This window comes from Cavia porcellus, unplaced genomic scaffold, assembly GCF_034190915.1.
Source record: "Cavia porcellus strain 051 isolate PalLab524CR breed Dunkin Hartley unplaced genomic scaffold, mCavPor4.1 scaffold_22, whole genome shotgun sequence".
Taxonomy (NCBI): domain Eukaryota; kingdom Metazoa; phylum Chordata; class Mammalia; order Rodentia; family Caviidae; genus Cavia; species Cavia porcellus.
In genome coordinates, this window is record NW_026947505.1 from 48,196,534 (window position 1) to 48,340,712 (window position 144,179).

The 144,179-nt window shown below is 34.7% G+C and overlaps 1 protein-coding gene across 3 annotated transcripts; it reads right to left on the reverse strand.

Moving 5' to 3' along the window:
- Positions 1–19,083: 19,083 nt before the first annotated feature.
- Positions 19,084–97,350, reverse strand: Ibtk (inhibitor of Bruton tyrosine kinase). 3 transcript variants are annotated; one of them, XM_063233128.1, is made up of 29 exons: positions 97,151–97,350; positions 91,754–92,439; positions 87,367–87,463; positions 80,830–80,954; positions 76,202–76,312; positions 74,851–75,021; positions 74,559–74,676; positions 74,297–74,465; positions 72,317–72,440; positions 70,123–70,300; positions 67,844–68,018; positions 65,997–66,599; positions 63,350–63,436; positions 62,267–62,349; positions 62,136–62,173; positions 61,611–61,707; positions 58,710–58,811; positions 57,085–57,202; positions 55,139–55,199; positions 54,508–54,629; positions 51,246–51,358; positions 45,917–46,065; positions 44,399–44,562; positions 42,281–42,373; positions 41,618–41,761; positions 32,304–32,450; positions 23,765–23,836; positions 23,241–23,370; positions 19,084–20,349 (listed from the first exon to the last, which is right to left on the reverse strand). In XM_063233128.1, exons 2-29 carry the CDS (start codon positions 92,072–92,074, stop codon positions 20,218–20,220), a joined length of 4,044 nt encoding a protein of 1,347 aa, XP_063089198.1. In that variant the 5' UTR covers positions 92,075–92,439; positions 97,151–97,350; the 3' UTR covers positions 19,084–20,217. The 3 variants fall into 3 exon arrangements, with proteins under 3 accessions (XP_063089198.1, XP_063089199.1, XP_063089197.1); XM_063233129.1 differs by having other exon boundaries at positions 45,917–46,020; positions 74,297–74,477; XM_063233127.1 differs by having other exon boundaries at positions 74,297–74,477.
- Positions 97,351–144,179: the final 46,829 nt, after the last annotated feature.

The following is a 144,179-nucleotide window of genomic DNA, read 5'->3' on the forward strand; positions in this document are numbered from 1 at the left end:
CTTTGATTTTGTAACTTGAACAATTATTTCTAAGATGACAATATGTAATTTATCAACTAGTGATTTCTTAGTGCTATTTTTTTGGAATTCTGTATTTTTACCTTTATCTGTAGTTTTTCTCTAAAAAAATCAAGAAGTTAGTAACAGCATATTACTAACTTGACTACACACCTTGTTTTAAGTTTTAGCCTGTATTCATATAAACATGTGCTACAGTTCTATCAATTTTATATCATATACTTTCATGTAACAATCAAGATAGAGAACTATCCCATCATTCCCAAGAATTCACTTGGGCTATTCTTCTTCGTATTTCTGCTTTCTTCTACCTACAGCCCCTGCCCTACTCCCAATCTGTTTCCTATTAACCACTATTCTGCACTCCATCTCTAAAGTTCTATTACTTTAAGAATATTATATAAATACTATTGTACATTTTTAACATTGACATTTTTCACCAAGCATGAGGTCTCTCTAGGTATGTTAGTTCATTCCTAGTTACTGCTAAGTGTAATGTATAGATGTATCAGATTCCATTCAACTGTCCATTCAACTAAATGGATTGTTGCCCACATTCTGGAGACAAGTTATACAAAATTTCTACACCTATGTAAACTGCAACAGAGACTGGGAACAATCTACCCATCATGTAAGATTTAGACTGGAGATGAGTTGTTTACAGTATTTTTCTTATTAAACCTACTGTGAACATTTTTTGTAAAAATTTTATGTGAACATAGTTTTTATTTCTTTAGAGTAAATGCCAAAGAGTACAACTGCTCAGTCATATGGTGAATGTACGATAAATTGCATAATGAACTGACAAAATATTTTCCAGAGTCATGCAATTTTACGTTTTTACCAGTAAGAGACCCATTTTCTCAATATCCTCATAAACATTTGATATGTTCATATTTTTCATTTTAGCAATTCTAGTAGATACATATTTCAGTGATCTAATTTGCATTTTCTACAGGTTAATGTTGAATATATATATTTATGACCATAGTTGCCATGTGTTGTCTCCTACAGTGAAATGTTAGTATCTTTGCCTATTTTATAATTAGATTGTTTTTTAATATTATTTAAGGTTGAATATATAATGGCTTTACATATTTTAGATATAATTGGTAGTTTGGTTTTCATTCTTATAACAGGATCTTTTGGAGCACAAACTTAACTATTGAGTATTTTCATTTATAATACTTTTGATGTCTAACTTCACTTACAGGAGAAACTAACAACATGTATCTTTATGTATTTGAATCTGCATAAGAGTTGGAAGGACAGTTAGCTTAACAAAAATATGGGGAATATGTGGTAGGTAGACTTGGAAAAGGACAGAGCTGTAAATTCTCATTTTTTTATATTACTTGATTTTTGAACTAAAGGAATGTATTTTAAAAATAAAGCATGGGCTTTTGGAGTTAGATGGCAATTTCAACACAAGTTCAACATATTAGTTATTGTACCTTGGTAAAGTTAAACAACTTTGACCATGCCCAGGGAACTTCTTTCAACCCGAGGAAAGAGGCAGCAGGAGGTGAGTTCCAGTGTGCAGCTGGGGAGAGTTTAAGACCATTGCTCCCAGCAGTTAAGTGCCTGCCCAGCTTCCAGACACACTGGCTTAGGCTCAGGAGATTTTGCAGGACTATCTGGACCACGTCCAGCTATCTTCTTACAACCTGGGGAGCCGAGGTCACTCGAGGTGAGTTCCAGCACATGGTACTGGCCTGAAGGGAATTTAAGACCATTGATCCCAGCAGGTAAGTGCCTGCCCAGCTTCCAGACACACTGGCTTAGGCTCAGGAGATTTTGCAAGACTATCTGGACCACGTCCAGCTACCTTCTTACAACCTGGGGAGCCGAGGTCACTCGAGGTGAGTTCCAGCACATGGTACTGGCCTGAAGGGAATTTAAGACCATTGATCCCAGCAGGTAAGTGCCTGCCCAGCTTCCAGACACACTGGATTAGGCTTGGGAGATTTTGCTGGCCTGACTAAACCATGCCCAGCCACCTTTGTCCAATCCAGAGAGCTGAGGGGATGCAAGGTGAGTTCCAGTGCATTGGTGCTAGCCCAGAGAGATCTTTGAATCATCACCCCCAGTGGTTAGGAGCCCACTCAACTTCCTGGAACATGGTAGGTGGCACTGGAGGTCCTGCGGGCATCACTGGGCCACACTGTGCAACCTTCATTCAGTCCCAGGAGCTGAGGGCATAGGAGGTGATGTCCAACAGGCCCACGAGCAGCTCTGGAACATCTCTTGAAACAAGGAAATATAGGAAAATGACAAAAGACCAAAATGAAATCTCAAACCTCCATCCCATCCCAAGAAAGCCTAGGAGCCATGTACATAGAAGAAAATATAAGCTATACACCTTGTTAGCAACTGAAATAAAGAAGCAACTCCGGGAAGCTATAAAGGAACTCAAATTACAAATAATCTCCCAGGTAAAAGAAGAAATGATAAAAGTAATGAAAGAAATTCTGAACACATTTAAAGAAGACGCAGTTAAAAAATTAGAGGAACAATGCAAAGACAGAATCCCTGGATGAACAACATAAGAAACAGACTGACTACATGAAGCAGATTCAAAGTGATATACAGGAAATTAAAAAACTCCATTGAAAGTTGCTAAATTGCCTCAATGAAAGTGATGATAGAATTTCAGACCTCAAAGACAAGATTGCAGCTAGTGAACAGGAAAATAAATATCTTTTAAAAAAAAAAAAACAAGGAATCAGGAAATAACAACTCAACAACTGGAAGATGATGCAAAGAAAAACAACATAAGATAGGGGTAATTAGAAAGAAGAAGACAAAATAAATGATATCAAGAGGCTTTTGATAGAAAATTTCACAAACATGAGAATAGAAACTGACATTAGGATTAGTGAAGCAAACAAAACTCCAAAGAGCCATAACCAAAATAAAACTACATTCAGACATATAATAATCAACATCCAAGAAATCCAGCATAAGACCCTAATATTAAAAGCTGTTAGAGAGAAAAGACAGATCACCTATAAAGGAAAGCCTATCAGAATCAGAGCACACTCCTCAACACAAACAATGAAGTCAAAAAGAGCATGGAGTGAAGTATTTCAGATCCTAAAGGAAAACGTCTTCCAACCCAGATTGATGTCTGGGTTGAAGGACTGCAAACCTGTCCTTCAAAATGGATGGAGAAATAAGATACTTCCATGACAAAGAAAAGCTGAAGACCTTCATGATTACCAAACCAACTCTGCAAAGAATAATGAAAGACATTCTAGACACACGTAGTAAAAAAACCACTAAGCAAGGCAGACAAACAGAATGGAAAGGTAAAGCTACAACAGCAGAAAGATAGCATGTCAATAATGAACCAATTATAACAGTTATAACCATTAATGTAAACGGACTCAATTCACCAATTAAAAGAAACAGACTGGAAGAATAGATCAAGAAACAACATACAACCATATCTGTCTATAAGAAACCCATTTAACCCAAAAGGAAACTCATAAATTGAAAGTCAAAGGATGGAAAACAATACTTTATACAACAGGAATCCAGAAAAAAGCAGTGGTAGTTATTCTGTTTGCAGACAATGTGAACTTCAAACAAAGAATGATCCAAAGAGATAAAGAAAGTGACTACATACTAGTTAGGGGAAAAACTTCAACAGGAAGGGATAACAATCTTAAATATATATGCACTAAATTTCAGAGCACCCAGCTATACAAAGCAACTATTAACAGACATGAAAACTCAAATAAGCAATAACACAATAATAACAGGAGACCTTAACACACCATTGACACAAAGGGACAGATAAACCAGACAGGAAATCAGCAAAGAAATAACAGAATTAAATCACACCTGTGAACAAACGGACTTGATAGACGTATACAGAGTGCTCCATTCAACAACATCAGAATATACATTCTTGTGAGCAGTACATGGGAAATTCTCTAAAACAGATCATATTCTAGCCCACAGAACATATTTACATAAATGCAAAAGAAGTGAAGTTATGTCATGTATGTTATAGGATCACAGTGCCATGAAACTAGAAATTAATGATAAAGAAACTGCAAAAACCCCCCAAACACATGGAAATTGAATAATACACTCCTATGCAATCAGTGGGTCACAGGGGAAATTAAACAAGGAATTAAACAATATCTAAAAGCAAATGAAAATACAAATACAACTTACCAGAATTTGTGGGATGCAATGAAAGCAGTCCTCGGAGGAAAATTTATTGCACTGAGTTCCCACATCAGGAAAACAGAACAAACAAAACTAACAACCTGATGCTACACCTCAAACATTTAGAAAAAAAAGAGCAAGTCAAGCCGAAAGCTAAAAGAAGGGAGGAAATTATAAAAATCCGAGCAGAAATTAATGCAATAGAGACTAAGAAAACAACCCAAAGAATCAATCAATCAAAGAGTTGGTTCTTTGAAAGAATTAATAAAATTGATAAGCCGTTAGCCAAACTTATTTTAAAAAGGAAAGAAACAAACTCAAATTCATGCAATAAGGAATGAAAAAGATGAAATCACTACAAACTCTGTGGAAATACAGAAGATCATCAACACCTATTTCAAATACCTCTACTCTCATATGTTCAATAAAACAGAAAAAATGGTCAGAATCCTACAAACATGAACTACCAAAGCTAGGTCAAGAATGTGCAAAACTGCTGAATAACCCAATTTCTATTAATGAAATTGAAAATGTAATTAATTAGGTCCCTACCTGAAAAGAAGAGCCCAGGCCCAGACGGAGTCACTGCAGAATTCTACAAGAAATACAAAGAAGACTAAATGCTGGCACTCCTCAAAATTTTCAATGCAATAGAAAGGAAAGCAGTTCTTCCTAAGTCATTCCTGGAAGCAAATACTGCTCTAGTAACAAAACCTAAAAAAGATCCAACTAAAAAAAAAAAAGAACTACAGGCCAATCTCCCTAATGAATATAGATGCAAAAACTCTCAATAAAATATTGGCAAATAGGATGCAGCAAATCATCAAGAAGATTATACACCCATGACCAAGTGGGATTCATCCCAGGAATGCAGGGATGGTTTAACATACATAAATCAATAAATGTTATCCACCATATCAATAAAGCCCAAAGTAAGAATCACATGATCATTTCTATAGATGCAGAAAAAGCTTTTGATAAGGTCCAACACTCAATTCATTTTAAGAATCTTACAGAAAATTGGAATACTTGGTCTTTACCTCAATGATAAAAGTTATCTATGACAAACAAACAACCAGCATCCTATTAAATGCCCAAAACCTGAAAGACTTTACCTTAAAATCAGACACAAGACAAGGATATCCCTTATCACTGCTCATATCCAATATGGTACTGGAAATACCAGCCAGAGCAATTAGATGAGAGAGAAATAAAAGGAGTAAAGACAGGAAAAGAGGAAGTTAAATTATCATTATTTGCAGACATGATACTCTAAACAGAAGACCCCCAAAACTCCACTGAAAGTTTCCTACATATAATAAATTCAGCATTGTAGCTGGATACAAAGTCAATACTCACAAATCAATAGCATTCCTATACACTAACAACAAAATCACTGACAGAGAAAGAAGAGAAGCCACACCCTTCACACTAGCATCCAAAAAATGAAATACTTAGGAATTAATCTCACAAAACAAGTAAAAGATTTGGGAGAACTGTAGAGTTTCCAGCAAGCAGGCGGGCGCACACTATCCCTGGAGCCCTGCCTATTTGGGACTCTCGCACCTTCTGGGTGCAGAGTAAGGGCTGGGCGGATCTGGGGCGCCTGTATCCGCCTCCCCATGTGTCTGGAAGACTGTGGATTTCTCAGCAAGCAAGCGAGCATCACCAGTTCCACAGACCCCGCAGCCTGCGGGAAGTGCCCAGTGCACTCTGCCCTAAGCCCAGACTTGTTTGGGACCCTCCAGGCTTCTGGGTGCAGTGAAGTGGCTAAGTGGATCTGAGGCACTTACATCCGCCTCCCCATTCTGGCTGTGCTCTGAGAACTATGGAATTTCCAGCAAGCAGGCAGGCGCACACTCTCCCTGGAGCCCAACCTATTTGGGAGTCTTGCACCATCTGGGTGCAGAGCAAGGGCTGGGCAGGTGTGGGGCACCTGCATCTGCCTCCCCATGTGTCTGGAGGACTGTAGATTTCTCAGCAAGCAGGCGAGCATCACCAGTTCAAGTCCTGCAGCCTGCCATAAGTGAGCAGTGCACTCTGCCCCAGGCCCAGACTCCTCGGGACCCTGGAGCCATCTGGGTGCAGTGAAGTGGCTAAGTGGGCCGCAGGTGCCTACATCCACCTCCCCATTCCAACTGAGCTCAGAGAACTGTGGAGTTTCAAGCAAGCAGGCCAGCACACAGTGTCCATGGAGCCAAGCTTATCTGGAACTATGGAGTTCTAAACAGGCAGAAGATGGCCACTAGTTCCAGAGGCCCAGCAGCAGGGGGAACTGTATGCCAGAGTCCCAGGAGCTGCAAACATAGAAGTGGATTTCCAACAGACCCTGAGGAAGCTTTCGAGTAACACTTGAAACACAGAAATATAGGAAAATGACAAAACGAAAGACCAAATTACAACCTCAAACCTCCAACCCATCTCAAGAAGGCCCAGGAGTGATGTATATAGAAGAAAATACATACCATACACCTCAAATATCGGACATAATAGCTACTGAAATTAACAAGCAACTCCAGGAAGCTTTAAAGGAATTCAAACTCGAAATAATCTCCCATGTAAAAGAAGAAATGATAAAAGAAATGAAAGAGATTCTGAACATAACTAAAGAAAACACAGTTAAAAACCTGGAGGAACTAAACAGAAAGATAGAATTCCTAGATGAGCAATATAAGAAACAAACAGAATACATAAAGCAGATGCACAGAGATATACAGGAAATCAAAAACTCCACTGAAAGCTGTAAAAACCACCTCAATGAAAGTGAAGATAGAATTTCAGTCCTTGAAGACAGGATTGCAGCTAGTGAACAGGAAAGGAAAGATCTTTTAAAAATAACAAGGAATCAGGAAATAATTCAACAACTGCAAGATGATGCAAAGAAAACATACGATTGATAGGGACTAATGAAAAAGAAGGGGACAATATAAAGGATGTCAAGAGGATATTTAGAGAAATAATAGCTGAAAATTTCCCAAGCATGAGACCAAAAACTGACATCAAGTTCAGTGAAGCATATAGAACTCCAAATAGTCATAACCAAAATAAAACTACACCCAGAAATATAATGATCACCATCCCAGAAATCCAACCCAGAATAGATTATTAAAAGCTGTCAGAGAGAAAAGACAGATCACTTATAAAGGAAAACCTATCAGAATCACAGCAGACTTCTCAGCACAAACAATAAAGTCAACAAGAGCATGGAGTGAAGTATTCCAGATCCTAAAGCAAAATGATTTCCAACCTAGAATGATGTACCCTGAAAAACTATCATTCAAAATCCATGGTGAAATACGATACTTCCACGACAAAGAACAGCTGAAGAATTTCATGAACACCAAGCCAAGCCTGCAAAAAATATTGACAGTTTAGATACACAAAGGAAAAAACCATTAAGCAAAGCAGATAATTAAACAGAACAGAAAGATAAAGATGCAATACCAGAGAGATAACATGTCAACAATAAACCAGATATAAGTTATAACCATTAATGTAAATGGTCTCAATGCACGAATCAAAAGAAACAGACTAGCAGAATGGATCAAGAAACAAAATCCAACCATATGCTGTTAATAGGAAACCCATCTAACCCAGAAGGATACTCACAGACTGAAAGTCAAAGGATGGAAAACAATACTTCACACAACAGGAATCCAAAAAAAAAAGCAGGAGTAGCCATTCTGTTTGCAAACAATGTGAATTTTAAACCAACAATGATCATAAAGGACAAAGAAGGTCACTACATACGCGTTAGGGGAAAACTCCAAGAGGAAGAGATAACTATCTTAAATATATATGCACCAAACTCCAGAGTACCCAGTTATATAAAACAACTATTAACAGAAATGAAAACTCAAATTATCAGTAACACAATTGTAACAGGAGACCTTAACATGCCATTGACACCAAGGGACATATCAACCAGACAGAAAATGAGCAAAGAAATAACAGAACTGAATCACACCTGTAAACAAAGGGACTTGATAGACATATACAGTATGTTCCACCCAACAACATCAGAATATACATTTTTCTCAGCAGTACATGGGTCATTCTCTAAAATAGACCATATATTAGCTCACAGAACATAGTTAAACAAATGCAAAAGAGCTGAAATTATCCCTAGCATGTTATCAGATCATAGCGCTTTGAAATTGGATATTAATGATAAGAGATACTGCAAAAATCCCCCAAACACATGGAAACTGAATAACACACTATTGAGTAATCAGTGGGTCACAGAGGAAATTAAAGAAGAAATTAAACAATACCTATAAGAAAATGAAAATACAGATACAACTTACAGGAATCTGTGGGATACAATAAAAGCCGTCCTCAGAGGAAAATTTATTGCACTGAGTTCCCATATCAGGAAAACAGAACGAATACAAATAAGTAACCTGATGCTACACCTCAAACAGCTAGAAAAAGAAGAGCAAGTCAAACCCAAAGCCAAAAGAAGGGAGGAAATTATAAAAATCAGAGCAGAAATCAATTCAATAGAGACTAAGAAAACAATCCAAAGAATCAATGAATCAAAGAGTTGGTTCTTTGAAAGAATAAATAAAATCGATAAGCCCCTAGCCAACCTTATTTTAAAAAGGGAAGAAAAAGCTCAAATTCATGCAATAAGAAATGAAAAAGGTGAAATCACTAAAGACTCTACAGAAATGCAGAAGATCATCAACACCTATTTCGAAAACCTCTACTCTCAAAGGTTTGATAACACAGAATTCCTAGAAACATATGAAGTACCAAAGCTAGATCAAGAGGATGTAAAACTGCTGAATAACCCAATCTCCATTAATGAAATTGAAAATGTAATTAAGTCCTTACCTACCAAGAAGAGCCCAGGCCCAGACAGATTCACTGCAGAATTCTACAAGAAATACAAAGAAGACTGAATGCCAACACTCCTCAAACACTTCAATGAAATTGAAAGGGAAGCAATCCTTCCTAAGTTATTCCTAGTCATTACTCTAGTACCAAAACTGGAGAAAGACCCAACTAAAAAAGAGACCTACAGACCAATCTCCCTAATGAACACAGATGCAAAAATCCTCAATAAAATATTGGCAAATAGGATGCAGCAAATCATCAAGAAGATTATACACCATGACCAAGTGGGATTCATCCCAGGAATGCAGCAAAGTCCTCCATTCATAACTGGTTGGTTCAACATATGTAAAAATAAATGTTCAACATAAATAAATCACTAAATGTAATCCACCATATCAATAAAGCCAAAAGTAAGAATCACTTGACCATTTCTATAGATGCTGAAAAAGCCTTCGATAAGGTCCAATATTTATTCATGATACGAATTTTACAGAAAATTGGAATAGATGGTCTTTACCTCAATATAATAATGGCCATTTATGACAAACCAACAGCCAGCATCATACTAAATGGCCAAAATTTGAAAGCCTTTACTTTAAAATCAGGCACAAGACAAAGATGTCCTTTATCACCACTCCTATTTAATATAGGACTGGAAGTACTAGCCAGAGCAATTAGACAAGAGAGAGAAATAAAAGGCGTAAAGATAGGAAAAGAAGAAGTTAAATTATCATTGTTTGCAGATGACATGATACTCTATGTAGAAGACCCCCTAAACTCCATTGAAAGACTCTTAAATATAATAAATAAATTCAGTAATGTAGCTGGATACAAAATCAATACTCAGAAATCAATAGCATTCCTATACATTAACAACAAAATCACAGAGAGGGAAATAAGAGAAACCACACTCTTCATACTAGCAAGCAAAAAAATGAAATATTTAGGAATTACTCTCACGAAAGAAGTGAAAGACCTACACAGGGAAAATTATAATACACTGAAAAAAGAAATAGAAGATGATCTCAGAAAATGGAAAGACATCCCTTGCTCATGGATAGGAAGAATAAACATTGTGAAAATGGCCATTCTCCCAAAACTGTTATACAGATTCAATGCAATCCCAATAAAAATACCATCAACATACCTTATAAATCTAGAGAAATCACTCCTAAAATTCATCTGGAACCAGAAGAGACCTAGAATAGCAAAGGCAATTTTAAGCAGCAAAGGCAAGGCAGGAGGCATCACAATCCCTGACTTGAAGTTATACTACAAAGCAACAGTAGTAAAATCAACATGGTACTGGAATCAAAACAGAGCCGAAGATCAATGGAATAGATTAGAAGATACAATCACAACTACAAACACACTCAACCACCTTATCTTTGATAAAGGAGCCAAGCAGGTTCACTGGAAGAACGACAGTCTCTTTAATAAATCGTGTTGGAAAAACTGGCTCTCCATTTGCCGAAAACTAAAGCTAGACCCATGCCTATTACCATGTACTAAATTAAAATCTAAATGGATCAAAGATCTGAATATTAAAACAGAAACATTAAATCTATTGGAAGACAAATTGGGTAGAAATCTTCAAGACATAGGAGTAGGTAGAGAATTCATGAACAGGACTCAAACCGCACAGGAAATTCTTCCCAGAATCAATAACTGGGACCACCTCTTATTAAAAAGTTTCTGCATGTCAAAAGAAATCTCCAGCATAGTGAAAAGAAAACCCACAAACTGGGCAAAGATCTTAGTGAACTCCCCCTCAGAAAAGGGACTTTTGTCTAAAACATATAAAGAATTTAAAAAACTCAAGACACCCAAAATTCAAAGATCCAATCCAAAAATGGGCATGTGAGATGAACACACACTTCTCAGATGAAGAAATACAAATGGCAAATAAATACATGAAAGAATGTTCATCATCACTGGTCATTAGAGAAATGCAAATTAAAACCACACTGAGATTCCATCTCACTCCTGAAAGAATGGCCAGGATCAAGAAAACCACCAACAAATGCTGGAGAGGCTGTGGGGAAAAAGGAACTCTCCTGCACTGTTGGTGGGAGTGTAGACTGGTAAAACCTTTGTGGAGGTCAGTCTGGAGATTTCTCAAAAGGCTGGGATTGGAAGTCCCATTTGTTCCAGCTATTCCACTTTTAGGCATATTCCCAGAAGAACTGAAAGCATCATACCACAGTGATATATGTGCACCTGTTTATAGCAGCACAATTTGTAATCGCCAGATCTTGCAAACAACCCAAGTGTCTATCAACTGAGGAATGGATAAAAAAGTTGTGGTATTTCTATACAATGGAGTATTACTCAGCTATAAAGATCACATTGAGATATTTATCAATAAATGGATGCAACTTGAGACCATAAGTGAAATAAATCAATCTTGCATGTGCTCATACCGAATAGTTTCCCTAATGTAAGTAAATGATTCAAATATATACAAGTATGTGGTAACCCATGATTCCCCATTATGTGGCCTTGAAGCCTTATATAAAGTTTTCACTTATTAATTGGAATGGCTTTATTCTGGGTTGCTTGATATTATTGCCTGTGATGAAATGAACAGCTATTTTGAAGAAAATAAGTCATCATAATAGCTAGTGCTGATTTACTATCATCTTGTTTTGAAGCCCCACCAAACTATGGCTCTTCAGTCTCCATTGGTTTTATTATGAAGTATCTTGCTGGATTTTATTATATGTGACAGTATAAACAAAAATTGTTACAGGCAAAGAGATAATATAGAAACCATTGTTCATTTTCTGTTAGCTGGTTCTAAATACCCTACAATGATTTCATTCACTTGAATGGTTTTACACTGACTTGATATGTTTGAAGCTATAGTATATGAAGTTATATTCAAATATTTCAAGGAAAAAGACACTATGGTAGCTTATGTCGGGTTATTTGGTGGTGAAGCACTAGGTTGCTGAAACTGTCATGCTTTGACCTGTATTGTTATGTTGTTATGTTGTCCTCTTTTATCTCAATCTCTCCCTTATTCATTAAGAAAATTTAGTTATTTTTTTATGATTTTTTAATTAAGGGGAAAAATAAAAAACATTAGCAGGATATATTATAGTAACTTTTTTGATTTCCTATTAACTTGAAGTCCTGTAATACTCTCGCTATCTTGTTTTGACTGATTAGATTCTGTTCCGTTCTGTATGACAGTATCAAGTTTGAGGGTATAGGCAACTACTTTGAAGGCAATAAGATTCACTATGATGCCCATTCTGGTTTGACTATTATATCCTTTGGAAGTCCCGTAATGTTTACAAGGTTTAGGTTTTATTGGTCTTGTTCTCTACTGTTTTGTTCAACTTTATAATACGTAATGAGATAGACAATTCTTTTTAAGGAAGCAAGAGGCATTATGGTAACCATTGTTGATAACCTTGTACTCTGTTTTTACATCATGTGCTATGTCTATCCTTGGTTTTGACTGACAGCTTTGTTTTGCTGTATTTGACTTTATTCTCTTCAAAAAAAAAGTAATAAGAACTAAGGAGTAATAAAACCCCAAATGTGTAAATTTTGTTGTAAAAAAGAGAGGAAAAAAAGTGCTCTAAAGGATACAACTGCAAGTGTGTTTAGGGGTCTTAAATAGCTGACCATATTAATGTTTTTGGTTGGATCATTGAACACAACTGTTTGCAGTCTCACTGTTTGAATGTCCACTTTGTATGCTTTGATACTGTGACTTGAGCAACTATCTCTAAGATGATAGTGTGTAATCTATTAACTGGTGATTTCTTACTGGTTTTTTTTTTTTTGTAGTTCTGTATTACTTGTACCCTTACACCACTTTGTTTTGTTTTTTCTTTTTCCTTTTAAATAAAATTTTTTAAAAAAAGAAGTAAAAGAGTTATATAGGGAAAATTATAATACCCTGAAAAAGAAATTGAAGAGGATCTCAGAAAATGGAAAGACATCCTTTGTTCATGGATAGGAAGAATAAATATTGTGAAAATGGCCATTTTTCCAAAACTGTTATAAAGATTCAATGCAATCCCAATGAAAATATCAACAGCATCCCTCATAGATCTAGAGAAATCACTCCTCAAATTCATCTGGAACCAAAAGAGACCTAGAATAGCAAAGGCAATTCTAAGAAGCAAAAGCAAGGTAGGAGTCATCACAATCCCTGACTTGAAGTTATACTATAAAGCTACTGTAATAAAATCAGTATTTGTACTGGAATAAAAACAGATCTGAAGATAAATGAAATAGATTTGAAGATACAACCACAACTACAAACACACTCATCCACCTTATCTTTGATAAAGGGGCCAAACATGTTCACTGGGAGAACGATAGTCTCTTTAATAAATGGTGCTGGAAAAACTGGCTCTCCATATGCCGAAAACTAAAACTAGACCCATGCCTATCATCCTGTACTACTAAACTAAAATCTAAATGGATCAAAGATCTAAACATTAAAACAGAAACACTAAATCTACTGGAAGACAAAGTAGGTAAAAATCTTGAAGACACAGGAGTAGGTAGAGAATTCATGAACAGGAATCAAACTGCACGGGAAATACTTCCTAAATCAACAACTGGCATCACATCTTATTAAAGTTTCTGCATGTTGAGAGAAGTCTCCAACGTAATGAAAAGAAAATCCACAAACTGGGAAAAAAATCTTAGTGAACTGTCCCTCAAAGACTTCTGCTAAAACATATAAAGAATTAAAAAAAAAAAAATCAGATACCTGAAATTCAAAGACCCAACCCAAAAATGGGCATCTGAGATAAATATACACTTTACAGATGAAGAAATACAAATGGCAAATAAATACATGAAAAAAAGTTCATCATCATTAGTCATTAGAGAAATGCAAATCAGTACTACACTGAGATTCTCTCTCACTCCAGAAAAAATGGCCAGGGTCAAGAAAACTGCCAACAAATGCTGGAGAGGCTGTGGGGGAAAAGGAACTCACCTGTACCTTGGTGGGAGTGTAGACTGACTGTGCAGGTCAGTGTGGAGATTCCTCAAAGTTGGGATTGGAAGTCACATTTGACCCAGTTATTCCACTTCTAGGCATATTCCCAGAACTGAAAACATCATACCACAGTGATATATGTGCACCCATGTTTATAGCAGCACAATTTGTAACAGCCAGATCTTGGGAAAAAACCTAAATGTCTATCAACTGAGGAACAGATTTAAATGTTGTGGTATTTTTATACAATGGAATACTACTCAGTTATAAAGAATGATCACATTTAGATATTTATAAATGGATGCAACTTGAGACCATACTCATAAACGAAATAAATCAAACTCACATATATAAATACTGGATAGTCTCCCTAATGTAAATAATGGTAAGAGTACATAAGATTTGATGGTAATCATAATTCTCCATTACTTTGAAGCCTTACAATGTTTTCATTTGTTAGTTGGAATGGTTTTATTGTTTTCTTTGATTTTGTTACGTGTGATGGTATGAAGTTATTTTGCAGAAAACAAGACATTATGGCAGCCATTGCTGATTTAATATCATCTTTCTCTGAAGTCCTACCGTGCTTTTGTGCTTCTATTTTCATTGGTTCTATCATGTTGTGTCTTACTGGATTTTAATGTGATAGTATAAGCAACTTTTATATGGAAAAATGAAATAGTAAAATAGCCATTGTTCATATTACTTGGTACTGAATGCCCTGTAATACTTTCATTCTCTTGAATAGTTTTATACTATTTTGTTATATTTGATATCATTGTATGTGAAGGTATGCTCAACTATTTCAAAGAAAGTGACATTACGGTAGCTACTGTTAACATCCAGTTGTCTTGCTGTGAAGTGCTATATTGCTTACATTATTCTGTTCTGATTTGCTTTGTTCTATCCTCTTTTGTCTAAATTTCTTTAAAATAAAATTTTTAAAAAAGTTAAACAACTTTGCTCATCTGTAAAATTAAAAATACAAATAGATACTAGACCTCAGCAATATTTTAAATATTAAATTAGATAATGTATACAAAGTGAATTATGTAACCAAATTTTGAATCATGAACTAAGAAAAATACCTATTTTAATATAAAATAATTTTGCTGTTACATCAGCTTTCTTTGGTGACATAATGCTTAGTTTTTCCATACTTGTTCTACCAAAGAATTACATTGACAATTACAAAGAATTGCATTTGTGATGTTTTAACAATTAATGCTGCATTTGTTTTACCAATTAATGTACTTTTACACTTATAATAAATGAGTATTTACATGAATTAGCAATAAGCATACTCTCATTATGTAGGAAATATTATCCTAATGTATAAGTGAGCACCCCAGTACTTAAAGAGTTAAAATGACCTGCTACGTTGTCTAGCCAGAGATTTTCTAAGTATCAAGCTAAAATGCTGTAAAATGATTTGCCATAGAACTTCATTTCTTAGAGACATTGCTCAAAGGCTTGATTAATTTACTTCAATATAAATTTTTAAATAAAGTATGCTGAAGGTCCTGCAAAGAAGTCCCGCAAAGTTTATTAACTTAGCATTCTCCAAATTAATTGAACCATAAAGCTTTTTAGAAAAATACAACACGATGCGCATCTTTTGCCATTCCACAGAACGTATTTTAGGAAATCCTGCATTAAGCATACCCTCTGCTAGTTTTAAAATTCTTGGTATTTCTGTAAATTATTAAACTGTGGTGAGTAGCATCAAAGTAGAATTCATAAGAATTCTACAAATAGTTCATTTATGTGGCATCAGAACTTGTACAAACCTTTTAATAACCTAATTAATAACCTTTATGAAGACAGTGAAATATGTAACCATAGAAGGGCACCAAGTTTACACCAAATACGAGGAGAGACTGGCAAAGAGATTAAAAAATATCTTTAATAATCCTGATTTCCACTTTGCATGGTATACTATCCTGAAAAATAAGAAGCAAAGTAATTTTAGGGGTGCACTCTATTTGCTCATGCAAAATAAATGCTTAACATATACAAGAGAATAATTGTCTTTAACCCTACAATTATAGTACTTATTGCTGTATCCTTGTATGGTTCTTACAACATACTACACTGTATTATTTTCTGCCATTTTCCATTAGCCTTCTTTTCCCAGTTCTTGAATGCTATCCTCCGTAAGTCATCCAAATAAATGCTTGTCATTATCACCTAAAATACACACAATTATGGATATACATGTCACAAAATCATCCTATGTGTCCTCTTGTCTAGAAGTTTTTCACTTGTAATATACTTGCAAAATCAGACCAAAACACTACTGTGTTTTATAGTAACAGCTTCTGAGTAATGAGGAAAGTGAGGCTGATCACTGTTATTCTTAGAAGGAAAAGGAAAATTCACCTTTTTATTCCAGCTTGCTTGGTATTTCCATTTTGTTGGGCTGGAAATAAAAGGTATACTGGAGTTATAAAACTTGAATGTTTTTCTCTTTCTGTTGATAAGTGTAGTTAATTTGTTTTAAAGGCATCTCAAAGCTCATAAATAACTGAAGTCGTGACATACGTAACAAGAGATATAGTAGCTATAATTTCGATTCCCCTAAAATTAAAGAAATGCCCAATTGAATTCAGTGACTAAGTTGTTTAATATTTTAACAGAATCATCTGTAATTTCAACTTACAAAATACATTTAAAAGGCTTGAACAAAGGCATCTAATACCGTGAGGTTTCTACTCATTATTATGAGTAGAACTTAACTAAAATGCACTCATTTTCCTATTTTATCATTTTAAAAAGTAATGGTAATTACTTTTTTTTGTCCTAAACTTAAAATATGCCTTTATACTTACTAGAGGTTATTGTTTCTGGAACTTTAAGACTAGGTCACTAGAGAAAGTGACAAGTAATGGAGCAAAATTTGACTTAATTTGAAGTTCACAATTTGATTTTTAAAATGAAAAACTTTGTAATACACTAATTTGCTAAGTTTTTTTTTGGTCACAATTCAGAAAAAAGAAAAAAAAATAAATGTACTTTCTTTACATTAACCAGGTTTCTGTCACTATAACAAAATATCTGAGATAGCTAACTCATAAAAAGCGTAAGTTAACTTTGGCTCATGGTTTTGGAAATTCCGGTCTATGATCTGGCAGATTCATTGCTTTTAAGATCTCTGTTGGGGATCCTGGACTGCAAATGGCCCGGAGACAATGGAACAAGCTCTTACCTAATGGCAAGAAAGCAGGAGGAAGGGTCTCTTAGTCTCCTTCAAAAGCATAACCCCTGAAGCCTTAAGAACTTAATTACATGAAATATTTTGGGAAACTATCAGAAATTTGCCTTCTGCCCATATCATTCATATATCCCAATAGGGTTGAAAAGGAGTGTTTAATAAGTCTAAAAGCACTAGCAGCTACGAAAGAAGATTTAATATATATATAAACACACAAAATGCTTGTTATGCTTCACCTAAACTGAGCCTTAAACTAGTTGGTAGTTACAAAGAGGGTGCAGATAATAACACGTGTTTTCTAAAGCTCAGGCTCATTAGTATAAAGAAATTTGGTTCAATAACTACATCCTTCATGTTAACCACATTCACAGCATTTGCTTTACTCTTTTCTTCCGACCTTTCTCACCATCCCAACTCTGTCAGATCCCATTCCCCTACCACTGTAGTTCCTCTTTAAAAATATTTTATCTTCTTGTATTTAAAGAATACTCAGTAAGATATAAAGGAGGAGAAGAACATGATCTGTATATATGCACAGAGTAATAAGCTGGTGTATATATTTAGCAGGTTGTTTTGGTATCATGCATACCTGAACAATCATCACAAGCACATACATACGTACTATACAGGCATCGTCATGAGTGTCTTAATTTCCTATGTCCAATCCTTTCATCAAAGATTGCTGTCATTTATTCTGAAAACATCTTTTACACTGCCAAATTTTGTATTTCTGGGCCACATTTGTCTTCATTAAGTGATCTTTTTTTCTTGAATTTTCTTTAATTTACAAAATAAATATTCCAATTAAGCAATAAAATTTTTTCATATCTAACAATGTTTGAAACCACTAACAGCTGCTGTTATCATGAAAAAATATATAATGCAGCCTCTAAAAACATTACAGGCAACCAGCTCACCGATACCTTTTATCTGTTGCTCCTACATGAAGCATAATTCTCTCAAAAGCTATCTCCTTAGATCTGAATGAAGGGTACTGAATCCGAGTATTTTTGGTCAACGTTCTTGACTTTACTGCACATTTTAATTATATTCTGTTCTGAAACTCTCTCAACCCAATACTCTGCACATCCATCATTTTTCTAGACTTAAACCTTCTGTAACTATTTTAGTCAGTCTTAAAGACCTCTCCATGCCACTAATCGTTTAATTTAGCCATTTCAAGATTTCCTTTCATTTTATTATGTTTTTCTTATTATAGGATTAAAGATTAATGACTGCAGGAAAAATTTTATTACTTGAGGACAAAACCTACAACTTCCTTGTGTTCTTTGTGTTTTATTTTTGTGGCAATGGTTTATGTTGCTATCATGGAATCATTTATAAAGAAACAAAGTTCTTACCAATCCTGTTCTTTTACTTTACTAACAAAAAAGTCTCCCCTTATCAATGAAACTTAATATAGTAATTCACTATATAAAATAAACCACAAAATACAATTGTTCTAGTTATGATTTTTAAAAGACAAGTGCCAGCAAAAACTTGCAGATATGGAGTTTAGCAAGAAAATCATTATAGCATTTTTAAATATTAAGGTTTCTAGTATGCACAGAATATCAAGTTTCAAATGAAATAAACCAATTACTTCAGGAGGTTTCTTTACAACATCAATAAAATACTATCAAATTCATTTTTTCTCTATTTGCTCAAATACACATAAAACCTTCACAAGTTTACATTTAGCAAACTGTCCCTTTGTTAACAGCAGTCTAACAATGGATATAGCATCAATTTAAACATACTGGTTTTTAGTGCAGCATATAAGAAGGAATAATTAGTAATTTTTCCATAACAGCTTTCAATATAGTACAAGATATCAAGCATACACTAGCAGTGAAATGGATCAAATTATTCTTTATTGAACATCTGTTTATATATCTGCAACTTCTAGGTACAGATAAACCTGAAACACTGAGTTAGTTTCCCTAATAGTTCCACAAACTGAATCGTAGCAGTGAATTACCTACATGTTCCCCGAGGTGTATTCTCCAGAAACTAGAGCATTAACCTTCCCAATTTGTGCATGTACTAAAGCACAGATTTAACATTAAAAAACATTAAACACTCAGAAACAAATCAAACAGCATACTGTAAACAATTTGCACACTGATATATATAATCCAAGTTCACATGACTTCTGATTAAACAAGATAATAGAGGTAATTATAAACCAACAATCTTCCCAACTATTCAACTCTTCTATGTATAACTAAACATTTTTCTTAGAAAATTTTAATACTTTGTGAAATTAATTCTTTCACAATTAGGCTTTTGCAATGGTACCGCTGCTTACCAAAAATAATAATTTTTTAAAATAATGCAAAATAAAAACTATTATCTTGGACAAAGCTGCTCCAAATAGCTAAGTGTTCTTGTTTTCTTTCCACTATAACCCATCGTTTACTACAAAAGCAACAATGTGCTGTCCAAAATGAAATATGACACTCATGCACATGAGGCTTTAAGCAGATCAGAACATTAACAGCCTAATTAAAAAGCAACAAGAACAGTGATGCAACTATTGTAGAAAATGCAAAGTCTGGCCACAAACAGATCAGAAGTAATGACTGATGTGCCTATCATAAGCTCACTGATGTCTTATTTAAAAAGTAGAGACAATAGGTAAATGACAAAAACTCCTGAATTATTTCTCTCAAGTGAAAAAGTTATTTCTTTTAGTATATCCCTCTCAAATTATGCACTTCATTCATATTTTCCTCAATAAGATTATTTAGAAGAGGCAATCTTACTCAAACTTAACCTAGCAAGTTGTCCCTGACAGTTTCACATAAAAAGCTACTAAAATCACAATTTTGATGAATTTAACATTTAAACATACAAACATTATAAACTACAGTAAAGAAATTAGATCCTTTCTTATTTTATCTAGAATGATCTATTACCAAATCTGTTTATACTGTTACAGCAATCACAAATTATGAAAACTGCATCCCAGCTCCACGGTGAACTAGCATCCATGCTTATTCCACATGGGCACCGCCAGTGGTCCCTGCGTTGTCCTTTCAACAATGACAAACTCATCAGGGTTGCCAAATGCCTCATAAAAAACCAACAAATCTTGGATTGCACGCTCCTCAATCTGAAAAGTAGGAGGGGAAAGAAAGAAAATCTGCTTTAACGTTTTTGGATACACCTTTACATGGACATCATACAGCAGAATTACACCAGGTACCGTGGTACCTCGGATCATGAACTCAGTTCCATCCACCATAGGGAGAGGATGGCTGTGTTTGCGCAGGAAGATGGCCACAGCTGTGTTCCTTACCTGATGTAGAATTCATGAATGGAAGCAAAATTTTGCCCAACGCTTCCATTTGTGAACTGAAGTGTTTGTGAACAGAAACATTTGCGAACTGAGGTCCACTGTACCTCACTTTCTCTTGGTAAGGAGAAACCTTGAGGTCTTCTCTAGAATAGCCAGCTTCCAGTGTGGCAGTTAGCATGGAGTTCCAATCTGGCTGGTTTTGAGAAGCACCTTTTGGAGTGTCTGGTGGACACGCAGACCCTGGGTCTACGGCTGGTCCCTCCACCTTCCACTCTGGCATTCCTCCTCTGCTCTCTTCACAGCTTCCATGAACTGAGCATATCTGCTCCACCACACCTTTCCACCACACCTCTGCTTTGGAGCTGGGTGATCACAGATTGAAATGTGAGCATATTAAACCTCTCTTCCTTTAAATTGTACGTGTTGGGTATTGCATACTAGTTGACAAATAAGAACAACTGGTACTTGAGATATAGAGTGATTACTATGATGATATGACAGAAGCCTGTGAAACTATATTGTGGGAGAAGTTTGGCAAAGTTCGGAGATGTAGGTTAGAGAAGCTCTATACTGCTGTGAACAGTGTTTAGTGGGTAATATTAGAAGAGCAATCTGTTGACAGGAATGCAAACAGTAAAAGCCAGGCCCACGGTCTGTACTGGAAGTTGGATAGTGTGTGTTATATGCTGGAAAAATTTGTCTACTTTTTGCCCATGTTCTGAGATTGTGGAAGACTCAGATAAAGGGTGGTACACTCATTAATCTAGAGGAGGACATTTCAAGACAGCCTAACATTCAGCTGGTAGCAAGGGTATGGATGGTTGCTTTTAGTCAGACTTATAGGGAAAATAAGAGGCAAAAAGAAGGGCAGAAAAATTTGAAACTCTTAAAATTTGGGCTCACAAGTTAGGACCAAAGCAGGTGTGGCTGCTAAAGACATTAGTGTCATTAAAAGGAAAAACAGTACTTTACATATATAGAGAGACAAGATATCTTGAGGGTATCTTAGGAATTAAGACCCCACTTATTGCATGTTTGAGGGTAAAAAAGTACTTGTCTTTCTTTGAGAAGAGTCCCTGTAACCCCTGCTAGAGAAAGACCTCCTAGGGAATGAATTCCCTGGTATTCATTTCACCGTGCTCAACCATCTACAAATTCAGAGGCTGCTGCAGCCACGCTTCATGGGGGCCTCACTACTGCTTCCACAGGCAGTAGATGCTGGTACTGCCCGCATCACACTTCTTTACTGGCATGCAGAGTTGTGGAGTCAGGGATGCTTCCATTCTGATTCAAAGAAAGGCCCAGTTGTGGGAATGAAGCCAAAGGTACAGTGAAAACTCTAGGAAGTTAAAGATGCCAAGAATGTAGAATGTCTGCCCAGGAAAGCTGCAGGCTATGAGTAGTTACCCAAAAGAGAAGCTGTGTCAGCTGCAAGCATGCAAGGCACTAGGGGTTTGACCACCTCAGCCATTTGGAACTCCTATTTTACCACCATGTGTCTATGACAGCAGACATGGAGCTGTCTGATTTAATGTCTGCCCTTTGGTTGTATTCTGTGCTATACCTTTATTCGTTTCTCATTTGGAATGGGATAAATCCGTATCACTGTACTTCAGGATTATATAGTTTTTGACTTTTTACAGAGCTTGCCTTGAGTTTCAGAAAAGACATTTGAAAAATGCTGAACTGCTGAGACTTTGGGAAAAGGATTACTGCATTTCTAGGATGGACACAGGATAGTTGTATTACAGATCGGTGGAATTATGAACTTGCTATTTTCTTTACATGATGATGAAATATGAGTTAAGGAGATGTATTTAGGAAGCAAATTGAAAGCAGGTAAAATGTGGCAGGTAGGTAGAGTTTCAAATTGGTGGAGCATGCTTCTAGGTGTCACGGGGTACATCATGGAGGCCTTGTGATCTTTGTCTGGGTCTCTGTACTTCCTATTCTGGCACTCTTTCCCTGCTCTGCTTTCCAGCCACCGTGAACTAAACAGCTCTGCTCTGCCATGTCTTTCTACGATGATGTATCTTCCTTAAACAAGCAGATCATGACTGAAGCCATAAACTAAACCTTTCATTTGTATTGTGATTTTTGGGTTTTGTGCCTTAGTGATGAGAAAACTAATGCACCCTACCTTCCTTGAATCTGAATCTTTAAGTAGAAGGAAAAAGTAACTTAAAATTTTCTGAATTCATTCATTTCAACATTCATTTATCTTGAGATATTTTCTATTATTATGCAAGTGCTCGAAATCTTCTCATGATTTAAAATATAAAACAAAATTTATCCCATGCTAAATGAAACTTTAGTTTCTTAGAAAGCTACTGTTCTCTTTTTAAAATAAATTGCCTAGAAGCATAAATGTAAATTGTTAAAAAAAAAAAGTGATAAATATAATAAATATGTAAAGAACAAAAATAAATACATCTTGCCACTATGGGTCTAGGTACAAACCTGGCTGTCTAGTCCCTCCGCCAAATCTATCGAGTCATAATTTCCTCAAACAAATTCTCTCATTCTTAAGTTAGCCAAAGTTGGTATCTGTTGCTTATAATTTAAGAAATTTAACTGATATATTTCAATTTTTAACTTGATAAATCAAACTACCCAAAGCAAACAAATACAATTTTCTTAAGATCTAAAGATAAAATGTAGTGTAGTTCTTCCCTAAATTAAGCCCTAGTAGGTTTATTATTTACCTGAATCAGAGCCAAGGGTTTTTCTCGACTTCTGATAAGAGCTGCTTCCTGTTGTAGCTCTTCTTCTACAATAGACGCAAAAGTAACTGGAGCTACCACAGAAGTCGTCAATGAAGAAGATAGCCAGGGACTGTAAGAAGAATAAAAATGAGTTTGAATCACCTTCTCCAATTTTGGCAATGAAGAATTTCTCTGAAATAAGCAATGCTACATCACCCCCCATAACAACTATGTAAGAGGACTGAGAAGTGTTTGCAGAGCTTACACAATGACAAGATAACGGAAAAAAGAATAGTTATTATTTTATTTGGATCAGTGTTACACAGGAAATTTTTTTAAAATTCCAGAAAGTGGGGATGGAGTCAAAGCAATATAACAACCAAAAAAGATAAAAGTGTGGAGTACAGAATACTTAAATAATGCATCCTACTTAATAGCTTAGTATTTCCAATTTCATAGCATTTTCTTTCAAAGCTAAGCAGGAATTTAATTTCAGAGGCCACAAATCAATCAGTTAACCTTACTTGGGACTGTCTAGAGGTGGTAAATCTGAAATATGGTTGCCTTCTGGTCCTGAGGTACCATGAGTAGAACATCTGCAAAGAAAACATTAAGATTGGAGATTAAAGCTTACAGTAATTGTGAGTAAATTGCTGATTAATAGATACAGGCTCCTACCTCAGGAGGCAAATCAATGTATTCAATCAGACCCTCTTTTAAAATTACAAGTTGACAAAATAATCTACAGATACTTCTACTACTATTTCAAAATACATAGAAATCAGATACAGCAGTACCTGAGTTCATCAATTTAATTCATTCCATGATTCTGGAAAAGATGACCACATTGTGTTTATTCAGGAAATATGGCCAAAGTTACATTCATCACCAGATGTAGAGTTCACAAACAAAAGCCTTCAGGTACCACTGTAACCACCAAATCTTGTGGATGACTAATATGCTTGGATAAGCTAAGGATTATAAACAGGAGTACAGGACTTGATCTCTAATATTTCATAGGCTAGATGAGGAAACAACATATAAAATAACATAAAACAGAATTTAGGACAGTATCTAACAAGCTGAGTTCTATTATCTATAAAGACTAAAAATCAAACTGTTTTAGTCACTTCAAAGGTGGCAAAAAGAAAGAATTTGGGAGACAATAAGAAAAAAGTATGCAGGAGGCAGATGGGAAGCATTCTAAGAAAACTGAAAAAAAAGTAGTATAATGATTGACAATTTTAGAACAAAAGAAGTACGTACGAATTACCTAAATTAATCAAATGCCTTCTTTCAGCAATGAGCAAAGTAACACTTAGATGAGCACAGAAAGCCAGGCCTAAGACACTGACTTCCTAATTCAGTTACGTATAGTTACCAACACGTCTGAGAACTATGAGCGGTGCTAAAAATCAAGCTGATTAACACTCTTAAGATACGATTTTGACATAGAGATAATTTACTGAAGCATCTCTGACAATCTGATTTATTAGCAAGCAATGTGTAATACTGAATGAGTATTTCTTTATTCAGAAATGGAACTAGGAAATCCAGAACATAAGTTCAGCCTTTTTTTTGAAACGTGCAAAAATTTCTTTGCGTTGAGTAAGGTATGGATTGTGCGTGATTTCTCAAATTGAGTTTTTAAAAAATCTAAAAAAAAATGTCTACACATAAGTACCTCCCTGGTAAGTGCAAGGTCTAGAGTCTGATTCCTAGTACAAACACATACATACGAAACAGTCTATACTACAACCTTAGTTTTATGTTCCTACCAACTTGTTTTGAAAGCCTATTTCATCATTGTTTTGGGCTCTTTGCTATTGTTATTTGTCTTTTTTGTCTCTTGTTTTTCTAGTAATTTGTTTTGTTTTTCCCTCTAATGCAGAAAGGATAGGTGCACCTGTAGAGGCTTATACATGCCTAGAACTGCTCCTAAAACAGTTTATGAAAATCGATTATATTATGTGTGATGAAATGAACAGCTACTTTGAAGAAAAAGACATTATGGTATCCACTGCTAATTTCCTATTGTCATGCTATAAAATCCAGTAATGATTTTATTCGTTTAGAGTGGTTTTAGTCTGTTTTATATTATTTAATTTCAACATGCATAAAAGTATGGACAGCTATTTTGAAGAGAATAGAGACATGGTAGCCATTGTTGATTTTCCTATTATTTGGTTCTGAAGGTCTGAATACCTCCACCCATAACTCTGTTCTGATCAGTTTTATACTATTTTGTTTTGCATCAACTCATTGTGTGTGAAGACATAGACAACTATTTAGAAGAAAACAAAAGACATTATGGTAGCCAATGTTGATTTCCTGTTGTCTTGCTTTGAAATCTATGTCACATTGTTTTCTTGTGATCTCTTTTGTTCTGTTTTACCCTCTTTAAAATAAAAAAAAAAAAATTTAAAAAAACAGTCTTTACAGAATCAAGTGCATAGATAATACATTAAATTCACTTGAAGGCCAAATAACTCCAAATCATATGAAAGATAAAACCTTAAGAGAATGTAGAATTTATCTAAACACATAGCAGGCTTTGAAGATCTATTTCTACTAATAAATACTAAAATAAAGACTGTATGTGAGCCAAAAAAAAATTATACTTAAGCGTACAACAGTATGAGTATTGTAACTGATTGTACTACATAAGCAAAGTACCATGGATTCAGAAAGCAACATAAAATGAAAAATGGTACATAAAATGAAAGAAAATAACAGTAACACTGGGGAGATCTCTAGAGATAGGATTTGGATTGTATAAATACGTGAAGTCACATGGTTAAAGTTTTAGTAGCTTACTTAAAGGCAGGGCTTTTTTTTCAACAAACAAAAAATAACTGATTGATGGTAAGGGAGGGACTTAAATGGGAAATAAAAAAAAAAAAAAAAACCACTAAGGCCACAGTATATAAAATGCACTGAAAACTAAAATGTGTAGACCTGACATGTGTGTGAGGGCAAACAAATGAACTGACAGCCTAAGTACTGTCTCATTTAATCCTCATGGTACTTTGTGAAAAACATGTATGTTATTTTCATTATACATAATGGAAACTAAATAAAACTTGCGTGATTCACAAATTGGGTTAAGTAGCAGAAAGCTGCCTCAGATCCAGGACTTTCTCACTTACTTCCCTTAGTCTGGAATACATTCCAAGTCAGTCTTTTCATTTTTTAAGGAGTGGTTCAACATCACCTTCCTTCTTTTCCTATAGAACTTGAATTATTATTGTAAAGCTTCATATACTGTGTCAATATTGCTTAAATGTCTGTCTTAAATGCTACACTAGTATCTCAGGGTATTTCATTTGTTTTGTTCATATTTGAACCTCAATGTCCAGCAGAACACCTGAAACATATTTGTTTATTAAAAAGTAATTAGAGAATAAATGACTGAAAGAGGAAAGTCAAAGTTTTTATTTTGAAATACGTTACCTTTTGTAAATATCAGGTAAAATAAAAGTAGTTTTTTTTCTAAGTTCCTAATTCCTTTGAATTACTGATAACTTTGTCTTTCAGAGAGAGGTAATGAAATACAAAATGAAGTGAGAATAGTTCCAGTTATAGGATTTTAATTTTTAATGATGCCCTTTCTATAAGCTTGAAACCTGCTAGATCTCTACCGAACACCCAAAAGAAATCTCTAGGACAAAATTGAAGACAGCTTCAGGCCAGGAGAAAAAAACGAAGTTTTAAGAAAATAAACTAGGCAAATATTAGCATAAACTTATAACAACACGATGAGATAATGAAAATCTAGACTAGAATATGAAATAAATGCATGTAAATTCTACATTCTGATGAAATTACCTTAGCGAGAAACTAAACAAAAATGTCTTTGGTTAAGTCTTTTGGAAGGTCTAAAGGCAGTTACCATGGCTGTAGGACACAGATTTTCAACAGCATTAAAGTAATAATATAGAACAAAAACACAGAATGACTCAAGATGCTAAAATATACTCCTCATGCTCTGGGGATCAATTAAAATGTTCTGCCATTCTCAAAGAAATGCAAAAATACTTTACAACCATTCAATTTTATTTAATTGTCAAAAAAGAAGCAGCAACAAGCTACCTTTAAAAGCATGTTCCTCGCTAAAATACCTGAACAATTGGACCGAAGTGTCTTGTATTGTACAGGCCTTGCTAAGGCACATATTTTATGAAGCACTTTCATATGTAATATTTAATAATATATATTTCATAATATATAATTTATGAAATATTTCATATTTTATGAAGCACTTTCATATACTTTCACTAAGACTCATAGTAAACTGGTATGATGCACATTACAATTTTCATTTCATACATGATAAAGCTCAGACACTGAAATATGTTTCCTAAATCTATAACCCCAGAATTCTTTTCATTAGTAATTTTTCAATTAGTAATCTCATTAAATACACATTTACTGAAAACAATTTCAAGTCCATTAAAATTTCAACTGAAAGAAAATGTGTTGAGTAAAATTATGCTGTGATTTAAAGGACAAAAAAATATTCTAGGTTTCAAACACTGATATAGTATCACTAAACTACAGCAAAAAAATAGATTATAGCCTTATGGAGAGTCACAGGGGCAATATAAAAATTTAGCTACTGTTCCATGAAAGATTTGTTCAAACCAAAGAGTATTACTCTTATCAAACAGACTTTAAGATAAATTACATTTTGTTAATATAATTTGTTTTTATTTTACTTAAAATTTTATACTAGCTTAATTACAAAGACATATAAGATAGCTCTTTGGTTTTGTAAGTAGCTTTTCTTACTAATTAGATAATTAGAAACACAAAAGCATTTTCTTGCCCAGAATTATACAAGAAGTTATTTAAAGACCAAAATGAAAGGAAATACATAAGTAACAATGAACAAGTAGAAACTGTACAAATCCCTCTCTTCTACTTTTTAACAGTGCTAAATGATATTTCGTTGCTTGCTGTAGCCTTTGGGGGAAGGAGAAGTCACATTTCTAAAATTAAAACAAGAATGTCTGATCTTCAGAATTTCCTGAAATGAGCCCCTTTTGCTCCTGCTACCCTAACACAGCAAAAGATCGATCGTAAGCATTCCTCTTACTGCTTTAACTCCTTTTTTTTTAAAGAGAAAAAAAGGACATGAAAAAACAAAGCAGTAAAAAAGGGTACAAGGAATAGAGAATTTCAAGAAAAAAAATATACAGTAAGAAATCCCCAGTTAATAGGTTACATATTATCTTCCCAGAAACAGTTGTCCAAATTACAAAATTAAAGCATATAAAGTGGACATTCATACAGTGACATTGGAGACGGTTCTCTTCAATGATCCAACAAAAGCTCAGTAATAGTATTTTCCATCCTACACACTCGAACATAATTTCCTGTTTATATATTCCTTTTTTCTTTTAGAAACCCCAAGTTCAAAACGTGACAATAAAAGGAATCAGTAATCGACCTATTTTGTTATTCATGATTATAAACATAACAATCATGTATTTGTAATTGAATATAAAAATGTTTATAAGCTACAACCGTTCAAGTCCTTCTTTCTCAGTAAAGTTGTTGTTCCTAATAACTTTAGCCTATGGTTTTTTTTTCTCTGAACCACTTATCTGGCATGTAATCATGTATCACTTTTGTGACCTTTTAAATACTGTTAAATAGTACCATGGTTTCATTCTTTATGTCATAAAACTTTTAAATGTGTGCCCATTTAAATTTACCAACTACATTTTAAATGTGTTAAAGGATGAGCCTGTGTATTTTATTTTTATATAAACCAAACTGAAGTCAGTAGAATGTTGTTTCTAGCAGGTGTCCTGTAATTTAGCGAACATTTTATTTTGTCTCAACTGCTTTGTATTTCCATTTTTAAAAGGTTATTTACTATTTAAATAATATCCATGGTGAAATAAAAACTAAAGCTCAACCTATGTTTTTCAAAATCATTATCAAATATTAGCCACAGTAATTCAAAACATTAACTTACATGACAAACATACCATAAATACATGTTTGAACCATACCGCTCTTCAATTCAAACCTCATAAAATGTACTTATTATGGCACACATTTTTCAGTTAGGAACTCTGATGTTATAGCACACTCTAGCGATCAACTATGAAACCACAGATTCTTAATATTTTGTGAGTTCTAAAAGTTACTTATCCAAGAAAAAAAATTTAAACGTCAATATAGTTAATATTTAAAATATAAAATGCTATAAAAATCTTAATTTTCATACTTTTAAATTCATACATTTAAGTCATGCAATATAACTCACTATATTAGAACAATATAACTCTCTATATTAGAAATTTCACTTAAAACAGAGCTACAGTTTTAACTCATTGATTTATTCAGTCATTCAACTGTTTGCTTATCACCCGCTACAAGCTAGGAACCATTCATTCCAAGCATCCGTGACACCTGACTAGCAAAGAGAGACATCTTTCTTGTTCTCATGGAAAACAAGTTAAGTACACAGATCAGAAAATATTTGTACTTGAAAACATTCAACAAAATATCACACTAATAGATATTATAACTGTGGAAGATAAAACAAAATTGGACTTTTCCCAAATATATAACCAAAAAGACTAAAAGAGTCAAACCATCTAGTCAAGGAGTAAAAACCAAGAAAGACACATAACACATTTCAGAATAATCCAAGAAAGCTAAACTACACAGGTCATGTTATAAGCAAAACTAAAGAGGCTGGCAGGAGTACATAGGTCTTGAAGATCAGATTAACAATTTTAGCTTTTATCCTAAAAGCAATAAACTCTATATTTTAAAAAGAACAAATCAGTTCAATGTACTGGAAGAAAGGCCATGGCCAGTCCGATCAGGAGGGTGACTCTGGAAGCCCAGGTGCAGCATGAACGAGGGCCAGAGTCTTAAAGATGGTTTGGTATACATATTACAGAAATACCATTTACGAGTATTAGAGACTGCATGTCCTAGTTGACAGACTGATAATCAGTGAAGAACACAGAGGATTCAAAGACTTTCCAGAGCTACTGGGGGGGGGGGATCAGGAAGAATGGGTTTTGTTTTTTCTACATTTTGCTTGATTCTCGTTTTCTTAGAAAAGACACGTGAGGACATAAAGGTGGTCCTCATCTACCTTATTCTCCTAACTGCATTGTGTGACTGTTTTTTTCCTTCAAAGTCAAAATGGCCCCGCAAGGTAAATACTCTCAATCAATTCAGACACCGAGGCCACACAATTCAAGTCATTCACAAAAGAGGACTTCCAGAAATGCTTCAGAAAGTGCAGAAACGATAAGATAAGTGATTCCAAATAAGAGGGAATATTTTGAGGAAGATTAATGGTAATGTTTCTTTTACTGTAGTAATTTTAAAAATTTATTATATCCCATACTGATTATAAATATCTTAAATGGTACCCAATTTACATTTGTGATCTCATCAAACAACACAATTCTAACTTGCAAATTAATATGTAAAAAGATTTAAATGGTGTCTTTTATGTTAGGTTCTAATTATGATTTTTATTTTATTTTTTTTAATTTTGTATTTTTTTGAAACACTCAAACTCATGACTGTGCTTACCTGACAGGCACTGTGCCAGAGCTAAGTCCCTAGCCCACAATCTTTATTTTAAAATAGCATTCCACTGCTTAAAGTATTTGAAGTTACAGAGGTGAACAGGTGACTTCTACGGATTCTTTCTGAAATCTAACTTTCTGCCTTATAAGACAATGGCTCAAGAACTTTGCTTCTAAATGGACTTATGCATAATAAGGAAGCCAGCTGCAGTACCAGCAATAAAAATGTCTAAACATCTTATCTAGTGGATAGTTTCCAAATGATATTGTTACAAGTCAGTTCCTCTGAAGCTACCTGAGAAGAAGGTAGCTAAATGTGAGGTGAAACCACTATGTTACCAGTCCACTCCTTGCTTCAGAGTTTATATTTATCTATTTGATACATTGGAATGGTTGGTTCACAAGATTTCATTTCAAAAAAGAAGGTTCAACAACTATCAAAAAAGTGTTTATTATTATGTTAATCAAAACAATGTGGTCACAACTGACATTATTACACTTTTGTTTTATCAAAACACTCTAAGAAGCAATATTTTTAGGAGATGTCACAGTTACAGAAACAAGACACTACGTCTTCATTTATCCAACCATTTTCAAATATTTTCCTTTTTTCTAACATTGAGCTTATAAAACCTCAAGGAGTTTCCCTTTTGAGCTATCGTAACAAATTTACACATGATGTCAGGGAAGTTATTTTTATTAAAACACTATTTAAAATTGTAAGTAGATTTTCACATTTTTAAAAGTATGAAACATCTTTTTAAAATATACTGGACCAAAAAAAGTAATAAAATAATAAAATATACTGAACTTTAAAAACCATTACCAAAAGTGGCTACAGAAAAAATTAGAAACATCCAAAAATATGATAATACCTGTTACTATACCAGATAGACAGACTGCAGCACATCATACAAAGAGAGAAAACAAACATGTATACCACCATCGATGAGTCTCAAAATAATTATGCTGAATAAAAGATTCTATAAGATGATAGATATATTGAATGGTCCCATGATATACAATTCTAATATACAAAGATTAGATACTGAGAAAAGTAAAATGATGATTGAGAGGAAGAGGAATAAGAAAGCTTCTGAGAATAATAATTATGTTCACTATCTTGAATGTGGTATGGATTTCATGGTGTATACTAACTTCATGTTACATAGTTTAAATACATACACTTTACTCAAAATATACCAAAGAGAGAAAGAAACAGACATGCTCTAATTTTAAAACTGAGTGTAAAACAATGTATAAAAACCTGCCTCTTAGTTGTGCATGGTGGTATACACATGTAATCCTAGATGAGTTAAGTGACTGAGGTAGGAGGGTTCCAAGTTTGATGTCAGCTCTCCATTATTGAAGAACTACAATCTGCTTCATAAAAGATTTAAGATCATTTCACAGCATAAAAGCAACTTATAATATTTAAGTATAACATACATTATAGGTTTTTTTTTGTTTTTTTTGTTTTGTTTTTTTTTACCTTATAACTTTCGGCGCCTGAGAATTTTCAATTCCTTTAAAACAAGCTTTTCTGACATGATCTCCTGCACTACGGTTAACAGATTTTTTGTCTTCTAACGAAAAATCCCGGAATGACTTGGAGGAAAATGAATGTAGAGAAGATGTCCTATAAAAGAAAGCAAAGTTCATGTTAAAACATCCATTTCGTAAAAGGGCATCATTAAATGAGACAATAGAACACAAGCCAAACATTTTATAATGATATAATTATAGTTTTCAGCTTGATATTGAATTATTGCCATCTATGGTGAACCAACCAAAACTATACAATAAGAAAAAGGAGCTAATGGACACCAACACAGCACATAAACCCAGATATTGAAATTAGCAATGACACTGAAATACCTACTGTAACTATGCCTCAGAGTATAGCAACAAAAATGTAGAGAATGACTTAATAATGATCAGGTAAACTTGGCAGAGGAAAAGAAACAACAACATTCTTGGCATTTCAAGAACTGTAATACAATAAAAAACAAAATTCACTAGGACGGACTTGGCAGACTGAGAGTGAATAAATGAGATAAATCAATAGAAAGATCTGAATCAACAGTGATGATTTATGGAATCTTTAAAGGTCTAACTTGTATGATTGGAGTACCAGAAGCACAGGAGAGATACAGTAGACAAAAATATTTACAAGAAACAATTGCTAAAGTTTTTTAAAATTTGAGAGAAGACATAAATTTAAAAATGTGAGAATTTTTGGGGCTGGGGATTTAGCTCAGCGGCATAAGCGCCTGCCTTGCAAGTAGGCAGTCGTGAGTTCGATCCCTGGTACCGATTAAAAAAAAAAAAAAAGAGAATAAAAATGTGAGAATTTTAGCAAACATCTAAAAAGATAAATGCAAAAAAAAAAAAATCATACCTAGGCACAACTTCTTAAAGCTAAAAAGAAAATCTTGAAAGTAGCCAAACAAATACAATAAAAAATGGGTATTTGCTTCAGAAAAAAATGGAGGCAGAAAACTGGAAAGATATCTTTAATGTAATGACAGCAGAAAAAATGTCAATCCAACCTATATTCATGTTAGTGTGATTAGAATAGGATCCTCCCCAAGTCAAATCTTGAAATTTTCATAACCCTGGTCAAACCCTGATTACAACAGGGTTGTACAACACAAAACAAAGGTATCTGTTCCAGAGGAAATTGTGAGATAATAAATGCTGGTCCTTTTAAGGTTCTTTGAGGGGATAGTTTGTTTTGAGGCAAGAGAATATACACAGTATTACAAAAGTAAAAGAATCATAAGGAAATATTATAAACAACTTGATGCAAATAAATGTCAAATTACATGCTATGGACAACTATCCTGAAAAAAATTTATAAGAATAAATTCTATATAGAAGTATACTAAAAAATTTAATTAGCCTCAATGGCTTTTAAATTAAAAAATTGATAAACTGATTCTAAAATTTGTATGAAACTCAAAAAGCCTATACTTTCTTAAAAAAAAAAACAAAAACAAAAAAAAACTAAAGTTGGAAAAAGATAAAACAAATTAAGAGTCATCACCATAGTGTGATACTGGCATGAAGACCGACAAATCAAAACAGAGCAGAGAAGATCCATTAGCCCCTCAGCTGTACTATGTACTCGTTTTACTTTCAATAGCTGAATGGCCAAAGCATTTTAATAAGTGGCACAACTACAACTGAACGTCTTTATAAAACATAAACCCTGACTCCATGTCATCCTATACACCATGATTCATGTGATACATTCTTAATACAAAAGTTAAATAATCTAGAAAATAACTAAACACTATCATAAGTTGGTATGCAAAAGTTTTTAGAGGACACAGGTAGCAATAATCATCAAATAAAGATTTAGTAAGTTAGACCTAACCAAAATTAAAAGCTTCTGCTCAAAAGAAGAAATCATAAAGAAAATAAAATATATAAAACATACATTGATTGGATAAAGACTTGTATTCAGACTATAAAATAATCCCTAGAATTCAGTAATATAAGACACAAGTAAGGGTGGCAAGAGAATATCTGTTTGGAGGCAGCAATGCCTGTGAAACGTTCCAAAGGTGTGCTCCAGAAAAAACAGGTACTACACAGAAACTGAAGTAGCTAAGAGAATAGCACACAGGAAGGCAGACACCGAGAGAAATCTACTAGACTTGAATCTAGTATGGGATATGGTTTAATCCTAGGCACTAAGCAGAGTGAAAAGCCTTTCAGGAGCATCTTAGAAAACTCTTAGGGGCTCTGGGGAAAGCTGAAAAGAAGCACATGATCCCGCTAAGGGACCTGGATTTAAGCAAAGAGAAAGCATGGCTAAAGGGGTTACTGAGTAGGCAGCAACTGTGAACAGCGAGAACCCAGAAAGATAAATAGATAGACTGGCTCTGGACAGGAAGTCACTCAGTTCCTCCCCTACTTACCAGGAGGGTCGTGCCTGTGGGATTCCCTGCTCACTGCCCACCATCTACCTGCAGGTGCCCGCCCAGGAGCTCTCAGCACCCCAGCTGGAAGTGCTGAGCTTGGTGGGTTCTGCAGCACTGCCAAGTCCACAGGCTGCAGAGCGATGCTTTGTGGAGAGCCTGAGAGTGGTACCTTGGTCAAAGGGTGTCCTCCAGCATGACTATTAAGAAACCTTGTGGAGAATACAAGAGGCACCTACAGGGTTTGCCATGAAGGAAGAGATCAGATATTGAGAAGACCTGTGCAGAATGGGCAGAAAACTGGGTGCTAAGCAAACCACACTGTACCCTTCAACTCAACTCAGTGATTTTGACCTTAACACAAAGGCAAAGTCCTCCAGTTACTCACATGCAGGGTACGATTTGTAGGAGGAAAGCAGAATCAGGATCAACAAGCCTTCTCAGGCACAAGAAGGCAACTGAACAAATCATAGAGAAGGACTAGCCCGGAGTCCTGCACAAGTGGACAACAGAGTGAAAACAGTGAGGAAAAGAAGCAGGCGGCAGCCACAACATATTCTAAGGAAAGTGGGAGTGCAGGATACAGCTAGACCCAGAAACCCATCCAGAATTCAGACTGCAATATAAAAGAGACTGTGACGGACAATTTAATTTTAAGTTTTTGTAACTGTGTGGAGTTTCCTAGGGGGAGGGATGGTTGCCTTTTGGCTTCCTCTCTTATTCCTATCGTCCCTGTCTTCCTTTCCTTTTTTAATCTAGCATATACATGGGAAGCATCTGTATATATGTAAAGAAGAAAAATAGAGCTTTGAATAATACCTTTCTTGGGCAAGTCAGGGTAACCTTAACCATAACTGCATACGGAAGATCCAAACACAAGATCATTATCCGCAAATTAACAAGTTCTGGATCTCCTACAGCTTCCCTCAGTCTTTAGTTTTATTCACTTCCTTCAGCATCCCTTTTCCCTTTCCCCCAAACATTCTTTCAAACCTTCCCTCCATCAGCCCTCTACTCTGGCTATAAAAATGATGCTACCAGAATTCAAGCCCCGCTTTCCCTCATTTGTTATTTTTTCTTTTTAATCATCCTCCTAGACTAGTAGTATACTACAGATGTTATGGGTCACTGCTAAAAGACCTTAACACATGTTTTAATGTACATGACTGACATATGGTTGAATCTGCTGGTGTTGAAATAACTTGTAATATGGCAACAAGGTTGGTCCTATTAACCTGAGTAGATAAAATAATACAAAAAGCAAACAAAACCAAAATCTCATCACCAAGAAAGAGACCTTAACCAAAACAAGAATCTTCTCTAATTGATCCTCAATGCTCAACACAAAAGAAAGAGGAAAAAAGAAAGACAAGACAAAAATAAAAAGCTTCCAAAACTTTCCCCAAAACTGATCCAATGAGCACTGACCGGAAGGAAATAGAAAAACAAAATGGCTAATACATATGAAGAAAAAAAAGGAAAAACCACAAAAAAAAACAGATAAGGTGTGCAGAGAGCCGCAACATAATACAATTAAACATAATAAAGTCAGATCTTGGACTTAGTAACAAAATGATCACCAAACTTAATGAATACAGAAACCATAAGCTAGGTGAACTAACCAAAATGATACAAAATATGAATGAACAGTTAAGCCAAGAGTTAAGAGTCTACAAAAAGATACCACACAGAAATACAGGATTTTAAAAACTATACTGAAAGTATGGGCAGCAAAAGCAACCAATGTGAGAAGACAGGATTAGAACTGGAAGATGGGACTGACGGAGAAGAGTCCATATACTCAGAGATACCTTAAAAACAAGCAATCATGGAAAATGGATCAAAAGCTGCCAGATGACTCAAAGAACAATAACCTAGAACAAACAGTAGAAGAGGGCACAAACGGTGCAAAAAAAAAAAAAAAAAAAAACCTCTTTATTGAACAGCAGAAAATTTTCCATGTTGGGGAAAGAATTCAACATACTGATGAATAAGGCACATACAACCCCAAAGAGCCACATCAAAAAAAAAAAGCCTCTCCTCCATGACACACAGTTAAAATCACAGAGGTCCAACACAGGGAATTTTAAAAGTTATTAAGTGAAAAGCAACAACACATTTATAAAGGTCAATTTATGAGAATTACAGCAAATTTATCAACTTAAACATCTAGGGGAGAAGCTCATACACAAGTTCTTCAATCCAAAAGCAAAATAAAATACTTTTAAACCAAATTAATGAATCCTGAAAAACTATCTTTCAAATTTGATGCAGAAATAATGACCGTTCATGACAAAAAATCATAAGAAATTCCTAACAAAAAACAGGAATCAGCCAACCCCTTTTCTATACCAACTCTCTAGGTTAAACAGTCTCAACTCTCCAATTCATAAAATAAAATATTGGACATAAAAGATCAGATAAGTATCAAGTCTCAGATTAGAAGATTAAATTAAAAAATAAAACAAGAAAAAAATTAAAAAATATGCTACTTTTAATGTTTAACACATTCCCACTGGCTTATATCACTGATGATACAAATTGATCTAACTACTTTTACTGGTCTTTTCACTACCAAAAATATTTTAAATATCTGTAGATGGACTGATTCTAGTTAGTTGCTTGAATCTGAATTACTGCTCAAATATAAATTTTAATACTGTTAATACCAGTTCAAATTATTATGGTAATCAAAAACTTTTATTTCATTAAATTACAAGAAATGTATTTATATTCATTCGTTTGCTTGTTTAAGACAGGGTCTCACTGTGCAACTTAGGCTAGTCTTGAACTCACTATGAAACCAGGTTGGTCTGGAACTTCCAGCAATTTTCCTGGCTCAACGTCCTGAGTGCTGGGATTACTGGCATGCACAACTGCAATAGGCTTATATTCATGAATATTTATCAACAATTAATCCTCTAAATTTTAACATGGAAATCTCTCAAGTACCTAACCCTGGTGTATAAAATATGCATTGACAACTGCTATACAACAAATTAGCTGTACTATAATGTTTAAATATAATTTTAATGTTTTCCTTAAGGAAATATGATGACATCTGGTCTGCTAAATCAATGCTTTTCTGGCACAGTTCTGCATGTGCTACCACTGGTTCCAGCCAGCAAGAATGATCAAATTCAAATCAGTCATCCAGCAGCAAAATATACCAATTACAGTCCCACAATGAACATGTTAAAAGACTAAAACTCAAAGGATAGAGCCTAAAAGCTAGAGGAAGTAGCCACTCTATTTTCAGACAAGGTGGACTTCAAGCCAAAACAGCAGAAGAGACAAATAAATTCACTACATATTGGTAAAGGGAACAAATCAAAAGGAAGAGATAGCAATTATAAATATATATGTGCCAAATACTTGTGTACCCAGCTTTGTAAAACAAATACTAATGGACATAAAAGATCAAGATAAATATCAAAACAACCATAGTAGGTGACTTCAACATCCCACTTTCACAAATAGATCAACTGGATTAGTCAACAAAGAAAGAAGAGAGTTGAACTATGCTTTTGAATAAATAGACTTTACATAGATATGTACCTAGTGTTCAACCCAAGAAAATATAGTCAGCTCAGCAGTAAATTAACTTTCTAAAAAACAGATCACATATGAAGCTTATAAAGTTTGCTTAAGAATTGAAATAATTCCAAGCATACATCACAGTGCACTGAAACTAGATATAAATGCAAAATAAACCACAGAAATCATGTAACATGGAGCTTAAACCATGAGGCACAGAAAAAATTAAATAATTAAATAATACTGCACAACATACCAGAGCCTATGGGACACAATCACAACAGTCCTGCAAGAGATGTATCTAGCAATAAACACCAATATCAGAAAAACAGCAATCCCAATATTTTGTGCAATAGAAGCTCAAAATCCAGCAACAGGAGCCCAAAAGCCAGCAATAACTGAAATATAAGTCAGTTTTAAATGGAGTTTGCAAGAATTTACATTCATATTATCAAATGAGGCTATTAAGACTATGCATCTGTCTACTCAAGACGACTTACCCATAGCAACTATGAATTTCTCTACTTAAGAATGTATTGTTTTTCCAAATAAGACATCTACTAATGAAAAGTGATCAAATCAAATACACATTTAATGTTTCTATATTAGATTTAAAACTCAACTAGTTAACAACTTTATTACAATGTAAAAACCAGCTACCTTTAATGTGTTCCACTATCATACACAATTTCCTTAAGATTATGGTACACAGTGTACTATATTTACTGTTACTGTATTACTATTATCTATTTTATTATGGAACTTTGGTATATTTTTTCATAGAAGAGTGCTTTTGTATATTTTCTTTATTAATATCTATTCATATTTACATTAAAATTAAAAACTAAAATTTCAGATTATACTTTAGATGATAAAGATCTATATTTAAAAGATATTAAAATAAAGCACTATAATCATGAATATACTCTATAAACACAGTCGTTTCAGATAAATGAGTACTTTCCCTTGAAAAACTTTCCAATAAAATTCTAGTGTAATTAATTTAACCAAAAATTAAAACAAAATTCAATCTTTTTAAACATTAAATTTTGTTTTAATTTTTGGTTAAATTAATTACAAGGAATAAGACATTAAAATATGGTAGACTAAACAGAGGATGTGGAGGATGGTAAAGTACTAGACTAACTGGTCAGGACAGTGGGGAAAAATGAAGCCTAATTTGTCATCAGATGAGTAGTGCAAGACAGGAAAGCTCAGAACCTGGGGGGCTCATCTAATGCATCTATTCCATGTATCAAATTTCAAAGTAGGTATAAAGTTGGAAACATAAAAATTGGTTTCAAAGCATACTTGTGGCATTGTTTAGGATGCCACATGTCATGGAACTCTAGACTCACATGATTATACTGCCTTTACCTTAGCAGGACAGAAATTTTATTCAAAGTCATTAGTAAAACAAGAAACCAGGAATAAACTTTTCGTTGTTCACAAATGGCAACATGTTGCCTGGAATGCATGTTCATATACTTCTGCTGAGTATATGCTAATGGGTGACAGTGTTTTTACAGTACAAGGATCTTCAAAAGAATGTTGAATAGAATGCTATAAAAAAAACACCACCAGAAAATACAAAAGTTCTTGGCAATTTTAATGTGAGGACTTTGCGGGAAAAAAAAAAAAAAAGTTCTTGGCAATTGAGGATATTCATAGTTGAAAAGTCTAGTATTCAACAACGTGGAATAGGAAGGCATATATGTGGACAACAGAACACAAAAGCAGAGAAATTCAAGAGGACCAGTATCTGATTAATGTGGACTCCAAAACAGTGAGAAAGAAAAGAACTGTAACTAATAAATGGTATATTAGATTTTCCTAGAAATTAAAGATCGTTGTTCTCAATTAGAGCCCAAGTAACATATTTAAAAAGACCCCCATCAAAGTACGTTGTTGTGAAATTTCAAAATACCAACTATAAAAAAAAAAGACCATTTATTAAGCTTCTGGTAGGGAGGTGGAAGAAGGAAAACAGAAAATAACATAAAGAATTACAACTCAAATTGTACTAGACGTCCCAAAAGTAACACAAGGGAGAAAAGGGATCAGATTTCCTAACACTTTCCAATTCTGAATCCTATTTCAATCTAACCATCATACCAAGAATAAAAGAGTAACATTTCCACAGATGTAACAACTCCGAAGTGCATGTACTACATACATTCTTATCAGAAAACTAGTGAAATTTTGTTACAAGTTAAAACAATAATAAAACATGAGATTTTTGTACAGAAACAAGATTAAATCTTGAAGAGAAGGAAAGGAAATTCCCAACGTAAGTAAGGAGTATCTCAAGATGAGAAATATTCAACAAGCCTAAAAACGATCCCAGCTCACAATAGAGATGAGTACTGCGCTAAAGATGCCTCCAGAAAAACAAATGAAACTTCTTTTATTTGTTTACATTTTTAAAAAAAATAAGAAACTGATTGCAAAATTAAACCCACCTTACTAAAGTCAAAGTTTCTTAAAGTGGTTAGTTAATTCTCTGAAAGTATATTTAGTGCACTGATAGTTCTTACATGAACTGTTTGCTTGGTTTTGCCTCTCCCTTACTTTTAAGAAAAACAAAACAGTGTTAAAACACCAAATACTCGGCAAAATCAAAGACCAAATATGTCCTAGTTGTCTACCAGAAACTAGCAGGGTACCTTGTATGCAGAAGATGCTTAATGACAAATTTGAAACTACTCCTAAGCCAGATACATCGTATGGGATCGAACACAGGAAGGATGGCAGAGAAGCATTAAGGGCAACCTGTTTTACACGTCCCAACTTTGGCATCTGACTTCTTCGAAAATTATTCCTACTAATAGTGCCACTATGAGTAAACTGTAATATGTATTTATACGTCCAGGCTACAATTCTAAGTAAACAGCTTTGTTTTAGAAAAGTGACAACAATCTTTGATCAAAACCTGTAAAGACATTTATGATGCCTGCAGTATGACAAGTGAAGGTGCTGAAAAGGTATGCTTTATGAAACTTATTTATGGTATATCTTACTTGTTAAAAACTGAAAAAGTAAAATAATTTAAATCATTTCAGCAAAACAAAAGAAGAAATTAGGTCCACACAGAAAATATATATGCACATTTGAAAACTATGATGAATGTGTCAAGACATCCAAAATTAAAATTAAAAAAATAGAGAAAATTTAAAAAACAGAAAATCTTAGTTTTTCAAGTTCCAATGTTTAATTTAAAAGCAAAGGAGGAATGAAATATTTGAAAAAACACTAGAAACACAGGTGGGGAAAAATCTCAGAAGCCATTTAAAAGCTAATGCATAGATGTAAGATAATTTTAATAAAAATAAGAACATACCATGCATTCACTGGTTTGGGGGCTTTTGAAGAAGCAGTTAAAATTGTTTCGATGCTACTTGTTCCTGAACTGTGTTCTTTCGTAGTCAATGCGATCATTTTTCTTTGCTTCTGAGAAAGTTTAACTCCTGGAGATATCATTTTGCTATAACAAAATTGAGTTAAACCAATTAGTTTCTCTGCTTCTGAGAAACTTTAATTTCACAAAAAATCATTTTGCTATACATCACACCAATTAGCATTAATTTCTGTTTAATGCAGGTTATACATAATGTATTCTATTTATTTTGTGTGGCTACTATTATGGAACCAAAGTGTTCACAAGTTTTAATACTTATCAATTTATAGTATTAATGGTTAAGTAACAGCAAATTATGAACCTTCCCACAAATACTCTCCAAGTAGAAGTTGCATCATAAACCTTAAATTGTTAGCTTTTCTACAGAAGCAGACAGCAATGAAATGTTAAAGGCAAATTTCTAGCAGATAATATTGAATTTCACAAATGTTAGTCTATAAACTCAACTCAATCATTAAAAACAATATTATAAAATATAAATTATGTAGAAGAAGGATTATATCAGATGTAGGACAGATTCAGCAAATGTTTGTAATATTTCAGGGCAGATATATAACGTAACTTAGTCTTTTTCTTTTAACTAACCCAGAATTTGCTTTTCGTGTAGCTCCACATTTCTGACTGTTTTCTTCTATTTCCATGATGGTTCTGAGATCCACAACAGGAGGGCTGACAGGACTAAACAACATAAAAAAGGTTATTAAAAAGTTACTTTATAAAACATTCACTTACCTATGAAGCCCAACTCCAAATTTCACTGAAATTGTAAATTACATGTAAGATAGTAATTAAAGTATAATTTAGACTTATTTTGTCAGCGTGGCAAAAGCTCAAAAAGAATATTTTATACAAAACCTACTTTTATTTATAAATACACAAATAAGATGCATTTAAGCTCATAAAGGGAGATATATCTGAAAATCTACTAAACAAGAAAAATGATTCTAATCTTAATATGGCACTATGGCACTTATTAAAGATCTAATTAAATTCTTTCAGATAAATGAATTTTGAAAACTGTATTTTCTTTTCTACTTTTTACAAAAAAAAAAATTCTCACTACTGTCTAAGTATTAACACAAAGAGGTATTTACTAGAAAATTGTAGGGATGCATAACAATACTAGAGACCCACCAGAGGGATTCATACCATAAAAAAAACCCAAAAAGCAAACTACATAATCTTCAGAAATAGTCTGATTTCAATGAAATCTGTAATGGAGCTAAAAGTAAATACATTACATATTATAAAGTAAACAGTTTCTTTTTGAATAAGAAATTCTATTTACTACTCCCACTAAAAAGTACTTCAGAGGACCATAGAAATATTTGTATATATATTATTTACTAACCATATATTGCTACATATTTTGTCAGTGAGCACTGTACTGAAACAAACTGCAAACTTATGTTGGTGATTTTCAGCTGCTCTGAAAACATGTTAACAAAATATTCTAACACTAGCAATTAAAAGACATTTCTAGGTATTTCCAAATTATGTTTGTTTCAATGTATTTACTTAGAACAAGTAAAATATTGAGACTAATTTCTGAACTATCTTTACAACATAAAGCAACATAAACTGGAACATCAAACTTTTTCAAATGTGCAAAACAAAGTATAAAGGAAATTACATTAATCGTTCAAATGTCAACATAAGTTAATAAGCCAATTAAGAATTTAAGACCAGGTCGAGTGACACATGCCAGTAATCACAGCACCCTGGAAAGCTGAGGTAGGAGTACACTAACTCTGAGCTTAGGATGGGCAAGTCAGCAACTCTGTGAGACCCTATCTCAAAATAAAGAGTAGTGCTTGCAGCTCAGTGTGATGCCCTGAACTCAATCTCCAGTATCTCAGAGGGGGGAAAAAAAAGACATACAACCTCAATAAACACTATGAAAGAACAAACTGAATTCTAATTGTAGCCACCATTTCATGTTCTTTTCTCAGCAAAATAAAACTGTATAAAATATAGGCATGTTTTAGGGGAGGGGTATAACATTAAATGAATATTTTCAGGAAAATTAACTGTAACAATACCTTTTATGAGGTTTTAAATACTCCTTAGAGGGATTCAAGACATAAAGCATACCACATAAGAAAATGATCTGCTTCAGAAGAGCTTTTGAACTCTTTAAATTAAATAAAATAAAAATTTCACATACTTATGGATTGCCATGTGATGTTTCCACACATAGGTGCTAAAGTTCAAATGAAAGTAAACCTATCTCCTCAAGCATTTATCATTTCTTTGTGGTAAAACAATCAGAATTCCTTCTTCTAGCTGTTTTTTAAATAAATAGTAGATAAAGTGTCTATAGTTACCCTATTTTGCAACAAAACAGGACTTTTTCCTAACTATAATTAATATTTTATCCATTCATTAGCATTATTCCATTCTCATCTGTCCTGACTTTTGATTTTCTTTCTCCCTTCCTCTCACACACACAGGCATGCGCTTACATGTACACATACATACAACATATAGTACAAATACAGCATTCACTAGTATTCACCTACAATAATACGATACAACTAAATATTATCAAGGGAAATCCTATTACAGGTGTTTAGCAATTTTAGCAATGTACACTTAGTAGGTAATTTTCTGTATATTAGAAAACACTACTGTGCTTCATTAAAATTTTTCATTTGACTAAAAATGAGCAATTCTTATGTTCAAAACAAATGAAAATCTAACCTGAAAGAGCCAGCAACCCAAGTGGAAGAGCTTGTCATATCCATTCTATTGCTAGGAATGGGCTGTGGAGCAGATATTTTAAGTGTTGGTGATTTTTCACATGGCTTTAAATCTTCCTTAGAATATGTGGTAGGTGTACCATTAACATATGGTTTAACTTTCCCCTGGGGGAAGAAAATAACATTTAAAAAGTTAATAGGAGCAGGCACCTAAGTCAACAGCTAATATATAGTTATTACTTACTATTATAGTAAAATCTTTTGACAGTAAATCATCTCACATTCTCATTCTGTTTCCTTCAATGAATTCTCAAACTATATCATGGACTACAACCCAATTATTGTGAGCTTGGAGAATCATTTTTAGAAAAATAAGTCTGCACATTAAATGTCTATTTACACATAAAGTTAGTGTAAATAAAAACTATACAAATAAAAGATGAAGCAGTAACTTGAAAATTAACACGTGACTATAAGAAACAAAATGAAAACTGGGTAAGTATCACATAATTCACTCTAATTAAAATACTTTGAATGAAATTAAGTCAAACAACATTAACAGTTCAAAAAGGATTCTGTAACTATCTTTTGCAATGAGAAGGGGACCAAGAGATGGGGGTGGGACAGAAAAAGAATTAAGATGTGTTATGTGCATTTACCAACTCCATGATAAATGTAATTGTTATGTACTGTAAATATGTACTGATAAAATTTTTTGAAATCTACTCCTATTATACTGGGTCAAGTAAGTTGTTAAAATAAAATTTCCATTTCCAGGATAGATTCTTCTGTGATAGAAAGACATTCTCAATATGCCTTCAACCTTTCTTTAAGTCTTAACTCTTTTCTACACCAAATATGTGAATTAACAACTGTCTCCAAACTTAAAACCCTATCCTAGTAAAAATAAACCATCAAATCAGTGCTTGAGGTCTAGAACACTCTAAGAAGAAAGAGCAAATGTCAATTGTCTCATGAATTCCTAGAAGTTCCCATGTATTTTGTGGGTATCTAAGTGTTACAGAAAAACAATTTTATCTCCAATGAACTTCACATTTTCTACCCCTACATTTTATAAATGGTGGAATAAAATATTAAGACAGTTGAACACACTAGGAATCCTATAATGTAATGCCAGTTAGAACGTTTTCATCATTCTAGCTTGTTTTGTAACTATTAGTACTGTAAAAGAGACTTCACTGAATTTGACATTAGGTTTATAATCAAAATCATTTCCTCTGACAATTATTGTCAACTGATATTTCCAAAGTACATTTCAATAATTTGTTTACTTACAAAAAGAACAGAGAAAATAAAGATCTCAAAACTACCACTGAAATCTCTAAAACTAGAAAGGTTTCACAAATGTGAAAATATAGCACTACCTATATTATATTAGTTTAATCTTCTTATAGATTATAGATGGTTTAAAAGTGCAAACAAAAGTAATGAAAACCTAAAGTTAAACTGTCCACAGATTTGAAAACCGAAGATAAGAAAAGTGTTGAATGAAACAAACCTCAATCCTATCTGAATGAAATCCTGCGGTGAAATCCGGGGACTGTAAATCTCTAGGACTACTTGCTCCTACATAACTGCCTTCAGAGTCTGATGTCAAGAGCTCTGGAAGAGATTCCACAGAATTGGTCTTACCAGACTTTAATAATCCTAAAATGTGAAATTTTAAAAGAAAACTTTACACATAAGCATTAAACATATATGCATTACAGACAGTGAGACAAAAGTTTCCATTTGTCCAGAAGTGGTAATATTTAAATTATACTCATTCTATCAAAATTGTATCATATGGGTAACTGCAAAAGCCTACTCATTTAAGTGAAAACCTGAAATGAAGATGATTGTAAGACTAGTTTTATTCATTTTAATTATATGTCAAATATGCAATGAATCTGGAGAAAGACAGTTCTTTGGGATTTGCTTTGAATACATTACTGAAAACCTTTTACCCACTGAAGATAAACAAAGATTAATACACTCCAGACTCCGTCTTTTCCTTTTCCATCTGTCTCTCTGCACCCACACAGAAGAGAACTGCTTGACTCTGTGTGAGAGGAAACCTGTGGCCTTGCTCCCTCTCCTTCAGCCAGCAGACTGGCCTCATAGCAGCGGCTTTTGAAGAAATCCATTGTAGCCTGTTTAAGAGTTGATTTTTTTTTCCTCTGTAAAAAATCTCTGCCAACTTTTTTTTGCCCTGTGAAAAATCTCTGCCAATGTTTAATCCATCGTATCAACTGAAGAGAGCAGTTATGAAATGCATATACAGCTTTCAATGGTAACAGAGAGCCAGTTGTGGCACCCATGCCATACGCAAGCCTCCCCTGGAATGTATCACTTTTTCTGTCACATAAGCAGTCTAAACGCCTGTCTGTGCCATATCTAGTATCCAGGTTCATTAGCACAACGTGTCATTCAAATATAACAGTACTGTACAGAGTAAAATTTTTCTCAATTCCAGATAACCATTTTCATACATTTCAAATTTATTAGAATCTTATGAAACACTAAGGATGTAAAAATACTATCTAATAATAAAAGTTGAAAAATGGACTTAAAAATAAATAAAACATACCATTTCTTACACATTGAATTAAGTGATGATTCTTTTAATGTAAACATATTAAGAAACTGAGTCTTTTGCTACTGTCATTGCTAAGATATGGTATAAAAATAACACTTAAATTTTCCCCCCTATCAACTGAATATTAATGGCAAATTTTCAGCTAAGACATTACATTTAATACTTAAGTGTTTTCACTAAGTCTGCTGCAAGAGAAAGTAGGCAAAAATCTTGAAGACCCAAGTGTAGGTAGAGAGTTCATGAACAAAACTCAAGACTACACAGGAAATACTTCAAAGAATCAAAAACTGGGATCTCACTTATCAAAAAGCTTTTGTACAGCAAAAGAAATTACCAAAAGAATGAAAAGACCACCCACAGAGTGGGAAAAAATTTTAGCCAACTGTCCCTCAGACAAACGACTTCTATCTAGAACATATTAAAGAACTGAAACATATCAGAATCCCCAAATTCAAAGATTCAGTCAAAAAGTGGGCCTCTGAGATAAAAACACACTGCTCACATTAAGAAATACAAATGGCAAATAAATATATGAAAAATGTTCAGCATTACTGGTCATTCAAGAAACATAAATTAAAACAATGAAATTAAAACAATGAAAAAGGAATGCTTCCCCAGTGCTGGTGGAAGTGTAGACCAGTGCAGCCACTGTGGAAATCAGTATGGAGATTCCCCAAAATCCTCAAAAACTAGGATTAGAAGTCCCATTCCACCTAGCTATTCCCCTTCTGGGTATCTTCCCACAAGAATTAAAAACATCACACCAGAGCGATACATGCACACCCATGTTCATAGCAGCACAATTTCTTATAACTAAACCTTGAAAAGAACACAAATGCCCATCAACCCAGGAATGGATAAAAAAAAGCTGTATTTTTATACAATGAAGTACTTCTTAGCAATAAAGGATAAACCTGAGACTTGTATAGATAAATGGATACAACTTGAAACCATGCTCACAAGTGAAATGAATCAGATTCACATGTGTAAACATCACATTGTCTCCCCGGTATGGAAAGTGAACGAGTAGGTAAGTTCTAAACTGTACAACAGACATAGTGAAATGGGAAGAAACTGCTCAAAAGGAAAAATGAAGTAGAATGGGTAAAAGGGAAAGAACAGTACAGAAAAGGGAAAAAGGCAAGTCAATTATGTTATTAGTATCTCTTAGTTCATTAAAAATAAGGCCTGTGCAAATATCAATTGCAGAAATTATTATGCCTGGGTCTTGTATCCTGAGCAACTACTTTAAAAATGGCATGTATTAACTACTGTTATTCTCCTGATTTTTTTACAAAATTTTGTTTTACCTTTTTCCATAAAATAAAATACTTTCAGTGTTTTCAAAAGTCAATTAGAAATATTATTTAGAGAATCAAATAGATTATTAAAGTGACCAACAATTACATTTTGGTCACTAACAATGTTACTTGCCTAACCTTAAGGATCAACATATGTACCTTAGTTGCTATCAACTCTGGCTGATAAATGTCTCCCATGTCCCCCTTGCCTCCCCTAATAACCAGATGGTTTCAAGGTCAGCCGCAGGTGATAGCAACTAAGGTACATAAAGCAACTAAATGCTTGTATTGTTTGGTTGATTATGCTGACCTGGGGCCAGAGGTCTGAGGATCTCTTGAGAGGATGACAGTACACATAGAGCAAATATGGGGGATTTCCTTCTATCTTGTCTTTTTTTTTTTTTTTGGTGCGGGGAATTGAACTCACAGTTGCCAAGCAGGCACTTATGCCGCTGAGCTAAATCTCCAGACCTATCTTGTCTTTGAAGGCCAATACTGCTTTCAGTTTTGTTTTGATTAATTCTTTGCTCTATTCAATATTCTGTTTGGACTGGTTTGTAGTTTTCTGTTTTTGGTTTGATTTTGCTATATCTGATTGCATGGACAACTACTGTGAAGATAACAAGACATACTATAGTAGCTATTATCGTTATCCCCCCAGCATCCTACTCTGAAATTCTGTACCAATTTCACTGCATTGTCTTGACTGGCTTTGTTCTGTCTTGTAGTATTTCACTATCTTTAAAATAAAAGAAAATAAAATAAACCAAAAAAATAAAGTAAAAGACATGTATTTCTTCGTTAATGGTCTCTTCTAACTTGAAATTGTAAGATTCTAACACACATGCTAACCACACTATTTAAACCAAGTTAAGTACCTGCTTTTCCCATGTCATTTAGGTAGCTGGAAAACTACCATGTGTGTAACTGTCTGATTTTTATTCATCCTTCTATTAATTTATCCATACCTCCTTCTAAGAAGTACATACAATTAAGTCTAAGTCATACAACACCAAGAGTTCAAACACAAACTTTTACATTCGGAAAATTCTTAGCCCTGCCTTTCTTCAGATTTATTGTCTCCTGATTCTACACTCAGCGCTTCATAAATCAATTCAGATATATTATTCATCTTGTTTATGTATTGTGTCATCCAAAACAATTATTCTTGAAATTATTTTTTTTGGCTTTATTAGAAACATCAAGCATCTCATCTGTAATATATAATTTACAAAACAAAGAATTCTTTCTTTGTCCTATATAACAGCTATCTTTTTCTAAGAGACATAGAATAATCTAATCTTGATTTCTCAGAGTTACTTGTATAGGACTGACTAAAAGTACTACTTACAGAAAGTATATCAGGCTAAATGTTACTGCTGTACCTACACATCCAAAAGTCATACTGCTGTCTCATTATTTTATGGTCAAATTTCACATTTTATCTAAAGAAACTTAAAAAATTCAGATACTTATTAAATCTTGTTATGTATAATAGTCAAATAAAATCAGCTTAAATTCTGAAAAATAAAAACAATACAAAATTTTAAAAGTAGGGAAAATACTGCCCTAGTTAGAAGACCAAAGAGATCTTAAGCAAAGATAATACTGATGTTGACAAAATACTAGTTTTATTTAAAAGTGAAAATAAAAAACCCATAAAAACACTTAATGATCCAAAAAATCTGGGTATAAAGTATACTAGATATATTCAGGCAAATGTATTGTTGTAGGTGTGATAATAATACGTAGTTGTACAGAAGAATGTTTTAGAAGATTCATATTAAAATATTTAGGGGAATATATCACATCTTTAACATATTCCAAATGGATCAGTAAAAAGTCTCTCATTAATACACATATTCACATACAGATGGTGTGTGTGTGTGTGTGTGTGTGTGTGTGTGTGTGTCTACAGAATATTTGTAAAGTAACAAATATATTAAGAAGGTAACAATAAATCTGAACAGAAAATATATGTATTCAGCCAGGTGTGGTGGCGCACACCTGTAATCCTAGCACTCAGAAGGCTGAGGCAGGAGGATCATCACAAGTTTAAGACCAGCCTGGGCTGCACAGTGAGCTTAAGGCCAGCTTGAACTGCATAGCAAAACCCTGTTTCAAAAAGACCAAAAAACAAAAAAAGAATATAAGTATTGATAGCATTTTTTTCTTTTCAGTAAAAGCATTCCAAAATAACTCATAGAAGAATTTTTGTAAAACTAATAACCTTTACTTTCAAACAGGTTCATATAATGCCTACCTACAAAATATGCTATAGTCCACTACTAGATTATAATCTCTTCACATATAAAAATGACGTCTTGCTTGAAACACTGATATATTTAAGAGCAATCAACATAATGACACTGAAATATTTGATCTAGCGCTAATCAATTACGCCACTGAACAAACAAGTCTTTCTAAAAAAAAATTTTATCTACTCATAACGTCTTAAAAATTTATTAACAGCCACCCATAAGCTTTAACATAAAGTCCAATTTTCTTAGTTAAACCACTCTCCAAAACTTGACTCTAAACAATCTTTTTCCTTTATGTACACAGCCTAATGTGGCTAAGCTATGCTGAACTACATACACAAGAAATGTACAATTCAATCTACTGCCTCTAGGCTTGGGAATCCGTTGCCCTTACTTAGTATACTTATCAGCCTTCCATTCTTGGCTAATTTTACCTAAGATTCAGCTAGAGTGTCACTTTGCTCTTAATCCCACTGGGATGCTTCTTCCCTGCTCACCACAGCAAACTTTGATCACAGAACTTTTCTTAATATACTACCATTTTCTGTAGCCTCTGTAAAAACTGTTTTCTATTTCAAAATCTGCAGCAGACATATAATAGTATTTAATAATGTCACATGAATTAGATAATAAAGAGAAACATCAAAGATTAGAACTGGAAATACATACTCGACACTTTCCACTAACCTGCAGTTGATGGACTCTGAATAATATCTGAAAGATTATAACCTCCAGAACTATCTGAACGTTTACGTTGCTTCTTTTTAGCTTTTGTTTTTGCCTTCTTAAACACAGTTTCCCTAAAAAGAAAAAGCAATATAAAAATTTGTTGAAAATTGTTAGACATAAAACAACAAAAAATTTATGCATTTTAATCAACAGAATGTTAATATTTTGGTTAAATCCATATCTATAACCACGCACTAAACCAAAGTCAAAATGGATCAAAGATCTAAATGTTAAAATAGAAACCCTAAATCTACTGGAAGGTAAGGTAGGTAGAAGTCTTGAAGACATGGGTAGGCAAACATTTCATGAATGAAATGAAAATCACATAGGAAGTACTTCAAAGAATCAGTAACTGGAATCTCATCCTATTTAAAAGTTTTTGCACTTCAAAAGAAATCACCAACGGAGTGAAAAGACAACCCACAGAGTGGAAAAAAATTTTAACCAACTGTCCCTCAAAGGACTTCTATCCAAAACATATAAAGAATTTAAAACATCAGGCCCCTCAAATTCAAATATCCAATCCAAAAGTGAGTATCTGAGACGAACACACACTTCTCAGATTAAGAAATACAAATGGCAAATAAATACATGAAGAAATGTTCAACATCACTGGTCATTCAAGAAACATAAACTAAAACAGCTCTGAGATTCCATCTCACTCCAGAAAGAATGGCTGCCATCAAAAAATCAACCATTAACAAATGTTGACCAGAATATGGGGAACAAAAAACAATTCTCCACTGTTGGTGGGAGTGTAGACTGGTATAACCATTATGGAAAGCAGTGTACATTCCTCAAAACACTAGAATTGGAGGTTCCATTCAATCCAGCTATTCTCCTTCTGTGTATTTTCTCCGAAGAACTGAAAACATCATACCAAAGCAGTACATGTGCACCCAGGTTTATAGCAGCACAATTTGTAACAGTTAAATCTTGGAAACAACCTAAATGCCCATTGACCACGGAATGGATACAAAGTGTGGTATTTTTATACAATGAAGTGTTATTCAGCTATAAAGTATAACTTGAGACTTTTACAAGTAGATGGATGTAACTTGAGATCATATTCATGAATGAAATAAATCAAATTGACATGTGAAATATACTGTCTCCCTAGTGTTAAAAAAAAGAAGGAGTAATAAGATTAAAAATGTACAACACATATTGTGAAAATGAAAAAGGAAACTGCTTTCAAAATGAGAAAACAACTAGGATAGGGAAAGGGGGAAAAGAAGGGGAAAGACTATGTATATAGGTATACATAACATGCATATATGTATATACATACAAGATAGATAACTATACTAATCTCTGTAAGTTCATTGAAAAGAACTGTGCTCACTGTTTTTTTTTTACGCCTAAATCCTGTAACCTGAATAACTACTTCTAAGATTGTAATATGCAATATATTATCTAGTGTTAATTTCCTGCTATATTTTTGAAATTCTGTACCATTTCTATCTTTTGTTTTGTTTTTAAAATTAAAAAAAAAAATTTGGTTAACTGAAACCATGACAGAGAGGCAGCTGCTATATTAATTTATGTAGGCCAATGATACTATTACTTGTTCTAACCCTCTCATTTCTGTGACAGATAAAAACAAGATAGTATGCATGAAAATACATATTTTGAAAAGTAGAACAGAGCTTTTTGCTATGGTAACTATTTAAGAGCAGCAGCCATAGCTCTGTGTTAATCTCAAGGCCCTGGATCTTAACAAAGACCACAGGTAACCAAAAATAACAGTAGGCCAAACCACAGTGGCCTCCGTGGGCAAATCACCAAGCATATCAAGTTTGCACAGGTGGTGTGTAGCTTTGCTGCATATAAGTGGTAGGCAGTGGAGCTCCACAAACTCTCCAAGGGCAAACAGGCCCTCAGGTACACCAATGAAAGTATAGTAACATACAGCTGGGCCAACACAAAGTGAGAAATGCTGAACAACATCCTGACCACCACATGAAAAACTTATATTAACTATGACCTGAAACTAGAAATACTTGCTAATTATTTTTTAAACCATTTCAGAGAATGCTTAATTTCCTGAATTAAGTGCTATTCATTAGGGAAGAGCAAATAAAACATCTGTGAAGGCCAAAGCTATCTTATTTTATCTATAAATTAGATTCCATCATATATTTTATCTACTTATAATGGGTCAGTTATGAATACTATAATTTTGTAGAGAATGATTTATATCAATAATTTTATTAAAATAATATCATATGTCTAAGAGATATATGTAAATTTCAGTATCCCAAATACTACCAAACACTAGAAAAAAAGTTAAAATCAAAGAAGAGTATCTCTGGAACCAAAGGGCAGTTTTCCAGTGAGGCACACAGTAAGTTAATTAAATATAGTAAATGACTTAAACATCCAAAGATTTTACTTTGACAAGTTACCAAGAAGAAGGAAACCTATTCTGTAACCCACTGGTAAGTGAACCTGAAATGCTAATCAGAAATTCTCCACAAGGCTTCTCACATGGTAACTCACTATATGGGGATCAGTAAAAACTGGAGTAGTTTGTAGAGGGACTCCCTAGGGTCAGTCATTGTAGATCATATCAACCTTTGAAATAGGTTCTCTAGTGACATCTTTTGAAATTAGTATCTCATTTTTGGTTGCTGAATTACTCTCTAAAATTTCTCTAATTCATACTCTGTAGAAGGTACGTCTCTATAATCTGTGAGTCAGAGGAGGGGCAAATACTTGGCTGATGGGGGTTTAGGAAAGGTTCTGGAGGTATCAGGCATCTGATGCTCCTTTCAGCCAAATACTCACCTCATATTTCATAAACCTGTTATAACTAGTAATTGAGCATTTTCAAAATTTCTAAGTTATTGTTACTCAGTAACTATTTGCCAGCTTCTAATCTCCCATCTACTCTTTGTTCCTTTTCTATTCTCTTGCTCTGGTATAATATGCTCATTTAAACTTTAGAGTAACCTCAGTAGATTCTGGGAAGCAGGGAAGTAATGCACTTACTTAACCCAATACAGTTAGCCTAAAGACTATGTTATTTAAGTTTCTGAAACTTAAGAATACTATATATTTACTGCACTTTTGTATTACACCAAGCCTAAGAAGGAACATAAATATATATTCCCTAAATTATTCTTCCAACATTAATACAAAATTGTTAAGTGTCTAAGACTTGGAGGAAGAGAAAAAATAAGGAAAGATTGCAAAGAAAAGAAGCAAGACAGCTTACGAATAACTTTGTTCCATATTTATATCTTCTTTCAAAAAGGTATCACTATCTTCTATGTCCAAATAACTAATATCCGGTCCATCTTGATAGGGTGTAATGATTCTTCTTTCCATTGCTGGAATCTACAGAATTTAAAGATGTCACCTTTTAAATACAAAATTACGCAAATTATATGAAAACATAAGATATTTTATTTGTTTTTAGTGAATGGGTACATTAACTAGAAAAGGTCTAGAATATCTAATGACTTCCTAAATTTACAATACAAAAAGAAAATTTACTTAGTCATTAAAAAAGTATATTCATAAAATTGTAAAAAAAAAAAAAAGTTTAAAAAAGCTCCACTTTATTATTACACATGGATTAATTTATTTCTTAGGAATCATATGAACTCATGTTTCTGCACTGTCTTGACCTTTAGTAAATAAGAAAACTGCAATTTTCAGTAACTTTCATTGATGATGTAATAAAAATAGATATTAATTTATCACCTTTAATTTTCAAATTATACATCCTCATTTCTAAAAAAGCCTAATGTATTATTCCACTGAGAAATCTGCTCTGCTACCCTGCTTTAAATGGTACTATTACAGCCACTGAAATTTTCACTGGAAGAAACATAAACTCTTACCATTTTTCGGTAAAATACCGAAAGATCCTTCAAAACAGCATCACTTAAAACATCAAGAGACCTAAAAAACAGGAAATAAAACTCCATTTTAATAATCAAGTGATTTAATAGCCATCAAAATTTTCAAATATGTAAAAATACTTAGCATTGCCAAATAAGTAACACAGTTATTTTGCAAGTTTCTATATGCTAGCTACATATCCATTTTGGAAATACTTATTTATTTCAAGTAAGTAGCAAGCACTTATTTTATGTAAACAGTAAACAAAGTACTGTCAAAAAAACTTCAAGAAAATGTTATGAGTAAGTATATAAGCATTTTTATTGTGATGAAAAACCAGGGATTTATTTTTCAACCTTAATTTTTCACAAATTATAGACTTTTCCTAAGAAATATTATATCCTAGATTAACAACCTAAATATCAGGGTATCTGGATTCTATCTAAAATATTACCTTTATGACCTTAAAACTCTTATTTCTCTGGCCTTAATATATTCATCGGTAACATGAACTTTGGACCAGATCGGCTGTATCTAAGACAGAGTTCAAGGATCTCTCGGGTTCCAAATAGGTATTTTAAGGCATCATTGAAAATGTAAATCTAGTCAAGAGCAGTTAGATTTCATATATAAATGTATTTAGATAGATAACTATACTACTAATCTCTCTTGGGTTCATCAAAAAGTACAGTTTGTGCTGTCATTGTTTGATTGATCACTTTTGCGTCTGGATTTTGTACCCCCAACATCTAATTCTGAAGTAACAATATGCAATATATTAACCAAAGTTAACCCCCCTCAAAAAAGAACAGCTAAATTTGTACAGTCTTTAAGTGGTACATGTCTATTCATGTTGAATTATGACAGCAGGTGCTATTCACAAGTGGCTCAGGTGACATACCTATCTTCTCTTATAATAGCTGAACACCAATGACATATCATTCCGCAATGTAGTATTTTAGATTTAGTTAATAATTTTTTGTTTTTAGTTGATTGTTATCTGACAAACTGAATGACTTTAATTTGGCAATACAGAATAATAAAATTGCTATGTTCAGAATTACGAAAGTAATGTCAGCAAGGAAACTACATTTATTTGAAAACCTAGCCATTTAGAAATCTAAGGTGTTTTAAAAATAATAGTGTCTAATATCTTACAATATTAATTTGCATTTAAAAGTGTTTTTCAGAAAACAATAAAGTCTTTAAAGGCAAAGTTTTTTTTCCTAATTTGAACCCTATTCACAATTAAAAATCTATTAATGATTATCTACCAAAAAAAACGGAACACTTTATTTCATTCATGTATTGGAATTTAGTTTAAAAATCATACTGACTTTGAAAAGATAATTAAAAAGCTGTACATAGTTTACAAAAACTACACAGGTTAAGATTTTCTCAAACATTCCCCTCAATGCCATGACAGTAAAGAAAAAAGTTCCTGGGATTTTTCATTTGTAACACAAGGTTATTAACAGATTCTACTGCACAGGTTTTCATGAAAATTTGATGGACTAATCTGTATGACAGGTATAGAAAACTGCCTGGTACATATATATAGTATGCAGGAAATATTAGTCATTATCACTATTAAAAAATATAAACTGGATGATAAAAACACAATGGAAACTGCCAGCAAAAGTTCTAATCTTAAACATCACCAAAATATCTTCATTTTTCTTACTACTGACTTTAGAGTGAATAAAAATAATAGTCTGACCTTTTATTTAAAGTATGCATAAATTTTCATTAAAATAATCATTGCTAAAAACATTTTAAAAATTTCTAAGACCCTTTTAATTCTAGTATGTCTATAACTACTAAATCATTAGCATTTGTAAAATTTTTTGCATCCAGGTACACATTTATTATTCACTTTTAAATTACTGGCATATCTGCTATTATAGTTTTGTAGAAAACCTTATAATGCATGCATTCAACCAACCTTGCTTCAAGTAAAGCTGCCATATTCAGTCCTATAAACTGTAAACAGGACAGTTTTAACTGTTCAGCATTATACATTGCTGCAAATTCCAGTAGCATCGCCGCATTCTTAAGAGTAACTAAAAGAAAAATTTGCAAAATTAGACAAAAGGCGTGTTATGATAACAAATGAATGTGCTGATTTCTAAAGTTGTAAGTTATAATTTGGATGTTAGAATAAGAAAAATAGTGTTTTCTTACCAAAAATAACATACTGAGGTAAATATAAAATTTACACATAAGAACTGACAATTTTCTACCTAATAATTTCTGAATATCTTTAATTATTAATGAATCTTTTTATTTCTGAAATTATTCCCTCTTCCAAGAAACTAAAAGATATTAAGACTAGAGAAATAATTCTAATAAAATGTATTAATGATTTATCAATTAAAATGGGTTTATGTACATAGTTAAGAAATACATTAAATCTTACCATCTGATATACTGTGCTTTACAATCCTAGTGAGTTTATGCATTAGTATCCTATTTTGCTAAAGACATTGCTAGCACATTTTAGTTACAGGACATGTAAACACAGCTTTCAACCTCTTTATGCTTTGGCTCACTCTAAGTCCCTGCTAACAGAGGAGCAGCTTTCTACAACTGAATTCTCCCATTTCTATTTTCTTTCATTCTTGTAGTCTGTCAAAAGTTTCAACTATCGTCTAAAATGGTTGTCACTTCACTCCTAAGTTTTAACTATTAATAAAAAGATCTCACCGAAATAATAAAACTGAGTCTTATAAAACTATCCCTAGGGCTATTTAACTGGGAACAAAGATCTGTACATGGCCCAATAAGCAGAGACCAAACGTCTCTAGCACTCTTCTTTTGTTAGGTTCTAGGAAGATAAAAATATTCATAAACAGAGGCAATTGTGCTGCAGAGGCAAGGAAAAAATTTTGAAGTCAGAAAAATAAACTGAACAAGAAAAAATATCACCTATTTATGTATCTTATATCTGCTGTATGCTGTATCCTATACTTTAATATTTTCTTATTAAAAGCAAGTCAGGGCCTCATTTTTATGATAACCAATAAGAAGATGGTCCACATTGCTTAAAATTGAATAAACAACATGCTACAGCTAGGCAAACTCCTAGCATGCACAAACAAATGAGGGAAACTGGACAGGACTCCCATTATACTTCCTGAAGCTAATGAAGCAAAACAATCATAAAACTAGAAAGCAAAAAACTGGCATATTAGATTTGGGAAAAAAGTTTTTGTTCTAAAGTAAACAAATTAAAAATATCTATATCTAAACTTGAAGAAGATAATTTTTTTCTATAGGAAAATATTACTACAAGGATAAACTTTCAAACTCTGACTCTTGAATTCCCAAATAAATTTAAAACCATGTTCATTCTTCCTGGTCTTATGATATTTCAATAAAAAATCACATCTAAGATTATATACCTTCACATATTTCTGACTTAAGGATATGCTTACAAATGACTGCATGCAGTATTTTAAATGTTGGACATCTTTTGTGGTGCCAAAGGTATTAATGGAATGATAAACTCAGAAAGTAATCCTAAATTGATCTGAAAACACATCAATATTTTAATTCAAAATTACTCACGTTTTTCAGTTAATGCTACTTCACAAATCTCTTTCAGTCGAGTTATGAGAAGCTGATCGGCCACCACAAGAACACTACAAATAAAATCCACATTTTGAGATTCTAAAAAAGGAAACAAAGAAAAAAAGAAAGCATTCTGTTACTCTTATAATTATTACACTTAGCTAAAAAAAGCTGAACTAAGACATTAAGAAAAGAGAATTATGATGATTTCTACATGTTGGAATGGGAACTATGGCAAACATTTAAATACATCAAACTATTTCCACCTTTTAGGGAGGAAGGTGAGAAAGATAACACCAAAAAAATACTCACATTGAAACTATAAAATAGTGTACATGAGATGGTGATTTCAAACTAAAGGACTACAATGTGCCAAATCTCACTGTTTTTGCCAAATACTCAAGCACACTAAGTAAACTAACCCTTAGTTATTGAAAGACTTTGGTTGCTCTTTAAAATTCTGAAAACAATGATTTTGATAATCTTTAGTAGTCTTCTCATTGCTTTTATAGAGGAAATTGTTACAGGCAGCTGAGCTAGTTAGAAATATTATAGGCAGCCCTCAAGGAAGCCAGCACGGAGGACCAGATGTCTGGTGACCTTGGAGGACACACACACCTCTTGCTGTGAGCCAGATCTTGGAACAGAAGGCAAAACAAATGCAGCCACACCCTAAGTATAATCCTTAGGGATTAAATCTGGATCACCTTGAGAAGCCAGGAGTCAAGATCCCCAGCCTTTACAGAGTCACTGATCTCTAAAAGTGCCGCTTTCTATGTGACTTGCCTCTCCATTTGTTCCCAAGTTAATCAATCTTACCTGAGCTATTAATTTTATTGGCTAAACATAGCAGAGTTCCCAATTTTTGTCAATTTAGACCTTCATTTTGCCATTCCCAATAGCCATCTCTCCCTCATTTTTAAAAACTATTTGTTTAAATGGCAATAATCCTCAAATTCATCTACAGATTCAGCATCACCCCAGTCAAATTCTAGCTGCCTTCTTTACAGAAATTGACAAAATACCCTGAAATTCATATGAAAATGCAAAAGAATTAAATAACTAAAACTATCTTGAAAAAATAAACAGTAGGAAATTTCATGTATACAAATTTTAAAACATATTACAACACAATAGTTATAACAAAGTATGGTAATGGGGGTTTAGCGCAAATGGCAGAAATGCTTGCTTGGCAAGTGCAAGGTCATGAATTTGATCCTTGGTACCAAAAAAAAAAAAAAAGTATAGTGCTGGCATAAAGAGCATAGAGGGCTGAAAGGCTAGAAATAAAACCTTATATTTAGGTAAACTGATTTTTACCAAAGTGCCAAAGTAAATGAATAGGGAAATAAAAGTCTTCTCAACAAATGGTGTCAGAACCTCTACATACACATACTCAAAAGAAGTGCGATTCTTAAGCATTGCTTTTTTTTTTTCCCTTTTTTGGTACTGGGGATTGAACTCACAACCGTGCACTTGCCAGGCAGGTGATTATGCCACTGAGCTAAATCCCTGGTCCCCAAGAAGTATGATTCTTAAAATATACAATAAATTATACAATAAAATATACAAAAATTAACATTAATACAATTACAAAAGTGATTACCAGGGGTTCAGAAGTGGTAAAAGTAGAGATGCTGAACAAAGAGTACAAGCTTGGAATTATATGAAGAATAAGTTTTGGAGACCTAATACTGCATGGTGACAATTAATAGTTAATAATAATGAGGCATACCTGCAATTTGCTAGGTAAGATCTAAAGTGTGCTCTCTCGCACGTAGAAGTTAAGGTGAAGCATATGTTAATTAGCTTGGATGTGGCAAACATTTCACAATGTACACATGAGGAATGATCAAAACTATGGTTAATATTTAAATTTTTAAAAATTTACTATAGTAACTACTATAGTTACTTAATAGTTACTCAGAATACAAGACTTAAATCAAAAAGATACTTAATTTTGTCAAGTGGTGGCGGCACACTCCTGTAATCCCAGCACTTGGGAGACTGTGGCAGGATTACTGCAAGTTCAAGGCCAACCTGGGCTACTTAGTGAGTTCAAGGCCAGCCTGAACTACATAATGAAGGCTTTATCTCAAAAAACAAACCAACAAACAAATAAAAAGAAATGAGTTTTGGGATCTGTAAATAACATCTCAATTATGCACCTACTTTTTAGACACCTATTCTGTTGAACCGTACCTCTTTAGTTATATGATTCTATTCTCCACAAGAATACAGAACAGGGTCTTTCCATCTGGCTATCCTCAGTCTCCAGCTATGGTAAAGTTAAGTACCACAGAACACTCAGTATCATTCCAATAAAAGTACCTGCAACTAACATATGTCAGTTTACCAGACTAAGCACATTAATAGTCTCTTCATTTCTTCAGTATCTTCAATTCTTCATGAATTTTACTTCAATTTTTTCAATTTTTAATGTATTTCTTTTAACTTCTGATGTTATTACAAGGGGAGACATTTGGCAAGAAAGAACTTGTTAAAACTATTATAAAACAACAACAACAACAACAAAAACTATTATCTTGCCTGGGGTTTAGCTCAGCGGCCTAAGTGCCTGCTTGGCAAACATGAGGTGTGAGTTCAATCCTCGGGCATTAAAAAAAAACAAAAACCCTATGGTGTCTGCTGTCAAATCATTCACTCAGTCATAGAGGCAGCTGGACATGGTTCTACAACATCTAATTCCAAACACTACATAAAATTCTTAAGAGTTCAAGAGGCATGAAAACTTTTTATTCTTTTACAGTTACCAGTCATCTCTAATGCTCATTCTAAATTAAGTCCCTCACAGCTCACAAGTAGAAATTAAAATTCATGCTAATTTAGCATTACTCCACATAGCTGAAATACCTAAAGCTTGCTAACTCTTATTACCTTTCACCACCACAGCTTCGTCAGTATAGAGGTAGTCCAAGATAACTTTCAGTATGTCAGAATGTATTGGCATTTCCAGAGCTGCACAACTGGAAGCCTTAATAAAATAAAATAAAGTAAAATAAGTAATTTTAAATGATAAAATACTATCTTCTAATTTGACTTACAAATATGAAAATTTTGAATGGTAAGTAACATCAAAGGAAAATATGAAACATAAAACACAAAGCTAAAGTAAAACAGTATATTTAATTTTGGAAAAATACAGAAACAATCTAAAAAACCGCATACTTATTTTCCTAATATACTTCTTAGTGGAAAAATGTTTTATTTAGGTAACTATAGTAATTTTAACTTCTAAATGCTGCTATTTTCCAACAAGTTTACACATAAATGTAAGTTCAATATAAATGAAAAGCTGAGTTAAAACATCAAGATCGAATTCCAAATTTCTTCAGCATATAATTTCCCTAAAATATAAAGAAGCATAATTACTAGCCCAAGTGCTTTCTAACTGAATCTTACCTCAATCCATGAGCTACTCAACATACTACGAAAATATTCTGAAAGAAAAAAAAAAAAAAAGCTCAAGGCAACAATGATAGTGAAATAATACCAAAACAAATGAGTCAGCAGCAAACATAAAGTCTACCTACCAAGTCGAGCGCAAAGAACACATTTGTGACAAGGAAATTCTTTTCCGTCCACTGATTTCATGGTCACATCACATAGAAAGGAACTTTAAAAAAAAAAAAAGTTTAATTGAAGCAAGAGTGATTTCTTCATGTATTTAGCAAATCTGTTATAAAACTTGGCTTAACTTTAGTTTTTTTTTTTTTTTCTTTTATTTAAAGTCATAGAGCTGGACATGGTGTGGCACATGCCTGCAATCCTAGAACTCGGGAGGCCTCGGCAGAAGGACTGCTGTGAGGCCAGCCTGGGCTACAGAGTGAGTTCAAGGTCAGCCTGAACTACATCACAAGACCCTGTCATGAAAGAAAAGAGGGACAGAAAGACAGACAGACAGACAAGCAAGGGGTAGAGAATACAGGACGTGGAGAAAGCAAATAGAGCACTATTTTCTTCCCCATCAGAAAAAATGAGTCTTAAAAGAAAGGCAGCATTTGAAAAGAAAACTGAGTGTACATACATTCAAAGTCTTCTGGTTTTCTTTTCTATTTCTTACAAGGTATTAATATTTAAAGTATGATTTTAAAAGCTTTTTCATCTATTTATCTGTACAATCTGTCTGGTACCAAACAGCATAGACACTTCCACAGTTTGTATTTCTCCAAATCTTTTTACCCACAAAATACAAGTACGTAACACAAAACTTTTAATCACAAATAGAATAGTATATCTACTCCTGGAAAATCGAAATTAAAGAAAATAAGCATAATGATGAAAATATATAATTAGAATGGTCTGGGTCTACATTAAATTCTCCTTATAGCGAAATACAAAATTCAAGGAAGAAAAAATAAAAAATGAAAAATTACTCTCTTAATTAGAAAAAATAAACTTCAATGAGAAGAAATGAACCCTTTCAGGGTCTCACTGAGTTAATGTTTTCATCCATTATTTCAAGATCACCAACATTTTCAGAAATGAAAAAGATTACAAGAGTTAAGAAAGTTTCTATTCACGCATTTTGCTTTGTATGTGGTAAAATAGCTCTATCTCCACACTTTTGTGCCAAAACCTAGAAATTAAAACTTCACCTTTATTTTGTAACTTACCATTTTTTTTGACTCAGTTTCAGTTTACTGCCAGTTTTCCTGGCAACAACATTAATCTTTTCATTTTCAAATCGGACTCCATCTAACCTATCAAGGAAAGATAAAAATGAACAAATGGCAGATATATTCTACTATGAAGATAAATAAATTTAGAAGATAAATTCAACAAATGAGCTTACATTTGAACATAATTATATTATCTCCTAGAAAAACATCTCAACACGCCCAAAAACGTTTAAAAACAAACTACTTCGATTTCATTAGGATGACAAACGTAAATTAGGGCTGGTGACCTACTTTAACACCTGCCTGGCAAGGCCCCAAGTTCAATTCCCAGTACTAAAAAAAAGGTAAATTGTTGAAAAAACAAACAAACAACTCTCAAAGCCATGGAACAGTCTTTTACTTTTTTAATCAGTGCATCAGAAATGTATGTTAATTTTTACTTGAAACTCAACTTTAATTTTTATAATGATTTTAGTATATAAATTTGATTTTATAGGTAAAGATTTCCAGACTATCGTGAACAGCTTTAAAAAGGAGAAAGTGAGTGTTGTTTTCAAGTTACAGCTACTGCTTCTAGAGCTAAGGTAAAGGTCAAACCAAGGTTAGTGTGCAAAACCTATAAAGAAAGTAGGTACTGTTATCACATCAGATACCGTACACGGGAAGATGGGATCCCACAAAGTGGTGGAAGACAGTCAATAAAAACAAAGCTTTGATATCGGAAAAAAAAGGGGCAAGATATGATCCCTAAAGAATGAGTTTTCCACTTCCAAAATTTGCAAAATTTCTGTGCATAACTAGACTCTTATATCAGTGCTATGCTTACAAAAGGGTAATCTGCATGGAAAAAACTTTTTGAATACTAAAAACTACAACAAAATCTGTCAAGATGTATCAATGAAGTTTCTAGCTTTCTATTATTTTAATTTCTGCTTTTATTTTTCAAGGAATAATCTAAATGTTCAACTTATAAAACTTGTTTTAAGACAAATAATTAAGTTTAAACCAAGGAAACAGACTTTGATCCTCATTAAATTATGAACAGCAATGATGTAACTTAATCTATAGCCGGAAGTGGTTATTTTCTTTATGAACATTTTATTGAACTAGAATAAGTGGCAAATTTAATTAAAAAGTAATTTCTGAGTTCTCTAAATATTTTTTGCTTACTATAGTCATGTAATTCTTATCATTACCATGTGTTGTATAGATAAGGCAAAAATGAAGAAATTTGACATTTTGCTCTGAACTCAGCATTCAGATTTGGAATTCTTATTACCTTAATGTATCACAGTTTGTAAAATCAGTCTCTAATTAACTGCAGTTTCTTGGAATGTTTAAATATTCAAGGCCATTATTATTGAATGGTTCTTTAGTAATCAATCCAGACTCAAATCAAAGTCAAGTTGGATTTAAGATTTTTTTAAAAATCTGTTCTTGAAGCCAAAATGCCAGTTCCTTTCATATGTGAATAACAACAAAACAACGACTCTCTATGCCTAAATGACCTACTACACTGGATTTCAGAAAAGCATGTATTACCTTGAAATCAAATAGTGATAGAAGCCAGAACAGCGTCCATCCATCTTCATGTGTAATTACAATGAAACCCACCCTTTGGAAAGCTCTTTGAAGCAGAAAGCAAGCTTTTCTTTTTAAAAATCATCCCTTATCCCAATAAATAGAACAAAGTGAACATGATAATCCTTTTTCTTTTCCTCCCAAAACCTGCCCCCTCTTGTCCTCTTGTATTAGAGGACAAGAAAGTATTCCCTATTTCCAATTGGGGTATGTATAAATGTACATCACTATAAAACATATAGGATACTGCAGATTATGTGATAACATACATGGCACAAATACTACAACATGCTTTAATATTGTGAAAAAGTAGTTTAACCTGTTCAATTATTCTACAAAGATTTTCAAATAGTGTTTGTAGGATACGCTGTTATGTCAGCATTTCCTAATAATAAAAACTATGATAAATAATATCTCTGAGGGCAAGGAAGGAAAATGTAGATACCAAAGAATTTGATTTAAAAAGCAAAAGATATTCTTATGCATTGTACACATGCTATCTTACCAAGTTTTAACAGTAATTTGAAGTGATTATCTTTGTTTCTTGTGTTTTTATTTGTTTGTTTGTTTGTAGACAGAATCTAACTGTGTAGTCCAGGCTGGCCTTGAACTCATGGCAATCCTCCTGCCTCAGCCTCTTGAGTGCTGGGATTACAGATGTGCATCACCATGCCCAGCACTATTCCTACATTTAATATATTAAAAAACTGAGGTGCAAACAAAGTTCATCTCCGCCTATAATGCTGGAGCTAAGAAACATATGGTACTATTTAGATCTTTCTAAATCCAAAGATCTTTGTAACAGTCACTCAAGAACAATGTTACACACTTATACCACACAGGGAACTGAAATCCACTAATAACTTTCCAATCCTTTAATGTCCAAACCAGGAAGTCTCACAGTGAAGGCACTAGCAGAAAACAGAGGAACACATTCACATGCTTCCCTCAGAAAAAACTGAGGAAGAAGGTAAGAAGTGGGTAGGAGAGGAAAAAAGGGAACATATCTAAAAGGAAGACTCAATGAGATAGGTGTAAGGTAAATAGTAAGAAGTCATACCTACTACTCAGATTACTGAGGCCAAATTTTTTTGCAGCATTTTGCAACATTCTTACAGGATCATCTTCACCAATACTTTTTCCTTTTTTCAAAGATTTGGGTTTGCTTTTCTGTCTTTCACTAATTGTATGAGTTGGACTGCTCTTATAAACTTCAAATGTTAACTTCTGACTATCATCTTCATAGCAATTCATTTTATTCCTCTGTGAATTCAGAGCATCTTGATACTCTTCTGGTTTTTTGCTTAAGTGTATTCTGGGTCTGAAGCCATGAGTTAAAAAGTCACAGGTATCTGTATATATGAATTGTAAAATGTATTCAAACAAATCAGGATGAACTTTCTCTACTACAAAAAGATGGCATCCTGCAGAATCTTCATCTTTCCTGTAAACATCTGGAAAGTCTAAAGCTGTATCATCTGAAAGAAACAATTTCTGAAAAAAGTCAGCACGCACTGCTAAAATGTATTTATGTGCAGGGAAGATTCTATTGCCAACTTGAAATGTCACATCATGGATATTGTCCATCTCATCTGTTTCCCTCAACAGTTTGCCAAACTCTTCAAAAAAGGATGATGAGGACACAGCTGGAATTTCATAAAGGCTAGAAATAAAACAAAAATAATTTTTACATTCAACAAATTGGATGGAAAGGGCAGACTTGGCTGATGCCCTTGAAAAGTTTTATGAATCATATTATTAACTGGACTTAGAAAATTTTAAATTTGGTAATTCCAAAAACATACGGATATCTCAAAGGCTTACATATTATATCAACCTTTAAGCTTTTACTATCTTTTTTTTTTTTTTCTCTTACGCAAAATGTCAAGAATTTTTCCTGGCTGGAGATATAGCTCAGCAGTGTAAGTGCCTGCCTGGTAAGCACAAGGTCATGAGTTCAATATCCAGTACCAGAAAAAAAAAAAAAAAAATTTAAAGTTTTTCTTAATTGAAAGCAATGCTATTTCAGTAAGTAAATATTAGAAAAAAATATAAATTAAAATGGGTATTTCATTATATTTTTTTAAATTATTATATACCTAAAAACATTTAAATACTAGTCAAAAGTCAAGTTTCCATATAATTCCTCTTTTACATATCTTTTATTCTACAAATAAAAAAAAAGTGCACAAGATTTGAGCAATTACTTCATGTCTTAACCAAAGAACAGGTCTAACACTCAAGTAAAAATAGACAGATGTACAACTGTCTGCAGCCCTAGTTCTTTCAGGAGGATAGGAATGTAATCACATCTTCCCAGTCTACACTTCACCTTACCAAGCAGGAGGACAAACTCCTGACCGATGTACTTTCAAATGAAGGATTTTCCAGATGAGACCTTCAACGTGTAAACTGGGGCAGACCTGGACAAACCAGGAGGGATGATCACTCTGTTTCCCAGATTTCTCTCTCTCCACCAGTACCTTCGATATTTCTTTATTTACCTCTATACTAACAATGTGAGTTAGTATATCCGTACTGGGATTCTACCTTACAGATGGCTCCACATCACTTTTTCTTGTCAATTCTTATCATACTCAAGGGTGAGAAATGTTTGCAAACCACATAAGAAATATTTAAAATACATTTCTCAGAATGTGAGAACTAAGAGGACATTATAAAGTACTAAAGGTAAATTTTCCATGTGTACCTCCGTGTACTTTCAAACAACATCAGCTTTAGTAAAACCAACTGCACATCTGAGTTAGCCAACATAATGATTTTTCTAAAGTTTCTAAAAGACTTTGTAATAGTTCTTCAATTAAATGTTTACCAGGAGCTACTGAAAAAAAAAATACCCAAGTGATCATTAGTTTCAAAAATGAAATTTAATAAATACAGTTGTACCTTGTTTTAGGGTCTGACTGCAGGATTGCAAAGTTACATCCACTTGGATCTGTGCTGACACTCACAGCTCTATGAGCAAAAGTAAGTTTCTCAAGTCGGATTCTTTCATACACACTATTTGTATCAGATACACAAGATACATCTGACGAAGAATTATGTAGATTTGATAAAATGTCTGATAAAAAGAAAATACCATTAATCAAGACTTTGTAACAGCTATTAAAATGATTTAGGATTAAATGGAATAAAAAATTGGAAAAGCATGAAAACATCTTTTATAAACTTGTACATTAACCACGTAACAGTTAACCCCAAGCATCACTCATGGAAATACATTTATTCATCTACTGACTAGCCAAGGAAAGCACCAATTCTTATACTGAATAAATTAATAAAACTGTTGTTTCTGTATGTCCTGTGATATTATCTCATAAAAATTAATGAAAGAATGCAATTTTTGGGTCATCTTATATTTAAATAATTAGACTAGTAGTGCTTAAATCTTTTTAATGAACTACTTCCCCTTTCTATATGACACAATATTTTTACCATGTATTGGCTGTGGAGAACCTCTGGAGGGTCAATTATCTGTCAGGCATGAATTCTTCATTTTCAATAAACACATTTTTCATATTACAGCAAAAATTACCTAGTCAGACTTAGCTTTCAAAATTCCTCAACTTGCATTAAAACTACATAAGCCTTAGGTCTTCATAATCTGCCTACTGATCTAGTCCTTCCCTTTCCCTTTTTTGTATTAATTCAGCAAATATATGAATGACAATACTGTGCTACTGTGATAAAGGAACTATCAGTCTATCCATGATGATACAGCAATGAATAATATAATCATTTCCTTGCCTTCACTACATATGCAATTTAACAAGAAAAATAGAAATTAAAAGTGACCATATGTTTACCAGTCAAATCAAGGTTATAAAAGCACATAGTGCTTCCCCATATGCATGAAATTTACATGTAAAGAAAGAATTCTTGCTACAGTATGAAGAATTTACAAAGTTAAAAAAAAATAATAATTCAGATCCAAAAACATCTATATTAAGTCCAGAAAAAGAATAAAAGACAATATAGATTAATGTACCAGATGCCTAATTAGATGTAGGCATAGGATGTCAAAAATAATTGCTTACTAAGATAAAAATATAGGAGTATAAGGTCATGAACTAGTTCAGTTCCAGGTTCCTACATAGCACTAAGACACAATTCTAAAGACTTCTAACATTTACAGATCAATCTGTGTTCTAGTTCTTCTCTCGAATTCTATTTCGGTCTGAGGAAGTTTCACTAATCCTCCCCCAACACTTATTCTAGTTTCTACACTCTCAAAAAACTTACTGCCAGATGACGTGGTACACAACTACAACCTCAGCTACTCTGGAAGATGAGGCAGAAAGACTGCCAAACTAAAGGCAAGACCAAGCAACTTAATCAAATCCTGCCTCAAAATAGAATGAAAACAGGCTAGGTATTTAGCTCAGTGGAAGAGTGCTTGCCTAGCCTGTGCAAATTCCTGAGTTTAATATTCAGTACAAAGAAAGGAAGGAGAGGAAACAATGCAAGAAAGAAAGCAGGAAAGGAGTAAGGGAGGGAGGAAAGATGGATAGCTGGAGAGACGGAGGGATCCAAGGTGGGAGAGGGGGGGGGTGGAAGGAAGAGAGGGAGGAGGGGGGAGGGAGGGAAGCAGAAGGGAGGGGGGAGGGAGGGAGGGAAGGACATACACATGAGCATCTGTCTCAGTGAACTGTAAATATTTATACACCTGTCTATTGCCCCTACAAAGCTGGTGACTGCCTGAGAACAGCAGCTCATCTTATATTTTTTTTCATTACGACTTTGCCCTATTATCTGGCACAGTAACTTACCTTAAATGTTTACAGACTTGAAGAATATGTAAAGAAATAAAATACCACACAGTACATTAACAAATTACTACCAGTTCCTTTAAGGCTTTACGGTTTTGAAAGTATGTTTATAATTCTGAGTAATCAAAAATGTTCTTCATATATATTTTCATCATATATGTATCCACTCAACAGATCACTTAATGAGAAATTACAATGTACCAAGAAATAAGGAAATGTTAAGGATAGCGTGGAATGTCATATCCTTTGCCATCAATGAAGTTATAGTCTAACAGGAGACAGGTATTAAATTAAAGATAAACATATAAATGTTTAAGGGGAAACCCTAGCAATAGTTGTGAAGTTGACAGGTAACAGAAAGGTACTTTTATATTCTGTCCACATATATGAACTGACCTTTCTTTTCAGAACTCTTTCTTTTTTCTTCAAACCATTTTCCTCTAAATCCTTCTCCATCTTGTGTGACAAATAGAATCTCATTTCTACTTAAAGCAATATCAGAAATGAAGACCTGCCGTGGATAGGCCCATCGACACTGTTTCAGAGAACTGCTGGCTGACCGCCAACAAAATACCTAAAGCCAAATTACACCGAGACATAAAACAGTTTAGCATCGGAACACTCAAAATCTGACATTAAAAAATAGTACTGCCAAAATAAAAGCTCTATGACATTTCAATGTTCATTCTTCCACAGAAAATACACACTAAAAAAGTAAACATGATTTTAAAAAAAAACTTTCGTTTAGCAAAGTATATTAAGCAAATGTGAAACATAAAAATTTCAAGGATATGCCTGTCAAAATAATTTTGCATATTAACTTGTTTGGGGAAAATAAATCGGTAACAGTGCTACAGACAAACAAAATCTTAAAGCTAATAACTAGATGTCAGTTTTGTTGTCGTCACCTATTTCAAACAACAACTCACCACCAGGCGTGAGGGTATAAGCCTATAATCTCAGCACTCCGGTGGCTAAGGCAGGAGGGCGCTGTGAGCTCCAGGCCAGCCTGCACTACAAAGTGAGTTCAAGGCCAGCTTGAATTACATGATGAGACTCTTGCTCAAAAAAACCAAAATAGGTCATGAGTTCAATCCCCAGTATCAAAACAAACAAACAAACAAAAAAATCACCAAATCCAAACTTCGCAAAAAGGAAAAAATCAAAACTCAATCATAAAATTAATCATAAGACTCAATCATAAAATTTTAAAAGTCTTAAGAGATAGAAAAATTGTCATAGAGTTCATTAGTTCCCAGTGATTCTGCAAACGTTAGCAGTCCTGAGAAGTCAACTGGGAACTACTGAAGAGACTGCACCAGAGAATGCTGAAAGATGACAGATATTAAGTGATCAATCCACTTCATCCAGAGCAGCAACTCAAGTATGACTGCATTTGAAAAATTAAAACAATCTTTTTAAGAAGTTTAATTCCATCACCATCAAATTAAAAAAAAAAAAAAAAAACTAAACCACAACACACTATTTGCCAATGTGACTTAAGAGTTATTTAAAGCCAGGCATGGTGCAGATGCCAGTAATCCCAGCGCTCTGGAATGCCATGGCAAGGACACAACAAGTTTGCGACAACTCAGGAGAGACCCTATCTTAGAAAAAAAGTGACATAACCAACTACAAAAATGACCTGGTTACTGCATTAAAATTATCCAGGACAGTAAAATTTATGCCTCCAATGAATTTATGCCTCCAATGTAATTTGTTATGATTAACTCTTCAATTCCAAAGTGTCAAATTTCAAAGTATTTCTTACAACCTCACAAAATTTTCTCATTTTGTTTTTATTTCTAAGCAAAAAACAGAAAGCTACTATGTTTTCTAGCCATAGACTACAATTTTTTCAATGTTAGTAATATATAGTATATATTAAGTATCCCTGAAAATTTAAAAATATACATACATTTGTATTCAAAAACTTAAATATATTTAAATATTTAATTTAAAACACATATACTTATCAACATCTTTTAAGTATATATTTCAATACATACTTTAACAATTTTATTAAAAGAAATACACTTACATATTTGCACAAGGAACTAAACGTAAAACTCTAAAAGAGGTACGATCCTTTATATACTAGTGATCTAGAAATACACCATCTTTCATATATATAAAGATGGATAGCATCTCTGTGTATATGTTAATAAGTATATTTGTGTAAAACAATCTAGGACAAAATTTCAAACTGCACACAATTTGTAATGTTGCCTGCTTACTGTTTATTAATTTAAGAGTAGTGACACCACGTATCTTTTATCTATGCAATTTGACATCACCAATACTCACTTCGTTCCAAAAATTTCAATTCATTTTCATTTTAAAAATTAAAAGGGAAATTTTTAGAATTATAGTTTAACACAGCAATAGTGTGTAACATAGATTAAGCACCACATTTTCTCTGAAATACTAATTAGTACTGGATGTCACTAATTAGTACTGGATGTCAAAACAGGGAAACAAAATCATTAGAAATTAAGACTAATGTGGCAACATGTTGCTTAAAGCTGTCAACTGAGAATACTACTATACTGTTACATAAAATATATATACATATATATATATATAATACCCTTCCAGCTCCATCCAGTGCAAGAATGCAAAGCTTTTGACCCCCATTTTCTTTCAAATGCTCAGGATCAACTTTGTATTCCATACGACCTCCAGACACAAGAACCTTTTTCAAATTCAGCTGTCTGAGTGGGGAAAAAAAAATTCTAAATTAAATTATATTCTCTTAGACATCCCAACTTAATTTTAAAGAAATGACTATTCAAACAATAACCAATAGGCAACTGTTATAAAAGATGAACTACAATGATTTGATCTCTGGTATCCCCAGCCTCCCCTTTCTATTTGCGAAGTAGCCATTTTTTTCTGTGGCAAATCCACCCCTCTCAAAACCTCTGCTAACACAGACACACACATTAAATACCTAAACCTCACTGGCTAATGCACAACACACTCACTTAGACCTAAATAACTGGTAACAATATAACTTTCTTATTTCTATTTTAACAGAAAAAAAAAATTTAAACTACAAAATCAAACAGAAATGCTTAATTTCAAATATGACCAATTCTAAATACATACACCAGTATGTGTCATTAATATTAGTATTAATAACTCATCCACTAGCCAAAGATTTCATTTTATTTGCATATCTGAGTGTCCTACTTTTCAGATGGCTTATATTAAAGAAAAAATTATTCTTAAAATTATATATTAACAATCTGTAGCAAAATACTTTTCACCATGCACACATGGAATAGTTTATACTCACATAAATGAATTATAAAGGAAAGGTTTTGATGGTTTTTTGTTTTGCTTTTTTGTAGTACCGGAGATTGAACCCAGACCCTTCACACTAAGCTACATCGTTGGCCCCTTAAATTTTTTGTTTTGAGACAGGAAACATGTTTACGTTTTCAAATTTCTGAAACCAAATCATGATCTACAATAATGTCAAAATCAACTTTCTGTTAGAGATGATAAACTGTAACAAACAAGTTTATTATTTTTCTGCTCATTAATTTCATGAGTGGTAATCTGTTTATGAAATTAACTCCTCTTTTACCTGTGCAAAAACCTATTTTGTGGCATTTAAATTTAAATCCCTAATTGTCTTAAAAGTTAGAGGGCTACTGTCACGAATTTTTTCCCACAATTGCTTCTATACTTTTCTAGAATCAGCTGTATTTCTGCAAAATTATCTCTGCATTTATACTTATTACTAAAATTATATAACATAATAAAATATTACCTAAACTCATAAAACAATCTGAAAAGAATACTTTTCTATAAAAGATGAAAATTTAGAATACAATGAATATGAGTAGTAAAACACTATTGTCAAACCACATACAAATAAATAAACTATAAAAGACTGAAATGTATACTTCATAATTCTTTTTAAGCATTTGTTCCTTACAGCATTCATAATGAAATCACAGGGATCATAATTAGTATAGTTTATAAACCAAAGACAGGGAAATCCAACTGGCAGTTTCATCTATGTTTAAAATTAACTTCATGATTCTTTGTTCTGACTTTGATTACTCAATTAACTGCTGGTTTTCTGCATATTCTAACATGCTTTCAGGTTAACTACAGCTTACACAAATTCAAAGATTAAAAAAAAAAAAAAAACACTAGTTAGACTTAAACACAGCCTGGATACAAGTTTGATGGTATACAATTATTTTTTAAAATATAATTATAATGCATAAAGGCTACAGATGAAGCAGTAATGACAATGTCACAAACCAATTATGATCATTCTATGTACCAGATACATTAAAACGGAAAAAAAATGGTCCTATTTAAACAGAATTCAAAAGTACTATTTTACAATGTATGAGAAAATTTTACATGTATTCACTAGATGCTGACAAAAGACAAAAATAATCAAAGGCAAAAATTCCTAAATTCCAACCCCTATTCAATTTTTTCATTTAACATTCACAGAGCACAGCATAAACCTGCTAATCATATATTTGCTGGAGAAACTGTGCTACTAAAATGATGTTTATTTTTACAGAAATACACATACTTAGATGCCATCTTCTTGCACTGATAGTCTGCAAGTAAGTAAATATCTCCTCTTGTGGTAACACAGACTGTTGCCCCATCACTTGCAGCAACCAATGACAGAGTAATGTCCTTATGATGAAGAGCAGAGACTTGACGAGGAGCAGTTACATACTTTTCTCCATTGGGATCTAGTAAATAACCTAAAAAATTATACAAACAAATCATAAAATGCTTTAAAAACTCAATTTAGATATTAGATACTGTCATGAAAAATGTCTTACCCAGCTGTCCACCATTCAGTCCCATTGTGTAAACAGACTCTCTAGTCCAAAGCACTGTATGAAACCTGCCTGCTGCTACTCCAATAATTGTCCTTCCTTTCAGATATTTGGCCTGCATCTATTCGAAAAGACAACAAAAATGTTCAATTTCTCTTTTAAAATATATGCCATGGAAAATGAGGTTAAGTAAGTGAAAAAAAAGGTTGTTCTGTTAATATGACATTTTGCCTACATAGGTTTTATTGCAAATACTCTGCTTGTTGTTTAAAATAAAAAAAAGAGAGAGGTTTACCTGTCTGGGCACATTACAACTGGAAGGTGGAGGAGTAATTCCTAACTGATGAAACATATTTAGACCAAATGTATAAACACATCCATCTTCAGTTAACACAACAGTGTGATCCTTAGCAGCTGCCACTTGGGAACAATTATGACCACTCAGTCCTTCCACAAGTCTGGGAACCTATAATATAATATTAACATTATTTTATGAATTATTTATATTAAAATGCAAGTAGAATCTGATGATGCTACATCCAAATGATGTAAGTGACATATGGCTGCATCTATCAGTGGTAAATCTTGTATTTCAGCAAAGGGCAGAGAAGTGTAAAATTATACGGTCAATGGTTTATGAGCAAAACAGATAAACCCACTAAATACCAATAAAATCATCAATAAATGACTTTAAGTCCTTACCATATACCAAGTGGAAATTTATAAAGTAAAAGATAGACCTCTTCAAAGTAAGCAGTAGCATGTTTAAAAAAAAAAAAAGGAATCCACGCTTTCTTTCAATAACACAACAAACAACTGAATATTTCTTTTAGAATCCTCTGCCCTGAGTTCAAATTTTCAGCAACTGACTATTTGACCCTAAAGAGATTTATAACTTTTTTCTACCTCATTTTCCTCTTCTGAAAATTAGGCAACCAAGAAATGATGCTTTATTAACATTGGTAACACACATAAAATAAAGATCACAAAGCCTATGCCTCATGGGGCTGTTGTGATACTTCAGATAATAATGCAAGAAAAGCATAAACAATGCCTGGAATCAATAAATTTTCAAAAAACTGGAAGGCAATATACCTCTAACTCCTTTTTAAAGCAGGCTTTAATAGACTGTAAATGTACTAGCAGACTTCTAAAAAAAATTCTAAAAATAACCTTGTGAGTCAATTTTCTGATGTGTAGTAAACGAGGCTTCCTCCAACTACTACTAAATTTAGGAGGCATAAAAACAATTTTGTGATTACACAGTGAAAATATTGGTTCAACTTTTAGACCACAGACATTTAATGAGAAATTAAAATAAAAACCTAGATAACTTCAAGAAAAGTATTTTACAATTAGTTTTCCCTTTTTAAATCTTAATTCTGGAAATAATTGTAATGATTATTTATATATTCTCCTGACTCAATATTTGTTATAAGTAAAATATTTTCCTTTGCTACTCTTACTTTGTAACTAAACTCCTTAATTTGAATATTACACACCAGGAAATAGACATCTTTTTTACTCTATTTTCAATTGGATACTCTTTTACCCAGAGTTGGGAGACAAAAATCAATTATTTGAAATTTCCAATTTATTAAAGTTTTAGTGAAGTTAACTAAACTGTGTAAAAACATTTAAATTACCAAGCATGTTTGTTCATCTCCATGGCCTAAACGTCCTCCAGGACCATGACCACAGGTATAAACCTGCCCTTTCTGAGACAGAAACACTGAATGAAATTTACAAAGCACCACCTAAGGAAAAAGAAGAGAATATTATCAAACTTGTCTGAATAAAATATTCTTTGTTTTATAAAGAAAGAAATAGAATATTGCTAACTATTTCAAAAGGATGATGGGTAAAAGGAATTCATTATATTTCCTGCAAAAAAATAAAAAAATATATAATTTTGTATTTAAAACTGTCCAAAGCCAAGTGTGGTAGTGCACTCCTGTAATCCCAGAACTAGGAAGACTAAGGCAGAATTGCCAAAAACTGAAGGCCAACCTGGGTTATGCAGTGAGTTCATGGCCAGCCTGGACTACAGAGCCAGACCCTGTTTCAAAAAGACAAAAAAATATATAAATAAAATAACATTGTCTAAAATCACTGACAAGGAAAAGGGACAAAGAAGGCAATTATGTGTTAAACGAACAAAGAAGGCAATTATGCGTTAAATGAAGAAAAATGTAAGCTTTGAGTCTCCAATTACAAAGCTCCTATTTTCCAATTTTATGAAACACCAAACAGCAAGAACTGAGCAGAATGAAGAATGAAGCATGATTGCCGGATTGTGGCATGAATTATTAATAAAAATAGCAGAAACATTTCAATAGTATTTTTTGGAAGTAATAAGGTCATTTATACATAAGTGGAAGCAGTATATCCTTTTTATACCTCTGATTTTTATCTGTATTTTTACATGATTTTAAGTAACTTCGTATTTATTTTTCAATTTTTCTCTTTCTCATTTCTTTCTCCTTATCTGTTTCGTTTCAAATAGCCTTCCTGCCCCAGACTTACATATGCCTAAACTGGAAGACAAGGATGAACACTGAAATAGTTGAATTGTATCATCAGAAGACCACAGCAGGAGACCAACAGCAGTTTTAAACAGGCACATATTATACTCACATGCCTAAATACGAGATCATAGTTTGCATTTTTCAATGCATCTAATATTCACTACACTTATTCTATTTAATACTTTTTTAAAAACATTCGCATTTCTACTTCTTAGGATATAAAACAATGAATAACAAATAGAAAAATCCTGGAATCATTTCCAGAAAGTTAAGGCCTTTTGTAAAACAAGAAAATTATTAACTGAACTATAAGCTTCAAATATTTCCTTAGACTATTGTAGAGTTCTGTAAATACAACCTGCCTATTTAAAACAGAAAAGGTAACACAAAGGTCACTCTCATTTAGCTGCACGACAAAAATCTTTTTAAAAAGTTTAAAGTAAAACTCCAATTTGTGTAAGTTTGAACTGTTTTGTTTTTTGGTACCGGGAACCGAACAGGCAGGACTTGTGCTGCTAAACTATATCCTGGCCCCTTTCTGAGTCGACGTATCTATAATCTAATGTTAATACTCAGCATCTGCTGATAGTTAATTCTTTTGCCGTTATCCTACCAGAATCAGCCTCCGCAGGGCTCCTCACTGGTGCTCAGTGAGCATTCCCACTTGCTTCCCCGGCCCCGACTAAATCACTGCTTTCCTTACCTCAAATCTGTTCTCACACTACCTGCCTTCCCCTCCTTATGTGGTAAATAAAAACTCCCTAACCCTGAGTTACTTCAGAAAATAAGTCTCTTACTTACATTAACTGAAATGTGGTTTTCTTTTACAGTATACTGATTCACACATAACCCTCTCAACACATACGCTCAATTCTTTTATATTACATATCTTAGGATCAGAAGGTCCGCTCAGTCCCTGGCTTCTCAAGAGCGCCATTACTCCTGCACTCTTGTGTAAAACTCCCTGCTCCGTAACACTTCGCGAAACCTAGCTGTATCATCTACCACGTCAGGAACAAAGTATTCTTTCTCAGGTGCCAATTCTGATCAATTATTAATGACTACTAAAGAACCACCATTTTAAGGATTTTTCTGCCTGCTCATTGCCTATCCTAAATTCTTTCCAGGTCTATCCATGGTGGGGACCAGGGCTGTATAAGGATTAGCAGTAGGATACTGATCACAGTGCTCCCAGTGCAAGACAACTTCTGCTGAGAAAAAAATGTAGGTTCCCTTTTAACTTGTGCAGGCATCTGGGTGCAATGAAAAAATGTTCCCCTTGTCACTTTCACCTCTTAAGAAGTATATCTGTTTTTCTTTCTTTCTTTCTTTTTCGTATTTGTATTTTTACTGGTACCAGGGATCAAACTCATGACTGCCTGCTTGCAAGGCAGGCGCTCATGCTGCTGAGCTAAATCCCCAGCCCCAGAGGTATACCTGTTTTTCAAAACTGTCACAAATGATGCATGGCCCCATCCTCTTGTGCTGGCTGACATTAAATGAGCTGACCACATAGGTTGGTGAGCTTATTTGCTAGAAGCAAGTCTCCTCTTGGTCCCCTGTGAATTTTAAAACTGTCTCTGTCTTTGTTTCAACCTTGCTGACTCCCTAACAGGTATCTGAGGGTCTGATCTGCCCCCAACAACTCCAGTCACTTTTCATTCACATACTGGCACCTCTTTCTAGCTTCTCAAATGATGCATTCTCTAGAATTTAACTCTTCTATTTTATTTCTTTAAAATTGCTGGTTATGAGACTTTGGAAGGCTGATGTAGGAGGATCACAAATTTCAGCCCAGCCTGGACAATGAGACAGGGAGTCAGAGACCCTGTCTCAAAATAAAAAGGAGTTTTGGATGGACCTCAGTCCAAAGGTCTTGAGTTTAATACCCAGTACTGCAGGGGAAAAGTAATTGTTGGTTATGATCCATTAGATCATCACTTTCAGTTTAAAAAAAACAAAAAAACACAACTCTAAGCTTTATATGCTATACAGAGCCCTAAATATGGTGGCCATATAATTTTATATCCAAACATTTTTTGAGAAAGGGAGTAACATTAATAATTGCTGCAGACCAGAACTACTCTATGCAAACCAGGTATGTATGGTCAAAGTAGTTCTAAAAAGTAAAGTTCAATTTCAAAAAATGAGCTAAGTATTTGTACATGATATTTGCACATCAGATGAAAGCTGAGTAGTGCCAGTTTTGGGAGAAGTCAAAAGTTGCTTTATGAATTTCAAAATGCATATAAAACCAGTAAGCAGAGGGAAACATGAGTTCACATGTCAGTTTAGCAATAATGAAAAAAGCCACAGAGTTTCAATTTTATGCAAAGATGAATTAGCAAAAAATTTTAAGAAGGCAATTAGCTTTGTTTTTTAAGGAAATGAATGTAGACTCTTGACTCTTACTATAGGGTCAAATTAAGATTCTGTCATTTGAGAAAGAACTGGAAAAAGGCTTAGCAACTACATTCATACTATCGTTCAAATTAGAATTCTCCCACAGGCTTGGTTCTCAGTCTAGTGTTACTGGAAGATGGTAGAAAACCTTAAGGGGTAAAGCCTCGTGGTAGATTTTAGGTCTGTAGGAGTACTTCCTTGAAGGGGACTGTAAAACACCAATCTCTTACACTCTTTTGTTTCCTCATCACTATGAAGAAAAACATTTCACTGACTACACAGTCCCTATCTTGCTGTAGTCATTCACCACAGACACAAAAGCAACCAAAAGATCATGAACTGGATTCTTGAAAACTGTGAGTCAAGGCCATGCGTAGTGGCTCACACACATAATCCCAGCTATTGGGGAGGCTAAAGCATGAAAATCACAAGTTCAAGCCCTGCCTGCACAACTTAGGAAAATCTTGTTTCAAGATAAACATAAAAACAGCTAAAAGTATATAGATCAACTTCTCCAGGTTCAATCCATAGAATCACACAGAGAAAGAGAAAGAAAGAAAGAGACAGTACAAGCAAGATAGCTTTCTTCTCTCTTAAGTAAATCTTTCCTCTTTCTCACTGTCTTAGGCAATTTTATAGTAACACAAAGCTATCTGTTCTTGAGACAGAAGTGAGCTTACCAGACATGTGGTAAAATATTTAGGAATTAGAAGATGAAATTTAAAGCATTAAAAATTAAGTACAAAACTTTAGAAGTAGCAAAATTAACATTTCAGACTTTTTAAGTTTAAATACCTTAAAAGATTATCCAGAATACAATTTAAATGAAGTTTAAGAGAAAGGATGAAGAGAAAAACATAGACTGTATATGCATACACACAAACAAAATATTATACAAAGTACATGGAAAGAGGCCAATTCAGTAGAATATATAATCCAACAAAAAAATTTAAGAGCAAACAAGGACCAAACCTTTAAAATTTTATCAATTAAAGTTGTACTATTACTTACACGTATGAACTCAGATTCGTTTACCAAAAGTGACACTGAACTTTAACAAATTCACCAAAGAAAAACTGAGGAATTCTAATTCTCAAGTAAAAACATAAACCACAAAATTAACAGAAGCTTTTCCTTCTTTAAATTAGTGTCTTGTAGTGTCTTCCAATTTCTAATACTGCTTGCACAAAGATAATTGAGTATTATAAATAGTCTAATATGATTAAGGCTAATAATACCAATTCAATACATTCAACAAAATTAACACAATCCAAGTAAAAAGCTGAACCATCAAACACAACATATTTCAATGTCTAACATATATAGATTGCATTTCAAAATACCTGCTTGATATAGATACCACTCCTGGAAAACAGATCCACCAATTCTGGATGATGCTTGCTATTCTGGCTTCCATGACCCAGAGTAAAATTTGTATTATCACCCCAGGTATACACATCTGTAGGATCTGAAATGAAAAGTGTTTTTCAACTTTTTATAGTATTTATAGTATTTTATAGTGTTTTTCAACTTTTTATAGTTTTACAACTTTATATATTCTAAAACAAGTATCAGCTTGAGTACAAGTGCACACACACTATTAATTACTTCACCTAAAACATGATTCTTGACAAGAATTAATTTACCATATTTAGAAAAATGGCAATAATTTTTAAAATTCTAAGTCTATTAATATGTTGTATAATTCTACAAAATTCTAGACATAGAACATTCAAACCACAGGACAAGGGGAATTGGAAAGAAATACAGGAAAGTTACAAGCTTAAAACAGATTGCAACACAGAGAAAAGAAAGGGTCTTGGAGCTCACCCGGGCTCCTGGGAGGGAGAAGCTGCCAGATACAAGGAAAGCACCCAGTGCCAGCAGCTCCAGGCAGAAACACTGAACTGAGCAGGCAGTGCAAGCCACAGGATGAGACAATGCTGATGAAAACTGTAAACATGGTGGGGGTTTCATTCTGAGGTGGCTCCTTCCACACAGTGGGCAACAGCCGGAGAGGGAATCCAGCGCAGTACCCACCAATGGCACTGGCAATCCAGCACCATTTCAGAGAGGGGCTGATGATTTAAATATGGGACTCAGTTCAACTAAAAAAAATCAACCTTATTTCAGGGTTCCCAATGTAACATTCCCAGAGTGATGGCCTAGAGTTGTTCGCAGGAGACAGCAGGGACAGGAGCACCCTAGTGACAGAAGCCACTGAGAAACTTACTTAAGCCCAGGCAGTGAAGGACATAGGCCCCACCCTCCATGCTAAGCCAGGCCAGGCTTGTGTCATGTCCAGAAATTGCTAGATCGGAGAGTGCCATAACTGGTTCTATAAAGCCCTGCCCTGCTGCCTACATCCAGCACAGATCTGAGGTCTCATTGTTTTCCCATCTAGCAAAGTGAGTGTGGACAGACCTTAATCTGGACAGTTTGCCCCAGCCTGGAATAAACAGAGAGGCCTCTGGAACACAGGGCATATCACAAACCCACAAGCCATAAAACTACATGGAAAAAAGTCATGACTTGCTAGTTATAAAACTCTGGAAAGAAACTATTCATTCAAATACACAGAGAAAAAATACTCCTTCGGGTTAGACTCATTGGTTCTTACTTTTCTTTCTTCTTCACTGTTCTACTGCAGATTTGGGGAACATTCCTTTCTCTTTTTTAACCATTGAAAAATGACTTTTTATTCTCCATATTTATTCTTTTTTTGCCTTCGTTTTCAAGTTTTTTTCTGTTACCTGTATCTAATTCTATAAACACCTTTCTACTCCTTAATAAGATCTTTTATATCATTTTCTCTCCTCATTTTCAATTTTCATTGCTTAATTTTTCAAATTTTTCTTTTTTCATTCTCGCATTCTCAATCCCAAGTAACCTTACTAGTATAATCATTGAGTTTTATTAATCATTAATTAACTCTGTTACTACTGCAGAGTTCTTTTCTATTGCCAGTAGAGGTATATTTGTCACATTTAGTAGATATTTACAGGATGTCAATATTTAGTCTGTGTTACTGTTTGTACTGTAACTATAGATACCTTTTCTATAGTTCAGGTTGGCACATTATAGGTTGATGATAGCAAACCTTTTAGATCTTTTCACGATAAGAGCCCACTGCAGCAGGCAGTGGGGTTTGCTACTGCTGTTACAGGAGCTTATGATATATCATTATCCATTTTGGCTTAGACCACATTATTGTTATTGTTGCTGATTAACTTGCTACTGCCAGAGTCCCATAGTTGTTGCTATTTAACAGGTTTTACAGGTTTTGTCCATATACCAACATTTGGATTATCTTTCTGTCACTAACAATGATCCACTACTGGAGAGTTGGGCACTGGGCCAATTACACTACATCCTCCCCTACCAAACTGACCGGCAGTCAGATCACAGGACACAAGCAAAAGACTGTATTTGGCCACGACCAGAGCGCATCACTAAAAAGCAGACCAAAGAGTTCTCCATATTAGCAAGAGTATCAGAGTTTAAAGACAGAGTTCCTGTAAAACACCAACAATTGAGAGGTACAGTGGTACCTTGGTTAATAAACTTAATTTGTTGTACAATTTTGGAAAACATGGCCACATTGTGTTGCGTGGGAAAGATGGCCATGATTGTGTTTGTTAACCAACATAAAGTTTGCAAACAAAATCGAACTTTTGCCCAATGCTTCTGTTTGCAAACCAAACTGTTGGCAAACAAAAGCATTTGTGAATTGAGAATCACTGTATCTTAAAAACAAGAGAGCAAGGCCGGGGATATAGCTTAGTGGCATAAGCGCCTGCCTGGCAAGTACAAGGTCCTGAGTTCAATTCCTGACACCAAAAGGAAAAAAAAAAGAACAAGAGAATATGGAAAAATAGTTCCAACAGCTGCCAGATGAAGCAGAGACTAATGTAACATTAAACAGAAAAAATAAAAAGTCAGAAATACATTTTTAAAAGTTTACAGAAAGAATGGCAGAAAACTTTCCAAATATAAGGGGAAAATTAAACACACAGTTGCGGCACAGAATTTCAAACAACTTGTCCACAACACATTATAATCAAAATCCTACAAGTTCAACACAGGGACAGAATCTTAAAAGATGTCAGAAAAGCTACAGAATACTCAGAAAGGTAAACCCACTAGAATTATAGTGGACGTTTCAACACAAACATTCAAAGCCAGGGAGCTTGGGGTGAGGTGCTTCAAATGCTAAAAGAAACCAGCTATCAACCCTGATTTACAGAGCCTACCAACCGCTTACAAAATTGATGGAGAAATATGGTGTTTTCATTACAAACAGCACCTCAAAAATTTCCAAACCACTCAACTAGTATTACAAAAGATTCTCCAGGATGACTCAGAAAGAGAAAATGAAGCCAACAATATCAAAAAGTAAAATGACCACACCAGAGTAAGCAGTTAAGCAGAAAAGAGAGGAGGAGAGAAAACTATGCAGTGGCAAGAAAAATGCAGTATCGTTCAGTAATAACATTCTTTATAAATGGTATAAGTGATCTCGATTTCCCAATCAAAAGACAAAGATTGGCAGAAACCAAACCCAACCATAAGCTATATACACATTTACTCCTAAAGGAAATTGACAAATCAAAAATCAAAGGATATAAAACAATATTCAACACAACAGGTACTTGGAAAAAAATCAGGAATAACTATCCTAACTTCAGATGAGTGGACTTCAAGCCAAAACTGATCAGAAGAAGCAAAGTAAGTCAACACATATTCAAAACAATTCAACAGGAAGAATAACAATTATAAACATTCATGTACCAAATGTGCATGTGCCCAACTTCACAAAACAAACACCACTTGACATAAAAATTAAGAAAAAACACCAACACAATTATAATGGGGAACATCAATAACTCACCGTCACAAATAGAGAAATCAACGAGGCAAAAAAATCAACAAGAAATACCAAAGTTTAAACAAAGGATGTCTGCTAACACCACTCCTGCTCAATAGTTCTTAAAACATCTGCCTGAGCAATCAGGCAAGGAAAGAAACAAAAGGGATATGTATAGGAAACAAGTCACTTATTATTATTTGCAGAAGACATGATCTTCTATATAGAAGACCCCAAAAATTAAAACCAAATACTCCAGAATTAATAACCTCATCAGATAGCATAGCAGGATACAAATTCAACACACAAAAATCTAGCATTCCTGTATGATTTTCGCTCATGGAGCGAGAAATTAGGGAACAATACCATTCATAGAAAAACTGCAGTACTATGGAAAAGGAGATCAAAGAGGACATTAGAAAATGGAAAGCTATCTTCTCCTCCTAGATAGGCAGCATTATTGTCAATATGGCCACATTTCCAAACTCCATACATAGATTTAATGTAATCTCAAACAAAATACCAACACTATTCCTCATAGAGAAAACAATCTTACAATTCTTTTGGAACCCGAAGAAATGGGAGTATCAAAAGCAATCCTGGAAAACAAGAGCAAGGCAAGAAGCATCACAATCACAAAATTCAACTTATGACTACAAAGCTACAGTGATAAAAATAGCATGGTATTGGCAAAAAGCAAAAAGACATGTAGCTCAATGAAACAGAACAGAGGATGCAAAAAAACTCCAGACACATTCAGCTATCTGATCTCTGACAAAAGCGCCAAAACAGTGTGCTGGAGTACAGACGATCTCTTTGACAAATGATGCTGGAAAACTGGCTACGGGCACACTAAAGATTGCATATGGTTACATGTTTCTCAATCTGCTAAATTAACATCAAAATGGATCAAAGATCTAAATGTTAAAACAAAAACTCTGCTTGAAGATAAAATAGTTAACACTCTTGAAGACATAGGTATAGGCAAGGATTTTCATTTAGAATCCTAGCAGCACAATAATATCAAGAACAAACAAATAGGATCGTATCAAGTTAAAAACCTTCCACATGGCAAAAGAATTAACGGAGTGAAGAAATAAGCCATAGAATGGGAGCGGGGTTCTATGTATTTCCTTGGATAAAGGACTAATATCTAGAATATATAAAGAACTCAAAATAATGGTCCCTGAAATAAAAGACTCAGTCAAAATATAGACAACAGAAATGAATAGAGGATGTCTTTCAAAATACACATAGTCAATCAACCCATGAAAAAAAAGTTCAGTATCTTCAGCCATTAGAGAAATGTAACTTTAAATTGCACCAAGATTTCATTTTACTCCAGGAAGAATGGCCATCATCAAGAAATCAAAGAATAAAAAATGCTGGTGAGAGTTAGAAACTAAAGAAACCTTTATAAATTACTGAATGGAATGTAAACTAGTATAAGCATTATGGAAATTAGTATGGAAATTCCATTCGACCCAGACATTCCCCTTCTAACTTCTCCAAAAGTTAAAGACTAACATTATATTGATATATGCATATTCATGTTTATAGCACCACAATTCACTGTAACTGTATTTTGGAAGTGGTCTCTATGTCCGTCAGTAAATGAATGAAGAAAATGCAGTATTTATGCACAATGGAGTACTATTCTGCTATAAGGAAGGATAAACTTGAGGCACTTGTAGGTAAATAGATGGACCATATATTACATGAAATAAATAAGATGTACAAGCTTAAATATTGTATGGTTTCTCTTATATGAGAAACTCAAAATATCAATAAAGAACAAAATTTAAAAATGCATATTAGGAAACAGGGAAATAGATCCTTTGCAAATAGGAATGTGACCAAGAGATAGAAGGAGAAAAGGACAGAGGAAGAAAGTTAAACACAAAGAATTGAGTATTTTAGATATATGTACCAACTCCCCACAATAAATGTAACCATCATGTACTAACCACAGTAAACACCAGAAATTAAAAAAAAAAAAAGGTATAATGAAGAATCTTTAAATTAAAAAAAAAAAAGAAAAGAAAAGAAAATCACAGGGCAAATTTGTCTCCAATGTAAATGACTAGTCATTCATTCCTGGTTTTTTTTAGCAGTTAAAGTTTAACTACCAAATAAGTCAATCATCATCTGTTATATCTACTCAGTTTCCATGAAAATAATACATATAGTTAAATGTATTATTAATTCACACACATAAATGCTCTACATGAAACTAAGGGTATTTTTACTTTTATACAGAAACACTAACTTTCAAATGTTTGCTCTTGATAGATACAAATCACAATACTGTTTAGGTTAAAAGTCTATTAAGCTGGGATAGAAATCATAGCTAAGTTTGTAACACAAATCATTTTTATTCTGGAAAGCTCACAGAGTCCTAGAATGTACTTGCAACTGTTACCTGCAAATATATTATCCAAAGTAAAAATTAAGAGTAGATTCTCATTTATCTTAGATACCAGCTACACAATACTCCATTTAAATCTTTTTTGCCACTTTCCATTTTCAAAGCCCAACATCCAAAAAGCAAACAAATTATAGAGGCTTAAAGTGAAATTATAACGTATAGATAGAATAATAATTTCTATCCTTTTACACTGTAACTCAAAAGGTGATATTATTTTGATTTACATTAATCATCTTAGCTACAATTCTGTCTTCTCAGTTTTTATTTTTATAGACATATGAATGAAAATTGAAAAATGCAAAACAAAATGTTAATATAAAACCAACACTGTCAAAATATACCAAAATAAAGGTACTTTGCAGATACCCAAACACAAATCTTCCCCATTATTTTAATACGAATAAAATTTCATTAAAATTTTTCTAAGCTGAAAATGGACTATTTCTTTGTTTTCTGTTTTGTTTTGTTTTTGTTTCTTGGTACCAGGGATCAAACTCATGACCTTGCACTTGCCAAGCAGGTATTTACGACATTGAGCTAAATCCCTAGCACCCTCAATGGAACATTTCCGTGGAATTTTCTTACCAGTATTTTTGAATACTACATGAGTTGGTCTGTCCTTCATTAGAAGATCCAGAGCTGACAAGCCTTCTTTATCTTGTATATACAGACTAACACCATGCTAGAAAAAGAAAATAGACATGAGTACATATTGTATCAATTTACCTGTAATTTCTTATTCTTAAATGTCAAAGTTAAATCAAGCCCACAAATACACTGTGAAAAAAAGTTTAATAATAATGATCTCTCATGGTCATACGTATTTTTCTCTCACATTTAGAAGAAAACTAAGAAAAATCAAATACCTAATTTTTGGTGGGAAGAAAAAGACCAGAAAACTGCTTCAAAATTGGGAGCAAAAATTTAAAAATTTTTTTCTTTGAGTTATCTTAGTATTTTGTTACAGTAGTACAAAACTAATACAGTAAGAGAAGTCTGTTTTCCTACAGGCTGTATTTCTGCTGCAACAGCATGCTTGAGAAAATTACCCACAGGAAACCAAGATTCAAGAAACCAGTCAGACTTCAAAAGCTGGAGTTGTCAGCTCAGGCCACTGGAGCTGCCAGCCGGACCCAATTCCCTTATTTTCTTTCTTTATTCACAAGTTCATGGGGGTAACCATGGATGCCACCTGTGTGTGGCACTCTCAGTGCTTCGGAATGTTTCGAGACCTAGAGACCTACATATCCGATTGATACAAGAATGTGGGCACGGGGTAGTATGGTCGCCTTGAGATAAACCTATTGCTCCCCTTTTCATAGTTTTTATGACCAATTAAGGGAGAGGAGGTAGCCTTTTGGGGATTTGAAGAAAGTTCGCTCATTGTTTAAAGTCTAACTACTAGCCAAGCATCTAAGCTATAATCTGTAGGCCATAAAATAAGTAACATTTTCAAGATTGGATTTCAAAGAGAAAAGAGCAAAGAAAAGAAAGCAAATAGTGGGATTACTGTGACGGTATCTGTGTACATACATTTATATAAATATCCACTTTTTGTAGCTAAAGAGCCATATTCCATGTCTTTACAAGTAAGGGTTACAAAGAGTCACAGGCAATGGCAGCCCAGTATTTAAGTTGGCATAAACTCTTTATAGTGCAATCATCTATGTCCCATCTCTTTTTGCCTAGAAGTCTATTATATCTATTAATGATATAAAGACACTATTTTATTTTATTTCTATTTGTGATAAGAATTTTCTTATCTTTCCACTTACTTTACTCATAGTCTACAAACTACATAGTTAGACTGTTAAAGTATATCTACATGTGTCATAAGGAAAAATTTAAAGTATAATTTCATCTTTTCAATTTAAATATGAAATTGAATATCTTCTGTCTTGTTTTTAAATTAGTTATTATACTATCAGCATACTTTCCTACCTTTTTAAACAAGATGAAAAAAGCAGTATTAAATTCAGATTATTTCAGTTTAGTTCATGGCAGTTATTCGTATAAAATATTTCCCTTTTCCAAGAATAACTTCGTATTTCCTGACAGTTTAATAAAGCTTTCAACGATTATGTAGGTTTATTTAAGTACTGGTGGTCAACGGCCTGTCACATACAGTTTACCTGACAGTTATAAACTGAAGTGAACCATGCAGATCTTTAGAACTACAAGGGCGATAATGGTAGGATACTTTGTTTGGGTTACTTGGGTCCCTTACGTCATTAACAATGCATTTTATAACACCAGTTTAGTTTCCTTATATTCCACATGGTTGTAATACCTGATTCCACAAGGTCTCCCAATTAAAAAAGATATTCTAGTTCACTAGTAAGTAAAACAAAAGTCAGAAGTGATTGTCAGAAGTTCTTAGTAAATTTAAAATTGTGTATTTCAAAAACACATAACAAATCCTTCCAGGGAGGATCTGAACGTGGCCTTTATGAGCATAAAAAGGGTAGATTCTAGGGCTGAGAGTTCCAAACCATACTCATCTGCATCATCCTAACTAGAATCAAATGCACAAACGACCACTGACAACATTTTGCCTTTAGAACTTGCTAGTGCACGCTGACACTTTCTAATGTTTATATTAAATTCTAAAGGTTAGGACCAGCATGTAGTCTATCCTACTTAATTACAGATCAGCTCTTTATACTCTTAATCAAAATGGCAGATGAATTCATTAACTTTTTAAACAGCATGTAAGTATATGCTAGGCTGTAGACACTGCCTAAAGAACACAAAATTTCAAAATTATTTAAAACTGAAGTCTCAAATTTTGAAAAATGAATGACAACCCACCTTTCATAGATAGCAGAAAACTCAAATACCTTTTCAAGCTCAGCCAAATTGTCAATGATCCAAAATTCCAGCAAAAATTACAAAAATGCCACTGTTTCATAGGTAGGAAATGGAAGAGCAAAGCCAACTGATATTTTCACTCTTACTAACTACCTTTTTTATAAAAGAGATTACTTAAGGAGTTAAGAAAGATTATAAAAAGGTAATTAAGAACACTATATTTGGGATATGAATTTACTATACCATTAAAAAACTTAAAATCTTTTCTTTACTGATGTTCATTAAGGGAAAAAAGTTATAGATAAAACTGAAATTTGAAGAACTTATTTAAGATGACTAAGAAGTAAACCTAAACCATATAGCTGAAATAACCTGATATTTTACTAATATACATTAAAAATCATTTTGATCAGTAAATACTATCACATAAAAGCTACTATATAAATCTTTTTTAAAGTCAAAACATAAGATGTCTAACGATAAGCTTCCCAAGTTGACTGCAAGTTCCTTAAGGACAAGTCCTATTTTGTGCATGATAAAATGTCTACACATTTTAACAGAGTTGTTAAATTTAAAATTCAGGACTTCTGATGGTCTTTAATTTGCATTCATTACTTAAATGACATTGGGATATATCTCAAAACATTTCATTAAAACAGGCTTAATCTACTGAATGAAAAATTTCTTAAAAATTAAGCTAAATTTATCAATTTTTTACAACTATAAACATTTTATCCTAAAAAGAAATGAACTTATTACTCAATTACATGTACATAAGTGATGTTCAGCTAGTACCCTTTTAAAGTGATTAATAATACAGTAAATCCTCAACTTAAGAACAATCAAGTTGCAAACTTTCAGACAGAACTCACATTAAACACTTATAGATATGAACAAATTGCAGAAGTAGCTGACATATTTACCTTATCATTTTAAGGTAACTACAAAAAGTTTATTTACAGTATTTTTGTGTTTTTCTTTTATGCTTTACATTTTTATTTGTGTCAAAGGTATAAAAGACTCAATTTGTCAGACATGAACAAATCTAACTTATGAGCGTTCACCTGGAACAGAAATGACTTGTAAATTGGGAACTTACTTTATTATAGGCGGCTAACTTGGGAAGTAATTAATAGGCAGTCAGAAAGAGACAGGTCCTCAAGAAAATCATGCAGAAGATGAGAACACATCAAAACTTTGGTTGGTAACTTAAGGAAGAGATCAAAGTTACAATGGCCAGACCTGCATACTTCCCCGAGGGAGGAATGGAAATTTGAGATTATACAGTAATCGGTACCTCCCAGTCTATTAAATTCACATCTACACTAGACACTTGGATGGGTGACCAGAACCCCTAGACCCATCCATTCTTCAAAATGTTCCTGTTTTAGAAGTCATAGATAAGCCAAGAGTAATGATATCAGCTATATACCCTTACTGTGTGCCCTAGTGGATCAGTATTAGCTAACCAGCTACACCTGTAATCTTATTGGATGATTAGTTTGACCCACGTGGTAGCCACATCATGACCTTGCTCTACAAAAAACACTGTTGGAGACATGATCTCTGTGGCCACCCACTTTCAACACCCCTGTCTTTCAGAAGCTACCAATCTCTCAAAAAATCTTACCTGCTCTTAACTCCTTTTTCCCTGAAATTCATTCTTCACTTTGAGTTTGAGGCACATGCACCATATCACCTGACATCTATCAAATTGGGAGTTATATTTTTCCTACATCAATAATATCATTTAACAGTAATGTATATTTTTAAAAATACAAACAATCTTGTTTTAAAAAATCAATTGGGATGCCATTACTCTGGGGCTGCTCTAACACTTTTAAGTTTATATAAGCAAACCAAGGTCCAACATAAGCAAAATTAACCTGGAAGTAGGATCATTTCACTCTAATTAATCATATTTTCTTAGTCTTACTTCTATTATCAGCCCAATAGTTCATTATGTACTGTAAATTTTGATAAATGTTTAAAATTTTACACCGTGAAGTTAAACTTGAAAACTTATGAGATTTTAATTCCAAAAATAAATTGTAATAATAAATATCAAACAAGTTATAAAAACAAATGTAAATCTTAGAAAGGATATATGAAAAGGATTAAGAAAAACATATGACTGTTTAAATAAACAAGTGACATTTACCTTCAACAGAGACCAGACACAATCAATATGTCCATAAAAAATGCTCCTGTGCAAAGCGGTCCAGCCTGACTCCTTGTCTTTCACTGTTGGATCCACTCCTTTCTCAATCAGCCAATCCAACACTCCTTTCTTTCCACAGGAGGAAACGAGGTGGAGGGCATTTCTGCCAAAGGCATCTTTGATAGTTGCAGCATTGTAACAATGACTGGAGAGAAAAGCCTTAATCTGGTTTTCAGTCCCTTTTGTTACAACAGAAAGGACATCCAGAGCATGCTCCAGTGATCGACATTTTGATGTGCAGTCAGGAACAGAAGGATTCATCCTAATTGTTTCACTTTTTCAGAATAATCAGGCTGAGTAAGGCTGAGTTTTTAAAAATGGAAAAGCCAGGACATGAAATGTGCTATTTAGGAAGAATTACAAAGCATAAATTACCCTTTGGGGGTTATAACTGAAATCTTCACAGCAGTATTATAAAACTATATATCTTTGTATAATCTCTTTGACACTTAAATCAAAAAACTGAAAATAATTCTATATAAAGTTCATACAAATACAAGTTCATTTTTAAAAAATTCCACAGTTCATAAATTATTCCTGGAGTCCAGCACCAAGGGGGAGTGAGGAGGGGAACTCCCCCTCCACACTAACTGATTCTTCTAAATATCCATAATTGCGAAGGTGACCTGTAAGAAAAAGGAAGAAAGAATAAAAGATAAAATCTCTCACTTTCCATATTTTATAGTATAACCATTAACACATTTAAATGTGCTTAATGCCTAGTAAAAAAAAAAAAGCTAACAATTTTTTTATATCTACAGCATCTACACTGACATCAGTTACCCCTGCCTCCTTTTTCTCTGCTTTCAAGATTAAAATTAACCTCTAGAAGATGTGATTGAAATACATGGTATTTGTTTAAACTGAAATATATGGTGTTTGTGATTGAAAATATATGGAATTAATTTTTTTTAAAGTTAAAGATTCATTGTCATTAATTCCACTCAAAATTTTCCTCCTCACTTCAGTCACATTTACCCCATCGCTCTTGCCAGTTTCTGAAGCATTCTCAAGTCCTTTTTGATGGGCGCGGCTGTGCTGTAGTGACAGTCTTGATGTCCTGAATAAATTCAAAGCATGTACCTTGCAGGGCCATTTTTCATCTTTGAGGAAGAGCCAGAGACGGCCCGGGGTCAGATGTGGTGACACAGGTGGATGAAAGACACCACATGGTAACATTTGTAAACCTGCCTTCCCCTTGGACGGCACGCCGCACTAGCATTCAGCTTATCTTGGAAGACAAGAAAGCAAGCGGGCTTCCAGAAATGGTTCAGAACATGGCAAGCACAGGACAACTGCTCAAAGTGAAGGGGTATGTGAGAGAGATTAATGGTGATGTGTCCTCAGTGCTTTAAGGAGTCAATGTATTTTTCAATCACTCAATGTATGTCTGTCTGTACGTAGAAGTGACACTCTTTACTTCCAGAACTTTCATTTGTTTTCTCTTTCATTTTTCCATTCTGTAAGCTATGTCCCCACAGGCTCTCAACACATTTCAATCTACCATCTTTATAAGAATCCTCTACCAAATTGTACCTGCTAAAGCTACATCACCACAACAATAACCAACCAATACTCTTTATCAGTTATTTAATTTTTACTAACTACATGGAGGGCATTTTACAAACTATATTGATTTTTCTGCCTAAAAGGTATTACTCTACATAAAATGATAATTAAGAATATGAAAACGACTGGATAACTATCTGGAAAGAAGTAACTTTAGATGTTGTGTACCTTATACCTAAGATAAATTCTAGCTGGGTCAAAGATAAACATAAAAATATATATACATACAAGCAGTAAAGACACAGGAGACTTTTATAATTACAAAATATAAAAGGCCTTTCTAATATGATCTAAACATCTAAAAGTCATAAACTGAACATATTCACAGTTTAAAAACTATACAGAAGGATGGGATATAGCCCAACGACACAGCACCGGCCTAGAAGCAGGAGGTCCTGAGTTCGATTTCTGGTACAAAAAAAAAAAAACTATATAGAAATGCAGAGACAATAAGTAGAAAAATCTTTCTTAATATATAATCCCTACAAATCTTAACGTAGTTTTCAGGAGCAGACGAAAAACAGAAGACTGTTTAGACAGACACGTATGAGTCACTGTGTATGCACAGTAGGTATGAGTATTGCATCACACACAGGTATGAGACATTCCAAATCTAGCGTATCCACACCCACTTCAGATTACACTAACATACACTTGAGACCTAATAAACTTCCTGTTCTAACTACTGGATTTCCCGTCTCTGGAAATGAGGACCGTGAATTAGTTGATTCCTGTTTTCTAGCTCCAGTTTTCTTTCTACTCTACATTTCTTAATTTAACATAGTCCTTGTAAAAATTATCCCCCATAAAATGTTTATTTGAACCAAAAAATAAAAAAGTAGTAGATAGCTAGTAGGAAGAAAAATGAATCAAAGCCCCTACTTTAAAATGTTAAAACTGAAAAACATGACATTTGGTAAAACAGTCACATTAAATTAATTTCATTCTTTTGAAGCTATAAAATCTTGCCATTTTTACATGTTCAGAGTATGCCTAATAGCTGAAAGGAACTTATTGGTGAACCACTCAAACTCTAAAGGAAAGAATTAAAACAGAAAAGAATTCCCTTTTGTATATAATTTCAGCATTTAAAAGGAAAACAAAGAAGTACTAAATATAAAAATCATACCATACTATTATATAGAGAGAAGCACACACAGAATATGATGAACATAAATATTGAAGTGATTAAGAGCTAAGGTTCCCTACAGTCCTACATATTTGGATTCAAATATAGCAAAGCCAGCTGTTACCAGTTATGTAACTTTAAAACTTGTATGATCTCTCCAAGTCTATCTGAAAATGGAAACAGTGCATCCAAACACTCAGGGTTTTCTAACAATATATGAAACTACATACTACAATGCCCAGCCCTAAATATGTATTCAACAAGTAGTAGTTTTCATTACCAAAAGGCAATAAATTTTAATATCAAAATTCATGTTTGAATTTCAGTATCACCACTGCCTGATACTCCTCCAATGAAACTATGCTTACTAAAATTACTAGTGACCTCCAAATTACTGAACATTTTTAGATACTTGTACTTCTTATCTTACTAGCTGCCTTCTATGTTTCTAAGTCTTTAACCACATTCTCTTTGGGAATCTAGATGGGATCCTGAAAGCACAGGCAAAGTCCTATAAACATGGGATCTCTCTCCCACAATTTTCCTTACCCTGACGCTGGATTTTTCTCAATGTTCTATTCTCAATCTTTTTCTATTTCACCTTCTTCTTGCATAATTTCAGTTCATTTCAGGTTTTTACCTGTATAGTTACATGCTTTTGAAATCCCTGAATCTGTCTTCTACCTACATACTTCTCCTAAATTGCAGCCCATATTAATGTAGGCTATAAATACCTGTGTATTTTTAAAATGTTTATTGAAAAAGTAAAGGAAATAAATATTTATAAAAGACTTAACACTTATTAAATACTAGACATCACAAGATGTGTAATAAACAACATATACAATAGCATCTGTAAAGGAAAGTTAGAACTCAAACATAGATCTGCTTAACAATAAATAGATACGTTACATTTCCTCCTCTAAGGCATTAAGTTACAAGACATTATTAACAGAAAAATAAAGACCTAAATATTTTAGATACAGTGATAAAATACAGGTTCAGATTATAACACTGACGAATACACATGTGTAGTTTAACTGTACTGAATGAACAAAAATTTTTGTACATAACGGACTCTGGAGGAGTAGAGGAGATGACGATATGTTATTATAAACGTGTGGTAAAGATAAACTAAACCTTAAAAGATGAGTTTGTTTGCCTGATAAATTGAAGGAAGAACAACCCAAAACAGAGGCTATGGTACATATAAAAGCACTACAATCATCACGGTCCATTCCGAAAAGTCTAAATAGTTCAGAAGACAGAAAGGAGTGAGGTCTAAGTATAAGGAAGAGTCAGCTTTTGGACAGACTCATACACCTTCCCTTAGGAATAAAGTAAGTGAACAACTCAAAAGAATATTTAGGAACTCTGAACTGGCAAGATACAACAGTAACTACCATATTTATGGAATAGACAGGCCAACTAGGAAGAGGAGTAAAGGGTAAAACTGGGAAATCAATCATATTTTAGTGGGCAACATATTTCTAGATGTGATAAAGTATTATTCCTCTAATTATGATAGTAAACTAGTTGGGAACTTCTTTAATAAACAGATACTTTCATTTTAGTCTACTGAAGTTTATTATACTTCAGAAGCATTTTGGTTTAAAATCTAAAGGTCATTACACAAAATTAGCATACTAGAAATTCTTAGTACACCTAAATTTTTAATGGGCCATATCCATTTTCAAATTTTTTCTTAAACTGTGGTATGACTAAATTTTATTAAATCTTCTTTCTGTCTCCTCATTGTCTCAAAGAAGAATCAAACAATCAAAACAGCGAAGGGAAATAATCAGAAAGCCTGTGCATTTGTACTACACTGTAGGTAGTAAAGGTCAGTGTTGGCACTACCCATTTATAAAAGACATAAGCTTTCAGTATTTCCAATAAATTTCGAATTTCAAATGCTCTACTTCAAAGCCTCAGAAAAACGTGGTATTATAGCTGCTTCCTGAAAAAAAAAAAAAAAATACCCCGTTTGGCTAACCATAAGCGACATGTTAAAACTACATTGAAAAACAAGAGCCAAAAATGGCCTATGGCCAGGGTCACCTATTTCGCATCTGAATTAAAACACTTGAACTTGACAGCTAAGAATAAAAGGTCTGCGCTCTCTGGTCACACAGTTCCAAGAAAATATGTTTCTTTTTACAATAGTAGGCATTCCCCTCTAACTTCACTGCCCGCTTCTCACAGTCAGTAGCCTCCAAAAGTACTCAAATTTAGGACTCTACAAAGGGAGTAAGGGAGTAAGTGATAAGGAGTCCCCGGAACGGCTCCAAATCCACATCCAAAAGGAAGTGACACTAGACAACTACCAGAACTAGTAAAGTAACAACGTGGGAAGGCGCGTCCGGCTGACTGCAGCGCGGCCCCGACAGGCCATTCATTGGCTGACACTTGCAGAAGGGAGGCAGGGACCTGAGCCACCTGGCCGGCCCACGGGCAGGTTAATCAGCCTCGGCGCCACGAAGCACGCTCCGTGGGGCCCGCCATCGCTACAGCAGCCGGCGGTCCCTCGCACCCTCCGGAAGGCACACATTCTACTCGACCATGGCCCCCGGGCTGGCGGGACGCCGGCGCTGTTCTAGCCCGCTCGAAACAGTCGGCCGCGCAGCGCCTTCCCTCACCAGTCGCTAGATGAAACTGCGCAGGTGATATCCGCAGGGTCGGCATACAGCTGCACAGCAATTCATCCTCAGTGAAGGAAACTACAGAAACTGAAAGGCGCCAGGAGGAGCCAGTGCCCAGAGGAGGGTCAGCTCCGGACGCGGCTGCAAGTACAGCCGCGACTACAGGAACCTAGAGGAGGGTAGGGAGAAAGAGCCGGGGCAGGCGGAACTGAGGTATAAGACGAGCGATGATTGGCTGTGACTCGTATAAACCTCGTGACGATTGGCTAGCGCCTACCCAGAAGACCTAGCGTGGCAGTACCGCCCCCTAAAGTGGCCTTATTGCTGGCTCGGGTTAAGAACTTGAACCTTTGATCCTTGGGGCAACCGAGGTTGCCCGGGGGCGGGGAAAATGTGCTGCTGTGGACTCTAGGCCAGCAATGGTGATGAAGTGTTTCTGTCGGAATAAGCCATCTCTCAAGTAGAAAAGTCTGTCCCCTGGAACGGAAAGATCAACCCAACCTAATGCCTTCGGCATCCGATCGCCACGTAGCAGATGAATACTTAGACGTGTTGCCTAGAAAAGTTTCCACCCATAATCCAAGCAGTGGTGTCACTGCAAAAGCAAAGCCTCGCCACTCTGGCTAGTTTAACATCCGAGTCATCCGGGAGACTATCACTCCCGCGGTCAGAAGGCTGGTCATTGTGCGGCCGGCTGCCAACCGGATCACGCCACTCGGTGGTTGCCAGTGCCAGGCTTGCACGAAACTTTCCCCCTCTTTAATTCTAAATCTAAGAGCCGTTTGTAAAGTAGCTGAGTAAAAATTATTAGGGAAGAAAGACAAGCATCTATAAGGAATGGAAACATTACTGTTGAATGTCTAATGTGCAAGCACTCAGTAAACATTTGTTAAAGGTAGTATGACTCAGTCAGGAGTTGGCTCAGGCTCTGCCACGTTGTATATTGTGTAAGCCTTTTAGATTCCCGTTTCTTAGAGTAGGTTCAGCTCTACTCCCATATTTGAAGGCTTCGTGGAAGAGTAAGTTGCTAGTTCCAGAATACACAGCTTGTTAGTGAGGAACAAAAAGAGACTGACTGGGGTACAGCATCTCTGCTTCCTTTCCCAATACAATGTGATTTCTTTGCTTCCCTATTTTCTACTTGGACATGTAGCAAAATGCAGTCTGTAATGCAAAAACAGTGATTTTGAAAATAAGCTTCATCTAATAGCTTTCATATTCCTGATAAAAGCCAGTAATGACAAAGCTAAGGATATAAATGAATATTGCAGTAGGTTCAAATCTCTCTCGTATCTGGAAGAATTAGCTTTTTCTGACAGCTCAGTTTCCTGTTACAAAATGAGGCCAATAAAATATTTTGCAATACTGAAAATATAATGATATATAGAAAAAATATATAGAACTTAGCTGAATACTTAGCAAACAGTACACTGAAAAAATACTGCTGCTTTTGTAATTAAAATGTTTCCTTTGCAATTGAATTACTGCAAGGAGTCACTCATTCATTTAAAAATTGCCAGGTTTCAGGCACTTATAGTAAGCCCTGGGAATCCAATAATGAACAAAAATACATACAAAGTTAGATAATTGTAAATATAAGAATAAACTGCAACTTTTATTATTGTGCCAAAAATATGCTACAATACATTTCATTTAGCCACTGTCCTGTAGATTTTACTAACAAGCTAACTTTCCAAAGAAATGTCACTTGAACTAAGATCAGAAGAATGAGTTGGAGATAACTAAGAAAAATCATCCCAGGCCAAAGAAAGAGAACTTAAACCAACTTCTTGAAAAACTAGAAGCTTTCAAAGGTACAATAATTTATAGTACAGAATATTGTAATAATTAAGATAAATGAAATACAATTAATGAATATATTGTAGATGTTAGGGAGATATGGTTACCTATTTTGTTTGTGTTGTGTTTCGTTTTGTTTTTTGAGACAAGGTCTCACTATGTACTTCAGACTGGCTTTGAACTTACCATGGAGCCCATACTGCCCTCAAACTTGCAGCAATCCTCCTGTTTCATCCTCCCAAGTGCTAGGACTACAGGTGTGTGCCATCATGCCCAATTTAAAAATGTTTTTGTTGGTGTTTACACAGAAAGGATAAAATTAATTGAAATATAGCCATACCAGTAATTGTTTTTACATGGTGAGATTGTGGATAATTGGATAATAATTAATTTCTGTCATTTTGAACTTTGTCATTGCAATAATTAAATTTTACTTGGCTGATTAAAAATCAAACTTTTGAAAAGTAATTGACTAGAATTTCTAAAATAGATTTAAAAGAAAAAATAGAACTATAAATCTATAAAACTATAAAAGACTTTAGAAGATTATGGTGATTGAAAAGAGGCAAAGAGAATACTCTCGTCCAGGCATCAGGAAGAAATTTTAAAATATACATCATGTGTAATAAGGCCCTAAATGCTATTTTCTAAAATAAATTAATAGAGTCAAATAATAAATTAATAAATTAATAGAGCCTGTTACACACTCCTGTAATCCGAGCATTCAGGAGCCTGAGGCAGGAAGATCTCCATGATCAAGGCTAGACTGAGCTACATAATGAGATCATGTCTCAAAAATAAATTAATAATTCTGTCCTTCATAATAAAAATGTCAACTCAATCATTAGGGTACTGTGCTGTCTTTCAAGATGTTTGGGGGTAAGGAATGACAATGTTTCCCCTACTTTTGATGGTGATAGAATATTAGAATTTGGAGAAACCCAAATGCGATTAGGTTCTATGAGAATGATTATTATTACAGAAAGATTAGCAGTGTAACTGGTCTAGAGATGACCTTGTTGCTGGCCTCGGGAGTACCTTGTTTGGCCTTCCTGTCTCTTCCCCAGACCATCTTCCACAGAACACTCGGCTGATTACAGCTTTCTATTGCACAAACTGAGCACTGGAAGGCAGCCTTGAGCTGTCTGACTCAGGTACAAAAATTTCAGGAGCCTGATGAATTCCTATTAGCTCAGATTAAGTAAAGAATCTAGGATTTCATGACTCACAGTGTCTATTAGAATCATTTGAATGAAGAAAAGTGACAAGTCATTCCCTAAAAGATGGCACTGTGCTGGAAGACCAAACAACAGACCAACAATAGACTGTTTCTGTACCTTTGGATCCCAGGAAAACGGATTCAGCTGAATTCTTATATAATTACCCTTCAACTCTTTCCTTGGGCGGGGGCACTCCTCTCTTAAGTACTCAAGGCCTTATCTAATGATTTTTCCTAACACCACCCCTCTATACTACTACTATAACTTACGGGTCATCCTGTTTTATTTTTAGATGTATTAATATTTTATGCCAGTGCAGTAAATGCAAAGGTTTTAGAAGGAAAATAAGGCGAAACAAGGTACTCCCTAGGTCAACAACAAGGTCATCTCTATGCCAGTTACATTGCTAAACTTTCTGTAATAATAATCATTCTCATAGAACCTAATCACATTTGTGTTTCCATCCCTGGTTATAAAATGTCATTCTTTACTAATTGTGAGACCTGGACAAATTACATAATCCCTCTAGACTTAAGATCCTCATGTATAAAATGGGTATAATAGTATTTTATAAAATTATTGCACATTTTCAATGATATATGTAAGGGTCTTAGGACTGGTATTAGCAATCAGGTGACAGAACCTGTGTTCGAAGGGTTGGATCAAGATGGAGAGACACAAGAAATAAAACACAAGGTGGCAGTATTTGAATACAACTTAAAAACTACATAAGCATGAAAGCATAGTACACCCAAGTCTCAGAAACCCAAGGCAAATTCAAAGCCTGCATGAATTAAGCCAAACTTTGTAAAAATCAGCCCTGTCAAGTAAGCAGGCTTCTAGTATACACAGAACATTGAACTCTCAAAACAGACTGAGAATGTGCAATGTTCCCTTCTCAGCTCATCTTATATAGAGTTATATTCTTTTCCTGTGTACTAACTTATTAAATCCAGCTTTCACCGTTTAGAAAGAAAGAAACAAGCCAGGTGTGGTGGCATACGTTTTTAATCCCTGCATTCAGGAAACCAAAGCCAGAATATCACCACCAAGAGTTCAAGGCCGGCCTGAATTACATGGTGAATTCAAGCCCAGCCTGGAATATAGAGCAAGACTCTGCCTCGAAAGAAAGAAAGAAAGGAAGAAAGAAACCTGAGTTTGATAGAGACTAAAGTCTTGACACAAACCCATAAAATTGATAAAAAAGAGACACTTCAAATAACTAAAACATAAAGTTCACTGATAAATAATAACTGAGCCATTGAAGGTCCAGAACCTATGAGTATTCCTTGAAAAATGGATGAACTTGGATAGAAAGAAAGGAATATCTGCCTCAATGAATAAGAAGATAGGGCTGCTACAAAAATAACAGCATAAAGAAAGTTTCATATCTAGAGGTGGCAATAACTCCAGACCAAACTACAGAGAAATGAATTGAAGGATCACTAACAGCATGTGAATCAATGGAACTTCCTCGTCCTGCATCCCACATGGCATCTGTGGCATCTATCTCTACTTAGAACATAAGACTTAGAGTTTGATAGACAGGACAGTGCCCATGTGGCTGGAAAAACTTGAAAAATCAGAAAATTTCTATATTTAGTACACTGAATAGTAGCTCTTCATGTCCCCACCCCTTGTCCATACCCCTAAGGGAGACAGGAATTACAAAAGTGGCAGATCCTTTTCTTCCCCTCAAGCCTATAATGTACTATGAAATGTATTAAGAAATATGGATAAAGGAATAAATTGAGTAAAAGATATATGATATGGTGTATTTAAAATGCTAATGGTATAATCATGTTATACAGTTGTGCATAATATAATCCTTTCACATTTCATGTATGTTTAAATTTGCAAAATAGAAAAAATACATAAAAATCATGTAAGTAAGTTACAATGAATGAACTTTGTGTTGCAATTTGGACATATCAACTGTAATAGAGACTTTTTTTTAATTATGAGACACTAGAAAAAATGTGAATGAATACAGACTGGTTGCTAGTTCATTATTTTTAACTCAGTGTAAGAGATACTCTTGGTCCTCAGACCCAGAGTCTTTTACCCTTATACTTGGATGCATGCTACCCAGGATTCAGTCACTAACACTTGGATTTCTTTGCGTGGGGCTCCATTACCTTAAGCAAGTTATTTAACCTACTTAAGTTTCACCTTTTTCAATTAAAACTGTTTTACTATTTAAACAACTTAAATGACACATTATAAATATAATGTGATAACCTAATAGTCCTTTTTATCACTTACACGTGTTAAAGGAGATTTTAAGTTATTTGACCTTGACATTCAAAGGATGAGAGCAAGACCAAATACTTCCTCTGTTCATTCTGCTTTCTTTCTCAGGCTTGGCCTTATTCTTAGACAAGACCCTAAAATTCCAAGATATCTATTAGTAAGTCCTGGGTTCACATCCAGTTAAAAAAAGGAAAAATGAATCTTTATATTCACAATAAATGTCTTCAGTCATGTGCCCACCACTGAAACAATGCCTATGGCCAGGAAAATGATATAAAATAAGCTTAAGATCAATCTCATATTCTCCATTGCAGGTGGACAAGGAGTAAATTTCCCTAGAATTACATGGATCTGCGAATGGAAACTGGTTGCTGCTGGAAAGAGAAAAATGAATACCATAGAAATAACTAACATGTCCTCCACTTTCCTGTGTCATAAATGATAGATGTCAATAGATGAGATCAAACAACCATGTGTATTTCACCAATGAAAATTCATGATCTCCAATGTCTGTGGGATTCTTAGTAGTCACCTACCACACACACACACACACACACACACACACACACACACACACACAAACACACACACACACACACGCAGTTTACTAGTAGGTGCTTTTCTTTAGGTTATTAGATTGATCAAGTGTCTCTCTTCATAAAGCTAAAAAAAAAAAAAAAAGAAAACGTCTCTCAAACCAATGACATTGACTACTTTCTCATTTTTCTCCTTTTACAACCAAGCTTTTGAAGTTTATATAGAACATAAACCATGGTAAACTGAGTAAAAGAATGCTGTCAGGGCTGGGGATTTAGCTCAGTGGCTTAAGTGCTTCACTGGTAAATGCAAGGTCGTTTTGATTCCTGGTACCAAAAAAAAAAAAAAAAAAAAAAGAATGATGTCAATGTAATACACATAACCGTTGATCATATCCCTCTCCTAGCTACTGTAAATGACTGTCACTCCTTCTCTTTGTTCCCTGTAAATGAGATTTATTGAGATATACAACCATAATATTACTCTTACTTTTTAATAATAAATAAACCCGTGTATCCTTATATTCTCCACCAAATTGCCCAAGTGAACCCCCTCAAATTCTGTAAGTAAATTTTTCTAGCACGTTATTCCTGAAACACCCCTGAATTTCCTATGACAACTAGCCTTCTCTCTTGTATTGCTTAATGAAAGCAACGTAATCAACTAAAAGTATGTTCCTGGGGCCTCTGGCTGAAGCATATTGGCAGTCTTTACTGTATAGATTGAAGTACACATTGAAATGTCCTTCATTTTTCTTCTGAATTATTCCAATATCCTCAGAATAATTTTACCTGTCCCTAGTCTTATTTTCTCCAATCAGTGTCTCAGAGTCCTTGCCAGAATCATCTCTTGGAAACTCAAATCTGATTATGTTACCCATGCTGCAGCATCCCTCAGAATGCTGTCCAGGGGACATATTCCCTGGTCTCTTCCCAGTCACACCTCTTATCTGTCAGTCATCATCTCCCTAATTCCAGGGCCACACAGCAGTCTTGATGGATTTACTTGTGACTCTACTAAGCCGTTTTTTAAACTCTGGGATGTCTTTAGGGCCTCTTCTGGGACAGGACAGCTTCACTGAGCTAGCTTTCATTTGCTCTCAAAGACTTGGCATTTCTGGCTCAATTATTTTCTCTGAGAAACCATCTTGAACTCCCTGGTATTTGTCTCATGAGAATCACTACACTGTGTTTATTTGTTTTTCCTATGAAGTTATAACTTCCTGTGTTGTCTTGCTCATATCCTCTGGCGGTGGGTCTCACTAGGCAATGTTTGGAAATGGAAAGTGTGCCATGAGGGTTTTTTCTTTTCCATTTTCTAGAAATGAAAGTAGTTCCAAGGGACAGGTTGCTCGGGGATTCAGTACACACTTCTTTGTGGATGGGGCCTGGAGAAAAAAAGAAAGAAAAAAGAGTCTTGAAATATGGTAAACAATCCTACACAAGGATCATCTCAAATAGGCTATTTTGCATCCAAAACCAGTAGCATATCCATTAAGAAACCCCATAGATTCTCGGTAGGTGTTTGTTTAGCAATGAATAAATGAATGTAAATGAATAAGTAGAAATTAAAGAATAAATCAGTGAATAAATAAAAGAGGCAGGCAGCATGAACACTGTATTCATAGATGTCAGTATACCCCAAAGGAAAGAAATAATGGGAAATTCATTCTTTGACAACTTAAAATTCTGTCTTGAGTATGTTCTCTGCCTTTCCTCCTAAGGATTGTGAAGGTAAAGTACAACACTAACAGAGACAACTAATTAGTACAAAGATTCACATGAAGACATCAGGAATGGGTAACAAAGAAGGTTATCTGCATGGGGGGCATTTCTGTGAGGCTTCTCAGATTGGTTGTCCTATAACGTTTACTGCATTTTTTTTCTGGGATAAGTCCTCCTCATTCTGACTTGAACTTCATATTCAACCATTTAACCTAAGGCCCATTACTTGCAGTTTATTGTTGCTGCAAATTAAAATCCACAGGGAGCAGACATGCACTGTGGTTTTATTTGCCAGTGTAAGTACAGAGTGACTCACATCCTCCCTTCAGGGAAATCTCAGCTAGGTAAAACTTTTCCAGAGCACAACTTTTCCTAGAGTAACTGTCATTAAAGACATAATCATTGAATCACAAGCTAGTTGAATCAAAACTGAAGATAATTTAATCTGGATATATAGACTCATTTACTGGATTAAATAGTTGACTTTTTTTTTTTTACAAAGATACTTTATTGTTTCTGCGTCCCCATACAATAATTTCTGGTTTTGACGACATTTTAAATTTTCCAATCTGTTCACATACCCAGTGACATAAAGATTTCAGTACAATATCAACCTATAAATAGTAGCTGGTGGCTGTGATCCAAACTGTGTTTCAAAAAGTATGGTGCATGCTTAAGATACAAATTTACATTTTTTATTCATGCTTTTCAATGAATATTTTTCACCTATTTATTCCTATCTCATTAAAGTATGAGTCTTTTGTATGTCATTTGAAAACTTCCTTCCCATTTTAGAATCTTCATTGTTGAGGGTTGCTATGTTCTAAGTGGAGAAGATTCTTAGTATTTGTTCCACAAGTACAGCTGTTGCATTGTTCCTTAATATCAAGTGATCTATCTGTCAGCACTATTCTCTGCTGTTGTGCTACTGATACCATGAGATCACAGAATCTTCTGGGCCAGCCCCTATCAAGTCTAGATACATCTTCCCTCAGAAGACTGCCTTCCCCTGCTCATGTTCAGCACGGATGTTTCAAGCGGATTTTTAGAGCACAGCCTTCAAGTACAGATTGTCAGTAGAATTTCCATGTTCCTCAGCACCTCTTTCCTGGTACCCTAGTATCTGGGCTTCCCACTTTCTGCTAATTTGCATTTTTACCATATCACACAGAAATCACTGTTCCCTTTTTGAATATGTATAGGAGTTATATTGCTTGTATACACCTGGATTTTAGACCTTGAAGATATAAGTATCTACTTAAGCTCATCCTTAACTGTCACGTGTTCTCTCTAATACTAAAGCATAAACATCTCTGTAAGGATAAGAAGAACAATGATATAACTGGTCATTAGTACCTTAAGAGTTCTCAGATTATGAGTTTGTCTCAGATGGATGTCCTTTGTCTTTTAATTATATCTATAAAAACATGAAATTTTAGTAAGAAATCTAGATACTCTATAAGTAGCTTTTAGAAATACACAGGCATACTTTTTTATTATATAGAAATGGGGCAAGGGCACAAAGCTCACTCTCAGGAGCTACGCTTGCTAACTCTGTATGCCACTGGCAAGAACGGAAGCCAGGCAGAAGCAGACACAACTCGAAAGGAGGGTCCTCTCATGTGTGGCTATTCTCTTATGTCACTATCAGGTCCCTTACTCTACGTTTAAGAGCAACATGAAATAGTGTCTCTCAGATTATTAGAAAGCTCAGGAACTAAAAAGTAACCAGAATAACATAGAAAAAAGGCTCGTTTTTACTACATTCTCAGGAAAACTACAGCAATGTACACTCAGAAGAGAGAAAAAAGAAATCTCAATACAGATTATGTTATTTTAATTAAATATTTGCGTTTTATTTGATTAGGGTTTTTTCCATACTTAACGTGAAAGACAGTATATTCACCATGACCTTGCATAACATCATGTTCTGGTTATATAATTACAAAATAATTAAATTGCCTTCATAAAATTGTATGAAAATCAAATGATTACATTTTAGAAATAGGCTGCTTAATCCTGTTCATTTTCTAACCCATAATAAACTTGGCACCACTAGAGAAGCTTGGAAGTGAGACACAAAGTGAACGGTTCTTGGCATTCTTCCCCAGCAGCTCCTGCTGTGGAAGATTGGCCCTTTCAAACAACACCAAGCATTGAACTGATGTTTAATTTAAAAACCTTAATCCACAAGGATCCCAAACAGCCACTTAAACTTCACTGCATGTCAATTCTAACTACCAATTAGGAAATCACGGCTAATGTCATCAATAACATAAGAGGCTTTAATTCAGAAGTCAGAGGAGGGTCCTGAAACCACAGAAAAGAGATCAATATCCTGTTTTTGAAGGGAAAATCCTGCAGTAGCCCAGCTCATACTAAGAATGTAAAAACAGAGGCATTGCATCCTTTTTAACAAAAGCTAATCTCATTTACTTACTCATATTCTAATTAACATGGTCAAAGTACACTTTCCAAAATCTGCCATGCTAAAAATACCATCTCATTTTTACCTACAAATTATGAAAAGATGAAGATCCAAAAACCTATTTCATAAATATCAAGGAATCACGAGAGAGAGATCAGATTTTTTGAAGGAGAAATTTTCAATTGGTGAGTTGTAGTAGAAAACTGGAGATTTGACTCTGATGCAGCAGACACACAATATCTCAGCAGGCATTGTGAAGTCTGAACGTAATTTTGTTTCCTTTTATAAATCTAAGTATTTTGGACCTTCTTAGTATGAGGTTTGTTTGTTTGTTTGTTTGTTTTTGGAAACAGGATCTCACTATGTAGTCCAAGATGGCCTTGAATTCAGTATGTAGTCCAGGCTGGCCTCAAATTTGCAGAGATACTCCTGCCTCAGACTCCCAAATGCTGAGATTACAGGTGTACACCGCCACACCCAGCTTGTCTAGTATTTCAGTTTCGTTTTATATCTTTTTATTTACCTACAAGGTTATGACAATAAAAGAATACACGAAAGGAAGAAAAAGGTCCTGGGAAACTTGGGGCCTCTGAGACAACAAAAACAAAAGTTTACCTGTCACCAGCTGAGAGTAGGTGGCAACAGAGGCATGCGGTTTGGGTCAGCTTCTCAGTGAGTACCTGTAGGGACAGAGGCTTCTGCTAGGAGAGGCCAAAGTGCTTTAGAAACAGAGCAAAGGTAGAGTCAAGCTACAGACTGATTTTGGGAATATCTCAGAGTCGAAGCAAAGCCCCCCTCAACAACAAGTTAGAGATCAATGTTTAGGACAGCAAGTTGCTGTGGGGAAGCACAAATCATTAAAATTCATAGTTTTGATTTGTCTATTTTTTTTAACTTTTCTTATGTGTAAAAGGAAAGTTGTTTGTTGATTTTCTGCTTTGCTGAAATGTGCTGACTTCTAAATCTTTGATTATTCTCTTCACAGATATAAGTATTTTATTTTTTAAACTATTATGTCTAGCTTTTTATTAGTTTTCTTTTTTAAATTTTATTTAAAGAAAGACTAAATGAAACAGAAAACAAGTAGAAATAATACATACTTTCAAAGATAAAACAAACAGTAAGAAATCACTAGTTGATGTTTACATATTGTCCTCTTACAAATCGTTGTGCAAGATACAAAAGTGGAACATATAAAGTGAGAATTCAAACAGTGAGACTGCAAACAGTTCTGTTCAACTATCCAACAAAAATTTATATGGTTATCAATCCTAAACATACATGCAATTATCCATATCTTAATTTATGTTGAAATTAAACAAACCAAAGTAGGCTAAAATCACTCTGAAACAAGAATAATAGTATTGCTGGGTTTCACATTATGACACTCCAGGATCAGCACTGTGTACTGTGGTGTCTTTTTTTCTTCTAAGGATTTGTTCATTTCAACCTGTGTCATAAGATCAGTTCTCGTAAACTGTTTATAGGTTCTATGCATGAATGAGTCTTAACATGTATTTCTATCCTTTCTATATTAGAGGGAGAAACAAATCAAAGCAGGACAAAACAAAACATACTCCTATAAACACATAAAACAAAAATGATATAAAAACGCTGTACAAGGAGTTCTACCATGGTTACTGTGTTGTCTCTTGTTATCTTCAATAGAATTGGTTATATCATCAGACACAGTATAATTGAATATATCAGTACATAATAGTATTAATAAAAACACAACTTTGTAGATAGTGTAAAACTACAAAAACAGGTAGTAATCAAACCAGAATGGGTTTCATAGTGAATCTTCAGTGTAGTTGTGTATACTCTCAGACTCGATACTATCGTAACAGTTTTGAATAAAATCTGTCGATAACAAACATCTATCAAACAAACCAAAGTTAAGTAAGTTCAGTCATGATAAAACAGTATAAGTTATATAGGGCTCCAGATTAAGTTAATAAGAAATTAAAGATGATTACTGTGCTATGTCCTGATATTTCTCAGATAGTTGTCTGTGCCCTCAGATCTAGTGCATGTCGACAAACTGGGACAGAATAAATTCTATCTAAGCAGAGCTGTGCGAGTAATATGGGTTTAATTCCTAATACACTATTAACAATATCTTCTGACATCTTTTTAAAGACTATTCCTCCCCTTTCACTCCCCCAGGGTGTACTGTGCATTTTTGGATCTCACCAACAGCCTCAGTTTTAAATTGGGGTGGGGGGACCTGCCATTTACCTAAGTGGTTCCAAACATTCTCTCTCCTGGACTTGATCTCTAATTGTATTCCTTTACCTATTAAAGCCTGTCTTTCCAACCTATCCGCAAATACTGGTCTAGTTGCTCCTATTACTCTCTGGTTCTCCATCACATAGAGCATTGTTTTCTCATGTTTGATTTTTGGGCCATATATCCTTTTTCAGGTTAATTATATTTCCTATAAAGAGCCTCTCAGTGGACCTTACCTCCTGATCTGCTCTGCCTGTGATTCTCTCTCTTTTTTTTTTTTTAGTGTATCAAGACCATCTATATTAGAGATCATAGCCAACCTTCTCTGCCTCATTTCTATTGTGCTCTTTTTCTGCCATTAGTTGTCTGTCTGTCTTCTTCATTTCACTTTCTGCTCCCTTCATTGAGGCCTCTCTGCCACTGTTCTGGAATCCTGGTACTTTTCTCTCTCTCTAGAATGTCCTGCAGTATTCTCTGTAGAGATGGATTGGTGGTCACGAATTCCTCCAGTTCCTCTTTGTCTTGAAAGCATCTTGTTTCTCCATTAATTTCTAGAGACAGTTTTGTGGGGTACATCAATCTGGGCTATTTTCTTTTAGGGCTTAGAATAATTCGCTCCAAACTCTTCTTGATTTGATGGTCTGTATCAAGAAGTCTGCTGTGATTTTGGTGAGTTTTCCTTTATAAGTAATCTGTTTTTTGTCTCTGATAGCTTTTAATATTCTGTTCTTATATTGAATTTCTGGGATCTTGATTATTATATGCCTGGGTATAGCTCTGTTCTGGTTGTAGGTGACTGGAGTTCTGTATGCCTCATACATCTGAATATGATTTCCTTTTCTTATGTTTGGGAAGTTTTCCTTAATTATTTGTGTGAATAGCCTTTGTAGTTCCTTTGTTTGTACCCCTGCTTCTTCATTCACATTCCTTATTCTTAAGTTATAGATCCCCTTGTTGTCTTCTAGCCTTTATATTTGTTTCCTTGTTATTTTTAAGAAATTTTGCCTTTCATGATCCCATGTTGCAAACCTGTCCTCTAGTTTGGATAATCTATCCTTAGTTTCTTCCAAGCAGTTTTGCCAGCCTTCAATGGAGTTTTTAATTTTCTAGTAATCTCTTTGAACATGCTTCATATATTCTATGTTTTTTTTTATATTCTTCATCAAATGATTCTCCCCTTTTTTTGTGTTCCTCCATTCTTCCATCTGTGTCTTCTTGAGAGGTGCTTAGCATTTCTTTTATTAATCTATTTATATCTTGCTTTACTTGGTTAAATATTTCACTTTTGAACTCATCTATGAGGTCCCAAAGGTATCTCTTTATGTCCACTGGTGGTGTGTCTGATGTTGCATGTTTGCTGTCCTCAATCTCCTTTGTATTTACCTTTCCTGGATCAATGTTCTCAGGGTTGGAGGCTGGGGACTTTTTCTTGTTGCTTCCTCTTCTCATATTTTTTTTTGTTTCTTCCATACAGGCATATAGAGGAGGCCCCAGTCTTTTCCTTTGTTGGTTATGGTTCTTCTGAAGCGTGCTGTCTAGGTGATCCTGCCCCCTCCAGTGTGCTATTGTGGTACACACAGGGGTGGTGTATGCTGGCCCCTTCCCTCTGGGTCAGTCAACCTGCTGAGGCCTTCACTGTGTTAGGGTGTGCTGCACATAGGTAATTGGTTTGGGACAACTTATTGGGTCTCAGCCAGAGGTGTGACCCAGGCCAAGCACACCCGACCAATCCCGTCTGGGAAGGGAACGACTGACTGAAGCCACTGCTGTTCCTTGTTCTTGCCAGTCCTGCCCAGTTCCAAGATGCCATCCCTTTGGAATGACACCCTTTCCCATGGAAGAGTTTTATTCCTAGCACTCACCACAGGTTGATACAGGTTCTCAGCCAACTCAACTTTCCGTTGCACCCACCGACCCCCGACCCCAGTGTGACTGCAGTTCCAGTGAGTCAAAACAGTGGCAATTCGGGCACGTTGGTAAGTCATAGCCATGTGAGTTTGGGCACTGCAGCGGGAGCACCAAACCTTTAGCTGTTCCAATAGTAGCACGGGACTGCATGTTTCATTGGTTCTTCTCACTTTAGTTTCTTCCTGGGTCAAGAGGATCCATCTCCCTCTGTCTGGGACTCCCCACACTGTTATTTTGGCATCTAAATTGACTATCTCAGGGAGCCTCTGTAATCTGCTGCTATCTATTCACCATCTTTACCAGAACTCAATGTATATCTTCTTTTTTTTTTTTTTTTTTTTTTGTCTTTTTCCTTTTTATCAGTACCAGGGATCGAACTCACGACTGCCTGCTTGCAAGGCAGGCGCTTATGCCGCTGAGCTAAATCTCCAGCCCCAATGTATATCTTCTTAATACATACAATTAAAGACATCTCTGTATCTTCACACTCACTTTTTTTTTGTCTTTTTTTTTTCATTTTTCATTTTTTTTTTTCATTTTTATCGGTACCAGGAATCTAACTCACGACTGCCTGCTTGCAAGGCAGGTACTCATGCCGCTGAGCTAAATCCCCAGTCCACACTCACTTTTAAGGACAGTAAAATAAGAGTTTAAAGGGAGCAATATTGTAGCTTAATCAATGAAATCATTTTTGTTTTCCAGTTTTGTTTGTTGTTGAAATCTTTCTGATTTCAGCAGAATCAGTATTTTAGTGTGACAGGAGGGTTGGCCAGAAAAGTAAAAATTTTAAATACCAAGTCAATTAACTCCTCTGGATATAGAAAGCGTTTTCATCTTTTGCCTGTCTATGAAGCATATTAAACCCTAAAGCCCTCAATACTATCAAAAAGAGGCCCCAGCATTGGATTAGCTCCACAGGAGGAAAAACAAAACTGGAATTAAATCTAGAGTTTCCAAACCAAACTCTTAATGGCAATATATTGTTTAATGTATTATTTTAAGCAATCCCTCGATGAAGCAGAGCTTTTTAATGTATCTGTCACTAGATGGCACTATCTAAACACTTTCATTTTCACCTTTTGCATATGCCGAAATAGGAAGGAAGCAAAATACTGGGTAAGGCAGTCCACTTGGCAGTTTTGAAATCACTGCAGTTATTGATTTAACTAAATCTTTAGTTACAAAATAAAACATCTTGGAACTAACTTGTGAGTATCACATTCCTTTATCAACAAGTACAATTCCATTGACAGGAGAATAGCTCAGAGGCAGCTTAAAGTTTGTTATCTGTCAGATAGGAAATTGAAGAAGGCAAGAAAATTAATAATACGGTAGAAAGAAGACAGGAAAAAGAAATACATTTACAAGAAAATGTGTAATCTTGAATTTTCTTTGGTTTCCATTAAATATGCTGGTGCCTCAGAAGACTGTCAGTTTAATGTTCTATCATTGGTACCATAATTTATTCTTTTGTTATATCATAGGGATTGGAGATGAAAAAGCCTGCGCTAGCAAAAGGCACAAGAAGAGATTATATATGCAAATAATGCTGTTCATCTTGTACCAGGAGAGCTTTTTTTTTTTTTTTTTTTTTCTCATAAAACGTTTCTTTTAAGTCACACAGAAATCTTTGGTGGGTCACCAAAAAGCAAATTTATAAGGTTAAAAAGAACAAGAAGAAAGGGAAAAGAATATTTGAAAGAGGCATGCAAAGCTCTGATGAAAAGTCAGAAGCTTGATGGTAACTGCTTCGTCAGTGATTTCCTTTTAAGAACTAAGAATAGACCGAGTGAGGGAGCAGGTAAGGAATGCAAAGCAGTTTGAAGAAGTGAGGACAAGTGTACTCACTGAGAACTTAGGACATTTGGTTATATCAACACCGAATGTTATCCATATGCGTGGTGGCTGGCAGGGTAACCCTGGTCACCTACTTCTTGACTTCCTTTCCCAAGCAGTAGACTATGTGACACAGAGCTGAGATGTCATATGCTGCTTCCTATCCCCAGTGTTATGAATTAAGAACTGTTGGTCAACTTAATGCCAGCTGAATTACGTCAGCATGGCATTGAGCAAAGATGCTCCACTTGAGGAAAGTTGCCAGCATAAATAGGTGGAGAAGAAGGGAGGTGTTGAGGCGTTAATGCATTGTTGCCTTGAGGCATTGTGGGTTCTCCTATGAGTTGTTGTTTGAGCCGTTAGATTCTCCTGGAGAAGCTTTGGTTCTTACATCATTGAGCATTGTTTCCTGGCTCTGGAGGGGGAGACGTGTGCTGGTTGGTCTCCAGGATGAACTCGTCACATTGGCTTCCTGGCACGTATCTGACTGTGCTTGTCGTCAGAGGAGCTTGGGGCCTCCATGTCACCGAGGACGGCAGTGGTGCCTTTCAGGACAGCCCTGCTCTTTGTTGTGGGTGTGACTTCTCACTCCAGTGTAGAACCCTCATCCTACCCCACAGCTCCTTCACCCTGCTGGCATGGACTTTCTGGCTTCCACCGCTGACCTTTGAGCCTTCCCGGCACGAATCCATAAAATAGACAGGCATGAGTCCTTCTTGTGGGCTCTGGAACTCCATTTGGACTCGTGGAAGCATTGTCCTGAGCTCTGGGCTTTTATCCGGACTCATGTGGGACATTGCTTTGGGATTTAGGCCCTTGGCTGAATATTCTATGTCTTTGGTGTGGCGGACAGATTTCCTGCATTTTTCTGTGTCAACTCCTGGTGGCCATTATAAAAATAATCTTATAAACTCCATGTTCTGATTCTAATTGTTCTCTGTACAACCCCTAACTAGAACACCCAGGAAATGAGCAGACACGGAGAGTGAATTTTAAAGACATCAGAGACCTTGAGTAGACTCCCACTGTCCCTGTCACTGGCAGTCTTACCAGGCTAGCAAGCACAGGGAGGGGTGGGAAGTGAAGAAGTTGTAGAACTTGGGTAGGAATGAAAGAGCCCTGGTTTAAACAAGAGTTCTTATTCCAGGATAGTCATCCAGGAAACTTTTTTTGCCATCCTTTGTATTTTAGCTTACAAACATGAGCTCCTCTTTGAACAGGTCACCCTGATATGCAGATGATAGAATTTCTGACTTGCAACAAATGGAAGTATCTTGGAATCAAACAGAACCTAATAGAAGGGAGTGGAGTCACCAACGTCACTGCTAAACCAAAAAGAAAAAAAAAAAAAACATTAGAATTTAATTTTAATAACAAGGACACACAACATTTGTTTCAATTGGTAAACAATAAATTCCATTATCACTTGGAATAATTCAAATTTTGAATAACAAATAATTCAATTTTAGGTTTGTGTTAGAGAAGGGTTTCACACCAGTCTGAATTACTTTAGGGAAGAAATACCCTATTCTCCCACTAAAAGTTATAGAAAAATATACAGAGAAAATTTTTTTAATCTCACTAATGAAGAAAGACTCTAATAAAGTTTTCTGAGTTTTGGAAATTAGTGATGTGTGTATACCCATAATGAAATGTTAGACTACTGCCTCAGAAAAGCCTTGGTTCGTTTATTTTGACACAAGTATTTGAAATAATTTAGTTTCCTTGGTAAATGGTCTGTGGATTCTTCAAAGTGTTGTTAGCTAAAATATTATTAATGTGAATTCACTCAGCACGAATCATAATTTTGCTGAGAAATGAGACGTGAACATCGCATTTTATGGTAGTGAGAGGTGGGGGGAGGAAGCGGAGCACGGATGAACAGCGTGGGTGAATTTATGGGACTCAGTGTGAGAGGTGAGTAGGCGCTGGAAACAGACATCATGAGATTTGGTTTGCTATCAATTATCGTTTCATTTCTGCTTGAAAATTAAATCTGTAGTGGATAAGTAGGCTGAGAAGAGTTCCTAATGCATCCACAGCCCGCCCACCTGCTAACACGGGGAAGACTTTTAGGTAATGTAATCCTGATACTCTTACTTTATGTACAAAAGAAATATAACCAGAGTCAAACTAACATCAAATGAGTACATTTTTGCAGAGTCCCTGGGAGATGTTAGGTAGAAATGAAGTTTTGAAGGAGAACAAAAATCAAGCTTGCAGGAGAGTATGGCCTGCACAGGATGCGGGCTCTTCTGAGGTCGAACAAGTGCCAGCTGAGTTCTCTGTTTTGCTGGGGGTTGGGGGACTTTGCTCTTGCCTGAGAACCATCTCTCCAAGCGTCTCCATAATTCTCCTTTGTTCCTTTTCCACATTATTATTCCACGGAGTCTTTCCTGGATCTTTGAAGACTCATCTCCCAGGCCAGCACACTAGCATCCTCTTTATTATCCCACGCCCTTTATCTGAATTGCTCCCAAGTTGTTCCGTAGCTTGTTTTATAACTATTTGTATAAGAGGCTTTATCCTTTACTGAACCAGAAGCTCCTTGCAGGCACAGACTTTGTCTGAATTATCTTTTCAGGAACAGATGTTCAAATAAATTTACATCACTTAATCACCATACAGCTCTAGGAACAATGTTCCACATGAACTCTGGGCACATAAATGGGATTTTCCTAATCATTTGGTGTAATGTGATTCCCAAGTACAAAATTCACTTACTTAATGAGTGTTCTCAATATCTTTGTCCTTCCAATATTTCATTTTATGCTGGATGTTAGCCCTAACATCATCATATGTTCCACTCCTATCCCAAGCTGCATCAATGGATCCTGTTCTGTGTCCTATGGCTGGGTGACCAGTTTTCTAAGTTTGTGGGGAGATTATGCTTCCCAGGCGGAGTGGGGGTGGGGGGAAGGGGGTGATTTCAGCTCTAAAATGGAGAGAGTACTAAGTAAACAGAGATGATTAGTCACTCTAACATTTCTCTCTGACATTCCCCAATATATTGTTAGAGCTACTGTACACATAATGTAATCTTCGAATTTCTTGTTTGTGCCTCTTAATCGACTGTTTACTATTTCTCTGTTATCTCTAGCGTCTAGCACAATGCTTGGTACTTGGTTGGCACTCTATTAGTATTTGTCAAATATATAAAGGTTGGAGAAAATATGCTTGTGGATGTAGGGGGCAAGAGCAATTTACCTTCATTTCCCCACAGAAAATAAACACTTAGCCTTTCAGTGATTTAGCCCTACTGGGGACGACTTTCAGAGCAAGAGGGCCCGTCTGAAGAAGAAGGCAGGGTTCCTGCTGCTGCCACAGAGTCCATGAATAACTTGGTGCCTTCTTCATAAAGAGACGGCTTAAGGAAATGACCATAAGCTGCTTGTTGTCTCCTTTTTCAGACAGTGTAAGTGTTTAAAGACTTCTTTTACCCTCTTTCTTTGGGCAGAAAAATTTACTTCCAAACCTGGGTTTCATCTCATTACTTTAACAGCATTTTAAATGAGCTCTACATTATTCATTTTTAGACCAACTGAAGCTACCATTTTATGTGGTCTATAGGATGAGCTCTGTAAGGGAATTAAAGTATCTGTTGAAGGTACAAGGAAATTTATTCGCAAGCATTCCATAAGACAGATAGAGAGATGAAACAGGCTAAATTTAAGGAAGAGATCATCATTATAGCAATTTAGAATGATTGAGTAAAAACTCTGCTAATATTTTATTTTTATAAAATACATATATTTTAATATATAATATTTTATTTACCCCCCACATGCACAAAAAACTTTCTTAAATAGAATTATCCCTATTTTATGAAGGGGAAAATGAAAGCCAAGCAAAATCAAATTCATATAGATAATGAGTGGTCCAGGCCAATCTGGCTTCACATTCCATTTCATGTGGTTCAGTTTAATCTGGGAATGGAATTTTAGATGTGGAGAGTCATGACAGCACATGTGAAGAAAGGAGGGGTTTGGAAAACTGGCTCTGAGAACTTTCTCAAACACTAAATTTTATAGGAAGGACAAACCTTTATAGTTTTAGTAAAATAAGTAATATAATTATATGATCCTTAAGAACACAGGACAAAAACCTCCAGTCCCAGATAATATCACATATCCAAAATCTTACAGGAATTTAATTTATGCAACAGTGAATCCTTGAAGGAAATAGCAGGCAGAGAGTGGTGAAGCCCTGAGCTAAGGGGTAACAATATTTTGTACATTTTTCCCAGGATGGGTGGGAGTAGATGGGCCAGTGCCCCTGAATTTTGATCCTTTGTGTTTGTGTTGAGGGGGAAGTCTGAAGATGTTTGCTAGTGTTTCCTGCTGAGACCAGCCATCTTCCTCTGCTTGGCCTTGCCTTAGACTAGGGGCTGAGCTAGTTTTCCCTCGTTCCTCCTCAGGAATTCACCCTCTCTCTTCCCTGAGGTGAAAGAAAAGTCCCCACATCCAAGCCCTTTCCCTGGGCTGGAGCAATATGGCTTGCTTTCTGTCCTTCAGGGGACCCTCCCCTTTTTTGAGACTCCACCCAGCTAAATGACTTTGAACTGGAATTAGTTAATGGTGATAAAATATGTATAATATGTTAAAGGTTTGTCTGTTTCAAGGTCAGTGAGAAAGTGACTGATATTTACCCCTTAGCTTCTAGATTAAATTACCTTCAGCTAAATATTTTGTCAATTTAAGGTAAACTTCCTTTTGGAGTGGCCTTCAAAAGTAATTTTCTTTCTTTTTTTTTTTTTTTTTTTTGAGGGACTTTGTTTGTCTGTTTTTGCTATTTTTGTTGTTTTTTTTCTTGCTGTGTTGTTCAAGCTGGCCTGAATTTACTATGTAGTCTAGGCTGGGCTCAAATTTGTGGTGATTCTCCTGCCTCAGCCTCCCTGTTATATGAAATAATATCGAACCTCTGAATGAATATTATAATATTATGTTTCCTCCAAAGGAAATATTATTACTCCCAGTCTGCTAAGTGATAGAACTGTGGGGGACCAGCGGTGGCTGAAAAGATAAGAAGTATGAAATATAAATGACCTTTATTTTGAGAATGCGGGGAGAGACACCCTGGTGTCCTGGGGCACAGCATCCCCCCCCCCCTTTGGCAGTCTCTCGGTGGAACACGTGGAGTGGAGGCATATATGTAGCTTAGGTTTGGGGTGGAGCCTGAGGGGGCATTAGGGATGCACAGGTAGCCCATTGGTCTTTGTTTGGTGCCATAGGTAAATTCCTAGGGGTGGGGGAGATAGGAGCTCCTTGGTTCCACCTCTAAGGCTTCACCAGCCACAGTGTCCTATCTGAGCTAAAACTCTTTCACTAAGTATCCAATATGCCAAGATTGTGAGTTCATGTTCCCTAAAAGTTGAAGGATGACTTCTAAGGAACATTGGAAGTTAAGAGTAGGAAAATTTATTGAGGTAAAGACAGCTCCTGCCTAAGATAGGAGGGGACCTGAAAAGTGGATTGCCCACCTACCTTTCAAAGAAAGTTTTATAGAGCAGAATCACCAAATGAGCACAAAAATCATAAGATAGGTTTAAAGTAGGATAAAGCCATGGTCAACCAATAAGATTACCGGTGTAGTCAATTAAGATAATATTGATTCAGTGGGGAAGCAAGTCACAGAGCAAGTGTACATGGAACGAACAAAGACCTTTCCTGGAAGGAAGGGACGGGTCAAAGAGTTCTTAGTCCCCCACCTAGGTGACTGATGGCTTTTTAGAATATCTATCACTATTGCTTATCCTTCAGGAAAGTATGAAGGTATAGTCATTACATCTTTTTCTCGAGGTGTGGCCTTCAACAAATGTGCCTCCACCCACAGTTGTAATTTATTCTTATCTTCTGAGTCCTTGTAGCTATTTGTAGTAATCCCTAGTTCAGGTATTACAAGGCTGACTCAAAAGTCATTATCTACTAGTCTTTGCCATCTGGTGGATGGTCTGATGTCGTCTTTAAACTAATGTCCCTTATAATACACTGCAAAGTGTGCTGTGTTTCCCTGGCCGCAACCTCCCTCAGAGCTCCACTCCAAGGATTTATACATTCAACTTCCTTTCTCTTTCTGAGAAAGGCTGTCCTCCACAACACATTTTTTCTCTTTCCTGATTGCACTATCAGAGGCTCAGCTCTAGTGGTGGATGAGTTATTTTCTTCACATTTTAAAAGAAACTCTGATCTGAGGGTGCCAAGTGTAACTCCTGATACAGAGCATTGTAGCAACTGAGAAACAAAAATTATTTAGGCCCAACTAAGATGTTGTCATCCATAAGTAAATAAAACCATGAATCTGATAAACTTGGATCAATGATTGCAGAGCATCTTCACTAAATCTCATCTACACCCAACTGTAATAGAAATAGAGATATAAAACTAATTTCTTGGAACAAATTTAAAGAAAATAATTTGCTTATCTAAATATTCTATAAGTTCCTCTGTTTGCCATATATTTTAATGGCTATATATCTAAAATTGGATTTAGGAAATAGAAGCAAACCCAAAAGTTGACTTCATAAATACACGCACGCGTACCACACACACAATTTGACCTCAAAAGTTGATTCTCTTGCGTTTGACTTTATTTATATCAGAGAAACATTGGAAGCCTAAAATAAAGTATGAAAGTTCTTATTCAGTACTATACATCACACATTCTTTATTTCCATAAGGAAAAACTTCTGAAAAAGAACCATCTTACTTTGCTAGTCCTTAGAGTAATTTTGAAAATATTTCTTGTTTAAAAACAGTTTTCAATTAAACTCAGAGCTTTCACTTTTAGACTTTTGCCTGAAAGTTTTCATTTGACAATGCCATTATTGTTCTAGGGTCTTAAAAAATTATTAGCCTGCTATATTTGGTAATTACAGACTGATATATAATATATTAAATGTATTAAGAAGAAAATCTTCCTTAATATTTAGTATCCACTTTTGCCATCTTTGTCTTTTCTGGAATGAAATACTATAAACTAAAGATGGCTATTAATTTAATTAAAATTATAATATGGCTTAGTTTTTATATTGGTTTTGTTGGACATTGAGATCTCAGATGTATCTATTTAATTTCATAATAACATTTATAGTTTAGGGCTTCCAGAAGTCCTTTAATATGGAAAAGGAAGGAGATCCATAGTAGAAAATACGAGTTCTAACAGCAAAAATTCATCTGAAAAGGATGGACAGTACAGAGATATGGCCTGGCTAAACCCAGCAAACCACATCGGATAAAATAAATTTAATTATGACCTTTACTTAAGTTTATGTAATTTCCCTAGTTGCTGTAATTTATGCTGCTCTTAGTATGGCTCATGTACTCATTTTGCTGTTATGTAAGTTTGTTCTATCATTATGTAAGAAACTGTGTTGGTCAGGTAAAGAATTGGGCGCATCTGCTTTCTCAGAACCAGGTAGGATTTGTGGTCACTCCTGTCGATTTTAAACTGAACACACCAGAGAACTTTAATTTTCCAGGCTTCCTTCACTTCAACCAACTGAAAAAACTACAGACAGCTGTTACTTTTGTTCATAATTTTCTAAATATTGATATTTCTTCATTTCCTACATTTGTAGAAAGTGTAGGATGAGTAGAAGGCAGCAAAGAAGAGGTCTTACAGGATGAGATAAAATGAAAATAAACTCCTAGTGTTAGTGCATGAGTAGAAGCTACACGGTCGGCAGTAGTGTTGGCTTAGAACTGAGGGGATTGCTATGACTTAAAGTTCCTTTGGAACTAATAATTATATGAGATGTGCCTTAGTAAAATAGTGAAAGAAAAAAATTAAGCAAAGGTAATAGCTAAAATTTCTTGGATAATTCCTATTCATCAGGTACTTTTTAACAAGTTTCATTGAATCTTTATAATCCTATCTGGAGGGAAGTATTATCTGGAGGGAAGTATTATCATCATTATAATGATAATACTTTATAGTTAAAGGAAATGAAGCATAGGATATAAACTGTGCAAACCACACAACTAGTAAACAAAGGAGTACTTACATTCACTGAAAGGATGTCCAGTTCTTTAATTCATATGTGTGTGTGTAGTATACACATGTACACATATTGATATAAACATTTATCTGTAAGGATACCATTAAATAATGAAACTAAATCTGATAATGGGAATATCTTCCTAAAGAAATTTTTTTTAGGTAGGGGAACAGGAAGGAAAGTTTTTGCCCTGCAATTCATTGAGTAGCTTCCTACTCAACAAAGAATATTGGCCAGTATAACAAAAAGGTATGCCTGAAAGAAAAGAAAACAATACTTTGGGGTTTGAAGGAGACAATATTCATAAGAAACCTTTCCAGGAAAACTAAGAACAGAATTTGGTTGTTAGTCAATTCATTTGTGCTTCATTGATATTCAGCGTTAACTGGATTGAACTACTCTTTCTCTACCCATGTCAGTTTATTATTATTGGAACTGAGTTTTCCCTTTTCATTCACGCACACTTCAATACATGTTCCAAAATGAAATTGTGATATTGGGATGTTTTATAAAGGAACACTAGGAGAAAGAGAAATCTAGTAAGGTCATTGACGATCCAGTCATTAGGAGACATTATTGGTTCAACATAAGATAGAAACGAGATGGTGATCATTTGCAAAAAGCTATATTCCTTTACCCTTCTCAACAGTAGAGAGCATTCTCACTACTCTCTGGCTCCTATCAACTATTTGTTTTGTTCAATACATTGTTTGCTGGAAGATGGTGAGAGAATATATAACACTCAGAGAAATGGATTAGGGGTTCTGGAGATTTAAAAAAGGTGATCCAGTGGGCCCAAGATCTAAGGAAATTTTTTATTTTCAAGATGCATACATGCAAGAGTGTTCCAGAAAGCTCGAGAAAGTTCAACAGAAAAGTGATTGCATATCAAGGTCTGCCACAACTTCTCGGGGAAAACAAACAGTGTGTCAGAGACTGTAATTGGGAGAACTGGCCCTACAGACAGAGGTTGCTCAGGGATCACTGAGTTCTGTATGGAGAATAATCTCTGTATTTGATAGACATGATATGTAGTTTTTTTTATTAGTTTAAATGTTTAATATAATAGTGTAGTAGAGATCTTGTACTGAATTCAAATATTTCTTGGTTGTGGGGAAAGGAAATGACATAGAGAGACTATTAACACTGTATAGGCATAGAAAATTAATCACTAATAAAGGAATTTATAGAAGATAGATTACAAAGATGATTGTTCCCACTAATATTAATAATTTTTCTATCTTTACTAATTGTATTTCTAGCTATTGAATCCATAGGAGAGGTGAGCCTAGGCTTTGATAGTCTTTATAGTATCCGGCTTTTGTGTTAAATAAAGATCAAATCATGTCTCTCCTACTATTTTTTTTTTAGCCTAGTAGGTCATATCCCAAGGCTGACAACATGGCTCAGTGGTACAATTCTTGACTGACGCCCTCCGTTTGGCCCCCAGCACTTAAAAATAAATCCTGCATTCAATAACTAACAATTTTTTTCTAGTAAACTTTTAAAAAAATTCTTCTGATGGAAAAGCAAGGTTGTATATCATTATAGATAATCTTAAGGAGAAATGCATGCATAGGAGACTACTTTGCAATTCTAAACACATGAGTTATATTCCTACATAAGTTCACATTTAGGTCAGTTGATTGGAACTGGAAATGACTTCATACAAGGATTGTTAGGATTTAGTGCTTTAAAAGCTATGCTGGCCTTTAGTGCTTTAAAAGTGATTCCTGAATAAAAATAAAAGAGCGTAATAGTTTTCTCTCAATATGCAAGATTATCCCAATTATGCAAGAATTGATGGATACCATTTCTTGGTTTTAAAGGTTTTCCCCATATATTTTCTTTTAATAATAAAAGAATATTTGAAAGCTTATTATGTATGAAATGCTTTGTATCCATCATCTCATTTAATCCTCAGATTAAAGGATCAGATTTTATACACAGAAAGACTTTAATGACTAATTTTTCTTTGCTACTCAAATAGAAGGTGGTAGAGCTTGTGGCGACTCTAAAATAGCAAATAGTTGAAGTGACCCTCTCTGGTTGTGGTTTTATATCACTTAAGTGTTGGAGTAATTCATTATGCAATATTAACAACTAAAACAGCCAATGTTGGACTCTGACACTTATTTTAAATTATTTCATTCCCTCCTTGAGCCTTTGAGACTAATACTAGTTTTCCATGATAAAATCTAGTATGCAACTCAAGTTTATAATCAGATATCTAGCCATTTGTTTGGCATTCGCCTAGTTCTGACTTATTCTAGAATTTCCCTGAACTTGATCCTGTCTTTTAACAAATGAAAGAATTTATATTTTATAAATAATGTTCAAATCCTAATGCACTCTGCCAACATTCATTATCTACTATATGTTAGGCAGGGTATAAACTCTTATGAACACAAACATGAATAAACAAATTGTATCACTCTGACAATGATAGAAAGCTGACAGAAAATAGAATGATATGCATATTTAAGTACAATAAAAAATAAGAGAGCACAAAAGACATGCTGGCCGAACAGACTTGAGAAATTCTCAGAAGAATGGGGAAGGGAAAGGGTTTCCTGGGCCAGTTAATCCACAGTACTCTAAATTCTTAATGCAAGATCCTAGAGACCTGATCAGTCAGAGAGAAGAGAATCCAGAAAGTGAAAACCAGTGTGATTTTCCTCTTCCTTTTTCTTGAGTAACAACTATTATTATTCTTAATAATGAATTCTTAATACAAGACCCTAGAGACCTGACAAGTCAGAGAAAAGAAGAATCCAGAAAGTGAAAACAAAGATGATCTTCCTGGTGGCCACCCAGGCGACATCATGCCAGGAGAGTCCCTAAATTAATATTTATGTTTTCAGTCTTTGACTTCAGGTACAGATAGTTACTCTTTTTTCCTTGTAAAATAATAATGCTTCTTACTCAAGAAAAAGAAGAAAAAGGAAGAGGAAGAGAAAAAAGAAGAGGAGGAGGAGGAAGGGGAGGTGGAAGAAAGGGAGGAGAAAAAGAAGAGGAGGAGGAAGAGTGTACAGAGAAGGAGGAGAAGGAGGAGGAGGAGGAGGGGAGGGGGAGGAGAGCCTTTAGGGAAAGAAGTTATCATTAGTCCAGTAGTACTGATACGGTTTAAGAAGAAAACCTCTATCTGTGTTTAAATAATATGACCTACTCAAAGGACTATTTTTAACATTTTATATATCTTGCTCAACGCAGCAGCAAGCAATATTTCTTCATATGCTTGTGTCTTGTTTGAATCCTTCATTTAGCCAACCACAACTGGAGACTGCCCTGCTTATTGAGTTAGTAATCCAGTAATTTTTGTGCTCATTTTCTCATTTATTTACTTTTTCTTTCTAGTCTTCTTGGTTTGGGGGCTACCTCTTTTGGAAGAATTAGAGTTGTAAATCACATGGCCTCATCAGTTCTGGTAGAGGTCAGTCTGTGGCACAGTCTGTCCAATAAAAGTATGCCCCTCAAACAGTAATTAGTTCAAGGACCCTGAACTACAAGAACAATGTAAGTGTGGTCAGTAATCATCTTTTCCATGTACATGACCAGCCTTTAAAGTAGAACCAACACACACACCAAAAAAGCAGAATTAATAAATGAATATATACAGACAATGATTTCTGGAAACTTCATTTGATACCCCTGGTTCTATGCTAAAAACTATCAACCCTTGGTCCTTTAGATTAAATAAGCAAATAAATTATTATTTTTTTTCTTTCTGCTTTAAGGTAGTTTGAATGACTCTCTGTCGCTTCCAACCAAGATTCTTGTTTAATTAAATTTACCTTTGTATATGGGCTCACAATTTCAGATACAACTTTCACCATTCATATGATCTGCCACCTCCCTACCTCCTTCCTAACCCCCTAAAATACTCTCTCAGTGCAGTGTGGTTATGGAGCAAAGACTTTCAAATTTGCCAGGACTGAGTGCTAATACCAGCTTCACCAAGCATAACATGCAGGATTTTGAGCTAAACTGTGACTTCTTTAAACATGTTTTCTCTGAGAAATGAGATCATTATGGTGCACATCTTCTAGATTAAGTCATTTGAAGTGATTCAGGTAAAATATTCAGCTTAGTTCTCAATAGATTTTAGGGTCAACCCTAATGATTATTCAGATAGTTATTTGACCATATTTTACACAGGCTATCCTGGACACCACAGAAATACAAAAGGAAGACTTGTGCCACAGGTATGTTCAAGATACCCTTTATTTTATTTGAGTCATATGACAGTTAACTTTACAGAGAATAGTATTTGCCCCTTAGAAATTTCATGACATGCTCTCTTTGTCTGATATAGCCCAGACTCATGCAGGTCAGGGATATATGCTGCAATTTCGCCTAGGAGTTGAGGTAATCACTAGCTCATCTGGGCAAGCAGGATGAATAGAATCATCTTCTAGAAATTTTTCCATCATTCCTTTAGCATTGGCTGACCCAAACAGGGGACGAGCCGCAGGCATTCTGCCAAATTGGCTAGAAATACATAGGCTTTTGTGCTGTGTACACATTCACTGAAAAGAAAATCTAAGACATTTCCTCAAATTAGCATGCAGCTCTAAGGAAAGATGAACTCTGAATTTTTTCTACAGCTTTTGCAGATGTGTGCTTCACTAGATACATGAAGGCTATGTGAGTGCCCTTCCAAATTCATTGATGTAATCTTAACTTTCAAGGTGATCGTATTAAAAGATATGGCCTTTATCAGGTGATTAGATCATGAAGCCTCATAGATGATGACTAGATTAGAGCCTCCATCTTTCAGATGAGTGCTCTTATAAAAACCTACAGAGGGCTAGCTAGCTCACTGTACTTTGTAAGGATATGATGAAAAAGTGCCATCACGACCAATGAAATGGGCTTTAACTAGATACCGAACCTGCCACTATCTTAATCTTGAACATTCCAAGGCCTCAAAAAATCTTTAGAGATGTTGGGAAGTGGAGATAGGATCTCATTTATTTTGAGAAGTATAAAATAAAATAGTCGCAGAAGGCTAGAGAGCATAAGAATATCCGGGCCAGAGTAGTTACTTGAAGTCATACACTATTTCTTAACTGTGATAGGCTTCCACTTTTTTTTTTTTTTTTTTTTTGGTATCGTAGATTGAACTCATGACCTTGCACTTGCCAGGCAGGTGCTTCTGCCACTGAGCTAAATTCCCAGGCCTAGACTTCCACCATCAACTTCAGGAAGCAAAAATAAGGAAATACAAAACTTACATGAATTAGTCAAAACAAATAACATTATCAAGATTAGCTACCCATGAAAGTTTGTTTATAAATTTGGAATTTTTCAAAAGGAATTTGAAAGTAGCAAGAGAATGAATGGGTATTTACGCAGACAAATCAGGCATCCTGTGTAAATGCTGATAATGATACCCACCACAAAGTATTTGCTATATGCATACATGGTGTTTTACTATGGCAATATAGAAACATCCATTAATAGCTTCTTCATAGATAAAGCCATAGGAATATGGTAAATAAATAGAGATAAAATAAATTCCCGAGATTTTCTAAATATAAGATGTGGAGAGAGGAAGAGACAAGGAGTTATATTTTTGTTATAACCTTGATTTAAATTCTACAGTGGCCAACCACATGAGCCACCATAACCTATTATGTGTAAACTGTCTGGACAGTTAACTCCAACCAGGTGTAACCATTAAATCTCTTTATGAACTTCTTATCTCAAACTTTCCCTCCCCTATTTCATGTTATCGAGCTTCTCTTATCTATGCCTGCATTAGTTGTTAGCTTTCCTTTCTTATAATAAAATACCTCAGATAACATAAGAGACAAGTTACTTAGCTTCCAGTCCAAGATTGGCTGATCTTTATGTGCTGTGCCCCTGTGGGGGTAGTAGAGAGATGACACATGTGGGGAGCTCATGTTGGAGTAAATTGCTCACTTCAAAAGTCAAAAAACAAGAAAAAAAAAGGAAGAGGTCAAGTTCCCACAATTCCCTTCAAAGACCCATGTCCAGTGGCTTAATGACTTCCCACAAGGCCCCTCTTCGTGAGAGTGCCACCATCTTCCAACAGCTCCAAATACACCTTTTAGCACTTTGGGGCTCATTCAGCAGTATCCAAACTACACCAGTAGCCAATGCAGTTCAATATATATAGTGTTTTCCATCCCTAAATTTATAAAAATACTCTGGGGTCCATGAGACATTTTCAACTGCTACCTAGTCCTGATGATGGCAGTTGGAGACCTTGTCTTTTTTCTGGTGAGCTGTAACATCTGAATCAAGTGGTGGCTAATGTATTGCATTGTGCTGTAGCAGGCTTTTTATATCATTGGAAACTCGAAAAAATTCACTATCACAGGAACAAACTGTTGTATTTCAGAGATTCTTTGGTCTCAAGAGTTTGATTTAGTATATAGATATACTGAATACATAGGTAGATAATTAGAACCATGAGTAGAAGTATTTAAAATAAAATACTTAACAATAGTTACTATATGTTACCATTAATATATAGTACATAATTACTATTATTAATCTGTAAGGGTTGCTATTACATTGTTATTGTTGTTTTTATGACCTGAATCTTTTTATCCAAATGTGGTTCATCTTTTATTCCCTCCTTTATTTTCCTGTTTTTAAACTGTACTTTCTAGTTCTCCTAAGGATCAAGCAGCTACATATAGTAAATTCAGATGTAACTCAAGAATAAAAACATAAACTGGGCGTGGTGGTGCATGCTTGTAATCCCAGTGCTTAGAATGCTGAGGCAGGAGGATCCTTGCAAATTGAGCTCTACAACGTGAGCCCAAGGCCAGCTGGCACTGCACAGTGAGACCCTGTCTCAAAAAGACAAAAAAAAAAAAAAAGAATACAAACATAACACTGTGTTCATAGTCTACTGAAAGCATGCCTATAATCCCAACATATGGGAGGCTGAGGCAGGAGGATTGCTGTGCGTTTGAGACCAGTATGGAAAACATAGTAAGTTCGAGGCCAGCCTGAACTACACAGCAAGAACCTACTTCAAACAAACAAACTCACAGATTGAAGAAATAACTTGTTTTTCACAAGTGAGTAACCATGACTAAATTTCTCTCTCTCTCTCTCTCTCTCTCTCTCTCTCTCTCTCTGTCTCTTTGTCTCTCTCTCTGTCTCTCTCTTTCTCTCTAACAAGGCTTCCTATGTAGCTCAGGTTGGCCTTCAACTCAGTATGGAGCCCAGGCTGGCTTCAAACTTACTGTAATCCCCATCTCCCAGTAAAGTAGAACTTCTAAAGAAAAAGTCAAGGTCCCTCAAACTTCCCCCTCCTTATAGCCATAATTCTTTGTTTTAATACATGTAAGAGTAGTAACTTGGTCCTATAAGTAAAGTTTTATAATCTCCTCACAGCATCCTGATTTTGCTCAGCCAAGGCCACTGGACAAAACCTGACAAACTATCTTCATTTTGCTTGTCTGCCCCCAAGTTCTGTACCACTAGACTAACCCCCTTAGCAACATGTATAAAACTGGAGCCCTTCCTTTATTCAGGACTCAGTCTTTTGCTGAGCTTGTGCTATCACCAGATAAATCCTTCTGTTTCTCCGATTGTCTCTCTACTCTCTTGAATTCTGCAGCACCAAGTGTGAGAACACAAGCATGCACCACCATGCCATGCTGTTCTTGTATGCCATGTACAAGACTTCAATTCCAACACTTTGGATACAGTTGATACTCAGAAATACCTTTCTACTATTATTCCATTCCATAGAGGTGGAAATTGAGGTATAGAGTAGCTAATTAACTTGTGGTAACTTTTGAAGCTTGAAAGAAGCAAGACCATGACATAATTCCGGAGCAAACGGTCTCAGTGATTAACTAATCTTTTTATAAAACCATAAATAGCCAGTCAGGTAAATATTCCACCATGGTCCATTTCTCTATTTTATCTTCACCTTTGGGGGCCCAATTCTACTGTGTAAAATATACTAATTTATTTCTTTATCATTGAATATGGGAGGACAATCCAGAAGGAATTTGCTAGTCTCCCACCAAGGATTTATTAAGTACCTACTAACGCCAGAAGCTCTTCTAGGTCTTGTTGTATTAGCAGTGAACACTGTAGACACACATCCATACCTTCATGCAGCTTATATTCTAGTGACTATGGACACAGTTTGTTAACAAAGTAAATATAAGTGTTACAAAGAATAGATAGGGAAGGCTTGCAAAGCAAGTTGTTTTTGCATTTTGTTTTTTTTAGGAAACCATCAGGAAGAATAATGAAATCCGTTGTCAACCAATACCCCTTTACCTCTGGTTTTCTCTCCACTATGCCAATGCTTCATGGGGAGCTTGATGGGATAGGAAGCTGCCTGCCGTGATTTAAGAAGTTCACACTAGGACTGATGCCAAGCTAGAAGTGCTGCTGTCATGATGATGCTACTCCTTGTCACCGCCCAGTTTAGGTTGCAGGTTTTTTTTCCTATACAAACCCACTCTGTGCTGCAGTGAACTCACACCTGTATGATTCTTCAAAGATACTTCTAAACCAGAGCAGCTCTGACACCTGAGCAACTCTCTCTTAAAGCAATAGGGAGATTTATACTTAGCCTAATGCCTTAGATAGCTTGATGTCTTTACACAGGACCTGGACTTGTGGAAAGATGAGCTAGATTCCCTGAGAATTCTCAAACTTGTCGGAAGGTAAGATATTGAACAGACATATATATTTTTTCTATACTAAGACCACAATAATGCAGAGAAGCTACAGAAAAAGTCATTATAGAAATATAAAATAATGGCAAAAAATCATACTGATAGTGTGTGTATTTTCCCATGAATTCTCATAAATGATCAGACTTAAATACTGCAGAATATAGTTCATCCCCAAACAGAATAAATAAAATTTGAGCAAAATTTTAAGCATGAAAAGAATATATTTTATTCACCAAAGGGTCTATTTCCACTCTTTAAAAAAAACTTTAGAAATTTCAGGAGGCAATAATTTACTTTAGTTTCTCAGAACTACGACTTCTTTGTTCCTAAAACATAACCCTACCTGCTGGTCTAGTTGCAAATATCCCAGAAAACAAAAGCTGGAGACCCAGTATATCAGTTCACACCATAGCTACAGTACAGTTTTGTACCACCTGTTTACATAGTAGAGCCTGACTGCAGTCTGTTCACACAAGGAACCCAGTGCTAGAAATGTTAACAGATGAGGACATTCTCAGGTGTATTCTCTCCACTTAGACCATCCGTTTTACCTGCTTCTTCTTCATCCAAAACTAGGCAGGAATGATCACACTTCCACTACCACAATTCTCTCCCTTATTCTAAAATTTGTATTTGGAATTTCAAACTTCATTGGAAATAAGAATCAATAAGGAACTCAGATTTATGTCTTTTTGAAAAATAATTTGTAAATAAAGGTAATATACAGTTATGGGATAGAGTGTGATATTTTAATACATGTATTTATTGTGGAATGATCAAAACAGGTTAGTTAATATATCCCTCCTTCAAATTCTTTTTGGTGAGAAAAATTAATATTCATTGTTCTAGGTATTCAAAATATACAATGCATTAACTGTAGTCACCCTACTGTGAAATAGGACACCAGAACCTACTCCTCCAGTCTAACTGACACTCCTTACCTTTGACCAGCATCTCCCCAGCATCACCCAACCCTCGCCTAGCCTACAGCAAGTGGCATACATTCCCTGCTTGTATGACCCAACAGTTTTTGATTCTACATAGAAGTAACAGTATACACTGTTTTTCTCTTGATTCTTGTACTTAGCATAATATTGTCTAGTTTTACCTATTTTTTCCCCATCCATTGATAGATTCTTAGTTGGTTTTCACATTGTTGCTACTGTGAATAACACTGCTGTGAACATGAGAGTGCAGACATGTCTTTGACATAACTATTTCAGTTTCTTGGATATATACCCAGAAGCAGGATATCTCGTAAGACTACTTTTATTTTTCTGAGGAATTGCCATACTGTTTTCCAAAACTGCTGTGCTAATTTACAATACCACCAGCAATATACAGGTTAGTTAACCCTTGTTACCTTTCATCTTTTTGAAAATAGCCAATCTAAAGAGTGTAAGGTTTTAATTTCATTTCTCTGATTATTAGAGCTGTTGGACACTTTTTCCTGTATATGTTAGCCTTTTTTTTAGAAGTCCCTGGACATGCATATTTTTTTAATCCTTCTGCCTATCCAAAAGATTTTGATATAGTAAGCTGGGACAAGGTTCTGGAATCAGCATTATATGTAATTATGCCTGCTAGATGGCTCATACGTAAGTGTGGGACAATTTGAAAAAAAAAAAAAAAACACATTAGTGGCAGCAAAATAATCCCTCAAGAGAAAACCTATATAAACTTTTAAATCTAGATACAGTCAGAATTGAATAAAGGTTAAACTTGAACATTATAAAAATGTAGCATTCTGGAGTGTTTAGGCTGAGAGGGAAGATCACTCTAGTCTAATACCTTCCTTTGACAGATGAGGAGGTATAGGCTTTGCGAAGTGCCTAAGGGCTATATAACTGATCAGTGGCATAAAAAGGGCGGAAAATAAAGTCTTAACTCCCTATTCTGCCCTGCCCCACCTATTTTTCATTTAAAAATGTAAGAAAATTAAAAGAATTGATATTTAAAATTCCCTATAAGCTTTTAACCTTTTATAGGGCTCTACAATTTGTCTCTAAAAATCTAGCTCCTGTCTATTTAAGCACTTTGGTAGGTAACTAGAGAGTTATTGTCACAAAAGTGGAAAACAACATGGAAAAACACAGCTGGTAGAGGGCAAGTTTTTCTTTGCAGAGAGATTCTAAACATTGATTTTATGTTTTAAATACCTTAATTAAGCCCTTCTATATAACTGCTCCGTTTTCTTTTGACTTTTCCACATGAAATCTTTCTTATTTTCGGCATAGCAAGGTCAAATTGTGTCTTGTTGTACATCCACAAAGAGTGCAATTCTTGTATCATGAGTGCTAACTTCAGTTATTATTTTTAAGAGCTAATTATTAAAGATTTTTCTAAAAACAATTACCATGTACTTATAATGCCACCATGGAAAAACAATCCTTTGTTTTGACTCTTCTCTATTTTTGTCAAATTCTTCTGTAACGTTCTAGGAAAAATATCCATTTTACAGTTATACTATTGGCCATTTGGCAGGAAATTGATAGACTTTAAAACATGGCTGTTTATTCACATGTGGAAATATACAAATATAAGTAACATATGGAATCACTATATAAGCCACACAGGCCTGATTGCTTGGGTATCCACTATTCCAGATGATCTCCTTTTAAAGGGAATATGGGAAAATAAATTTCATATTTAGAGCTAGAAATTTGACATTCTTTAAAATAAGGAATTTCCATTTCTCTTGAAAGAATTGAACATATTAGAGTAGAAAGAACACTAGAATTGTAACCAGGTGATATAAGGCCTACGCTGACTGCTCTGCTCAAGGTTTAAGTTCTATATGCTCATGTGTGTAATGGAAATTATATCCTAATCTATCTGATTATCAAAAGCTTCCTATGAACCTATGCATATAGACTGATCATATAAATTACATGTTATATAGCAACTAATATGTTTGTTGATAATGAAAATAATATTAAGAACATTAGGTCACATTATTTACCTATTTTTTGCCTAAAGAGTACAAAGCTCTGTACAAGGACATCATTCCATAAAGATTTTAGTAATAGTATTGAATCTGTGTCCACATGGTCTCAGAATCAGCTCATAGGTTCTGCTTTGTTCCGATTCCTAAATCCCCATTCCAGGCAGGAATTAATCCAAGTGCAAAAAGGAAAAAACAGTGATGCAGGGAGGGAATGTGACTAGAGATAAACAATGATTATAATTTTCCCAGTATTTCAATTCTTATACCCAAGTCCTAACATAAGATTGCCTCTAAGAGGACCACATACTGCAAACTATTCTCTATGGAACTTGTCAAAGCTAATTCATTAAACTGAGACAAATCAACAGCAGTGGTCTGAGTGCCACTTAATCATAATCATAGAGTTTGGGGCTCTTGGGGTTCTTGGTGTGCATTTTAGAGGCTCTTAATGTGATTCTGATATCCAAATATGTTTGAGAACCAAAGGTGTGGGATCATATAATGCAGTAATTCTTATTCTCCGTTGCATATTAGAATCAAGAGAGCTTTTTAAAATTACCTATGTAGCTATCTTAGATATTTTATTGAATTGGATATCAAAAACTTTTTAAAAAATATCTCAATTATTCTAATGTGGAGCCACAGTTGAGAACAACTGATCTTGTTTAATTCTTTATTCTGGGAAGAGAGAGAGATGTTCTTTTGAAAGCAGTAAATAATTAAATTTCTACAAACATACAGACATTGAATACTTAGACCTCACAAATCACTATTGAATACCAACCTACATCCATATTGCATAATTCCCTACTTTGAAAGCAATTCAAAATTACACAGGGCAGAATAAGGTAAGTATCACATAGAAGGTATTTCAGAGAGCTGAGAGATAATTTGAAGTCTTTCTCAGAAATATGGCAGATGATCCCTTATAACCAGAACATGTTGAGTTTGGAAACCTGGTGAATTCTCAATCTGTGAAAGTGAAGATAATAACATGATTCTGCAAGTCTACCTCAATTCAAAGTATGCTCTGTGTCTTATTGACAGTTCTCATTGCTGAAACAAAATACCCTACATCCCACAAGTAAAAGGAGAAAAGATTTATTTTAGCTTACAGTTTGTAGAGGTTTCAGACCATAGTTAACTGGCTCAAAGGCTGGCGTGGCAGGGGAGAAACAGACTATGGTAGATCAGGCAGGAGGAAGCCACAGAGTGAGCGTCTCTTTTCCTTTGTATTCCATCCAGGCTAAAACCTATTGATTGTAGTCACCCACACTCAGAGTGCAGTTTCTCTCTTCAATAAATTTATTCAGCCACACCCAGAGTTATCTAAACCAATCAGTCGACTGATCCACTACTGCACAACCTTAATGCAGTGTCATACCAATGATCCAGCCTTCTCCTCAAAGCCCACCTATACGCCTTGAGGCTTTGGGAGAAAATCTAGATATAAATCATAACACTCCGTGTACTAAAGAATTGTAAAGACTGTTCACCATTATAACTAGAACTCAAAAGTGTTTTGAAAGTAATATTGCAGTAAATAAGAGTAAGTTTTATTTCTTTTAACTTAAATGTTTAAGTTAGAGAATTGCATGATTTCTGAAGATCTAAATAAAGTTTATAAAGTTGAAATCAAAAGATTTCCAAGTGAAAAATTAGTTGGGGACTGCTACTAATGTCATCTCTGAAGTATGTGGCCTTCCTGAATATTTTTTAAAATTATTTTTAAATTTTGATAATATGTTCTATATTACTACTTCTGTAATCAGGAATATCCAAGCAGTTCATGGTCTTTGACATCTAACACCTGAATTACCTTAAAGTCTCCTTTCTAAGTTTCTTTACTCTAACCTCTTGTCTCATTCAATCCATTTACACACTCGGGAAATTAATCATTCTAAAATACTTCTCTAAGACATTTTAAATGTATCATAAAATGCACTTTGCTATAAGTAACTTTATAGTATCCATTTATATTTTTCTCACTTTCAAGCTTAAATTATTTGTTTATCAAGATAGTACATGTAAAAATTTAACATTAAAAATATCCCTATAGCTCCAACCCGCTTCACATCTTTACAGTCAAAATTTCTGCTACCTAGATGAAATCACTTTAACCTACTTTATACATTTTTACTGTTATTATTTTAGAATGATATGCTTATTTTTCTACCAGTTTCTCAATATGGAACATTGCTTATTGATCTATTCTCTGTAATAACTCTGATAGTGTCAGTTTATATAACATTGGATAAGATAATATTCCCATATTGGTACTTACAAACTCATATTCTGTGTGAAAAGTAAGCAAGTAAAACTAAGTAAGTAACCAAATAATTGAAGAAAATTCTAGAAAGTGACCTATACTATGAAAAATAAAAATAAAGGACAAGTTGGGAAGGTCGCATATCCCCTTCACCTACCCAATATGTTTCTAATGAAATTCTTGGTGTTTTCATTGGTAAATGACTCATTAATTCTTAAGTACACCGAGGTATATATTCTTCTAGGACTATCTTTCAGGTACTGTGTGATCCTTTCTGTATTCTGAGATAACAATCACCTTCTTTTTGCGTTTGTTCATTTGCCAAGAGAAACTTACTCATTCCTTCATATTGTACCAGAATTATAAAATCATATCTTTTCAATATAGTCCTCGAGAACAGCTGACCTCAGATTTTCTTCCTTCTTTGCTCCTTCTCCCATTCCTCCTAGAGATGTCTGGTCTCTTGCTGCTGTGTCTTCCCATTCTTCTTAGACCTGCAGCACAGCTGTCATCCAGAGACTCACTGGATCCTCTCTGCCCTCTCCTGCTTGAGTCTTCTTTCCTGACTGCCACATCTTCCTTTCTTGATTTGTTGTCTAGAAATTTTTATTAGTTGATACAAAGGAGAATATTTTTTGCAACCTTGAAAAAATGAAAATATTTTTATTCTCGTCTTTGATGGAGAGGGAAGGTACAGGATTTTAAGTCAGTTTTTCCCCCCCTCAGGGATTTGGAGGCATTGCTTCCTTGCCTTCTGATTTTCAGTATTACTATTGAGAATTCTGGTGAAATTTTTGTTCCTAAACCTTGGCACATGAACTAATAGTTTTTCCCCTTGGAAATCATAGGGTTTTTAAATTTCAAAATAATTTAGTTTTCACAGGATATTTGGAGGCTGAGACAGTAGGAGCACAAGTTTGAGGCTAGCTTGAGAAATTTAGAGAGGCTCTATCTTAAAACAAACCAAAAAATGGGCAAGCTGGGAATATACTTCAGTGTGAAGGTCCTATGTTCAATTCTCAGTACCACAAAGTAAGCAAAACAACATTCTAGAGCTAGATTTCTGGGTTAATCACTTAATTAGCTCTGCATTTCAGGCAGGCTGCTCAACATCTTGTGTTTTGTCGGTTATGAAGTAGTGATACTATTTGAGCCTATATCACAAAGCTAGGCGGAAAATGGTAATACTCCAAAATACCTAGAATACTACCTGGCACATAACAAGCCTATTGTTAACATCAGATATTATTTATTGTGCTGGACATTTCTCAAAACTTAGAATTTCATAACTGAGAAATTTGCTTATATTATTTAGTTTTAAAAATAATTTGTTCTCAGAGGATATCAGATAATGGAAAGATATTCCTTGTTCATAGATAGCAAGAACCAACATTGTGAAAATGACCACACTGCCAAAACTATCATACAGATTCAATGCAATCCTGATCAAAATGTCTCACAGACCTAGACAAAACATTCATAAAATTCATTTGGAAACAAAAGAAACCTAGAATAGTAAAGGCAATCCTGGGCAACAAAGGCAAGCAGAAAGCATCACAATCCCTAACTTGACACTATACTAGTGAGTTACTGTGATAAAATCAATATGGCATGGTACTCACAGAGAGAGAGAGAGAGAAAGAGAGAGAGAGAGAGAGAGAGAGAGAGAGAGAGAGAGAGAGAGAGAGAGAAAGAGAGAGAGAGAGATAGGAAGAGAGAGAGAGAGAGAATAGACCTGGGGATCAATGGAACATCTTTGAAGATTCAGACACCACTATAAACACTCTCAGTCATCTTCTCTTTGAAAAGGGGTCAAAACATGTTCACTGGAAGAAAGCAGCCTCTTTAATACTGGAGAGTTCCAGAAGATTGTGGATCAGTAAGCAGCAAAATAGGAAGCCTCTCTGAGAAAAACAGCTTAGATGCCAGAATAAAACATCCTAGAGAAGACCAGATGGAGGGAGATGGATCCTCTCAACCCAGGAAGAAGTTAAAGGGAAAGAAAAAAGAAAGAAAACAAAATCGTGGATGGAAGGATGTAGTCAGACTAACTCTCACCAGTTCTATTGTGCACGTAATGCCGCTGAAATCTGGAGATGCACGGTTGCAGTGAAGTTGGGAGTTGGTGAGCCTGAGGGCTTCTGCAAGAGAAAGTGGCTGCAGAGGGGAGCAGCAGAGCAGAGAGCAGCACTTGGCTTGGAGATCTGGCTCAGAGATCTGTACCAGCTCACAATGAGTGTTCAGGAATCAGTCCTCCTGTGGGAGTGAGTGAGAGGCCAGGAGGCATTTTGGAGTCAGGCAGGATAAAACCAGAACCAAAACTGCAGCTTCAGTCAGCCACTCATAGTGCAGAGCAGATTGGTGAGAATTACTCAGACTGAGTCCCACCTCTGTGCGTGATCCAACAGCCAAGGATGAGGTCTCCCTGAAACTATACCTAACCAGCCCATCCCTGGGGCACACATTAATGTGATGAAGACTCTCAGAGCTTGACCAGCTCAGAAGATAGGGACCGGCCTGCCCTGCCCCTCTTGTACTTCAGTGGTCATCAGCAGACTGGGGAGGGCAGTAATTCCTAGCCAGCACACTTCAGAGCAATCATGGCCAATACAGGAAGTGCTGGGGACCCCCACTGTGCAATTGTCTGGAGGAAACCAGAAACATGACAAGAAGAAGAAACAAAAGAAAATCTCCAGCCCTCAACACAAATACTACTCTCAGGGGAAGTAAACACAGAAGAGATCAGGGGTTGCACACCTGTGGTATTGGAAAATGCAGCATCTGAGCTAAAGAATTATCTTCATAACATTATAAAAGAACTCAGAACAGAAATACTAGTACAAGTAAAGGAAGATAAAAATAAAAGTAATGCTAAGTACCTCTCAAGAAGATACAGATGGAAGAATGGAAGGGCACAGAAAAAAGGAGAGAAACTTTTGATGAAGAATACGAAGGAAATCTAGAACACATGAAACAGATTCAAAGAGATTACCAGGAAATTAAAAACTCCATTGAAAGCTGGCAAAATTGCCTGAAAGAAACTAAAGATAGACTATCAAACACTGAAGACAGGTTTGCAACATGTGATCATGAAAGGAAAGATCTCTTAAAAATTAACAAGGAATCAGGAAGTGATAACACAAAGGCTAGAAGATGACAAGAGGATCTATAACTTAAGAATAAAAGATGTGAGTGAAGAAGCAGGGGTAAACACAAATGAAATACAAAGGGTATTTACAGAAATAATCAAAGAAACCTTCCCAAGCATAGGAAAAGGAAATGTTATCCGGATATATGAAGCATACAGAACTCCAGCCAGCTATAACTAAAATAGATCTATACCCAAACATATAATAAGAACTCAGAAATTCAACACAAGAACAGAATATTAAAATCTGTCAGAGAAAAGAAATATCACCTATAAAGGAAAACCCATCAGAATCATGACAGACTTCTCTATACAAACCATCAAATTAAGAAGAGCTTGGAGCAAAGTATTCCAAGCCCTGAAAGAAAATAACCTCCAACCCAGATTGATGTACCCTGAAAAACTATCTCTCAAAATTAATGGAGAAACAAGACGCTTCCACAATAAAGAGGAACTGGGGGAGTTCGTGACCACCAATCCAACCCTATAAAAAATATTGAAAGACATTCTAGAGAGAGAAAAAAAGACCATGGTTTCAAGGACAGCAACAGAGGAGACTCACTGAATGGGGCAGATAGTAGAGTGAAGGGGAAAAATAGACAACCAACAGCAGAAAAATAGCATGGCAGAGATGAGGCAGAGAAGATTGGCCATAATCACTAACATGAATAGCCTCAATACACTAATAAAAAGAAATACAGACAGAATGGAGCAGGAGATAGGGTCCATCAAGATGCTCTATATAAGAAATACATTTAACCTGAAAGAAAGCTTATGGACTGAAAGCCAAAGAGAAAATAATTCTCTATGTGACAGGGAACCAGAAAAAAGTCGGGGTAGCTTTCCCATCAGCTGCAGATTGTTTGGAAAGACATAATATTATTATACAATGGAGAACTACTCAGGTATAAGGAAGGAAACCCTTGAGGCTCTTGTAGGTAAGTGGACACAACTTGAGACCAAGCTCAGGGTTGAAAGGTTCGGAACCACTTAGGTACAAGTGGGTTGCCTCCCTAATCTAAAATCTAAAGGAGTTAGTGGGATACAAAATGTACAATGTACTCTGTGAAAGTGAAAGGGAAGGAATTGCCTAAAAAAGGAAGGCAGAGGACATTGTTAATCTTGTATCATGATTTGAAACCCATATTGCTTGCATCACTCTGTTTAGTTTGGTTATATTCTGATTCAGTTTGTCTACTTGTACTAGATTTGAGGGCATGGGGAGCTATTCCACAGATAGCAGGATATAGTATGGTAACCGTTTTTAGTTTCCTATTAACTTAATTTGGAAACCTGTATTGCTTTCACTGCTTTGTTTTGACTGATTTTATTTGAATCTGTCTTATTCAATTGCCGTCTTGTCTTGACTGATTTTATTTGAATCTGTTATGTTTGACAGTATCAAGTCTGAGAGTATAGGCATCTACTCTGAAAATAATAAAATCCCCCTTCTGGTTTGACTCTTACCCTCTTTGAAGGCCTCTAATGCCTCCAATGTTTTGTTTTTATTAATGTTGTTCTGTACTGCTATGTTCAATTTTATTGTATTTGATAATATGGGCAATTCTATTGAAGATAATAAGAGACATCATGGTAAGCATTGTAGATCACCTTGCAATGTGGTTTTAAATTATGCACTATGTCCATCCTTTTGTTCTGAATTACGCATTTTGGTTTTTTTTCTCTCATTTGGTTTTATTCTTTTCAAAATAAAATATTGAACTCCTACAAAGAGTATGATCATGATAGAATTAATACAGAAATCAACAATCAAAATATAAAGTCATCAAATATTCAGGAATTAAGCAATATCCTTCTAAAAGTCTTGTGGAGTAAGAAATAAATCATGGCCTTTAGTAACCATTCATGTGATTTCTGATTCTATAGTTTTGTTTTTTTTTTAAAACATATGCCATATGTGTGAATTTAAGTAGCTTCGTAGCTTTTAGTTTTTAACCTAGTTCTTGTGAGATTAATGCATGTATAATTATTTAATTCCATTAGTATTCTTATGTGTTAATGTTTGACAGTTTGTTGTCTAACACAACAATTTTATTGTTGCTACTTTTTCAGATACCACAGGTATGCAACCCTGATCTCTTCTGTGTTCTTTCAAGATTATATTATTAATAAAACATAATATATCCCTATTTCTATCTTAAGCAAATACCTAGAACTGCCATTTCTAGGTTATATGATAGTTGTATGTTCAATATTGTAAGAAAGTAAGAACCTATTTACAAAGAAAAAATAAAAATAAACTGACATGATAATTTAATACAATTACCAAAAAAATGGTACTGGAAAGCCTGACTTTCCACATGCCAAACACTAAAACCAGAACCATGTCTATCACTATGCACTGAACTAAAGTCAAAATGGATGAAAGATCTAAATATTAAAACAAAAACACTAAATCTGTTGGACGAGAAAATAGGTAGAACTTTTTAAGACATAGGGATAGGCTAGAGTTTATGGAAAAAACCCAAACTGCATGAGAAGTACTTCAGAGAATGAACAACTGGGATCTCATCTTATTAAAAAGTTTTTGACATCGAAGGAAATTACCAACAGAGTGAGAAGAAAACCCACAGACTGAGAAAAAATTTTAGCCAACTGTCCTTCAGACAAACATATAATGAATTGAAAAAAATCAGACCCTGTCTCCAAATTCAAAGATCCAATCCAAAAATGGGCATGTGAGATGAATATACATTTCTCAGATGAAGAAATACAAATGGCAAATAAATATACAGAAAAAATTCAAAATCATTGGTTATGCAAGAAATGCAAATTAAAACAACACTGAGATTCCATTTCACCACAAAAAGAATGGCTATCATCAAGAAATCAACCAATAACAAGTGCTGATGTTGGGGAAGAAGGAATGTTTCTCTACTGTGGGGAAGAAGGAATGTTTCTCTACTGTTGATGGGAGTGTAGACAGGTACAATCGCTATGGAAAGCAGTGTGGAGATTCCTTTTAAAAGCAGGATTGTAGGTTCCATTTGACCCAGTTATTCCCCTTCTGGATATTTTCCCAGAAGAATTAAAACATCATACTATAGTGTTATATGTGCACCTACATGTATAACACCACTGTTTATAATAACTAAATCTTGGAAACAACCCAAATGCACATCAACAAATGAATGTATAAAAAAGATGTGGTATTTTTATCCAATGGAATATGACTCAGCCATAAAGAAGGATAAGCTTGAGACTTTTATAGGTAAATGGGTACAACTTGAGATCGTACCCATAAGTGAAATAAATCGGTCACATACATAAATACCTAATGCAACAAACTGAAGAACAAATAAGATCCAAAATATTGTGAAGGGAAAGAAACTGCTCAAAAGGAAAGACCCACTAGGATGGGGAGAGGAGAAAAGAAGGAAGGGAAAAGGAATTTATATATATATATACATACACACACACAAGATAGTTAAGGTAGTTATACTACTAATTCCTTTTAGTTTATTGAAGAGAACAGTTTGTGCTTATATTGTCTGATTAATTATGCATGACTATGTCTTATAACATGAGCAACTACTTTGAAGATAACAATATGCACTATATTAACCACTGTTACTTTCCTACTATATTGTTATGAAATTCTGTGCCATTATTTTTTCCCTTTAAGACAAAAATGAAGAAGAAATATAATTTCTACTTCTTTGTTTTGATTTTATAACATAAAAGTATCTGGAATCTTTGTTATTAATTTAATTTCCTCGATGTTATATATTATTGGAAATTATTTTACTGAATTGTTTTTGGTGTTTGTTACACAAGTTAATAGGCTCAGAAATATCCCTGTCTCTTACATTCACCTTACTTTTCCAAATCCTGATAAATGAGATATAAAGACATTTATAGAAATGTTTCCCTATATTCCTTAGAATCCCAGATTTGAAAGAACGCTTCAATAAGTAAAATGCAATAAAGCTATCTGAGGTAAAGATACCCTGAGTTATTAATGAGTTTAATAAAATACATTTCTTTATATCAGTACTTACTATAGCTTTAACTATAATAATATTCATTGTGAATCTTTAAGAAGGTAATTATTACTACTTTCTAAATTTATTTTAATACCAGTCCTATTTAGGCAGCATAGTATTAATTCCTTACAAAGCAGATTACATCAAAATATACTTTGGAAGTTTTCATTTTAGCTTTTTTAATCAACACCATGTTTCTTTATTCTGTACTTGTGAAAGGACAAATTCTCTTCCTGAGAATTTCATCTATTACCAGTTCCATTCCAGATCCCCATATATCACAGTTATTCTCTTGAAATGCTTGGTATATCAGATTGACTATTTTCCTTGACACAAGAGCAACCAATTGATGCAAGGGGAACTAAAAGCCTATGTCTGAGATCTTTTCCTGTCAAAGAAGCAGGAATGAATAAGGAATAGCCACTGGATGCTGTGGTATAAGATAGGTCATATAAGTGGTCCTCAAGTGAATATTTTCTTTATCTTTTAAGATCAGGGTCAATTTCAAGGCAGAATCAAGTAGCAAAAGAGATGACATCACAGACTGAGTGTTCTGCCTCTCTTTCCTCTCTCTGCCCATCAGTGTTTGCCAAACTGTCTTTGCACATGTAAAGGATTCAAAATTCATAGCTGGAACCTCACACTGACTGAACCAAATCTCCAGGAAAGAGCACTTGGAATCTTAACTCTGAAAATATTCCCAGGATTGGCAGGTTTAAAATACAGTGGGCTTATGGCCACTCCTGACCATTACCTCCACATGGCTCTGGCATCTGTAATAATTCTGTTGGAAGATCTGAACTCAGTATCATCAGATGTCTCTGCTCAGCTTCAGACTCTGGTCATGCAATTCCTGAGTGTAGTATCTCATCCTGGTCCTGGTTTTTCTCTCTCTCTACTAGATACTTAGGACTGGAATTAAAATGATTGAATTTCTCCTCTGATTAATTGTGCCAGAGCACCTCAGAAAAAAATGATCTGAAAACTTTCTCCTAATAGTTGAGGGAATAGGATGTGAGGTAGATTAAAGGTAACTGAAGAAAAGCTGTGGGAGGAGATTGTAAGAAATAGTTGACACAATTCAAAAAGCATATACACACATATACACACACACAAAATCAGCTAAAAAGTATGATTCTTCTGTGCTGTTTCTACTGTTTAAACAGTTTTCTTGCTTGGAGGTGACTAGCATTTTATTGAATCCTCTGGAAATCTCTAGTGGCCTTATAACTCTTATGAAATGTCTATGTGTATTATTTTTTTAAGTATGAAAAGGTGCCCCTCAGTTTTTTTTTTTATTTTGAAGGTAGTAAAATACATCAGAACAATTTTTTTATGCAAGGATATCATGCTGATTTTGCTTGTGTGTTACTTTCTTTTCTTGCTTTATCTTGGTGATGGTCATAGGTTAATTGTGTCCCCTCCAGAGATATGTTGGAATCCTGACCCCAAGTATTCAGAACGTGACCTTTTTTGGAAGCAAAATTGTTGCAAATGCAATGATTTAAGATACAGGTGTCCTGGGTCAGGATGTGCCTCAGTCCACTGGCTGGTGTCCTCGGAGGAGGATGAAGGAACATATGGGGAGAATGCCATGTTCGAATGAATGACAGAGGCAGACAAATGCCAAGGTCTGTTGACAGACCAACTGCCAGAAGTTAAGATGAGACAAAGACTGATTCTCTCCTGTAGGCTTCAGAGGATGCATGACCCCGCCAACACCAGGACTTTGAATTTGTGGCTTTCAGAATTATGATACAATTCTCTCTTCTTTCTTTCTTTTCTTTTTCTTTCTTTCTTTCTTTCTTTCTTTCTTTCTTTCTTTCTTTCTTTCTTTCTTTCTTTCTTTCTTTCTTTCTTTCTTTCTTCCCCTCCTTCCCTTTCTTCCTTTCTTTCTTTTTTGTTTTCTGGTGGTACTGAGGATTGAACCCAGTGTCTACCCTCTGAGTTACAGCCCTGCCTGCCTATCCCTATTTTATTTTGTTTTTGTCTTTTTGAGACAGGGTCTCACTATGCAGTTAAGGCTGGCCTTTA

What these genes read in the sequence shown, in the direction of transcription:
- Ibtk (XM_063233127.1), bottom strand. Translation starts at nt 92,074, where the DNA reads ATGAATCCTTCTGTTCCTGACTGCACATCAAAATGTCGATCACTGGAG. An exon ending in TTCATTCAGATAGGATTGAG is followed by an intron (nt 44,563 to 45,916) that starts GTTTGTTTCATT and finishes TTCTTCCCCCAG; the next exon opens with GGGAAAGTTAAACCATATGT. An exon ending in AACCCTTGGCTCTGATTCAG is followed by an intron (nt 20,350 to 23,240) that starts GTAAATAATAAA and finishes CCTACTTTTCAG; the next exon opens with ATTGAGGAGCGTGCAATCCA.